Source organism: Pleurodeles waltl, chromosome 6 (genome assembly GCF_031143425.1).
Source record: "Pleurodeles waltl isolate 20211129_DDA chromosome 6, aPleWal1.hap1.20221129, whole genome shotgun sequence".
Classification (NCBI taxonomy): Eukaryota; Metazoa; Chordata; class Amphibia; order Caudata; family Salamandridae; genus Pleurodeles; species Pleurodeles waltl.
The window spans coordinates 1252463434-1252607612 of record NC_090445.1 but is presented as its reverse complement, the minus strand read 5'-3'; the positions used below and the strand labels follow the sequence as shown (position 1 = coordinate 1252607612).

The 144179-nt window shown below is 47.0% G+C and overlaps 1 long non-coding RNA gene across 1 annotated transcript; it reads right to left on the bottom strand.

The window, feature by feature from the left end:
- Positions 1-23803: 23803 nt before the first annotated feature.
- On the bottom strand, positions 23804-123424 carry LOC138300787 (uncharacterized). Its single transcript, XR_011205005.1, has 2 exons — positions 123056-123424; positions 23804-24865 (listed from the first exon to the last, which is right to left on the bottom strand). It is a non-coding gene; the product is annotated as an uncharacterized lncRNA (long non-coding RNA).
- Positions 123425-144179: the final 20755 nt, after the last annotated feature.

The following is a 144179-nucleotide window of genomic DNA, read 5'->3' as shown; positions in this document are numbered from 1 at the left end:
GGAAGCCCCCTCCAGAGCAGTGGGAAAATGCACCCATTCCCCCAATCCTTGGCAGGATGAAGCACTCTGGGCACAAAGCTCCCTCCAGAGCATGTGGGCAAACCACCTACTTGAGAGACTTGAGAGACTGTGGCTTGGCACTCCCCAGGACCAGGCAGTGGGCAAACCACCCACTAGAGAGACTGTGGCCTTGCACTCACCAGGACCAAGCAGTGGCCAAACCACCCACTTGAGAGACTGTGGCTTCGCACTCCCCAGGACCAGGCAGTGGGTAAACCACCCACTTGAGAGACTTGAGAGACTGTGGCTTTGCACTCCCCAGGACCAAGCAGTGAGCAAACCACCCACTTGAGAGATTGTGGCGTTGCACTCCCCAAGACCAGGTGGTGGGCAAACCACCTACTTGAGAGACTTGAGAAACTGTGGCTTTGTACTCCCCAGGACCACGCAGTGGGCAAACCACCCACTGGAGAGACTTGAGAGACTGTGGCTGTGTACTCCCCAGGACCAAGCAGTGGGCAAACCACCCACTGGAGAGACTAGAGAGACTGTGGCTGTGCACTCCCTAGGACCAAGCCGTGGGCAAACCACCCACCCACTTGAGAGACTGTGGCTTTGCACTCCCCAGGACCAAGCAGTGGGCAAACCACCCACTTGAGAGACTTGAGAGACTGTGGCTTTGCACTCCCCAGGACCAAGCAGTAGGCATGGAGCTGCCTCGAGGAGCAGTGGCGTCGTACCATCATCCTGCTGAGGTGCCCCCCGCTCCTGTCCCCCTGAGGTGCCTGTTTTTTTTCCGACCTGATGCCCCTGCAGTGTTCTCTCCGTTTTGAGGCACGTGTCATGTGTGGGCTTCCGCCATTCTTTTTGGGAACACTGGTCCACGGAAATTTACATGGGACAGTGTACGGACTTGTGTACTTGATGTAAATATTTGTGTATACTGAATATTTGCTTTTCTCTTGATCTATCTGATTGTTCCAATATAACACTAGTTAAACTCATTTCGTTTTGTCCTTGCATTCTTCCAGGGTGTGACGGGGTGCTTCTGTGATGTTGTTGGATATGTGTGTGTGTATATGTTGTTGTGGGTGGGGGTGTTGCGTGCCGCATTTGTGTTTCACTCTCCTTTCCCTCTTCCCCTCCCGGTGTGCTTGATGCAGTACTCACTGTTGTCGCCGCCTTCTTTCTACTTTGTGGTGTATTAGTAGATACACCAACATGGGTAGGATCTGCAATTCGGGCTCCATGGCATCCTGGTTCTTCGTGGAGTGTCGAGAGGTGAGTGGTTCCCCTTCGTTGTTCAGTTTCTGCCAAGCTTTTGATGGCATTGGTACCGCCCCGGAAAAGCTGGCAGATTGGTGCCTTGTAATAGTGTGGGTGGTACATTGTCTTCCACCTGTCTGTTGGCGGTGACCGCTGCAGTGTTTGTTGCTACTGCCCTGACGGTCGGAGTGTTAAAGTGGCTGTCTGTGTTGGCAGTTTCCGCCATGGTCGTGATCCAATTTTTTTTTACCGCCGGCCTATTTGCGGTATTACCGCCATTTTAACACCGACCGCCAGGGTTGTAATGAGGGCATAGATTTCTTAAGAAATTATTTTCAGAAACCTTTATGTCTTGGAATTTGGCATAGCCCCAAAGTTCAGCTCCGTAAAGGGCTGAACTTACTGCCTTGGTTTCATATATCCAGATTGAGGGGCGTATTGGCTTAGTATGTGAAAGGTTAAAGTCCTTTATTAAGACCCTTGTTGTTTGCTTTAACTTCAGTGCTTCCTTTGCAATATGTGATTTCCAAGACATTTTTTCAGTTAACATTATGCCCAGGTAACTAAAAGTGGCAACCTTTTCAAGGGGAGTTCCCTCAAGAGTGAGCTTTCCTCTAAATGATCTATGTGGATTAAGTGTCATCAATTTTGTTTTAGAGCCATTGATTTCAAGTCCCCTTGTGGAGCAAACTTCCTCAAAACACACAAGGAGTTTATGTAATCCACTTGGGGTCTTGGATATCAGGAGTGTATCGTCTGCAAAGAGCAGGACCGGAATTTTCTGTGTGCCTAGCGTTGGTGCGTCAGCCTCAGTTCTGAGTAAACAGGGGACAATATAATTTATGTACAGGGAGAACAGAGTATGGACAAGGACACACTTTTGCCGCACACCCCTTGACACCTGAATTCTGTCAGTTAGCTGCCCCCTATCGTCCCACCTGATGGGTGCATAGTTACCCTCATGGAGCCGAGTAAGTAATGCAAGAATGTGCTTGGGGATTCCCATTAGGGAAAGAACTTCCCACAGCTTGTTACGGGGTACTAAATCGAATGCAGATTTCAAGTCCACAAAAGCAACATAAAGGTTCCCTTTACCAACAAAAACTGTTTTCCAGTATAAGAGCACACTCCTAAGGGCTTGCTCAATGGTAGATATTTTTTTGGGGAAAACCTGCCTGGAGGGGACTAAGGATGTTGCGTTCCGTTACTTGAACAGCAACTTGTGACCACCTTTTAATGGGTGGGATATCCAGGGTAGGGATAGACCATACCCGATCCCCCTCGTGGGTGGACCCAAGGTCATCGCAGTTAAGAGGTTCAAAGGTGACATTAAAGTCACCTGCCAAAATAATTTTGTAATGCCATGGACAGTTTTGCAGAATGCCTCCAGAATGCAGAGGGTTTTGGAAACCTGACCCCCACCCCCAACCCCTCTGGTATAGATGTTAAAAATAATCACAACTGCATCAGCCCCAAATGATAGGCGAAGCCCTAGCAGGTCGGGGGAATCAAGGGATAGCTGTGATATACAGCAGTTTAGTAATGTTCTAGTCCAAATGGCTAAACCGCCAGAGGGCCTGCCCCTGGTACTGGGCAGAGCAGGAACATAAAAGTTGGAATAGCCAGTTCGAAAGAGTGGGTCGGTCGACCATGTCTCTTGAAGAAGACATATGTTGTGTTCCCCAATAAAGGAGGTGAAGGACGGGAGGGGGAGGATAGATCTCAGACCTGCCACATTCCATGAGACAAGTCATACCCTGGAGGTTGAATGCACAGCCCTGTCCACTGACATATTTAATAGTTTGGTTACCAGAGGGTGGTTTAACAGGTGAGGTTCCTTGGGAGGAAAGGGGTCGTCATCACTATTGTCCGGTGAATCATGTATCGAGTAATGATAACCATCTGGGGGACCTGACCTGGTCCTAGTTGCTGTATTCTCATGCTTTGCTATCTGTAATAAGTGAGATTCACCGGGGAAAGAATGTAAAATGTTATCACAGCTATGCAATGGATAGCCGGTGATCAGGTGGGATCTGTAAGGAGAAGAAACGTGAATGCTTGCGGAGGCAATATTGTAGGCTAAAGCCAGACCAGAGACAGTTGTTTCATGGAATTCAAGGAGAAGTTCAGCATGTAGTTCAGACAATGCATTGAGTCAATCATTCTCGCTAAGAGCAGATGGATTACCTGTTGGGCAGTGGAAGAGACGAGCCCTACAGTATACAGGTGGACTAGGATATTGGAACTGGATACAGGATTGCCCTGGAGCACTTGTCCTTGCATCTAGGGCCACCAGGTTGTCCACCATGCTCCTATCCCTAAGTGTCAACTGTAGAATGTCAAAGTGTGTGCCTACGTCGGGCCTTCTTACTGCATCAATTATATCCTCACGTACTACAGAGTAACAGCCTCTTACTTGGCGAATCCAATGAATTTCCTTATTTCTAACAGAATCTCCCCCTTCTCTTTGTGCCAGGGGGTGTAGCTTAGGAACATTGACCATTAGAACAGTCCTTGTAGATTGGAGTCGGTCAATGATGGGTTGTGCAGTGTATTTAGGGACAGTATTGCTTGTGGATTTTGTAGTTTGATAGCAGGCATCAAATGCCTTCCCTGCGCCTAAGCTATTGGGCGGGGGGGCTGATCAGATTTCTTGATCTTAGCATCAGCTAGAGATTGGTCAGCACAACTATTTGCTAGCGTTGTGGGCAATTTCGTCATGGTACCTGAGTGGTTTGGCATTGGATTGCGGTAATGATTTATGGAAGTCGTTGTGTCTGGAGAGATTAGCTGCTTGAATATTGCAATTAAGGAGTTAACCATAGACTTAAGTTCTGACACCTCCCTCTTTAAATCTTGTATGCATAACATATGCTGTGCATTTGACTGGGCTGAGTGCTCATTTACATGTATATCTATTGACCCACCCACCCTGATACATGGGTCAGAGTCGTCATGTGAGTCTGAGATATTTATTAAAGGGGTAAAGCGGTTGATACACTGAATAGGGTCACTGGGATCAGTTAGAGGCTTATCCGCTGATAATGGGGGAGCGTGGGTGATGACATCCCTACCCTCCCCCTGCCCTGTGGGGGCTATAGGTTGTTGGCTGCGTTTTACAAATATGTCAGCAATTTTCTTGTGACCAGCACCCTTCCTGACAGGGGAGCACTTCTCTCCCCCAGTTCCGTTGGGGCCATTGTCTGGGGAGAAAGTTAAGATTCCTTCACAATCGTCAAGAAGGTTGTTGATTCTGTCCATAACACAGTTATTGGCCACATGCTTATGTCTCTTCTGCTTAGCTTTTAACACCGCCCCTGCCCCACCTTCTACTGCTTTCCTTTTGCCCATTGAACTATCATTGATGGATAAATGCTCTATAAAAAGTTAGTTCAATGATACACCTACAAGAAGATACAATAGTGGCAACAGTCAACAGTGCTTTCGTAGAGAAAATGTTAGGGGGGTGGCCCAGCCCAGCCTCCTCCAGGCTACTACGGGCATAGACGGGCCTGCCCTTGGCCTGGGCTTTGCCCGGGCACGGCCCGCTCGCGTCCTGTGTTACAAAGTGCCCCCACGAGCTATATAGCGCTCGTTGGTCTGGTCAAGTGGATGCAGGTGCTGGTAAGATGTCCGCCTCCTGGGGCCACAAAGCAAAAGTTCACGGCGCATCTGTAGTAGGTGTAGGGTCCTTAAATTGTTTTAAGAACTTCCTTAGCTTTTGTTGAATCACTCATGGAGGTTTTCTTCCTGCCTTGGGTTCAGAACCACAAGCGCTCTGGTGAGACACCATACCCAGGGCTCGAAAAATCTACTTCGCCATTCGCTAGGGTGAGTCTTTTTTGATCAGATCGAGCTATTTTTAGAACTTACTCACCCCTTCTGGCAAGTTGACAAAAAACAGATTTTCTGTTTAGTTGAAAAGTGGAGGGGCAATGAAAAATGCCTTTAAATCTTGTTTTTATGTCACATTTGCTCTGAATTCACAGAGGTCAAAAGTCAGCTTGTCTTAGAATGATTTTTTCTTCTGACTGCAGAGTTCCAGGACTTTGTAAGGCTAACTGTGTAAACTGTGATCAAGGCTGGAATGGATCAGCCGAAATGCGTCAGGACAGAGATCTTGCTGCCAGTTAGTAATCATGAAAATAAACACTGAATGTATTCTGCAGTTGGGCTCCAGCGTTTTCTTTGTTGAAATTGTTCCTACGGGAAGCTCCGTTCCCACAGCTGAAGCCGCCCTGTAGGGTTGGGGGCCCACCATTGATGGAGATGACGTGCTGGATATATATATATATATATATATTACTGTTAGAAATGGGGTTTTTGGTTGGCAGTGAGGTTACCCTCTGTCCAAGCAAGAACCCTCACTCTAGTCAGGGTAAGTCATACACAATCCAAAATGATCCTGTGCCCATCCTCTGGTAGCTTGGCACGAGCAGTCAGGCTTAACTTAGAAGGCAATGTGTAAAGTATTTGTGCAATAAATCATGCAATAACATCATATAGCAGCACAAAAATACACCACACAGTGGGGGTTATTCTAACTTTGGAGGAGTGTTAATCCGTCCCAAAAGTGACAGTAAAGTGACGGATATACCACCAGCCGTATTACGAGTTCCATAGGATATAATGGACTCGTAATACGGCTGGTGGTAAATCCGTCACTTTTCCGTCACTTTTGGGACGGATTAACACCTCCTCCAAAGTTAGAATAACCCCCAGTGTTTGGAAAAATATATAATATTTATCTGGATAATTATAGGTCAAAACGAATGAAGATGCAATGTGAAATTGTAGAGATATCACTGAAAAGTGATATTAAGTGTCTTAACTCTTTTAAAAGCAAACAAAGTCTCTTTCAAGCGCAAAGTACCTGGTTTACAGTGGAAAATCTCCACAAAGGGCAGCAGAAGAAGAGATACGTGGAAAAATGGTGTGTGCGTCGATTTCTCCCCTGCACACACAGACTTGCGTTGTTTTTTTCACGCGGGGAAGTCGTGCGTCGTTTTCCGACACGTGGACAGTCTCTTTCTGTGGTTCGCGGGATTACCAGATGTCCCGGGGTCTGTGCAGGGATTCTTCGGCTTGTTTTCCGGCTGCGCGTCGTTCTGGGAGGCTGTACGTGGAATTTTCGTTCTCACGGCAGGGGTCGCGTTGACTTCCCCTCTGGAAGTCGGGCGGCGTTGTCCTTGCGAGGCCGTGTGTCGAAGTTCCAGTCACCCCAAAGGCGTTGCATTGATCAGCGTCGGTGTGCGGCGATTTTCTCGCCGCGGAGCAAGCTGTGCGTCGAAATGTTCGGCACATGAAGAGTCCAAATGAAAAAGAGAAGTCTTTTTGGTCCTGAGACTTCAGGAATCGGGAGGCTAGCTCTATCCAAGCCCTTGGAGAGCACTTTTACAGCCAGACAAGAGTTCAGCAAGGCAGCAGGTCAGCAGCAAGGCAGCAGTCCTTTGTAGAAAGCAGACAGGTGAGTCCTTTGAGCAGTCAGGCAGTTCTTCTTGGCAGGATGTAGTTTCTGGTTCAGGTTTCTTCTCCAGCAAGTGTCTGAGGTGGTAGGGCAGAGGCCCTGTTTTACACCCAAATGTGCCTTTGAAGTGGAGGAGACTTCAAAGAGTGGTTTAGAAGTGCACCAGGTCCCCTTTCAGTTACATCCTGTCTGCCAGGGTCCCAGTAGGGCGTGGGCAGTCCTTTGTGTCAAAGCAGGCCCTACACCCTCCCAGCCCAGGAAGACCCATTCTAAATGCAGATGTATGCAAGTGAGGCTGAGTACCCTGTGTTTGGGGTGTGTCTGAGTGAATGCACAAGGAGCTGTCAACTAAACCTAGCCAGACATGGATTGTAAGGCACAGAAAGATTTAAGTGCAAAGAAATGCTCACTTTCTAAAAGTGGCATTTCTAGACTAGTAATATTAAATCCGACTTCACCAGTCAGCTGGATTTTGTATTACCATTCTGGCCATACTAAATATGACCTTCCTGCTCCATTCAGATCAGCAGCTGCCACCTCAACAATGTATGAGGGCAGACCCAATGTTTGCCTATGAAGGGAGCAGGCCTCACAGTAGTGTAAAAACGAATTTAGGAGTTTTACACTACCAGCACATATAAACTACATAGGTACATGTCCTGCCTTTTACCCACACAGCACGCTGCTCTAGGGGTTACCTAGGGCACACATTAGGGGTGACTTATGTGTAGAAAAAGGGGAGTTTTAGGCTTGGCAAGTACTTCTAAATGCCAAGTCGACGTGGCAGTGAAACTGCACACACAGGCCTTGCAATGGCAGGCCTGAGACAAGGGGAAGTGGCTACTTAAGCGGGTGGCACAACCAGTGCTGCAGGCCCACTAGTAGCATTTAATCTACAGGCCCTAGGCACATACAGTGCACATTACTAGGTACTTATAGGTAAATTAAATAGTCCAATTGGGTATGATCCAATGTTACCATGTTTAAAGGGAGAGAGCATATGCACTTTAGCACTGGTTAGCAGTGGTAAAGTGCGCAGAGTCTAGAAACCAGCAAAAATGAGGTCAGAAAAAGAGAAGGAGGAAGGCAAAAAGTCTGGGGATAACCCTGCAGAAGGGCCATTTCCAACAATTACCTTATAAGAAACAAGAAAGAAATGGGGAATGGTAACACACAGGAGACAGCACGAACAAAACGAAGAACGGGCCACACCGGAAATTCACATGGGAGCATACGGGACACGAAGACATGAGAGACCACGATGTGCATTTATGTTGGTGATGAGCCCATCCAAACCAGCTACAAATAAAATCTAAACACTTCTAATAGAAAAAAGAAAATAGAGAAACTCTTTTATGGTCAAAGAACATGCACAGTTAAGTCCATGCCTGCTGAACTACCATCATAGAACGTTTAGATTTAGGCTCATATTTATATGTTTTTGTGCTACATTTGCGTAACTTTTTGATGCAAAAGTGGCACAAATGTACAAGTTTGCACCGCTTTTGTGTAAAAAAATTACGCAAATGTGGCGCAAAAAAGGTATAAATATGGGCCTTCATTTTTTTTTAGATAACTCACTGAATCGTTTTTACGTCTGGCATTATCTGACAACCTTTCATTTTAGTAAAACGTAATTTAAAATAAAGCTACTTAGTTACAGGGGTTTTCAGATAGACCTATTTATCCACTGGCCTGCTATCATTCACATTTTTCTTCCGTCCATTACAGCACACAGCATAGTAGAAAGAAAGTCAGCCCATGGTGGCACCCCCCGAAGCCCCCCCCGATTCCCCTCCTCAGATTTCCGCACAACCACCCGGCAAAAGCGCCCCTCATCTCTCCAAAGTTCTTCTCTCACATACATTTAATTTGTTTTAAAGCTCTGGTAAGAGCTGGCTTTACTAATCCACTCAGCTATCCACATAGACTGAAGGTCTGTTCTTTGCAGCAGGCATATTAACCCTCTTTGCTACTTTATGGCAGTCACAACTTGCAGGGGTTAAAAAGGGCGGGGTGGCACATAGCAGGTTGGGGTAGTAATAATAAAAAATAAAATTGAAAAAAATTACCTGTGTGTCATGCCGCTCTTCTGACTCCTCAGGAGGGAGCACAGGCTCCCAGCCTGCCCTACAGCCACTAGTGACGCTCTCAAAGCAGTGTAAGGTTTGGCCAGAGCGACTTTTAGCCAATTTTTTGTATTGGGGATTGCCTGAAACATCCACCAACAATTACGTGCTATATAAACTGTGCCAGGAATGGATGAAGAACTATTTGTAAAGCATGAACAGCTGTTCCCAAAGAGAACATCCCAACACAAAGTTAACTCAGGTAGCTAATGGTTCAACTGCATTTCTCTAAAGAGTGAGATAATGAATGAAGATATAATAAACAAGCATTGACAAAGCAAATAGGCTGGTAGTGAACCTCAGACATATTGGCTTTGAAAATGCTTGCTTTGTTTTTCGCCTAAAATCCCACCTTCACACTCAGGGCCTGATTTACAAAGGTAAACTTACACTTTTGTGTTAGTTTTCAATTGTTTGCTATTCACAAGAGGAGTTACAAGTAGTATCTTTACGAATGTGGAGTCTCCACACATAAAAAAACAGTCCTATCTTTTTAAGTACAGAGACTTCACACTTTTAAACATATTAATAAGTCCCTTTGTAAATAGCAAGCTTTTATAAACTCACACAGAAGTGCCCATAGTGTCTTTTTTGTTTAAAAACTGGTGTAAAAACTTGTTTTTGGTCTAGCTTGACAGCATAGCATTACCGAAACCCTGTGATCAATAGAAAAGAAGTTTTCAGAAGTACTACCGAGAGAAGCCATTTTGGTTTTTCAAGTCACCGCATTTGATTGGGCAGAGGCTGCTTGTTTTCAATGAAAAATAATGTTTGTATTGCACTTTTTACCTTGGGAATGCTTATGTTCAGTACAGAATGACTAAAGGCCAGATGCATGAACCATTTTTGTGTTTGCAAACTGTGCGACTAGCAAAATTGGGATGTTTGTGAATGCAAAAAAGGCTTCTTTAATGTACAAAAAGTATTCACTTCACAATTTTAGCAAATTAAATATTTACTAAATTAGTAAAATTGAGGCTCCAAATTGAGAATCTCCAATCTCCCTAACAGTGATTTTCTATTTCAATATACAAACAATTTGCAAATTGCAACTAGTCACAGACTGCTCATTTTGCACGTGCAATTTACCAAAAGCTCTAAACAGGTGGTAGCCATGTGCACTCTATATAAAGAGCCCCAAAATTCACCTCAACTTCATGGAGAGGAAAACAAGGATACAGACAGGTTTTCAGAGAAGAAGGAGGATCTTTTTAGAGCTTACATTACTATTTGTGATCTGACAGGAGAGGAAACATTTGAGAAGTATAGATTATGTGGCGGTATTATGTTCACTGCACCTAATAGCATCTCGTAGCTAACAGGACATAATAGCTAGAACAGGTGGGGTTTCGCAAACTGCCGTCTCATGCTGGTTACATTAAATTTCCAAATACAGCACAGGAATTGCAGCTAATCAAGTACCATTTTTTTTCAGATCGCTCAAATCCCTCATGTCATAGGGCGCAATGATGGGACTCGTTCATATATGACCACCAGGTGAGAATGAGTTGATTTTTAGAAATCGTAAAAATACTCATTCATTAAACATTCAAGTGCTTTGCAATGTCTCCAATATAATTACTGATATTGGGGGTTATTCCAACTTTGGAGGAGGTGGTAATCCGTCCCAAATGGGACGGATTTACCACCAGCCGTATTACGAGTTCCAAAGGATATAATGGACTCGTAATACGGCTGGTGGTATATCCGTCACTTTACCGTCACTTTTGGGACGGATTACCACTTCCTCCAAAGTTGGAATAACCCCCAGAGTGCCCAGATCCACAGGAAATACACAATTCCCTCATCTTAAGACATAGTGAAATTTACTGATGCCTCCTTAGAGTAGGCGTTGGTGAAGGATATTTACTTGGTAAGTGTTTATATATTTGCCTAATATATATTGTAGATATCACTACATTCATTTATATTTTGGATTTTACCTCCTTATCTAAACCTCGCTTCAGCAAGTGAACGTCGCTAAAATGCCGCAAGTAAATCGTCTAGAAACATCACAGTTAGGACTTTCAGACTTCTAAAGAGTCACTTTCAATGTCTTTACAAGAGAAGTGGGACACTCAAATACAGACCCGAAGCCAGTTGATGGCAACATTTGCTTTACTGCAAAACATTGCCTCATGAAGAGGTCTACCCGTCATCCTCTCCGATCCAGAATCGGATGATAACGAATTGCCAATACCACCACATCAACCTCCAGATGGATGAAGGGCAGGAGAGGGCAGAGAAGAAGTACTAAGATTAAGATAAATTATTTTTCAAGTAAACAACACATTTAAAGTTAAATACAAATGACAGCCATGTAATTCAACTTTTGTTGAATTACCTTTCCTTCAGGTAATTTTTAAAGTTGTAAATCGCACAACAGTAACTGCACATAGTGGGCAAAAGCAGATATGTCAATTTTGACAATACAAATGTTCAGGGAATGGAAAGAATATAAACATAAATTGAAACTACATTTTTCTAATGCTTCACAGCAGCCACAAGGGGGTGAGTACAGTGTCATACAGCTGACTCTGCGCGGTTTAGGAAGTATCTGGGTGGGGGATGTGGGCTGTGGGTGCCCCTAAGCCAGGGCGAACATGACAGTGTAGGTCACTTGTTGGGCAGGCTCTGAAGCACTCTAACCCCAATAGTGTTAGTGGGCATCTACTACTGGGCAGGGTCCTGTGGGTTTCAGGTGTGCAGCTAATGGCATTAGGCATTGTACCCCATGGGCTGGTGACTTTCCTACTAACTGGTAGTGCATGGCCAAGTGCATAGGCTGCTCCCTGTGTGTTGCGTCCACCAACGGTAGTGGTGTTACTGGCATTGACCATATGTGTTCTCTGTCTTCCCCCCCTTCTTGTTTAGTCACCCTGTCCTTGTGTGCAGAGGCACCGGCGACGGAGGGAGCTGCATCCCACATGGCCCAGGAGTGTGAATCAACGGAGGGTGAAGGCACCAGTGGGACGGAGGGCAAGGGGAGCTCCATGACGGAGACAGGAGGGGATACCAGCGACTCCTGCTCTGATGGAAGCTCCCTGGCGGTGGCGGGCACCTCGGTGCCCACCCCAACAACAGGTACAGCCGCCACCCCCCCTACCAGCACCACCCTCCCAGCAGCCGCTCAACAAGTCTCCCTTGCCCGTTCACCCAGGAGGGTGGGCATCTCCTTCGCACCAAGAACCTCAGGCCCTGCCCCAGTCAGCCCTGCCGCCCTCAGTGAGGAGGCTATTGACCTCCTGAGATCCCTCACAGTTGGGCAATCAACCATTCTGAATGCCATATAGGGTGTCGAGAGGCATTTGCAGCAAACTTATCCCAAGCACACCATCAGACCAGCATGCACGCACATCAACAAACAAAAGTGGCTCTGGAAAACAGAAGCACCACACATCCCACAGGCACTCACAAAAGCACCATACCCATGCACACATACCAACATCCACTTCCTCCACTGAGTTCCCCTCCTCCACGTCCTCCACCTCCCTCCCAGTCTCGTCTCCACTCACACCTGCATGCACTACATCATCAGCCATGCCTCCATCACCAGCCCGCCCATCACAACACACCGCTCATGTGAAATCACCATCCCACTACCATTCACACGTCCTCTGTATCCCCTCCCAGTTTGTCTGTGAGCCCTCCTCCCAAAGTACACAAATGCAGGCACACACCCACTCAACAGCCATCCACCTCACAACAGCCTCCAGCTCATGCACCTTCACCCAAACTCAGCAGACGTACAACTCCTACAACAACTACCTCTTTCTCCACTCCCACACCCCCTCCATCTTCCCATCCCAGTGTGTCTAAAAACTTTTCCTAGCTAACATTAACCTCTTCCCTACACCTCCCCCCGTCCTTCCCCTAGGGCCAGGATGTCTAGATCCCAGCCCAGCACCTCAGCCACCAAATCTGCATCCGCTGTGGTCCCAGCTAGTCTGGTACGATTGAAGGGGGCACCCGTCAGAGCTGCCAGTGTGCCACCGACAGATATGAAGGGCCACCCTATTCTGCCACCTGCAAAGGTCAAAAAGGGGCCAGCTTCCAGCAGGGGAAAGTCACACCACCCACCCAGCAAGGCCACGCCCAAACAGAGAGGACAGTGCCAAGGTCCCTGCTACGACTGCTAAGGTGGGGAAGGGCCACAAGCCAAAAGGCAAGTCACCGCAGGGCACAATATCGCCTGGTGAGGGGCTGGTGACCACCATATCATCATGAATGGCAGTGACCTGTACCACAGTCACCCCCGTGCCTCCGACCGCCACCTGCACCACCACCGGCACCACCACTGCCACAACATCAGGCTGCGGCATCCTCCCCAAGAATCAGCCATCCGAAGCTGCCGGAGACGGTATGGTGTCTCCATGCACCACAGCAGACACTTGCACCACTGCCAGCACTGGCAGCATCTCTGCGGCAGCCACCGCCACCTGCACCACCATCAGTACCGCCACGTGCACAGCAGATAACACTTTGTCGGACGTCAGCACCATCCCCAGTGGGCAGCCGTCTGAGTCTGCAGGTGACATCCTGGACCCTGGACACGCCACTGGAGACACCACCTCCAGCACTGACATGAACCAGCAATTTTCAGCCTACGGCGCCGCAAGATGGAGTGTGGCTCTGCCTCCATGGAGTATCATGCTACCTGTTCCAGGAACATTGCGTAGCTAAGACACCCAGGTGAGAGGATGTGAACTGCCATACCCCAGGTGTCATCACTGCGCACAAGGCCCCCTCCAGAACCAGTGGAGAAATGCATCCACTCCCCCAATCCCTGGCAGGATGGCAGGATGAAGCACACTGGGCACAAAGCCCCCTCCAGAACCAGTGGAGAAACGCATCCACTCCCCCAATCCTTGGCAGGATGAAGCACAATGGGCACAAAGCCCCCTCCAGAACCAGTGGGAAAATGCACCCACTCCCCCAATTCTTGGCTGGATGAAGCACTGGGCACAAAGCCCCCTCCAGAACCAGTGGAAAAACGCATCCACTCCCCAAATCCTTGGCAGGATGAACACACTGGGAACAAAACCCCCTCCAGAACCAGTGGAGAAATGCATCCACTCCCACAATCCTTGGCAGGATGAAACACACTGGGCACAAAGCCCTCTCCAGAACCAGTGGAGAAATGCATCCACTCACCCAATCCTTGGCAGGATGAAACACACTGGGCACAAAGCCCTCTCCAGAACCAGTGGAGAAATGCATCCACTCACCCAATCCTTGGCACAATGAAGCACTCTGGGCACAAAGCCCCCTCCGGAACCAGTGGGAAAATGCACCCACTCCCCCCATCCTTGGCAGGATGAAGCACTCTGGGCACAAAGCTCCCTCCAGAGCATGTGGGCAAACCACCTACTTGAGAGACTTGAGAGACTGTGGCTTGGCACTCCCCAGGACCAAGCAGTGGGCAAACCACCCACTTGAGAGACTGTGGTGTTGCACTCCCCAGGACCAGGTGGTGGGCAAACCACCTACTTGAGAGACTTGAGAAACTGTGGCTTTGCACTCCCCAGGACCAAGCAGTGGGCACACCAACCACTGGAGAGACTTGAGAGACTGTGGCTGTGCACTCCCCAGGACCAAGCAGTGGGCAAACCACCAACTTGAGAGACTGGCTTTGCACTCCCCAGGACCAAGCAGTGGGCAAACCACCCACTTGAGAGACTGTGGCTTTGCACTCCCCAGGACCAAGCAGTAGGCATGGAGCCGCCTCGAGGAGCAGTGGTGTCGTACCATCATCCTGCTGAGCTCCCCCCCCCCCTCCTGTCCCCCTGAGGTGGCTGTTTTTTTTTCGACCTGATGCCCCTGCAATGTTCTCTCCGTTTTGAGGCACGCGTCATGTGTGGGCTTCGCCCATGCTTTTTGGGACCACTGGCCCACGGAAATTTGCATGGGACAGTGTACGGACTTGTGTACTTGATGTAAATATTTGTGTATACTGAATATTTGCTTTTCTCTTGATCTATCTGATTGTTCCAATATAACACAAGTTAAACTCATTTTGTTTTGCCCTTGCATTCTTCCAGGGTGTGACGGGGTGCTTCTGTGATGTTGTTGGATATGTGTGTGTATATGTTGTTGTGGGTGGGGGTGTTGCGTGCCGCATTTGTGTGCCACTCTCCTTTCCCTCCTCTTCTGTGTGCTTGATGCAGTACTCACTGTCGTCACCGGCTTCTTTCTACTTTGTGGTGTATTAGTAGATACACCAACATGGGTAGGATCTGCAACTCGGGCTCCATGGCATCCTGGTTCTTCGTGGAGGGTCGAGAGGTGAGTGGTTCCCCTTCATTGTTCAGTTTCTGCTGAGCTTTTGAAGGCATTGGTCCCGCCCCGTAAAAGCTGGCAGATTGGTGCCTTGTAATAGTGTGGGCGGTACATTGTCTTCCACCTATCTGCTGGTGGTGACCGCCGCAGTGTTTGTTGCTACTGCGCTGGCGGTCGGAGTGTTAAAGTGGCTGTCTGTGTTGGTGGTTTCCGCCATGGTCGTGATCCAATTTTTTTTTACCGCCGGCCTGTTGCCGGTGTTAGCGCCATTTTAACACCGACCGCCAGGTTTGTAATGAGGGCCTAGATTTCTTAAGAAATTATTTTCAGAAACCTTTATTTCTTGGGCTTTGGCATAGCCCCAAAGTTCAGCTCCGTAAAGGGCTGAACTTACTGCCTTGGTTTCATATATCCAGATTGAGGGGCGTATTGGCTTAGTATATGAAAGGTTAAAGTCCTTTATTAAGACCCTCGTTGTTTGTTTTAACTTCAGTGATTGCTTTGCAATATGTGATTTCCAAGACATTTTTTCAGTTAACATTATGCCCAGGTAACTAAAAGTGCCAACCTTTTCAAGTGGAGTTCCCTCAAGAGTGAGCTTTCCTCCAAATGATCTATGTGGATTAAGTGTCATCAATTTTGTTTTAGAGCCATTGATTTCAAGTCCCTGTGTGGAGCAAAATGACTCAAAACACACAAGGAGTTTATATAATCCACTTGGGGTCTTGGATATCAAGAGTGTATCGTCTACAAAGAGCAGGACCAGATTTTTCTGTGTGCCTAGCGTTGGTGCGTCAGCCTCAGGTCTGAGTAAAAAGGGGACAATATAATTTATGTACAGGGAGAACAGAGTGGGGACAAGGAAACACTATTGCCGCACACCCCTTGACACCTGAATTCTGTCAGTTAGCTGCCCTCTATCGTCCCACCTGATGGGTGCATAGTTACCCTCATGGAGCCGAGTTAGTAATACAAGAATGTGGTCGGGGATTACCATTAGGGAAAGAACTTCCCACAGCTTGTTACGGGGTACTAAATCGAATGCAGATTTCAAGTCCACAAAAGCAACATACAGGTTCCCTTTACCAATAAAAACTGTTTTCCAGTATAAGAGCACACTCATAAGGGCTTGCTCAATGGTAGATATTTTTTTGGGGAAAACCTGCCTGGAGGGGACTAAGGATGTTGCGTTCCGTCATCCAGTCTTGAATCTTGCCCAGAAGGCAATGACAGAACACTTTCTGCACACAGTCTAATAAACTAATTGGCCTATAATTACTGGGGAGGCTTCTGTCGCCCTTTTTGAAGATTGGGACAACAATGGCCCCCTTCCAAGACTCAGGGATTGGCACCCCAGATGCTATTGCATTATCTATGATGGTGATATATCTTGACCAGATTGCTATATCGGTTAAAAATAGGTCTACTGGAACACCATCCACACCAGGTGCCCTACCATGCTTTAGAGACCCTAAAGAGTATGCTATGTCCGCTAGGGGAAAATAGTTGCAACACCGGAGGGGTGGGTGTTAGGGTAATATTTGGGCAAGTGTCCTTATGTCGAGAGGTAGAACTATCATGGTTGCAAGAATACAGCCCACTAAAGTGGTCTACCCAGTCCTTTGGGCAATATTAGTTGTAATGTTCAATTCACTGTTTTCAGGGCCGCGTGCTGCCAGGGACCAAAATGTTCTGTAATTCCTCTCTTGAGCAGTGTCACTAAGTGCAGCCCACCACTTGTCATCTTGTTCCCGTTTAGCTTTGTCGATAGCTGATTTGTAAGACTCTCTTGCTGAGCTAATTGCATTTACATCCTTAGATTTGATAGCTTGTATTAAATGCTTGCTTGAGGAACGGCACTCTTTGTTAAACCAGCGATACCTACCCTTGAGCCTCTTACTATCAGAGGCTATGTCAGCCGAGAAGAGGGCCGCAATACCCTTGAAACATGAGATGTGAGTTAAGCTTATTTCCTCATTGGGGATTGTGGAGCCCACCTCTAAACCCGTCAATGTGGTCATCAAGGTGTTGTTAGCAGCGTCAATGAGTGTAGGTCGAGCCAGAAACTGGTTCTACTTTAGGTGGTGTTTGTCATTGACCAGACTGATTCCCTTTGGGGACAGGTGGTTGCTCAAAGCTGACAAGTGGACTGAGAGAGGATTATGGTCACCTTCAGATCTCTCAATAACCATCTTGTCAATGACTAAAGGCCATAATCTTATGTCGACTAGACAATAATCAATTCTACTGGTGTGGTTAACATTGTTATACATGTGACAACCCTTTACGTCTGATTTGGTCCTTCCATTGAGTGCGCTAAGTCCAAATGACATAGTCAATGATTTTACTTGAACAGCAACTTGTGACCACCTTTTAATGGGTGGGATATCCAGGGTAGGGATAGACCATACCCGATTCCTCTAGTGGGTGGACCCAAGGTCATCCCAGTTAAGAGGTTCAAAGGTGACATTAAAGTCAAAATAATTTTGTAATGCCATGGACAGTTTTGCAGAAATGCCTCCAGAATGCAGAGGGTTTTGGAAACCTGACCCCCACCCCCAACCCCTCTGGTATAGATGTTGAAAATAATCACAACTGCATCAGACCCAAATGATAGGCGAAGCCCTAGCAGGTCGGGGGAATCAATGGATAGCTGTAATATACAGCAGTTTAGTGATGTTCTAGTCCAAATGGCTAAACCGCCAGAGGGCCTGCCCCTGGTACTGGGCAGAGCAGGAATATAAAAGTTGGAATAGCCAGTTCGAAAGAGTGGGTCGGTCGACCATGTCTCTTGAAGAAGACATATGTTGTGTTAACCAATAAAGGAGGTGAAGGACGGGAGGGGGAGGATAGATCTCAGACCTGCCACATTCCATGAGAAAAGCGATACCCTGGAGGTTAAATGCACAGCTCTGTCCACTGACATATTTGAGAGTTTGGTTACCAGAGGATGGTTTAACAGGTGAGGTTCCTTGGGAGGAAAGGGGTTGTCATCACTATTGTCCGGTGAATCATGTATCGAGTAATGATAGCCATCTGGGGGACCTGAACTGGTTCTAGTTGCTGTATTCTCATGCTTTGCTATCTGTAATAAGTGAGATTCACTGGGGAAAGAATGTAAAATGTTGTCACAGCTATGCAATGGATCGCCGGTGATCAGGTGGGATCTGTAAGGAGAAGAAACGTGAATGCTTGCAGAGGCAATATTGGAGGCTAAAGCCAGACCAGAGACAGTTGTTTCATGTAAGTCAAGGGGAAGTTCAGCATGTAGTTCAGACAATGCATTGAGTCAATCATTCTCGCTAAGAGCAGATGGATTACCTGTTGGGCACTGGATGAGACGAGCCCTACAGTGTACAGGTGGACTAGGATATTGGAACTGGATACAGGATTGCCCTGGAGCACTTGTCCTTGCATCTAGGGCCACCAGGTTGTCCACCATGCTCCTATCCCTAAGTGTCAACTGTAGAATGTCAAAGTGTGTGCCTACGTCGGGCCTTCTTACTGCATCAATTATATCCTCACGTACTACAGAGTAACAGCCTCCTACTTGGTGAATCCAATGAATTGCCTTATTTCTAATGGAATCTCCCCCTTCTCTTTGTGCCAGGGAGTGTAGCTTAGGAACATTGACCATTAGAACAGTCCTTGTAGATTGGAGTCGGTCAATGATGGGTTGTGCAGTGTATTTAGGGTCAGTATTGCTTGTGGATTTTGTAGTTTGATAGCAGGCATCAAATGCCTTCCCTGCGCCTAAGCTATTGGGAGGGAGGGCTGATCAGATTTCTTGATCTTAGCATCAGCTAGAGATTGGTCAGCACAACTATTTGCTAGCGTTGTGGGCAATTTTGTCATGGTACTGAGTGGTTTGGCATTGGATTGCGGTAATGATTTATGGAAGTCGTTGTGTCTGGAGAAATTAGCTGCTTGACTATTGCAATTAAGGAGTTAACCATAGACTTAAGTTCTGACACCTCCCTCTTAAAATCTTGTATGCATAACATATGCTGTGCATTTGACTGGGCTGAGTGCTCATTTACATGTACATCTACTGACCCACCCACCCTGATGCATGGGTCAGGGTCGTCCTGTGAGTCTGAGATATTTATTAAAGGGGTAAAGCGGTTGAAACACTGAATAGGGTCACTGGGATCAATTGGAGGCTTCTCTGCTGATAATGGGGGAGCGTGGGTGATGATATCCCTACCTTCCCCCTGCCCTGTGTGGGCTATAGGCTGTTGGCTACGTTTTACAAATATGTCAGCAATTTTGTTGTGACCAGCGCCCTTCCTGACAGGGGAGCACTCCTCTCCCACAGTTCCGTTGGGGCCACTGTTTGGGGAGAAAGTTAAGATTCCTTCACAATCGTCAAGAAGGTTGTTGATTCTGTCCATAACACAGTTATTGGCCACATGCTTATGTCTCTTCTGCTTAGCTTTTAACACCACCCCTGCCCCACCCTCTACTGCTTTCCTTTTGCCCATTGAATTATCATTGATGGATAAATGTTCTATAAAAAGTTAGTTCAATGATACACCCACAAGAAGATACAATAGTGGCAAGAGTCAACAGTGCTTGCTTAGAGAAAATGTTAGGGGGGTGGCCCAGCCCAGCCTCCTCCAGGCTACGACGGGTGTGGACGGGCCTGCCCTTGGCCTAAGTTTTGCCCGGGTGCAGCCCGCTCGCGTCCCGTGCTACAAAGTGCCCCCATGAGCTATATAGCGCTCGTTGGTCTGGTCAAGTGGATGCAGGTGCTGGTAAGATGGGCGCCTCCTGGGGCCACAAAGCAAAAGTTCACGGCGCGTCTGTAGTAGGTTTAGGGTCCTTAAAGTGTTTTAAGAACTTCCTTAGCTTTTGTTGGTGCACTCATGGAGGTCTTCTTCCTGCCTCAGGTTCAGAAACCACAAGCGCTCTGGTAAGACACCATACCCAGGGCTCGAAAAATCTACTTCGCCACTCGCAAGGGTGAGTCTTTTTTTTTTTACAGATCGAGCTATTTTTAGAACTTACTCACCCCTTTTGGCGAGTTGACAAAGAACAGATTTTCAGTTTAGTTGAAAAGTGGAGGGGCAATGAAAGATACCTTTAAATCTTGTTTTTATGTCACATTTGCTCTGAATTCACAGACAGAGGTCAAAAGTCAGCTTGTCTTAGAATTATTTTTTCTTCTGACTGCAGAGTTCCAGGACTTTGTAAGGCTAACTGTGTAAACTGTGATCAAGGCTGGAATGGATCAGCCGAAATGCGTCAGGACAGAGATCTTGCTGCCAGTTAGTAATCATGAAAATAAACACTGAGTGTATTCTGCAGTTGGGCTCCAGCGTTTTCTTTGTTGAAATTGTTCCTACGGGAAGCTCAGTTCCCACAGCTGAAGTCGCCCTGTAGGGTTGGGGGCCCGCCATTGATGGAGATGACGTGCTGGATATATATATATATACCGGAAATTCACATGGGAGCATACGGGACACGAAGACATGAGAGCACGATGTACTTTTGAAAACCAATGGGCATCTTGGTTGGCACTGGCCGCTTCCGGGACACTGATGGTAGCAGACAAGCTTGTTGTCTGCATTTATGTTGGTGATGAGCCCATCCAAACCAGCTACAAATAAAATCTAAACACTTCTAATAGAAAAAAGAAAACAGAGAAACTCTTTCATGGTCAAAGAACATGCACAGTTAAGTCAATGCCTGCTGAACTACCATCATAGAACTTTAGATTTAGGATCATATTTATACTTTTTTGTGCCATATGTGCGTAACTTTTTGACGCAAAAGTGGCACAAATGTACAAGTTTACGCCGCTTTTGTGTCAAAAAATTATGCAAATGTGGCGCAAAAAAGGTATAAATATGGGCCATAATTTTTTTTAGCTAACTCACTGAATCGTTTTTACGTCTGGCATTATCTGACAACTTTTCATTTTAGTAAAATGTAATTTAAAATAAAGCTACTTAGTTACAGGGGTTTTCAGATAGACCTCTTTATCCACTGGCCTGCTATCATTCACATTTTTCTTCCGTCCATTACAGCACACAGCATAGTAGAAAGAAAGTCAACCCATGGCGGCACCCTCCCCAAACCCCCCTGATTCCCCTCCTCAGATTTCCTCACTACCATCCTGCAAAAGCGCCCCTCATCTCTCCAAAGACCTTCTCTCACATACATTTAATTTGTTTTAAAGCTCTGGTAAGGGCTGGCTTTACTAATCAACTCAGCTATCCACATAGAATGAAGGTCTGTGCTTTGCAGCAGGCATATTATCCCTCTGTGCTACTTTATGGCAGTCGCAACTTGCAGGGGTTAAAAGGGGCGGGGTGGCACATAGTGGGTGGGGGTAGTAATAATAAAATATAAAATTGAAAAAAATTATCTGTGTGCGTGCCGTTCTTCTGACCCCTCAGCAGGGAGCACAGGCTCCCAGCCTGCCCTGCAGCCACTAGTGACACTGCTCAAAGCAGTGTAAGGTTTGGCCAGAGCGACTTTTAGCCAATTTTTTATATTGGGGATGGCCTGAAACATCCACCAACAATTACGTGCTACATAAACCGTGCCAGGAATGGATGAAGAACTATTTGTAAAGCATGAACAGCTATTCCCAAAGTGAACATCCCAACACAAAGTTAACTCAGGTAGCTAATAGTTCAACTACATGTCTCTAAAGAGTGAGATAATGAATGAAGATATAATAAACAAGCATTGACAAAGAAAATAGGCTGGTAGTGAACCTCAGACCTGTTGGCTTTGACAATGCTTGCTTTGTTTTTTGCCTAAAATCCCACCTTCACACTCAGGGCCTGATTCACAAAGGTAAACCTACACTTTTGTGTTACTTTTCAATTGTTTGCTATTCACAAGAGGATTTACAAGTAGTATCTTTACGAATGTGGAGTCTCCACACATTAAAAAACAGTCCTATCTTTTTATGTGCAGAGACTCCACACTTTAAAACATATTAATAAGTCCCTTTGTGAATAGCAAGCCTTTATAAACTCAAACAGAAGTGCCCGTATGTGATTAATAGAAAGGAAGCTTTCAGAAGTACTACTGAGAGAAGCCATTTTGGTTTCTCCAGTCACAGTGTTTGATTGGGCCGAGGCGGTTTGCTTTCAATGAAAAAGAATGTTTGTATTGTACTTTTTACCTTAGGAATGCTTATGTTCAGTACAGAATGACTAAGGGCCAGATGTAGCAAAGGGTTTTTCCCATTCTGTGTCAATGGGAAAATGTGTTCGTACATATGGCCCTAAAGGCCAGATGCATGAACCATTTTTGCATTTGCAAACTGTGCGAATAGCAAAATTGGGATGTTTGCGAATGCAAAAAAGGCTTCTTTAATGTACAAAAAGAATTCACTTCACAATTTTAGCAAATTAAATATTTACTAATTTAGTAAAATTGAGGCTCCGAATTGGGAATCTCCAATCTCCCTAACAGTGATTTGCTATTTCAATGTACAAATCATTTGCAAATTGCAACTAGTCACAGACTGCTCATTTTGCATGTGCAATTTACCAAAAGCTCTAAACAGGTGGTACCCACGTGCAATCTATATAAAGAGCCCCAAAATTCACCTCAACTTCATGGAGAGGAAAACAAGGATACAGACAGGTTTTCAGAGAAGAAGGAGGAGACAGGAGTATCTTTTTAGTGCTTGCATTACAATTTGTGACCTGACAGGAGAGGAAACATTTGAGAAGTATATATTAGATAATACCTTTATATTAGATTTATTAGCTGAAATTAAACCTCAGCTAGAGCAAAACACTTGTAGGAGTAATCCAATCCTCACCTATGTGGTGGTATTATGTTCACTGCACCTAATAGCATCTCGTAGCTAACAGGACATAATAGATACAACAGGTGGGGTTTCCCAAACTGCAGTCTCATGCTGGTTACATTAAATTTCCAAATACAGCACAGGAATTGCAGCTAATCAAGTACCATTTTTTTTCAGATCGCTCAAATCCCTCATGTCATGGGGTGCAATGATGGGACTCGTTCACATATGACCACCAGGTGAGAATGAATTGATTTTTAGAAATCGTAAAAATACTCATTCATTAAACATTCAAGTGCTTTGCAATTTCTCCAATATAATTACTGATATAGTGCCCAGATCCACAGGAAATACACAATTCCTTCATCTTAAGACATAGTGAAATTTACTGATGCCTTCTTAGAGTAGGCGTTGGCGAAGGATATTTACTTGTTAAGTGTTTATATATTTGCCTAAGATATATTGTAGATATCACTACATTCATTTATATTTTGGATTTTATCTCCTTATCTAAACCTCGCTTCAGCAAGTGAACGTCGCTAAAATGCCGCAAGTAAATCGTCTAGAAACATCACAGTTAGGACTTTTAGACTTCTAAAGAGTCACTTTCAATGTCTTTACAAGAGAAGTGGGACACTCAAATACAGACCCGAAGCCAGTTGCAAAATGATGGCAACATTTGCTTTACTGCACAACATTGCCTCATCAAGAGGTCTACCCGTCATCCTCTCCGATCCAGAATCGGATGATAACGAATTGCCAATACCACCACATCAATCTCCAGATGGATCAAGGGCAGGAGAGGGCAGAGAATTACTAAGATTAAGATAAATTCTTTTTCAAGTAAACAACACATTTAAAGGTAAATAAAAATGACAGCCATGTAATTCAACTTTTGTTTAATTAACTTTCCTTCAGGTAATTTTTAAAGTTGTAAATCACACAACAGTAACTGCACATAATGGGAAAAAGCAGATATGTCAATTTTGACAATACAAATGTTAAAGGAATGCAAAGAATATAAACATAAATTGAAACTACATTTTTCTAATGCTTCTTCTTGCCTCGCACCTCACTTGCCTTTTCTGTGTGCTCATTAATTAGAATTTGTGAAACATCTGTAGCTGCACTTTGCCTGCGAGTGCGGCTCTGGCTCGCTGCTTCTGGGGCTGAAATGCAACTGAGGCCTGGCAACTCCTCACTTTCCTCTCCCTCTGATTCACTAGTTGGTTAGTTGTTTAATGTTTGGATGCTCTCCAATGCACTGGTGATGTGTACTAGCCAACATGCTATGTCACTGTAGTAACCTAGCTCCACCTATATGTCCACTGTGCACCTTGTTAATATTGCTGTGGCATGTGTAAGTTGGCTAACAGACTTAGTGAAACTACCATGTCTGGATAGATGTTGGTCGTGTCTGTGAGTGATGTTATCTTTCTGCATTATGGTGCATAAGTGGGTTATATAATCTGTGAGTTGTCTGAATTTCTCAGAAACATCTTTTTGACGCTCCTCAACATTGTTGTTTACAATTTGACAAATGTTTTTATTCATGGGCACTATCTGTGTATTTATTGGTTTTATGTTTTGACATTGTGGATGCTGCACAGATATTAACATGTCTAAACCACCAAAAAGAGTAGTATTGGCAACGTCATCTGATGCTCCATGAACATCTAAATCTCGCTTTTGGCATTCACTGCCTCTATGTTGAAGAAGAGGCTGATGCCTTGAATGCCTGTGGACTGGAATGACTTGTAGGCCTCGCTGATGTTTGGTTGTTGCTTTCTTCACGAAAATCAGGCAGTGGAGATACAGCTGCTCTGCGTCTGGGTGGCACAGGTGTTTTGGGTGTTGGTGTTGTAGCGCCATCATCCTCCATATGTGATGGAGTGTTTCGAGTTTTCTCATGCTCAGTTTCCTCAACTGTTGCTAATGCTACATCTGTAAAATATATGAGAAGTATTTTAGTTTAATGAATATTTAAGAATTTTTTATTTAGTTACATTTTTAATTGTTACATTAGGCAGTTCTTTTCTCCATGTCTTAGTTAGTACTTTCATTTTTTTCTGTGTAAAATTAATCATACAAAAAAACTCAACATAATTGTGAGAAAGTAGCCTCTTTCTAGCCTTGTTACCCCCACTTTGGGCCTGTTTGTGAGTGTATGTCAGGGTGTTTTCACTGTCTCACTGGTATCCTGCTTGCCAGGTCCCAGTGCTCATAGTGAAAACCCTATGTTTTCAGTATGTTTGTTATGTGTCACTGGGACCCTGCTAGTCGGGACCCCAGTGCTCATAGGTTTGTGGCCTATATGTATGTGTTCCCTGTGTGGTGCCTAACTGTCTCACTGAGGCTCTGCTAACCAGAACCTCAGTGGTTATGCTCTCTCATTTCTTTCCAAATTGTCACCAACAGGCTAGTGACCAATTTTACCAATTTACATTGGCTTACTGGAACACCCTTATAATTCCCTAGTATATGGTACTGAGGTACCCAGGGTATTGGGGTTCCAGGAGATCCCTATCGGCTGCAGCATTTCTTTTGCCACCCATAGGGAGCTCTGACAATTCTTACACAGGCCTGCCACTGCAGCCTGAGTGAAATAACGTCCACGTTATTTCACAGCCATTTTACACTGCACTTAAGTAACTTATAAGTCACCTATATGTCTAACCTTTACCTGGTAAAGGTTAGGTGCAAAGTTACTTAGTGTGAGGGCACCCTGGCACTAGCCAAGGTGCCCCCACATTGTTCAGGGCCAATTCCCCGGACTTTGTGAGTGCGGGGACACCATTACACGCGTGCACTACATATAGGTCACTACCTATATGTAGCTTCACAATGGTAACTCCGAATATGGCCATGTAACATGTCTATGATCATGGAATTGCCCCCTCTATGCCATCCTGGCATAGTTGGCACAATCCCATGATCCCAGTGGTCTGTAGCACAGACCCTGGTACTGCCAAACTGCCCTTCCTGGGGTTTCACTGCAGCTGCTGCTGCTGCCAACCCCTCAGACAGGCATCTGCCCTCCTGGGGTCCAGCCAGGCCTGGCCCAGGATAGCAGAACAAAGAACTTCCTCTGAGAGAGGGTGTTACACCCTCTCCCTTTGGAAAATGGTGTGAAGGCAGGGGAGGAGTAGCCTCCCCCAGCCTCTGGAAATGCTTTCTTGGGCACAGATGTGCCCAATTCTGCATAAGCCAGTCTACACCGGTTCAGGGGACCCCTTAGCCCTGCTCTGGCGCGAAACTGGACAAAGGAAAGGGGAGTGACCACTCCCCTGACCTGCACCTCCCCTGGGAGGTGTCCAGAGCTCCTCCAGTGTGCTCCAGACCTCTGCCATCTTGGAAACAGAGGTGCTGCTGGCACACTGGACTGCTCTGAGTGGCCAGTGCCACCAGGTGACGTCAGAGACTCCTTGTGATAGGCTCCTTCAGGTGTTGCTAGCCTATCCTCTCTCCTAAGTAGCCAAACCCTCTTTTCTGGCTATTTAGGGTCTCTGTCTCTGGGGAAACTTGAGATAACGAATGCAAGAGCTCATCCGAGTTCCTCTGCATCTCTCTCTTCACCTTCTGCCAAGGAATCGACTGCTGACCGCGCTGGAAGCCTGCAAACCTGCAACATAGTAGCAAAGACGACTACTGCAACTCTGTAACGCTGATCCTGCCGCCTTCTCGACTGTTTTCCTGGTGGTGCATGCTGTGGGGGTAGTCTGCCTCCTCTCTGCACTAGAAGCTCCGAAGTAATCTCCCATGGGTCGACGGAATCTTCCCCCTGCAACCGCAGGCACCAAAAAGCTGCATTACCGGTCCCTTGGGTCTCCTCTCAGCACGACGAGCGAGGTCCCTCGAATCCAGCAACTCTGTCCAAGTGGCCCCCACAGTCCAGTGACTCTTCAGTCCAAGTTTGGTGGAGGTAAGTCCTTGTCTCACCTCGCTAAACTGCATTGCTGGGAACCACGACTTTTGCAGCTACTCCGGCCTCCGTGCACTTCCGGCAGAAATCCTTTGTGCACAGTCCAGTCTGGGTCCACGGCACTCTATCCTGCATTGCACGACCTCCTAAGTTGTTCTCCGGCGACGTGGGACTTCTTTGTGCGACTTCGGGTGAGCACCGTTTCACGCATCCTCGTAGTGCCTGTTTCTGGCACTTCTCCGATTGCTACCTGCTGCTAAGAGGGCTCCTTGTCTTGCTCGACGTCCCATCTACCTCCTGGTCCAATTTGCGACCTCCTGGTCCCTCCTGGGCCACAGCAGCGTCCAAAAACGCTAACCGCACGATTTGCAGCTAGCAAGGCTTGTTGGCGTTCTTTCGGCGGGAAAACACTTCTGCACGACTCTACAAGGCGAGAGGGATCCGTCCTCCAAAGGGGAAGTCTCTAGCCCTTTGCGTTCCTGCAGAAACCGCAGCTTCTTCTGTCCAGTAGAAGCTTCTTTGCACCCGCAGCTGGCATTTCCTGGGCATCTGCCCATCTCCGACTTGCTTGTGACTTTTGGACTCGGTCCCCTTGTTCCACAGGTACCCCAGATTGGAAATCCAGCGTTGTTGCATTGTTGGTTTGTGTCTTTCCTGCATTATTCCTCTAACACAACTTCTTTATCCTTAGGGGAACTTTAGTGCACTTTGCACTCACTTTTCAGGGTCTTGGGGAGGGTTATTTTTCTAACTCTCACTATTTTCTAATAGTCCCAGCGACCCTCTACAAGGTCACATAGGTTTGGGGTCCATTCGTGGTTCACATTCCACTTTTGGAGTATATGGTTTGTGTTGCCCCTATCCCTATGTTTCCCCATTGCATCCTATTGTAACTATACATTGTTTGCACTGTTTTCTAAGACTATACTGCATATTTTTGCTATTGTGTATATATATCTTGTGTATATTTCCTATCCTCTCACTGAGGGTACACTCTAAGATACTTTGGCATATTGTCATAAAACTAAAGTACCTTTATTTTTAGTATAACTGTGTATTGTGTTTTCTTATGATATTGTGCAAGTGACACTTGTGGTACTGTAGTAGCTTCACACGTCTCCTAGTTCAGCCTAAGCTGCTCTGCTAAGCTACCATTATCTATCAGCCTAAGCTGCTAGACGCCCTATACACTAATAAGGGATAACTGGGCCTGGTGCAAGGTGCAAGGTGCAAGTACCCCTTGGTACTCACTACAAGCCAGTCCAGCCTCCTACAATAATATTTAGAATAGGACCTACCGCTCCCATGGAAAGAGTTGTTCAAGTGCGGCATTTACTTTAAAAGTGATTCAAAAGGTAAAAGTACATAACTAACACAGAAAAAAGGATTTTATGTGATGACGCAGAAAAAGAAGGGCTAACAAAATATTCATATATCATGTAACCAAAATCGTATAAGGTAGTGTGATTTTAGCAAAGAAAATAATATACGTGGGAAATTGTGCCCACGGAGTAGTTCGCCATTATTATAAATGAGCTTAATTAATCATGAAGAATTGAAAATGTAGTAATCCGTCATAATTGCAAAAGTATTCTTTGATTTTCTTGTTGAAACTGTTTTATGCTTAGCTTAAATTTAGCAGAGGCTTTGGCCTAGTCGCCTGGTCTCAAATTTAACTGCGTGGTTTTCACTTGTATTAACAAAGACATTATTTTACTTTAAGGCTGTATTTTTGCAGTAGAGGTGACTAATACATTAATCTCCAAGGTTTCGTGCTAGGCCGGTTTCATCACTTTGATGCAAGGTCAGCTCCTGCAGGTGCACACAATAAAGGCACTAAGATAAAATTAATTGGCAAACTTTGTTGCAACTTGTGTTCCAAGGCTCCAAGGACAATTTATACATAAATGAGTACTAGGAGAAAGACACTATTCATTGGTCAAATTGAAGCCACCCTATGTACCCTCCAATGGAAGACCCTGAAGGATTTGGAATGTTTCTTACTTAAACCTACTGGACAAAGAGAAGTCAGCCATTTTCCTTGATGCCATTTTGAAGCAAGATTCAAGAAGCCATTTTGGAACAAGCCTTTGACACCTTTCTCTGTCGCAGAGAAAGAGACTTTAAAGAATTCTCACCCTAGAGACTTTAACTTTAATTTGCCCCGTCTTGCCCATGCAGTAACTTTTGCCCCATTCTCCTTGCTGCCGCAAGAAAACTTGCCCTTAACTTTGCCCCTTTGAAATCTGCCCCATGCTGATCGAACCGGTGCCTGAAGGACGAAGACTTTCTTGAATGCTGATTGTATTTGGTAATTATGAAAGGATAATTGTATTATGCATTATGTTTTCCTTCTTAGGTACCAACTGCTATTATGATAGGGCCCAAGCTAGAAGTTTTCTAAATTTGTGTTGACTAAATTCGTTATGCATGAAGCCCCACATGCCAATGCTAATTAGAGGTTAGTTGAGGTATTCACTTGATGCACCATGTTAAATTGAAACCTTGTTATGCTGACCGATGTATGCAAATAGTCAAATTCAGTTACTCATATTAGTGATTTGTATTGCTATAACCGAGTGCATTATAATTCAGATTTTGCGTAGATTGCGTTTCTTCCATTGTTATGGACAGCTATTAATGTTCATATACATATATCATTTGATTTTGAGACTCATATATATTGTGTTAGCTTTGTTAATAGGGAAATAAACTCATTAACTTTTAATAAACTGGTGTGGTTGTTCATGACTGAAAAGTCATGTTGCGTCAAAATACCAACTGTTGTTGATTCCTAATGTGTTATTTTGATCTAGTAATTGAGTATTGGGTATTGACTACAATGGTTATTGATTTGATTGATCCGACTATTCTAGGATGAGGAGAGCCCAACTCGGTTAAAAGGTTCACCGACCTCCAGCGTGTCCAAGTATGAGTAATTTATAAGGACTGGACGCGCTATCAGTAGATGGTAGCAGAGATTGATGGTTTCGCCCTTTGTGACCCCATCCGAACAATAGACGGAGTCAAGTTAGAATTTTCTTTGATAAAACAAGTTGGAGAGATGATGATGCCCTAAATCCCCAATGACTTTCCCGGAATCTCGGAGCTTGCGAATGGAGGAAATGGAGGTGTGAGAATGTTTCCGGCGTTTCTAGTGATGGTATGAGAGAAGTTAGGGTTTTGCGCTTGCACAGCTTATCGCCGCAGATTAATTGAGAAGTTTGTGAGGATTTTAGGGGGTTACGAACTCCAATTAAAAGATTTTAGAGGAGTGTTACTCCAAAGTGTGAGAGTAGGGAAGTCGTCGAACTTCACATGTGTGTAGTGCTTTGTGCAGGAAAAATTGTCCACATGGTTGTTGATGTTGAGATGGGCCCTGCGAGGTCAAGAGACTCCGGAGTATGTTGAAAAGTGTATGAGACACTTGATTGATGTTGTAATCTGTTCGGTTTAATAGGTTGATCGGGCGTGGTCAATGAGTCAGTATGAATATTGAGGAATGAAGGAAAATTTTAGACTTTGAGATTTGACGAATTCTAAGGTGCACCAGAATAGTTCATTGATCAGTTGAGAGTAAGGTTTGCGGGTCAAATTTTGCTTGCGAAAGCGGGAAACCGAGAAAGATGGAATAACTTCTGAGGCTAGTGAAAAATCCCTAAGGTTTCTGAAGCGATTGTATTACCCTTCCTGTAATAAACCGACAGATTTGTTTTCTTCTTTTTGGTTAGTGCTGGCGATATATTGCAGAAATTAGTTTTGAGTGAAGCTGAATGGAGGACAAGCCGCTGTACTTTGTCAGCCGCAGTGTGTGAGTGTGACGTCACTAGGAGCCGCGTTGGGATAGTTTGGTTGGCGAGAAGGGTCGCGCACGGATTGGACGCAATCCGTGAAGTGCAATTGGTGGGGAAAGGCAAGTGAAGAGTATTCCGGGAATTAAAGTCACTTATTGATTACATATATTAGAAAAATAAAAGACGGAAAGATGAAATTTTTCAAAGCATTTAAGAGTGCCTTGAGGGGAGATGTATATATTAAAGCAAATGTAGGAGAAGAAACACCGCCTGAGGGTACACCAGCTTACATCGTGATTGAAGAAAAGGGTGTCGCACCATGTCTATGGCTAAAGCAATGGTGTAAATTAACAGAAAAGCATGGAAGTGCAGCGTTCCCTATCCATAGGTCGTTTAATCTAAGAGTTTTGGAGAATCTAAGATTCGCACTATACGACATGAAAGTACCTCCAAGACCAGCACAATTTGAAGCATTAGCAATTTGGGAGCTAATGGCTATAAAACCAACAACAAAAGAAATTTGAGACAAGAGTGAGAAAAGTAGAAAAGACACTTGCGGATGCTAGATGGGATAGCACACAAAAGGTTTGGAGATCAGACGTATTGCAGGGAATTACATTGTTTCCAGCAATTACTGACGAAGCAGAGACGGAAGGAAGGAAAGCTACCTATAAAACAAACAGGAGTCAGTCCAGAGATAGAGAAAACAACAGAAATTCGAAAAGGTCAGACGAGTCAGACGATGAGGAGTTCATTATGCAATTGCTAAACGATCGCCCGCCACCATATGTGGAAAGCGAAAAAGGCTCAAGCACTAGTACTCCCCCTCCAGAACCAATACAAGGTAATGTGACACCGACTTTGAGAATATCACAGAGGCAGAGCAGTTCCGATATGCCTTTTACACCACAAATACTACAAGTTCAGAGAATATATCCTGACGTGCATAAATTGAAACCTGTCGATAATTATCAGCCGCAGGTTCAAAGGCGCTGCTGTGATGAGCATAATCTGGGAATGACTTCTGATTTAATGGCGCAGGGAGGACAAAATTATCAAAGACCGACATTGATTCAAGCCGAATCAACACAAATTTTGATGCCTCAAAAGCAGGTACAAGAAGTGCTGAGGTACACTCGAGTAACAGAGAGCCAGTTAGGTATGCCAGCAATGATCTCTGTAGGTCCGCCAGTGCCATTGTATATACAGGCAAACCCAAATGTATGCGACCAAGGGGTAATGACACAAAATGAGACAGGGAGAAGATGCATAGGAAATACTCCAGAAACGACTCCGGTAGGAACACTGCCAAATAGATCTGGGTCTTGGTTGGAATTTAGTCCAATTCCAGCTTGTGCTCCGTCAACTGTGGGAAGGTCAAATCCACCACTAATAGTACCGCTAACTTCAAAAACTGAAACGTTACAGCAACCATCAGTAGCAGTTGATGTAAGTGCTACATTGATGGGACTGAACGCGCAACAGTTAACACAGTGGTTGAACAGCCTAAACTCCCCACGGAGTACACCCAGCGGGAAGGGAGAAGAGTATTTGAATAAAATAAGATTGGGCATGGAAGCAGATGAACTAGTAGAAGGAACGAGGGGTCAGAACAGGTTAGAATCATACACAGAAGAAGAGCTGAGATACATGTGCCCTAGGATTACAAGAGAAGTAAGCAGCATACATAAGAAGTTACAAGAAATTGCAGACAGAAACGAGATCGATATAGGTAAGACTAAACACTTGAGCAGAAGTTACAGGCTAGACTTTGAGATAAAAGACTTTGAACACATGAGATCTGCAGGGATGAAAACACACCTTAAGGAGATACTGCAGAGCGCGCAGGTCTGGAGATGTTTAGACAAGTGGGAAAGTAGATGGGTTAAGAAAAAGGACAAAAAGAAAGAAAGTACCCCAGATCGGAATGAAAAAGCACAACAGAATGACGACCTGATAACCATGTTGCCAATGAGAGAAACAGCAGGGGGGAAAACATGTACATGTACCGTGGCACAGGTGCGATATTCAATCCTTTACGGATGATTTCCCTAAATTAAGAGAGAAACCGATCGAGTGGTATCAACAAACAGATAGATTTGTGAAACTCGCAAAATGTCTTTGGGAAGACCTGGACACATTATTCGAAATTGTGGTTCCGCCAGATTTGTGGGAAGATTGTAAAAGGGCTGTAGTTTGACAAACAAGTGAACCAGAAAGAGATAGGGACACTGGTGCACCATCACCTACTGTAATGAGTTTATACCATAAGGTGATTGAGCACTTAAAAACAAAGGTTGCGTCGAAAAATGTGGATTGGCAGAGGATTGACAGAACAGCACAAGAAGTTAAAGAGTCAATACATGCGTACTATGAGAGATTGTTGAAAGCGTTTAAAAATTACAGTGGTACGGAAACGATTGAGGCAAAGGACATGCTCCCTTTTGTGTTCAGATTTGTGGAAGGGTTGAGACCCGAAATTAGCCAGATGATTAAAATGCATTTGATTTGTTGGCAGTCAAAATCGATCGATGAAGTGTTGAACTATGCAAAATACTGCAGTGATGAGACTGAGACGAAACAGAAAAAGTTGAAAGAAAAAGTGATGGTGATGCAGATTAGAGCAGCTCAGACAGGTTTGCAAGGTTTCCAACAACAGTTGCCGCAGCAGCAACAGCGGGGAAATGCTATGTTCCAGCCACAGATGAGAGGCAGAGGCCGAGGAGGTTTTGTGAATAATGGTCCTGATTTAAATACTGTTATGATTCCAAATGGTATACAGGCAATGAAGAAGGTGATGCCATGTCACACGTGCGGGTATCGTCGGGCATTAGAAACGGGAGTGTCAGCAAAACAATGATGTCAATGCATTTCAGAATATGAGAGGACCGAAATTGAGAGGTCCAAATCCAAATTTTAAAAATAATGTAAATCAGATGCAGGGTTTACAACCCGTGCAAATGCCCCGTGCACAAATGGCACAGTTGCAGCCAATGCAACAGCAGTTTCCTATGGTACCTAACCAGCAAATGCAAATACCCTTAGCACCAATGAATCAGCAACAAGTAATGCTTCCTCAACAGGTCACGGGTCAAGGAATGAATCAAAATGACAGTACACAAATTCCCGTTACACAGTGAGAATGGAATAAACGATGTATGGGAGAGTGAAAGTTCAGATGAGGAGGGAAATTGTATGCTTGCAGCATCCTTGGAACTTGATCAAAAGGGTCCGAATGTGGAAGGAAGAGTTATGGGTCACAGTGTTTCGTTCTTGGTTGACACCGGAGCTACACGCTCTACAGTTAGAAGCATCGAAGTACCAAATTTGCCACTTTCAGGGAGGACAGTTCAAGTAGTGGGAGTAGCAAATAGGTACCTGACAAACCCAATCACAGATCCAGTGCAAGTCAGAATTGGTAACTATCAAGGGTCACATAAATTTGTGGTGTGTGACTCAAGCTCGATATCACTATTAGGGAGACATTTATTGTGCAAATTGGGATGCTCGATTATGTGTTCAAATGATGGAATTAAAATTCAGACAAACAGTGATGAGGAAGAAGAGGACAGTTTAGGAGGGGACGAAGTGGAAACTGTCGATGAAGAGTATCCCCTGATTACTCTTTATCCAATGCTCACGGAAGCAGATATTCCTGCTGAGTTACAGGAAACAGTTGAAAAGGAAGTGTGGGATATGACAGGGAAAGAAGTAGGATTGGTCAAAGGAATAGAACCAGTGAAAGTGACCGTAAAACCCAATGTAAATTTTCCCCAGACACCACAATACCACATGTCGCAAGACACCCTCATGAAAGTTGCCCAACTCATTGATGAGTTTGTGAAACAGGGAGTACTGAAAGAAGTGCTAAGCAGTCCATGTAATTCACCAATCATGGGATTAATAAAACCGAGTGGAAAGGTCCGGATTGTTCAGGATTTGAGGAAAATAAATGACATAATAGTCACATGTTGTCCCGTAGTACCAAATCCAGCTGTGATAATGTTTCAAATTCCCTGTGATGCTGATTGGTTCTCAGTCATCGATTTGTCACAAGCATTCTTTTCTGTGCCTCTTCATGAGGACAGCCAATTTCTCTTTTGTTTTAAATTCTTGGACAGAGTCTACAGTTGGTGTCGAATTCCTCAAGGGTTTTTGGAGTCACCATCAATTTTCAATCAGATTCTAAAGAAAGATTTGGAATCATTGAAATTACCATTTGAATCAACAAAGGTACAGTATATTGACGATTTGCTAATCGCATCCAAGACAGAAAATGACTGTATGGTGGACACCATTGCCCTGTTGAACCATTTGGGAAGGAATGGACACAAAGTGTCCCCTTCAAAATTACAGTTCTGGCAGAAGAAAGTGAAATATTTGGGTCACCAAATAGAGAAAGGGTGAAGAAGAATTATGAAAGAGAGAATAACAAGCGTACTTCAAATGAGTCCACCGAAGACCAGAAGAGAGGTGAGAAAGTTTTTGGGAATGGTGAGCTACTGTCACCAATGGATTCCCAATTTCTCAACTCTAGCTAAACCTTTACTGAAACTGACCCAGAAAGATGCGCTGGATGAAATAGTGCTGAAAAGAGATGAAATGGATGCTTTTATTGAATTAAAGGAATTCATGTGCAGAGCTCCAGCTTTAGGTATGCCTGATTACACAAAGCCTTTTACATTGTTTTGTCATGAACGTGATGCATGTTCCTTGTCTGTCTTGACTCAAGCCCATGGTGGCGTAAACAGACCAGTAGCATATTTTTCAGCTATTTTGGATCCGGTCGCAGCAGCCTTACCAGGGTGCTTGCGTGCCATAGCAGCAGTTGGTATCAGCCTAAATCAAAGTGAAGGAATAGTGATGGGACACCCTTTAACAGTCATGGTCCGTCACTCAGTCGAGATACTTTTGACACGTTCCCGAACACAGCACATGACCGGTGCTAGGCTTACAAGTTACGAGACAATAATTCTGGGTTCACCTAATGTGCAGCTGAAAAGGTGCACTACGTTGAATCCAGCAACCTTGTTTCCCAGTGAAAATGTCGAAATTGAGAACGCTGAAGACATCGAGCACGACTGTCTTCAGGTTACTGAATGTTGTACAAAACCAAGACCTGATATCAAAGACACCCGATTGGAAGAAAACGATCAAGTTATTTTTGTTGATGGTTCATGTTTAAGAGATGCACTAGGAATATTGAAAACAGTATATGCTGTATGTACAATAACAGATGTTCTGGAAGCGTCTTGGCTTCAAGGAGCTTACTCTGCACAAGTAGCGGAACTGGTAGCACTTACTAGAGCTTGCCAACTTTCCGCATTAATGAAAGTCACTATTTACACTGACAGTCAGTATGGATTTGGAATAGTGCATGACTTTGGACAGTTGTGGTCACAAAGAGGCTTCATGACCGCTTCACGATCACCAGTGAAAAATGGTGAAAGAATAAGAGAATTCTTACATGCTATCCAGTTGCCAGGAGAAGTGGCAGTGGTAAAATGCAGTGCACACTCAAAATCACAAGACTTAGGGGGTCATTCCGACCCTGGCGGTCCATGGCCGCCATGGCGGAGGGCGGCGGAAGCACCGCCAACAGGCTGGCGGTGCTTCCTGGGCTATTCTGACCGCAGCGGTAAAGCCGCGGTCAGAAAAGGGGAACCAGCGGTTTCCCGCCGGTTTTCCCCTGGCCCAGGGAATCCGCCATGGCGGCGCTGCTTGCAGCACCGCCATGGGGATTCCGACCCCCTTCCCGCCAGCCTGTTTCTGGCGGTGTCCACCGCCAGAACCAGGATGGCGGGAACGGGTGCCGTGGGGCCCCCTAACAGGGCCCCACAAAGATTTTCACTGTCTGCTTTGCAGACAGTGAAAATCGCGACGGGTGCCACTGCACCCGTCGCACCCCTGCAACTCCGCCGGCTCCATTCGGAGTCGGCTTCCTCGTTCCAGGGGCTTTCCCGCTGGGCCGGCGGACGGCCTTTTGGCGGTCACCCGCCGGCCCAGCGGGAAAGTTGGAATGACCGCCGCGGTCTTTTGACCGCGGTGCGGTCATTCGGCGGTAACCGCGTGGCGGGCGGCGACCGCCGCGGTCATAATGACCGCCTTAGTTTCTTTGGGAAATGGGTATGCAGATCAAGTCGCAAGGTTTTGCGCATTGAACTGTATATTGCTCAGAGACGAATGGAACTTGATAAATGAGCCAGAACTTGAACCAAGTGAAGCCTGTGCTCTAAAAGTTGTAGATACAATCAAAAAATTGAAATTCCTACAGAATAATGTCAGTAAAGATGAGAAACTCTCATGGAGCAAATTACAATGCGTAAAGAAACCAGATGATTTGTGGGTTTCAAGTGAAGGGAGATTGGTTCTGCCAGCCAGTCTTTTGACACAGTTAGCCAGATTGTATCATGGACAAGCCCACCTTGGAAGGGATGCCATGATTAGATTATTTAAAATCGATTGGTTTAATCCCAAATTCCGTCAAGTTGCTGAAACAGTTTGCCATCGTTGCGTCATTTGTCAACAAATGAACGCGGGGAAGGGAACAGTAGTAAATTTGAGCCACATTGGAAAAGCAGGTGGTCCATTCAGCAGGATGCAAATGGACTTTATTGAGATGCCTGTGCATGGAGGCTTGAAATATGTGTTGGTGATTGTGTGCATTTTTAGTCACTGGATTGAAGCATACCCCACACTTAGAAATGACAGCCTTACAGTTGCAAAACTACTCTTGAGAGAACTAATACCACGTTTCGGATTCCCAATCTCCTTAGAATCAGATAGGGGAAGTCACTTCAATAACGAAGTAATAAAATTACTGTGTGCAGCGCTGAACATTGAGCAAAAATTGGATTGTAGCTACCGTCCTGAAGTATCAGGACTAGTGGAGCAAATGAATGGCACATTGAAATCGAGGATGGCGAAAATATGTGCATCAACAAACCTGAAATGGCCCGACGCATTGCTCTTGGTGTTAATGTCAATGAGAAACACCCCTGATAGAAAAACTGGACTATCACCACATGAGATCCTCATGGGCAGAGCCATGAGGCTTCCAGCAGTTCCTGCAAATGCTCTTGTAAATATTACCGATGATATGGTACTGGACTACTGCAAAGGTCTGGCTGATGTGGTCTGCTCTTTTTCTCACCAGTTGGAGGCAACCACCTTGCCATCGATCCAAGGTCCAGGACACACCCTGAAATCAGGTGACTGGGTCGTGATAAAGAAGTACGTGAGGAAGTCGTGCCTGGAACCCCGTTGGAAAGGACCTTTCCAAGTGATTCTGACAACTACCACCACTGTGAAGTGTGCGGGAGTTCCCAACTGGATTCACGCCAGTCACACGAAAAGGGTGACGTGCCCCACAGAAGAGGAAGTTGAAGCGCTGAAATCACCAGTGACTGACAAGAGAGTACCAGGCACCGAGGCAGGACAAAGAGAACCTGGAGGCGAACAAGCAGAAATAGAGGAAGGGGAAATATTTTCTGAGGAAGAAACAGCTGATTCATTTGAGGAGGACCAAGGAGAAGCCTCAGGAAGTGAGGAAGATCCCGAAGGTGACAAAGAGCCTGCGACCAGTGAAGTAGCAGGGGAGCCTGATCAGAGGAGGGCTTTCCCAGAAGCAGACGATACAGGAAAAGAAAAGGAAAACCTGATTGATCTCCTAAGGGGAGAAGACAAGACAGGACAGAGTGAAACTGTTCAAACTCTTCCAGAATCGGTTGCAAGTCCACCAGGTGAAAACAGTGTGAAACAGAGACAAAGCATATCGCCAGTGAAATTAAGGACTAGAGAAATATTAAATGAAAGTGAAGGGCCAAAGTTGAAAGAGAAAAGAAGTGTCTGTCGCAATAACAACACCAAGTGAAGAGAAAGACCCAGCCAAGGAACAAGGCACCAGCGAGAGAGAATCAAAAGGAGATGCAAAATTGAAAAGGAAAAGAATACTGAGCAGAAGATATTCTGGTCCGGAGTGGGCATACATAGCCACTAACGATTGGTCAGACGAATTCCTATCTCTCAGTCTTGAGAACGAAGAAGCAGAATGACACTTTGGTACCTGAAAAGTGAAATTCCATGAAACATTACCGAAGACATTGACAACCTAATTGACTTTTGAACCGGATAAGACATTGCTAACTTGATTGACTTTGAAACCGATCTTGAGACAAAGCTGCTAAACCGATAAGAGACTAAGCTGCTAAAGAGAACCGTGTGAACATTGAACTCGTTCAGCTGCGTGTATATATATATATATATATATATATATATATATATATATATATATATATATATATATATCTGGAAATCTGATTTGATAAAGTGTCTTCAACTTTCTGATTCTATATAGATCATGACAGGTTACACTACACAGGGACATAAGATGAAATATTGTAGATATATGTGTATAGGTCTAATAACTGCATGTGTACTAACAGTTATGGCAATAATTCTTGGAATGCATGGAGGGAATGAAAGAGACGCGAATGATGCTTCTACTTCTAAACCTACTACTGAACTAACTCCTTTGAAGAAACTCGAACAAGACGAAAGATATTTGCATGATAAGAAGGAACTTTCGTCCAAAGTTTTCTATCGCTTGTTGAATGAGTATGTTGAGACAATGGATGCGAAAGATTGTTATATGTGCACACAAATACCTACCTCAGTAATGGAAGGAGTGACACATCATAGCATGCCTCTTACGTATGGAATTTCATGTAGTTTATTAATGACCAGATTTTATGGCCAGGAGTATATTCACTACTTTTATTCTAATCATGATGTTATTGTATTTGCATATATTCCCATAATAGACTACCTGAGTAAAATAGCAAGAGATTATTATATAAAGTTAATTAGGGGTTTCTTTGAACCATTGTCACCTTTTCACACAGCTTACGCTCACAGAGAAAACCTTACATGCTTGCTTTCACTGATGGAGAAAAGTTTTTTAGATCACACTGACGATAGGAGGAAAGTGGGGAAGGAGAAATTAGAAAGGGAATTACACAAAAGGACATCTGTAGATAACTATGCTTTTGCCGCGATAAAGACACAAGGGAAACTAGCTTTAGATACAATACACGTAGGGAGGCTTTGTGTACATAGACCAAAATCATATTATGACACAATCTTGGTGGGAACAAGTGAATGTAGACATACGTTTTTGTTTCAAGCTAAGTGGACGTTCATGCTGAATGGACAAGACCCAGTTATTCCAGGGGTAAATTATATTTGTGGACTTAACGCTTATTATCGTCTTTCTAAAGGATGGTATGGGAGATGTTATTTGGGAATAGTATTTCCAAAGATTTATCAATTGGACGACTTAAAGAATTTTCCAAAGCTGTCTGAATCACATCATGTTTAGAAAAGGGAGACAGCTTCTGGTGTGGTAGGAGATATATTTGGAGCAATGATTCCTTCAGTAGGAGTCATATTGAATTCAATTAGAATACGAAAGTTGTCTACTATTGTGGATAACATGTTGACAAAATTCTCAGGAGCTATAATCCTGATGGATGCTGAACTTGCTGCAGAAAGAGCTATGACTCTTCAAAATAGGCTTGCTTTAGACATTCTTTTAGAAAAGGATGGCGGCGTTTGCAAAATGCTTGGTGCATGTCACTGTTGTTCTTATATTCCGGGCAACAGCGGGCAAATTAGAAAAATGCAACTAACGAAAGTACAGATTTGAAAGAATTAAAAGAACCAGGAGCATGGGAGAAGGTTGGAAAAGGATTTTCTTATGTGGGAAATTGGCTCAGCAGCATTTGGAACGGACTGTTACTGAAAATAGTAAAAGGAATATTAATAGAATTAATTTGCTTATTAGGTATTTGGGGAATATGGAAAGCTATTAAAATATTGAAATCAAGAAGCAAAAAGAGAAGAGAAAAGAAAATTGAAAATAAAATAGTAGAGATATACAGAGAAAAATCAAAAGGAACCAAAAGAAAGAGGGAATTGACTGAAGTGCCAAATTACTATAACAGAATTTTAATGGAATCAAATTTGTGGAAAGATTTGATGTGATGACATAATTAGTCATCAGAGGAGGGATTGATGACGCAGAAAAAGAAGGGCTAACAAAATTTTCATATATCATGTAACCAAAATCGTATAAGGTAGTGTGATATTAGCAAAGAAAATAATATACGTGGGAAATTGTGCCCACGGAGTAGTTCGCCATTATTATAAACAAGCTTAATTAATCATGAAGAATAGAAAATGTAGTAATCCGTCATAATTACAAATGTATTCTATGATTTTCTTGTTGAAACTGTTTTATGCTTAGCTTAAATTTAGCAGAGGCTTTGGCCTAGTCGCCTGGTCTCAAATTTAACTGCGTGGTTTTCACTTGTATTAACAAAGACATTATTTTACTTTAAGGCTGTATTTTTCCAGTAGAGATGACTAATACATTTATCTCCAAGGTTTCGTGCTAGGCCGGTTTCATCCTCTTTGATGCAAGGTCAGCTCCTGCAGGTGCAGACAATAAAGGCACTAAGATAAAATTAATTGGCAAACTTTGTTGCAACTTGTGTTCCAAGGCTCCAAGGACAATGTATGCATAAATGAGTACTAGGAGAAAGACACTATTCATTGGTCAAATTGAAGCCACCCTATGAACCCTCCAATGGAAGACCCTGAAGGATTTGGAATGTTTCTTACTTAAACCCACTGGACAAAGAGAAGTCAGCCATTTTCCTTGATGCCATTTTGAAGCAAGATTCAAGAAGCCATTTTGGAACAAGCCTTTGACACCTTTCTCTGTCGCAGAGAAAGAGACTTTAAAGAATTCTCACTCTAGAGACTTTAACTTTAATTTGCCCTGTCTTGCACATGCAGTAACTTTTGCGCCATTCTCCTTGCTGCCGCAAGGAAACTTGCCCTTAACTTTGCCCCTTTGAAATCTGCCCCATGCTGATCGAACCGGTACCTGAAGGACGAAGACTTTCTTGAATGCTGATTGTATTTGGTAATTATGAAAGGATAATTGTATTATGCATTATGTTTTCCTTCTTAGGTACCAACTGCTATTATGATAGGGCCCAAGCTAGAAGTTTTCTAAATTTGTGTTGACTAAATTCATTTTGCATGAAGCCCTACATGGCAATGCTAATTAGAGGTTAGTTGAGGTATTCACTTGATGCACCATGTTAAATTGAAACCTTGTTATGCTGACCGATGTATGCAATTAGTCAAATTCAGTTACTCATATTAGTGATTTGTATTGCTATAACAGAGTGCATTATAATTCAGATTTTGCATAGATTGCGTATCTTCCGTCGTTATGGACAGCTAGTAATGTTCGTATACATAGATCATTTGATTTTGAGACTCATATATATTGTGTTAGCTTTGTTAATATAGGGAAATAAACTCATTAACTTTTAATAAACTGGTGTGGTTATTCATGACTGGAAAGTCATGTTGCGTCAAAATACCAACTGTTATTGATTCCTAATGTGTTATTTTGATCTAGTAATTGAGTATTGGGTATTGACTACAATGGTTATCGATTATTGATTTGATTGATCCGACTATTCTAGGATGAGGAGAGCCCAGCTCGGTTAAAAGGTTCACGTTCAGCGTGTCCAAGTATAAATAATTTATAAGGACTGGACGCGCTATCATATGTTTACTTTACAATTCTTTACCTTTTGATGTACTGCGTGTTTCTGAGGTATGAGTGCGTGACTGCCCAACAGGCTGAAGGATAGTCTCTATCAAGTCCTCTACAGTTGTTGGGGGTGACTAGGTGAAGGGTTCCTGCCTTTTCCCTTGGCCTCTGCAAGTCTGACTGACAGATTTTCTTTGGTACGTGGTAATGAACGTCCTTCCATATTTTGCTTCTCTGACTGTCAGGTACTTGAAAGGAGCTTTTCCCAAACAACTTTCTTATGATGGGAAACACAATCTTCTGTTAGCACCTCAAGCTCCTTTTTTCTGAACTTTAGCGACCTTTTGCACTCTCCTGCATTCTTGTCATTCTCATCTCTGGACATATTGATTAAAAATACAGAAAATGCGTCCAAACAGTGAGAAAGTTTGCCAACTCACTCATCCTGCCTTTCTATGTGAAGCTTCAAACTCAATTGAGCGTGTGTGAACTTACTTCCTCATTGTGAGGTCATCATACTGCTCTCAAAAGAGACTTTTGCTATTTGCAATTACCAAATAGTGATTCTATATTTAGGTAATCGCTATTTTGTAATCGCAAATTAGCAAATGGGAATCCTAACAATTTGCTAATTAAGCCCCGATGACTCTGACACGTTGAGAATTGCGATTTCCTAATAGCGATTCGGATAAAACTGCAATTAAGAAATCACTATTCAGCTTCTTAATAGAAATGGCCCTTAGTTTGTTATGGTGATGAGTCAATGATGGAGACTATAGGTATTGATAAGTGTATCATAAAAAGTTACGATAAAGGCAGTAGCCCTGCAATATGACTTATGAAAAGTATGTTTGCAAGTCAATAGGTATTTAACAGTGCATTGTTATTAGTTTCTATTAACCGACTGCCAGCTACGTGTCTCCCCGCTCTCCTCCCACCTTCTCTAAACCCTTCACAGCCTTTTTCCACAAAAGGCATTCATGACGGGGTGACATCTGGTTTTCCAAAATCCTGGGGGCACGAATGGTACCTAGGGTTTGTAGATTCAGCTGGAGTGGAGGTCTCCAACCAGTCAATTGTGAGCTACCCATAGCTTGCCAACACCCTGTCAGTAACTCGCTACCCTGACATCAACTGTCATTGTTGTTTTGTTGATTTTTTAGGCCTTTTGAGGTCTCTTTTCAGTGCTTGCCCATTGTCACATGAACCAGCTCCTCACATTATCTACTAAGCTCAGCTGGGGAAGTGCAGGGTGGAGCGGTTGACATTGGTGCAGCAGGAGCAGTATTAAACTGCCCACAGGTAAAACAGGGAACCACACACCTGCCTTCTACTGCCCTGCACAACATTGTGTGCGACCTGTGCAGCGGCCGCCGCTGCATAACTCAAGGGGAGAGGTTGGGGGAGCTGGTGAGACTGAGATGAGGTAAAAGTAAAAAAAAATTAAAAAGCACTTGCCTTGCATCCGTCCCTGCTGCTTCCATCCGCCTTGAGCTCTTCTTCTTCTGGTGTCCCAGCATTCACTGCTGGGACACCAGCACAGGCTCCCCAGCAATCCTGATGCCGCTTTCATGCAAAACCTAGCATTAAAGCAGCGCCAGGATTGATCGAAGAGACTTGGACTGCCGCTCAGACACAGCCCTGGGGTCTGTGCAGTTTCTCCAGCCCGGCTGTTAAACGCAGCAGGGCTGGAGACACCTAAGTGCGCATGTATGTTTGGCCAGCCTCAGATGGCTGGCCAAACACACATGCACATGCACACTTATGTGCACTTTCCCCACCTCCCCCCTCCCACTCCTGTGGCCCAGCCCTACCCCTCCCTGCACTGCTGGCTGTGCCAGAAGCAGAAAAACAAAACAATAGTAAACTATCATTTTGTTTTTCTGCTTCTGGCTCAGCTAACGAAGAAGCCTCCCAGGGTCACCTGCTCCACCCTAGCTCAGTTTGAAAGGATGGATGTATCTACTACATGCCACAGCACAGGTGGTGCAGCACTTGGCGCCTTAGGCACAATCAGAACAGCATAAGATTTGTGGCTGAGAACAACTTAAGTTAAAAAAAATTAAAAAGGTGGCTGAGAAATGCTTTATTTGCGGCATCTAAAATGTTAGAGGTACTAACATTTAAGAGTTTGAGTTTCTGAGTTTGTAAAGCGCATAGCTACCCTGGGGCATCCCAGCGCTAAAGTACACAGTGAATCATGGAGGAACCGAAAGGGAGCAGATTAACTGCGGAAGAGGATGGTTTTCAGCTTCTTCCTGAAAAGAAGTTCTGAGGATTCGTGACGAAGTTCAAAGGGCAGAGCATTCCAGAGCCGCGCAGCCCTGATGGACAACGAAATTGCCACCCCATGATCTCTTGACATAAGGGATATAAACCTGTCGAGAAGATTGAGATCTGAGGAGTATAGGGGGAGCATAGAGTGAAATCCGTTTTCTAAGAAAGAGGGGGCCATTATTGTGTATGGCTCTGTGAACAAAACGCATGGATTTAAACTGAATGCGCTGTTTGATCGGGAGCCAGTGAAGAGTTGCAAGCGCTGGTTTAGCAGAAAGGAGCATAGGGGTGTTCATAAGAAGTCTAGCTGCAGCATTCTGCACAACCTGCAGCCTCTTTATTACATACTCTGGGGAACTCAGGTATAGAGAGTTCCCATAATCCAGACGAGAGAGAACTAAGGCCTGTACAAGAATTCTTCTGGCAGTAAACGGCAGAAGATTAAGAATCTTCCTGAGACTTCTAATAAAGCCGAAGCAGACCGAAGAGATTCTTTTAGCCTGCAGCTCCATTGTCAGACGGGGATCAAGCAAGAAACGTAGGCTTCTTACCAGTGTTATTGGAGGGGCCAGACTGTTAAAAGCCTCCGAATGCACTGCCAAAGGGACGGCAGGGGTGCCATTGCCTACAATCAGTACCTCTGATTTTCTGTCATTAAATTTAAGTTTGGATAAGGTCATCCAATCCCCAATAACTTTCATACAGTCGGCCAAGTTGGCAGAGGAAGAGTCCCCACTACTTGAGAGAGATACCACCAATTGCGTGTCATCAGCATAAGTGACCATTGAAAGGTTGTAAGGAGCGTCTACTGTGGCCAAGGATGATAAGTAGATGTTAAACAAAGTAGGGCTCAAAGGCGAGCCCTGCGGGACTCCACAGGTCAGAGGCATGATGTCAGACAGAAAAGAACGATCCAAGACTTGGAAGGATCTTCCCGTAAGGAAAGAGGAAAGCCAAGCCCTGTCTTGGAAAGTCTGTCGTAGAGGAGGGTATAATCAACAGTGTCAAAGGCTGCACTAAGATCAAGAAGGATAATAGCGACATGACCACCTTGATCTAAAAGTTGCCGAGCCGATTCAGTTACAGTAAGGAGTGCTGATTCCGTGCTGTGTTGAGCTCTAAAACCAATTTTGAAAAGGGTGTAGGTGCTCGTGGCTCTCAAGATACCTGGTCAATTGCAGGTTTACATGCTTCTCCAGAATCTTTGCTAAAATGGGAAGGAGGGCAATAGGTCAATAGTTATCCAGAACGGAGGGATCAAGCTTAGGTTTTTTTAAAAGGGGTTTTATAATCGCATGTTTAAGGGAGCTGGGAAAGATACCGGAGGACAAGGAATTATTAAGTATTTCTGTCAAAGGTGCAACAACAATGTCTGCCACCTTCAAGAGAATAGAAGGGGGGGCAGGGTCCAAGGGGGAGCCCGATTTAATATTGGAAAGAAAATCCCAAGTTAGTGTGTCTGTGAGGGGAGAAAAATTAGTTAGCTGGATCATATCGGAAGGAGGATTCGTATCCCGCCCCTCGAGTTTCTTCTGAGAAGGAGATGAGGGAAAACCAGAGTATATCTTGGTGATCTTGTCCTGAAAGTGAGCTGTTAGTACATTACTATGTATAGCGGAAGCTTCGGCACGGGAGGGCGGCATAGGAGTTATAATGAGCTCCTTAAAAATCTGGAAAATTTCTTTCTGAGAAGCAGAAGAGTTCTCTATTCTACTGCTATAATAGAGAGTCTGGGCTGCCTTAATATTATGATAAAATCTAATAGCTAGTCTGTAAGCTTCTTTAGCAGAAGGGCTATAGTCTTTCCTCCACATTCTCTCCAGTTTTTTACAGTTCTTTCTGAGTTCTAATAGAGAGGATGAAAACCAAGGATTAGACTTATGGGCAGGTTTTTTTCCCCTCAGTTTACAGGGTAAAACTGAATTCAAATAGGTAGAGATCCAACTGTCAAACAAGTCCACCGCATTAGGGGAAGCATAGTCATTAGCTATAGGGGAGGCGCGAAGTGCCGTATGCCAGGTACTAGGTACCAACTTCAACTTCGACCAAGTGCGCCCCGTGGTAGACCTGGGTTGAGTCTCTCTGGGAGCATCATAGGGGAAGGTAAATGACAATAAATAATGATTCGTCCAGAGTAAAGGTAGAGAAGATGAGAAGGTAAGATTGGGGATATTACTAAAAATAAGGTCTAAAGTATGACCTTTCAAATGAGTTGGACCAATAGCAAATTGGACCATGTCCATTGAGGTAAAAGAGGCTAACAGTGATTTCGCCGACGGACAGTCTAAATTATCGAAATGGATATTAAAATCCCCAAGGACAGTTACATTAGGAGCCTTACCGATACAACTGGCTACTACATCAGGAATGACTTTCAAAAAGGCTCCACATGAGCCGGGAGGACGATAGACACTGTTTTAATTTCATCATTAAGTTAAAGGAGTATTTCACAGGGATCTTTCATTTTTAAATAAATGAAGTACCGTGCAAAATGTTTCTGGCCACAAACTGGAGCAAGGAAGATCTTTTTACATCTCTTTTCATTCAATTTGAATGACCCAATGGGAGAAATGTAAAATGAAGTTTCTGGCCTGGTTTGTGCCCAGTAAACCACTTGGAAGAGGTACTTAGTTCATTAAAAAAAAAACTATAAAGGGGAAGTGGCCAAGATGGCCGCCGAGTAGGAGTATTGAAGCTGCCCAGGTCCCCTGGATGGCTTGGGGACTGGCAGAGGGCGCCTGAGTCTGGGGGGGCAGCCACGTACGAGCTGCAGCCGGTGCGGCCTGCACTGGACGGCCGCGTGGTGGCAGTGGGCCTAGGACAGGGCGGCGGGAACGGCGCTCCCCATGCGGGGATTCCGCCGCAGTGCTGCTGAGGAGATCGCTGGAGCATACCTGAGGACCCCCCATGCTAGCTGCCACAACAAGGTGAGGAGGGAGGCCAGGCCGACGGTGCTGCAGTGGAGCGCAGGGACCAGACCTGTGTCGGGCTTCCGCGTGCAGAGATGTGGCTGAGGAGACCCGCAGGGGGCATGAAGAGAGGCACTGTCGACACGACCCTGCCGTAGTGGTGAGGCTGCCTGTGGTGCGTGTCGGGCAGAGGTTGGCTCCAACGGGAGTGATGTGCCAGGTGTCTTGGGCCCAGGTAGGAAGCACTGTCCAGCGGTTAGGCGGACAACTGGCACGGGGCCAGCTGGAGGGGTGGACTGGAAGGGAGCAGTGGGAGACCCGCTGAGGTGTTGGGGTGGAGGAGAGCTGTGGGATACCCCCCACCACTGAGAGACGAGGCCCCCCCAGGAGAGAGGGGCCCTATGGAAGGTGAACAGGGGACCTGAAGGTCTGAAACCCGAAGTGCTGAGCCATAAAACAGAGAAAACCAGTGCATAATACTTGTCAGCCCGGCTGAGTGCACCTGCAGTGCGTGCGGTGGTTGGTGGGGGTGGTAACTGCAGGCAGGATGCACCAGGCCATAAACCGGAGAGAAAGCAGTGTATAGTAGTTTGTTGGCCTAGTTGAGTGTGCCTGCCATGGCGGGAGGTGTATTCCCTACTGGCAATCGAGGCGCATAAACATTAGTGTCCCAAAAGCATAGCAGAAAAGAGAGCTCCCTTAAAGACCTCTTTGCTAAAACTCCTGCTAAAAGAACAGCGCAGACAGGACCGCCAGAAGCCGGGTGCGGAGATGCGGCGGAGCCTGGGCTGGCGGAGCATTATGGAGCTCCCTTGACAAGAGCATTCATGCAGCACCTTTTCGAGTCCTTACGTGATGATCTTGCCACACTGAAGCAGGAGATCACAGCCGATATTTAAGACCTGAAAAGGGAGGTGCTTGACCTGGGCCAGCGTGTGGACACAGTAGAACACACCCAGGATGCAGGAGAGGAGGAACTGGACTGTCACAGTCCTCGCCCTCCAAGACAAGAATCAAGAACTGCAATACCAGATAGAGGACCTGGAAAATAGGTCACGCCGCTCCAACATTCGGATCAAGGGGGTTCCGGCACAGGCAATAGTGGGACCAATGGAGCACCTTGTGGTGCGCCTATTTCGTCATGTGGCGCTGGCCCTGAAAGAACAGAATATTGTACTCAACAGGACATATACGGCCTGCAGGCCTGCTCGAGCTCCAGGGCAGGCTCAAGATATACTAACCTGTCTACACTATTATAAGCAGAGAGAGGTCATCATGGCGGTAGTCCGCGATATCACAATCATTGAGTTCGAAGGCCACCGGGTTGGCTTATACCAAGATCTCTCCATGGTGACACTTCAGCGGCGTAGAGTGCTCAAGCTAGTGACGGACCTTCTCAGGGAGGAAGGTATCAAATATCAATGGGGCCATCCCCTTGGGCTGCTTTTCACCTGGCACAATGAACTCTGCAGCATCACACCCTGAAAGAGGCTCAGAGGCTGGAGGGGACATCATGGAGTCTCGAGGAATGGGCCCAGAAGGCAGCCCCACCAGCCTAGCGGCGAGGTTCTGGCAAGAGTCAACTGAAGTCAGCCGGCCGTCGACGCACGGCCTGTAAACTCTCAACGGGCGAAAGTCAAAAGGAGACGGCAGCACTATTAAGAAGTCTCCGCAGTCAGGATGGTGTGTCCGAAATAGACTCGGACCACTGAATGGAATTATGCCCCCTGTGCTGTGCCGTGTGTCTCTCTGAGATTGGGACTTCCGAAAGACCTCAATGAGCGCCTATCTGATGCCGCACCTACTGTTGTGAAAGGACTGAGATACCCGGTTGGCAGAGCTCCACCTCCATGGAGTGACACTTAAACTTTCATTGGATCGATGTGTAGATGCAGACCCCGAACGATGGTGACGACTGTTCCCAGGTGGGGAATGCTGTTGCGAGTTTACCCGAAGTTAAATGTTTGCAATTCCCTATTCCCCCACACTACCCCTGAGGGGCTGTTTGCTTCCAGCCCGACCTTTCCCCTCCCGCCCACGATGCAATTGGGCATAGTGATAGTCATCCCTAAAACCGGGAAAGACGGGTGACACTGCTCTTCGTAGTGCCCCATTACTCTGCTCAATGTAGATGCAAAAATCTTCACTGGTGTCTTGGCCCATCGGTTGAACCCGTACATGCAGCACTTGATAGATCCAGATCAGACTGGCTTTATCCCTGAACGGTCTTGCAGTGACAACACCATAGATTATGTCACCTGCTGGATAAGGTCCATCGAGCTAGAATCCCGCCACTTCTCCTTTCCATTGATGCAGAGAAGGCATTTGATCGTGTACACTGGCAATACCTCCATACGGTCTTAGAGAGGACGGGGCTGGGCCCTAGATTCCGAGGGTGGATTGGGTACAACTATGACAAACCTAATGTGGTGGTTGCGGTGAACAGTGGCCTGTCCCAACAGTTCCCTATCCAGCGGGGCACTCGGCAGGGTTGCCCCCTCTCGCCCCTGTTATTCGCGTTGTACATAGAACCTCTTGCTGAGTGTATACGACAGCGTCCGGACATCTCCGGAGTGCCAATGGGTGGTAGAGAGCATAAAATAGCCCTTTATGCAGACGATATGCTCCTTCACTTGACTCAGCCCAGTGCCTCTCTCTCTGGTGTCATGGCGGAACTGTCTGCCTTCAGCAATGTATCTGGGTTTAAAATCAGTCTCACTAAATCCTCTATATTGAATCTCACCACTCCGGAGAGGGTCACGCTGGAGGCTGCCTTCCCTGTCCCGTGGACTGCACAGGGGATCGCGTATCTGGGCCTGCGGATCCTCCCCACAATAGCAGCTAATATAGACAATAACTATAACCAGATCCTTGACACTGCCTGTGCCGACTTGGCCAAATGGAAGTCATACAGCCTCTCCTGGCTAGGACGGCTTGCAGCTGTAAAAATTGCACTTCTGCCCAAGATACTCTATCTCATGCAAACTCTGCCTCTGCAGCCCCCACCTACTCCCTTCGACAAAATGCAAACACTTATTTAGGATTTCGTATGGGACGGAAGGAGGGCCAGAATGTCAAGGCCTCAGGCATACCTACCACAACCTGAAGGTGGGCTGGGTGTTCCGCATCTACTGAGTTACTACCAGCTGCACAGCTGCGCTACATGATAGAATGGCAGCGGCCCATGACAGAGAAATGCTGGTGCTTTATAGACCAGGCGGTGGGGGGGATCCATATCTGGAAGGTGCCCTGGCTGCCGCGGAAATATAGACCTCCTGAGGTATATGTCTCACCGATTTTGAGGGCTACTTGAAATGCATGGGACAGGGTACAGGTTGCGAATGGGCTTTCTACACGGACGTCCCCGCAAACGCCTTTCCTCCTGCCCTTGATGAACCCACATTCCTGCCCTGGCAGGACTCAAACTGGAAGCGGATCGTCGATCTCGTTAACAAGGATGGAGTATTGGACTTTTCCACCATCCAGGAGGGGTACGGTTTGCCGTCTTCTGCGTATTAGCAATATGTGGCCATCCACCACTGGGTGACCTCGTCCAAGATATGTCCACGTGCCGGTCGACCTCTCACAAGATATGCGCAATGGCTATTGAATAAAGATACAGATAAGTGGCTGCTGTCTGACACCTACTCGTTCCTGATCTCATCGCCCACACTCTCCGAGACGCTAGAAAGGCGTAGATGGGAGAGGGATTGCGAGCGCGGTTTAACAGATCAGGAGTGGCGGGATGTCCTTCACCGTGCACGGGTTACAGCACAGGTCACGAGTACCAAAGAACTGTTCTCGAAAATAGCACACTACATGTACTACACACCTGCACAGGTGGCCCAATGGAAGGCACTCTGTGATGACAAGTGTTGGCACCGGTGCAGACAAAGAGGTACACTCACTCACATATTATGGCGTTGCCCAGGGAAAGCCTCCTTCTCGCAACCCGTCCTTGATGCAATAGATGGAATGCATAACACAGCTATCCAGCGCTTCCCAAGTTACGTTTTGCTGGGCCTTCCCAATCCTCAAACATATCCACTCCACATACCTAAGGGGAGAGCAATTACCCTGTCATTAGGGGCTGCTAAATTGCTTCTGCTCTCCCACTGGGGCACCGCGACCGTTCCCACGCATAACAACTGGCTACACCGGCTATGGGCCATTACGGGCATGGAAAAGCTAACAGCTGCAGTGACCGGCTCACTGCCCCTCTTTGACAAAACCTGGGCATCATGCATTCAGTACCTTTCGGACAAGTTTTGAGAAATAACCTGCCCTTCCTACCTGCGCATTCTACGTCCAACGGACATGGTTCAGGGTGTCTGCAATCGGACTGACTAATGAAATCTAGGCCTGTCCCACACACCCTGCAAGACTGGATTCGGTACATTATATGGGGTCCATTTAGTGATATTGGCTAAGCACCCTTCTTTCTTTCCCTTTCCACCCTCCCATGTTAACTGTTCCCCACCGGCCTGTAGTTGTAGGTGGGTGTCTTGTACTGTTTCTACATTATAAATTCCATAAAAGAGATTTAAACCATAAAAATCCTGGAAAACGCTGCTTTCTTTTAATGAAATAATGGGAGAAAGGTAAAATGAGGTGTTAACTTTAAGGCACGATGAACATGAGGCTTAACACTTCACTTTAAATATATGCCATTTCAATAAAAGTGCCTCACTCCTGCAATTGCCATATTTGTCTGTTGTAAATGCGGCCAATGAATGAAAAGGGACAGCTGAGACATGGGCTTAGGTGTATGACCCCTTCGTTCCATGAGCAAGGAAATAAATAGAATGCAAATAGTGACATAAAAGGCATGCCAAATACGATGAAAAAAATCACACCGTCTATTCCGCAACATGCAGAAGCCATACCTGAACTGAGATGCATTTTTAGAAGTGATAGTTTTTAAACATAAAACAATTATGGACTTCTTCCGAACTAAGAGGCTAGTAATGTGCACCATATATGTTGCATAGGGTGTTATTACTACATGAAGCAACTTTAAAGACTGACAGGTGAGATTTTTGTGCTGTGCTCAAACTGAACCCATGTATTACAACATACAGTCATATGTGATAATGAAGATAAAAGAAGTACATGGAAATAAAACAATTACATTCTATTGCAGCATTTTTATAGCGCTTACTACACCTACATGGGGCACTGAAGCAATGACCAACATTATCATCAATCTACACCATGTAGGGTGTGCAGTTGTAAAGTTTTTGATCTTGTGATCCTCTGTCGGAAGTGTTTCCATGTCGTGCATGATGTCCACCAAGGTGTGGTTACCATGCTATGGGACATAACATATAGCAGTGTGGTGGATGATAAGGTATGAGAGGCAGACTTGGAGTTTATGGGCTTCAGTACGCTGGAAGCTTTGAACCGCTCTGCATGTCCCTATGAATTCTCATGATCTTAGTCAGCTCAGCTGGTTACTGCATAGGTTAGGATCACACAATTTGTTGAAGAGGGAAGCCATGGTTTTCTGGATTCATGATGTGCATTGCAGCCACAAAATGGGCTTCTCTTTATTCCTATAGTCCCTTTAGTCAAAGAAGCTAGGCATGGGGGGACTCTGAGAACAATGCACAGCTTTCTTAGCCCTTAGTAGCTAACAGTGATTTTCACTAATGAGATGTAGCTCTCACTACAGAAAATGTTGGAGGCCTAAGCCCTAGAAAAAAAACAAGAAAAATAGCCAAAAGATAGCTAAATGTTGTTGTTTTGGGAATAATGGGAAAATGGGCAATGTAAGAAAGCACATATGTTTTTTTTTTTTAAATGGCGTCAAGGAAAGGTTTGCTGTGTTAAAATCACAACTTTCCCAGCTTTCAGGAACAATCAGATTGCATCAAAACACAAGTTTTTAAAAAATTTTTGCAAGTGATAGCTCATTTTTCCTATTTTTGTCATTTCAACATAATTCCAGAAACCCATGGGTATGCTCAGAAAACTATACATTTCTGAAAAGTAGACAATTTTTTTATTTCAGCAAGGGGTCATTTGTGTAAATCCGTTAGTGTTTTCTCAAAGAAACTGCTGAAATAAAAAATAATGAACATAAGTTAGAAAATATAGCAATTGATGACAACGTTTTCATCTGCAAGTTTTTTTTGTCAGGATGGGTAATTTACAAAATCAATATACCAATATGTCCAATAGATCCTTACGGTCACAAGCGTTTGAAGGTTCTCCAAAAGCATGTGATACTCAAAGGTAACAACTGAACAGCAGCTTATAAGTATTTTCAATTACGTACTGATCATACAGCAATTTAAATGTTAAAATATAACACACAAAAAATGGGTATAAAGGAAACCTATATATTTCTGAAATGTACAAAAGATAATGAGGTTAGGCAGGTACAGCTCGTCGGTTAGGGCGGAGGAGCATCGCTCCCTGCCAGCAGCGGCAGCTGCAAAACCTTTAAAAGAAAGCGATACTAAACTTTGTTTATTATCATTTTCTTTTAAAGGGGTGGGCCGGGAGGGTGACGAGCAGTGAGGAGGGTGCTGTGCACCCCCCCCTCTCTGTGCATGTATGTTTGGCCGGCCGTCTCGGGCCGGCCAAACACACATGCGCAGTAGGCTGTCCCCTGCCCAGCAGAACAGTTGCCAGGCTGGAGAGAGCCTGCACCGACTCCCAGTCTGCCTGGTTTGAGCAGTGTCAGGATTGACCGCATGGCAGGCTGGGAGCCTGTGCCTGCAGCCAGCAAAGAAGAAGCAGATGGAACGGCGTGGTGATGGAGGTAATGTATTTTTTTTTTATTTACTCAACCCACCAGCGCACCCCCCGCCCCTTCTGCTCCCGCGAGCTGCTCCTGAGTTTAGGAATAGTGCTTATTTGTACACTTCTGTATTTGGAGTTACACATACTATCTTGATTCTGTAGGCATTTTGCTAAATGTCCTCTTTCTTGCACACTGGCTTACATTTGGAAGTATTAAAATCAGAGTAACCCATTGGTAATAGCCAATGTTTCACTATTCCTTGTTGCCACATGTCTCCTGATAAAAATGGCATCCTGCTTTGTTGCTGGGCCTAGCAACTACAATACAATAAACCCCAAAATGTGACCTGTAGACATCATGTCACCCAACAGAATTAACAGTGTGGAGTGCTGCAGAATTTAATAGTAGCTCACCTGCTAAACAGGGAAACCTACTAACCCAAACATTTCTTAAAATTAGACACACTAGGGAGTCCGGGGTGGTGTGACTGGTATGTAGCCCATGATATTGTCTTACCCAAAAGGGCTTGCAAAGCTTAAAGTTTGGCTGAAAACACCAATTTTCCTCACATTTCTATGAGAGAAACTTCAGGAAGCTAAAAGGCTCAACAAACCCACAAAATTTGTACTACCCAGTGTTTCCACACTTTTCCCAATAAAAGCACTACCCCACTTGTGTGGCTGGACCTAGCACCCATGACACAAAACGCTCCAAAACATGATGTGGATACATCAAAAAATCTGACAGAAAACTGACCTGGTTGGGTGATGTGGGTTACTGGGGATTTTGGGCCCTGCCTGGCTTGCCCGCCACCCAGGAAATCCCAACATACATTTCTTAAAACTAGATACCCAGGGTAGTTCATGATTGGGTGCCTTCCATGGATCCCCAATGTTTTGCACACATAAGGCCAGGGGTTCCTCAACATGTGGTTTAAATACACACATTTTGCTCATTCCTGTGAGGGAATACTCCAGAATCTGTTGGAATCCACAACTTTCTGACTACACAGCAATCCCACATTTGTCTCGATAAAAATGGTACCCCACTTGTTTGGGTAGACCTAGTGGGTGCAACAGTAAAGGCCCCAAAATGCAACATGAACAGACCATATTTTCCACTTTTTGCAATGCCATTAGCTGTGGATTTTTGCCCTACGCTCAGTTGCCCCCGAGGGAAGCCTGCTAAACCCATACATGTTTGAAAACTAGACAACCACCCAGGGAGTGCAGGGTGGTGTGACTTTCATGTACCTGAGAAGATTTTGAAACCTGGCTAAAGCTCACACATTTTCTTCTCATTTCTGTGAGAGAAAGTTCCAGAATTGGTGGGGATCAAAACATTTCTTACCAGCTAGTACTCCTACATTCCTCCTCATTAAAACAGAACCCCACTTGGGTGGGTGGGCCTAGCACCTGTGACACAACAGGTCCCAAAATGCAACATAGAGACATCAACTTTCCTGTCAAAAAGTCTCTTATTTGGCGATGGGAGTAGCTGCAGGACTTGAGACCAGGCTCTGCAGCATAGAGAAAAAACAACTATATGCAGACATTTTGAACACTAAACACCCAGGGGTGTCCAGTGTGATGTGCATACCTCAAACGGTGCTTAAAATCACTAATTTCCCTCCCATTTCTCTTAGGACAATTTTCAGAATCTGTGAGGATCCACAATATTCCTACCACCTACAGGTTGACCAGTTAAAACACAACCATGCCTATGTGACTGGACACAGTGGGGGTCATTACAACCCTGGCGGACGGTGTTAAAGCTGCGGTAATACCGCAAACAGGCCGGCAGAAAAAAAATGGAATTAAGACCGTGGCGGAAACCGCCAACATAGACAGCCACTTTAACACTCCGACCACCACGGCGGTACAGACAAGCAGCGCGGCGGTCACCGCCAACAGACAGGAGGAAGACAATGTACCGCCCACAGTATCACAACCCGCCAATTCGCAACCTTTTCTGGGGCGGATTCACCGTGGATAAAAACAAGGCAGAAACAGCTCTTACAATGGGAAAACGCTCACCTCAACACACTCCACGAGGAAGGAGGCCACCATGGAGCCGGAACTACAAATACTATCTGCGCTTGTCTTCCTGCTCCTCTACGAACACCAGCAACGGCGCCGCCGAAGACAACGGTGAGTCCTGCACCTACGACATAGGGGAGGCAAAAGTCAGGGACACACACACGCAACACCCCCACCCCCACCCTCGCACACTACAACACACACACCAATGCATTTCCAAACATCACAGTAACAACCCACAACCCCCCGGAAGAATGCAAAGACAAAAGGGAATCAGTATAACTATTGTAATGAATAAAAATACAGTAAGCTCATATCTACAGAAATATATACACATTCCAAATATATACATCATGATTACTAGTGCAGGTATGCACAATTCAATGTCCGTGGACCACTGGGTCCACAAAGCATGGGCGAGGCCCACACTAGATACCTGTCCACAAACGGAGAGAACACTGCAGGGGCATCAGATAGAAATACAACAGACACCTCAGGGGGAAGGGAAGGGGGGGCACCTCAGCCGGATTACAGCACCACGCCAGATCCACGACGGGGCTCCATGCCCATTGATGTATCCTGGGGAGTGCAAAGCCACAGTCTCTCAAGTCTCTACAGTGGGTTGGGTGCCCACTGTACCATCATGGGGAGTGCAAAGCCACAGTCTCTCAAGTCACTCCAGTGGGTGGTTTGCGCACTGCTTTATCCAGGGAAGTGCAAAGCCACAGTCTCTCAAGTCACTCCAGTGGGTGGTTTGCCCACTGCTTTATCCTGGGGAGTGCAAAGCCACAGTCTCTCAAGTGGATAACAGTCTCCACTGGTTCTGGAGGGGGACTGGTGCCCAGAGTGCTTCATCCTGTGAAGGACAGACGGAGTGGATAGTGTTCTCCACTGGTTCTGGAGGGGGACTGGTGCCCAGAGTGCTTCATCCTGTGAAGGACAGACGGAGTGGATGCTGTTCTCCACTGGTACTGGAGGGGGACTGGTGCCCAGAGTGCATCACGCTCCCCATGACGGTTCCAGTTCCGTCACTGTCCCAGCTGCACATGTGCTAACGATGCTTGAGTTGGCGGTCTTTGCCCTGTTCAGCGGTGCTTTGCCCTCTTCAGCGGTGCTTGACGTTGCTGTCTCTGACCTGTTCAGCGGTGCTTTGCCATGGCGGTCTTTGCCCTGTTCAGCGGTCTTCACCATGGCGGTCTTTGCCCTGTTCAGCGGTGCTTTGCCCTCTTCAGCGGTGCTTGACGTTGCTGTCTCTGACCTGTGCAGCGGTGCTTTGCCATGGCGGTCTTTGCCCTGTTCAGCGGTGCTTTGCCCTGTTCAGCGTTGCTTGACTTTACTATCTCTGACCTGTTCAGCGGTGCTTTGCCATGGCGGTCTTTGCCCTGTTCAGCGGTCTTCACCATGGCGGTCTTTGCCCTGTTCAGCGGTGCTTGACTTTGCTGTCTCTGACCTGTTCAGCGGTGCTTTGCCATGGCGGTCTTTGCCCTGTTCAGCGGTCTTCACCATGGCGGTCTTTGCCCTGTTCAGCGGTGCTTGACTTTGCTGTCTCTGACCTGTGCAGCGGTGTGTGGCATGAAGGCCCCTCAGTGCCCAGCGGGGCTGTGGCTGCCGGGGCCCTCCAGGGCACTGACTCTGGCTGTGGTCTCCGGACCAGTGACGATAGTGGTGCCTTCCAGGGCACTGACTCTGGCGGTGGTCTCCGGACCAGTGACGATAGTGCTGCCCTCCAGGGCACTGACTCTGGCGGTGGTCTCCGGACCAGTGACCATATTGCTGGCGGTGGCGTCCCGGCCGGCGGGGAGGATGGCGGCCTTCTCCGCCGTGCTGCTCTTACCAGACTTTGGAGACTTCTTCTGCCCCTTCACCACCTTAGGAGGAGTCACAGTTCACTTGCCACTCCCCCCGGGACCCTTGTGAGCTGTTTTGCCGGCAGGAGTCTTCACCCTCTCCCGTCGGGCACTGTAGAACTTAAGGTGCTTTACAGGGGGTGGACTGGCAGTGCTTTGGCTCCGTGTCACACTGGCTGCCCTGGTGGCTGGTGCAGTCCACAGACCTCTAACACGCACCACTGGTACCGGACTTTTTTTGGCAGATGTGCTACTACAGGACCTATAAATTGGAGGGGTGGGGGTGGTGGCACAGTGGTCAACGTTGCTCAGGAAACGTTTCTGATGAACACTGGGATGGGTAGCTGGAGGGGGTCTGGGAGTGGAGGATGAGGAGGTGGTTGTAGGAGGTGTAACTTTAGGTGATTTGGGTGCAGGTACTGAAGGCTGTCGTGAGGTGGATGGATGTTGGATGTGTGGGTGCCCGCGTTTGTGTTCTTTGGGAGGGGCCGTCACAGACACACTGGGAGTGGACACAGGGGACATGTAAATGGTAGTGGGGGTGGTGAGTGCAGGTGAGCGGGGTGTGGTGCTGGGTGTTCTGGTGCAAGTCATAGTGCCTGTAGATGTAGTGCATGCAGGTGAGAGTGTAGACGACACTGGGAGGGAAGAGGGAGACGACGAGGAGGGGGATACAGTGGAGGCAGTGGATGTTGCTGTGTCTGTATGTGGGTGATGCTTGTGTGAGTGCCTGTGGGATGTGTGGTGCCTATGTTTGCCTGAGCTACTTTTGTGTGTTGAGGTGTGTGCATGCTTGTCTGATGGTGTGCTTGGGATAGGCTGGGGTACAGGGGATTGGGTCTGGGTGGAGGAAGTTGGAGGGGGGAGGCTAGAGACAGGGACAATGGCTACCATCAGTGCTGAGGTCAGAGATTGCAGGGTTCGATGATGGGCAGCCTGACCAGAATGAATGCCCTCCAGGAATGCATTAGTGTGTTGCTACTCCCTTTCTACACCCTGGATGGCATGCACAATGGCAGACTGCCCAACAGTGAGTGACGTGAGGAGGTCAATGGCCTCCTCACTGAGGGCAGCAGGGGTGACTGGGGCAGGGGCTGAGGTGCCTGGGGCGAAGGTGATGTCCACCCTCCTGGGTGAGCGGGCACAGAGCGAAGGCTGAGGGGCTGCTGGGAGGGCGATGCTGGTATCGGGGGGGGGGCGGCTGTACCTGTAGAAGTGGGGGGCACAGATGGTGCCGCCACCACAAGGGAGCTCCCATCGGAGGACGAGTCCGTGTCGCTGTTTGCTGATCCGGTGACCGACGTGAATCTCCCCTCGCCCTCCGTCCCACTGGTGTATTCAGAGTATGTGGTGTGGCCCTCCATGGCCATGTGGGATGCAGCTCCCTCGTGCTCCGGTGCCACTGTACCTCCGCCTGATGATGCTGATGCACAAAAGAACAGGGAGAGCACTAAAAGGGGGGGGGGGGGGCGACAGAAGAAAGACAGGTTGAGTGCATGGCTTACCGCTACCGTTGGCAGACATTACAGACACAGCAGCCCCCTGCACTATGCAGTGCTCTCGGCCTCTACAGATGCAATTCCTGGGATATGGCCTACATGGCTATGAGTGTCATCTGTCCACATAGATGACACAGGGGCATGTCTACCTGTACTTGGCACTCTACAGAGGTGGGGTGGAGTGGCAAATGGCCTGCATTCTGGAGGGGTCAGCCTACGGAACTCGCCCTGGCCTAGGGAAACCCACAGCCCTCCTCCCCCACCCAGACCCCTCCACTGCGTGCAAAGTCCGCAGAATGAGAGTGTACTCACCCCCTTGTGGCTGCTGTGATGCCCTCAAGCGCCCATCCAACTCCGGGTAGGCCACCGCCAGGATCCGGAACATCAGGGGGGTCATGGTGCGACGGGCACCCCTCCCACATTGGGAGGCCATCCCCAGCTGAGTCTCCGCCGTCTTCTTGCTCCAGCGGCGACTGTCCTCCCATCTTTTACGGCAGTGGGTGCTCCGTCTCTGGTGGACCCCCAGGGTCCGTACTTCCTTGGCGATGGCACGCCAAGTGTCCTTCTTCTGGTGGGCGCTGACCTACATGACATGTACAGGGGAAGAAGAGAAGTCATTAGCAACTGCACCGTCGAAGTGAGTGGCCCCCATCCCTACCCTTGCCATGTGGCACATGCATTCACACTCCTTCATGCTCGCAGAACTCTGCCCCCTTCCTACTGACATCCAGCCCTCTCCACCCAGGCATAGCCCATACAACGTGTTCCCTGTGTACTTACCTGTTGGTCTGGAGGACCATAGAGTAGCGTGTACTGGGGGAGGACCCCATCAACAAGCTTCTCCAACTCCTGAGCAGTGAAGGCAGGGGCCCTTTCCCCAGACGCAGCAGCCATTGTCTCTTCCAGACCGAGGTCACAGCAGCATTTGCAATGTAGGTCCTCTCCTGTCGAAGATCAGGTATCGAGTGATTGAACAGATAGAAAATGGCGGTCACGTCCGCGGCGGTGACGTCCGCACCGCCGGCGCACTTCATCATTGGCTCCTGGGATCCATAGGGTCCAATGTTAACCAATGCAGCATTGCGCCGCGGTCTACGACCGCCTACCGCGACAGTGTACAACGCCAGCGCAGTTACCTCACATCCCATTGTCCCACTTTAGAGGTCAGGCATCCGCCATTTCAGGGGCCCACATGGCTTCATTTACTACTGCGTCACACATACCTAGGCCTACACTCAACACACATACAGGAAGAGTTTTGTATTTGGTGTCGTGTTCTGTGTAGCTGTGGGTACATACCTGAGAATGTGTTGACTCTGTGGTCGCTGTTGTCCTTCTTAGGCACTGTCAGCTGGGACATTTGAGGAGATGGCGGAATCCTCCGGTGTACCGACCGCTGGTGGACCTGTTAACAATGGAGGAGCGACATTTGATCATCACCTACAGGTTTGACCGTGCCACAATCCAGGAACTGTGTACCCAGTTGGAGCCAGACCTGATGTCACCAATCCGCCATCCCACAGGAATACCCCCTGAAGTGCAGGTGCTGTCAGTGCTCCATTTCCTTGCAAGTGGGTCATTTCAAACAACAGTGGCCATGGCATCAGGGATGTCCCAGCCTATGTTTTCCAACGTGTTGTCCAGAGTGTTGTCTGCCCTGCTGAAACACGTGAGGAGCTACATCGTTTTCCCTCAGGTGGAGGATTTGGCTACAGTTAAAGGTGACTTCTATGCCCTGGGACATATCCCCAACATCATAGGTGCTATTGATGGCACCCATGTAGCTCTGGTCCCCCCCCCGCAGGAGTGAACAGGTGTACAGGAACCGGAAGAGTCATCATTCGATGAATGTACAGATGGTATGTTTGGCAGACCAGTACATCTCCTAGGTAAATGCTATGTTCCCTGGCTCAGTGCATGACGCCTACATCCTGTGGAATAGCAGCATCCTGTATGTGATGGGTCAACTCCAGAGGCACAGTGTGTGGCTATTAGGGGACTCTGGTTATCCCAACCTGTCATGGCTACTGACCCCAGTGAGGAATCCCAGGACCAGGGCAGAAGAACGCTACAAAGAGGCCCATGGGTGGACTAGGAGGGTGATCGAACGCACCTTCGGCCTCCTGAAGGCCAGGTTCAGGTGCCTCCATATGACAGGTGGTTCCCTATTCTACTCACCAAGGAAGGTGTGCCAGATCATCATCGCCTGCTGTATGCTTCACAATCTTGCTTTGCGACGCCAGGTGCCTTTTCTGCAGGAGGATGGTCCAGATGACGGTGTTGTGGCAGCTGTGGAGCCTGTGGACAGTGATGAGGAGGTAGCTGAGGAAGAAGACATTGACAACAGGGAGTCAGTCATACAGCAATATTTCCAGTGACACACAGGTGAGAACATTTTTTTTACTATTACATTCACTTTCACACTTCTACCTCTATCCTGTCTGTCAATTTGAAGTAGTATCTGCTAACTGAGTGATACATTTCCATTACGGTTTCACAGGTGTGGTTACCAACGTGTGTCATCTGCTTGCATCCTTCATGGACTTGTGATGTGTGACATAGGTATGTTAACATTAAAATACGAACGGATTTTGTCATTGTCATAGCTAATACACATTTTCAAAATCACAGACTGACTCCAGATTGTTTTGTGGTTCAAGGGTGTTTATTTAGGTGCTCAATATTGGAGGGGGGTTGTAAAATGGCAATGGGTGATGGTGGAGGAATGTCCATGGCAGAGTCCAGTCTATTAGTCTCACACGTGCTTTGCCCATATGGGCATAGGAAGTGGAGCTCGGGCAGTTCCAATCTGGACAGGGTAACAAAGTGGGACAGTGGGATGACAATCAGGGTGGTCTCATTTCCTGGCGGGGGTCTTGCCATCTTGATCTGTCCTATTCCTGGATCTCAGAGACCGCTTGCGGTGTGGTTGTCTGTCTGCAGGGCGTGGGGTGCTGGTGCGGTGGTCCTGTGGCGGGGCGTCCTGTCCAATAACGCCGGCGGAGGTGGTGTGCAGTTCATCATCCAGGCTAGTGTCAGGGGCCCCTTGGAGTGCCACGGTGTCCCTCATGGTCTTTTGTATGTCCTTCAGCACCCCTACGATGGTGCCCAGGGCGGAGCTGATGGTTCTGAGCTCCTCCCTGAAGCCCAAATACTGTTCCTCCTGCAGGCGCTGGGTCTCCTGAAACTTGGCCAGGACCGTAGCCATCGTCTCCTGGGAGTGGTGGTATGCCCCTATGATGGAGGAGAGGGCCTCATGGAGGGTGGGTTCTCTTGGCCTGTCCGCCCCCTGTCGCACAGCAGCCCTCCCAGTTCCCCTGTGTTCCTGGGCCTCCGTCCCCTGGACCATGTGCCCACTACCACTGACCCAAGGTCCCTGTTGTTGTTGGGGTGGTGGGTTATCCTGGGTTCCCTGTAGTGGTGGACACACAGCTGATTGACGTGTCCTGGGTGCGGAGGTATAGGCCCGCTGGGTGGGTGCTGTGCTGGTGTTACCAGAGGGTGGAAGGTCAGTGTTGGGCTGTGCCTGTGCTAGGGGAACCGACTGTCCCGAGGCCCACGATGGTCCGGGCTGTCCATCTAGATCCAGTTGGCCAGAGCTGCTGTCTTCACTGTGGGCCTCTTCTGTGGGTGGAGTGGAGATGTCCGGACCCTCCTGTGTGGTGACGTTACGTAGTGGTCCTGCAGGGGTATAAGAGCATGATTATTGCATGTGTGTGTGTCATGGTGTGCAATGGGTGGGTGAGCGTGTACCCCAGTGGTAGCATTCCTGTGTGGGGGCTTGTGTGATGATGGTTGGGGGGGGGTTTTATGGGTATGTGCAGTGAGTATACTTTAGTGAGGGGTGACCATGCTTAGTTGTGTCATGCAGGGCTTGGTGTTGGGATGGGTGGTTTGTGTTATTAGTATATTAGTGAGGAGTTGGAGTGATAGGGAAGGGGGGGAGGGTGGGGGTGTGTGATAGCATGCAGGTAGGGTGGGGGATATGATAGTTAAGATTTGACTTACCGGTGTCCATTCCTCCACCGACTCCTCCGAGGCCCTCTGGATGCATGATGGTCAAGACCTGCTCCTCCCATGTTGTTAGCTGTGGGGGAGGAGGTAGGGGTCCGCCGCCAGTCCGCTGAACTGCGATGTTGTGCCTGGAGACCGTAGGTCGTTCCACCTCTTCCTGATGTCCTCCCGATTTCTTGGATGCTGTCCCACTGCGTTGACCCTGTCCACGATTCTTCGCCATAGCTCCATCTTCCTGGCTATGGAGGTGTGCTGCACCTGTGATCCAAATAGCTGTGTCTCTACCCATACGATTTCCTCCACCATAACCCTGAGCTCCTCCTCGGAAAACATGTGGTGTCTTTGGCGTGCCATGGGGTGGTGTAGGTGTTGTGTGGGGTGGTGTATGTGTTGATGAGTGTGGTGATGTGTAGTGGTGTGTGGTGTTTTGTGCGTGGATGTTGTATGGGTGATGGTGTTGTGTGCCTCTGTGTGGTGGGATTGTCTATTGCTGTGCTCTCTCTGTTGCCTTCGTCTATAGTTTATGGTCGTAGGGGTTTGTGGGTGTGTGTTTTATATTGTATTGAGTGTGTGGGAGTGGTGTGTGTATGTGTATCAGGTGTGTGTATTTTGAATTGTCCAATGTGGCGGTGTTTTGGAGATGTGTGTGTATTTTGAGCGCAGCGGTGTGTACCGCCAATGGAATACCCCGGTTGAAAGACCGCTGCGTGGATTTGTGGGTCGTGATAGCATGGGCGTGTTTCTGTTGGCGTGATGGTGGAGGATTCGTTTTCGCCAGTTTATCACTGACCTTTGGTGTGGTGGACTTGTGTGGGTGTCTGAATTTCGGCGGATTCCGAGATGTGGGTCATAATAGCTGTGGCGGAATTCCGCGGCGGTGTGTTGGCGGTCTTCTGCACGGCGGTAAGCGGGTTTTACCGCCAATGCTGTAATGACTCCCAGTGTCTGCAACAGGAAATGAACAAACCAAGGGCCATCCAATAGAGGCCTTGCAATGTTCTTGTCATGATCTTTTCCTGTAGTGGACACCGGGCCCATACAGAAATGTGGGGTTCCATTTATATTAGGAGAAGTCTAGAGCACTTATGGAAGGGATTTTGTGGATCCCTGCTGTTTCTGGAACTTTCACTTACAGAAGTGTGAGAAGAATCAGTGTCTTTAGCCAAGTTTTGAGGCTTGCAAGACGTTCTGCATAAGAAAAGTCATGGGTCCTCAGGGTATTTGGTTTTCAGAAATGTCTGCAATTCTTAGGTTTCCCTGCGCCCCCATAGTGCTGCCATTCTGCATGGCAAGTGGGAAAAATCAGGATTTACTCCCTACTCTACTGGCCCATATGCAAGAATTACATCCAAAAAAGTTAAAATTTCCTCTCTTTTGCCATAGAAATGCACATAGTCCCCACGGAAGCAAAATGACTGATAAGGCTTTAAGGGTGGTAATGGGGCCTGATGTCAGAATGGATCAGAGTCTACCTTATTATTGCATTCAAATATATCCAGGAATTCAATTGACTTTCTGCCACTCTCCCCATGGAGCAAATTGGGTTAAACCCACTCTCTGTGTCCCCAGGGACAGAATGACTGGGTTGTCTCTTTGTGGTGGGGGCACACAGTGCGAAAGTGGAATGCTCCTGCACCTTTGATTTGCCCAAATGTAAAGTTCTGGTTTCTAGTGGGCCTTTTCTCCCTCCCCAGGGCATTTTTGGAGCTAAACCCCAATTGGGGCAAACATTCTCTCTGCACCCTAGGGGGACAAAAATACATTATTGCCCATCTTACGGTAGCGGTATGGCCAAACGCCTGGATTGGCTGCCCCTATACTTTCATTTGTTTTGGTACCATTTTGAAATCCCTGGTGTCTTTAGGACTTTCTGCCCAGGGGCAAATTGATAGCAAAACCCCGATCTGACCCTTGGGGAAGTAGAAAGTTTATTGCTCTTTTTGAGGTGGGGACAGGGCCTAGTGCCAAGGCAGGATGTACCTACTCCTTTTCTTTTACCTAATGTAAAATTCCTGGTGTTTGGTGGCCTTACTATCTTCCAGTAGCAGATTAAAGACAAACCCTCCAATGGAGGTAAAACTCTCACCTGCCACCCAGGGGAGCAGAAAGAACTGTGTTACCTGCTTTTGGGATGGCGTTAAGGCCAAGGAGGGCCTCCTATCCTATTTTTATTTCCATTTTTAAATCCCTGTGTCTAGTGTCCTTTCTGTCTCATAGGGGACTACTTCCCCAGGTGGTGATAGATTGGGGGCAAATACCGCAGTCTGCCTCTCATAGGGGCAGAAAGTTTCTGTTACCCCATCAGGGCTCAGGGGTGTGGGCCGCCCCCACATCTTTTTATGGGGTGGTGTAAACTCCCTGGTGTCTAGTGAGCTTTTCTGTGCCTCCTCCACAGAAACAGATTGTGGCATACCTCCCCAGTCTGCCCCCCAGAGGAGTGGAAAGACTGCACTTCCCCTATGGGGTGTGGGCATTTCCATATGCCAGGGTGGGTGAGCCTCCATCTTTTTATTTTTTTAAATGTACATCCCTGTTGTCTAGTGGACCTTAAACTAACGCACCTCCCACCTTGGGGAAGATTTGTGGCAAAACTCCAAATTTACTTCCTGGGAAGCAAAAAGACTATGGGAGTCATTATGACCCCGGCGGTAGGTGATAATATGGCGATAGTACCGCTAACAGGCTGGCGGTACATTCCGCCACATTATGACATTGGCGGGTTGGCTGCAGCCAACCCGCCAATTTACCATACCTACCGCCGTGGCGGTAGCAGGCGCTGGGCCGGAGATAACAATCTCCAGCCTGGCGGCCGCTATTGTACCACCGCCGTCATTTTGAGCCTGCCTACCGCCATGGTTTTCGTGGAGTTCGCAACGCCACGAAAACCATGGCGGTAGGCCCTACCAGTGACAGGGAAGTCCCTCCCTGTCACTGGTAGGAGGCGCAATCCCCCATCACCCCCAGATGCCCCCCCTCCATCCATGCTCCCCCTTCTTCCAATCCCCCACCCCCCTCCGTTCAAGCACACTCGCAGACACTCTCCACGCATACACACACTCACACAGGCATACACACATTCATTCATGTATCCATTCATTCTCGCACACATCCATACACACATTCACACTGACACGCAGACATGCATTCACATTGCCATTCATATATGCATTCTCACAGATGCATACACTCTCACAAACAACACTACACATACAGTTGCATTCACGCACACACACACATTCATGCTCACAACCCCACACACATACAACACCACCCTGCCTGCAGCATCCAGGGGGTTTTCCATCAGGGAACGGGATGGGGCACTGTTACTGCCAGCAGCACACACCAGCAGAACATCACCAGGCTGTATTATTTGTCATAATACGGCTAGCGGCGGTCTATTAGTGTGGCACTGCTGGTGGTATCAGCTCTACCTTAACACCATCTGCCAGGATGGCCACAGCCTGATTTCCGCCCTTGTGTCGGGATTCTGGCTGTGGTCATATTTTGGCAGACAGATGTTAGCTGCGGTGACGGTCCCTCTTTTGGTGTGGGATATGGCTCTATCCCATGATAGGCCATCCCCACCCCTTCTTTCTGATTTCATTAAATTTCCTCTTGGCTAATGGGCTTTCTGCCCCTCAGGGGAGCAACCTGGGGCAAGCCACCCAATCTTCCTCCCGTGGGTCAGAGAAAGACTGCATTGAAAACTTTGAGGTGGAGGTATGAACTTATGCTAGGGTTGGTGGATCTCACCCCTTTCTATTTTTTTAAATAAATCCCTGGTGTCTACTGGGATTTCTACCCCTCTCCTGAGGGGCACATTGGGGAAAACCCCTAATCTGCTTCCCAGGGTGGGGCAGAAAGACAGTTTTTCCCTTTATGCCAGGGTTAGTGGGCATCCCTTATTCCTTTTTTTATTTTAATTTCAGTTCCCTGGTGGATAAAGGGCTTTCTGCCACCTGTGGTTGCAGATTGAAGATAAACATCCCCTTGGTGGGAGCAAGGGCCCATGTCCCAAGAGGGTGGGGCTGCTCCCTTCCAAAAAATAGTACCAGGGCTCTAGTAGAAGCACCACGAGATCACATCCCACTGCAATTGCCTGGTGTTTTGCAAGCCACAAGAGTAATTTCTAGAAAGATGAGTTACTCAGTTTTTTAGCAATAACAATTTGTTGATATACTTCCCTGCAGGCGCAGAGAACAGTGCTGTGTTTAGCTCTCTCTGTGCTTTCAGGGAAAGCAGGAAGCCATTACCTGTGTGCCAGTCCTTCAACTGATGTCATCAAGTCAGGGTTGTGATCCCATCACTTGCAGTGCTATCATATCTTCGGGCCAGAGTGGGAGTCTCTGTTCCAACCCAGGCAGGTGTGACTGGGTTGGGTGTGTGTGTGTGTGGGGGGGGGGTTCAAAGCTGAATGCAATAGGTTCTATACCAGTGCCAGACTCCTTGATGTGATCTCCACGTTATGAGAGCCTAGCCATGTGCTCTCTTGATTGGGTGGTCGCAGTAAAAGCTTCCAAGAGATAAAAGCCTGCAGAGAGGTATTTTTTTGCATGGACTCTCACAAATTACCACTGTTGGCAATGATTTTGGTATTGGTTACCATGTCTGACAAACCATGGGAATAAAACATTTCACCGTGATAATCCTTGCTAGACTCTTTTAGGAGAAATAGTAATTTGCTTTGCCAAACATAATATGTATTTGGAATCTTAGAACTGTATGCCTGATGCTTGCTTGCTTGTGTTCATTACTGTAACCCTGAGTTGGTTATGGTGAAAAGTTAATCTTTACAGCTGTAGGCCTGATTACCATGGTTCTAATCTGTTAATTATGAACAGTTCTGACAAAGGCAGATTTCTGTGAAAAGCATTAGTTGAAGCCCATACTTTATTTACTGTTGACTAACATCACACTGTGTTAAAGGCTGTAGAAAGGAATAAATGCATGAAATCACACAGATTGCAAGATTGCAGTAGTAGGCAAAGTTTGTGTGTTTCTCACCACCTCTAACAAACTCTTGGGCAGACAATTTTCCCTGTTATATTCCTTGTCAGACACTTGGAAAGAAGTTCCATATTGTTTTTCTAACTTTAATTGTATACTTATTTGTAAATTTACTTATTTGTAATTTTATAAGTATGCATGATAGAGGACGGTTTATGGCTGCCTCAATCAACCTGTGTTGGTTATGGTGTCAAGTCAATAGTAAGGGCTATATGTCTTATAGATTCACTGGGGAAGGTTATGACAGGTTCCTTAGGTTTCATCTATTTATTATGAAAAGGTATGACAAAACCAGTAGGACTGACTTTTATTTATACACAAAGCCTATCTGCATTGCCACCTTTTGTTGCAGTGCTCCCCAAATGCTCTTGTTTGTTTAAAAAATAGGTGCCCTAGCACTGCCTAAACAATAGTTATCATACACACTTGCATGTGAATGGTTTTATTTTGTCAAAATCAAAAAAGATTATTCATAGTATTTTATCTCATAGGTCATTTATTGCATTTCCAAAACTTATCAAGCATATAACGTGTTGTGCTTTTAAGAATTTCACGAATTTAAGAGTGCAAGATTTGCAAAAGTGTAAGGAGGAGAAAGATTTGGGCTGGGTCGGATGAACCATCGAAACATAGTTAGAACAAATGACAGAGGAAGAGATGGGGATGAATAAGAAAGACTGAAGGTGATTCTAATAACATTGGGAAGCTGACGGCAAGTGACTGAATGAAGCATGAGCAGGACTTAATTAGCGTTTGCAGATGATGGGCACCAGCAATCATTTTGGGTACAACAACCTATTTTTTATTTACCAGACTGACACAGAGGAAGTGAGAAATGCAGATTGAGGGACAATGAAGGGGGAAGAGAAAGGGAGGAAGAGAAAAATAGGTAAAGAACGACAGAGGTAGAACGCAGAGATGAAAAAAACCTGCACAAGTGGGATGAAGAGATAGGAAGTGTGGAGTGGAGGAGGAAAGAGACACGAAGTAGATCAATAGTAGACAGCTTTCGTAGCACCAAAGCAGGGCTACTTAGAAATATGTTGTACCCTGTTCTTATGGTTCACAATTTAAGCACAGTATCCGCCCTACTTATTATTACAAAGACGCCAAATGTCCCATTTTCTTTGAATGATATTGTATTGGTTTTACAATTCAATTCAAAGTACAATATGCCTCAGCTGGAAAATACCACCCACCAAACTCCCCTTACAGATAAAAGTTAAATGATCAAGAATAATGTTTTGGCGCTGTGGAATCCATTCAACTCACATTTATCTGCATTACATTATATTAACTCTCAAATGTTCAGATAGTACATTATTTTCAAGGAGCTCAGTAATTTTGGGCATCCCAAAATTGTTGCTCGTATTTGTAACTTATGTCATGCAGGTCTCTTACAAGTCTTTCTATGACCAACAAAGACTATGGTTTGCCCATATGTGGATTATTGGAATTGTGATTGATTTCCATTTCTGTGAGATAAGTTATTTGACTGCCAATTTAATGTTGGTTGCTGTCCTCCAGTCCACTTTAGTAAGTAACTTGTAGGTTTTGGGCCATAGGTGTAATAAGACAACAACAAGGTCTGGACATAGCGGATAACCTAAACCTCATTCCAAAACATCTGCAAGTGGGTATAGGACCACCAAACATGCATATCATTGCCCTCCTAGCCACACTCCTTCCAACACAGCCCCGGTGTGGACGGGAACATCCCTTGCAGTCTCTTGGGTGTTCTGTGCCACAGTGTCATATATTTGTAAGGAGATTCTCTGTTTTGAACATATTTACACATGGATGTGTAACTGACCAGAGCTTTTTCCATTGCAACACTGCTGTAGGATAGTCTCCAAGATCTGTTGCAGGATAATTCAAACACTTAGAAAATAAAAAAAAAACAGACTCCTCTTTGGCAATGGAAAGACAGCTCTTTACTATTGTGACAATGAGATCAACACTTGTTACACAGGCAGGTAACCAGTCTCAATGTGCTGTTGCACAGACAGGTTCTTATATAAAAAACCACACAATGCTTTATTGCACAAAAGCAAATAATGAATCACTACATAGTTATGCACTTGTTGTGAAAAACATCATACCACCCATGACCCTATGACCCTAAACTTTAACTTTAATTGCTATACATCCTTTATTGCAGAACAGTAAATAATAATTGACTTGTCAGTTACAGATTAAAATAAGAAAAGCATTAGAACACCTGTGACCCCGTAACCACGATCTCTTACTTATCCCCTACACATTGTTCACTTGTGGCTTTAACGATGCTTGGCAAAGTAACCATTCTTCCTTCTTGAATGCATGCATATTTGCAGTAAATTCAGCTATAATAACAAGGTGCTTTATCATTGTGATCCTAAGACCTCTGTGTAGTCAAACTGATTAGATTTCCTGAACCCATTGTCTAATCAGATTACAATCTATTTGAAAACACAAGGTATGTGCCAGTGAAACTTTATGTTAAGATCATAAATTCCTTCATACTTACAAAGCATAAGTTGGCCTTTAACTGCAACCTTTGTGAATTACTTATTCCATTATTTCCTCAAGTGAACTGTTCACCTTATTCCTGTCAGTATTAGATTTGGGGCTGCAATGCTCTTTTACTACATACAACTGTATATCGCTTTTTGCTGGTGTCTGTTGTTGTGTTATATTTTCACATTCATAGTCCATATTTTCTGCAACAGATCTGACGAATGGCAGTTGATATATTTGGCCATTAGTGTTGCATAGATTTGGGAGATGAATTCCCTAGGTGGTGTGTAGCTAAGGAAAAGCTTTTCAATATATGCAAGAGTTTTAACAACTGCTGCTTTGTTGATTGGGTGGGGTACCCAATGCCACAGCTGCTGGTATCTCATGATGTTGGGTTCCTTCTCCTCAAAGTTTGCCTTGCATTGTTCAAATGTTTTAATGCTTTCATTGTCAAAAACATCCTTCTGCATACTGCACTTATCCTCCATTTAGTTTCCCATGCCCTTTCATGAGTTCCACAGTTTAAAATTCTGGCTTCTCCACAATGGTTTATAACAGAGACAGGAATGAGGTTAAGGTTAGTCACTTTGTGATCATATCCCAGATGTCCTTTGTGGCCCTCAAGAATCTCATACAAGTTGCATACCTGGTGTCTTTTGTATTTTGCCAGCCATAGCATTATCAAGGTTATTATTCCTGTATGTATAGACCCATTTGGATCCCAAACCATTCAAAGACAAACTGGATCTGAGAGAAGTGATAGTATTGATTTATATCTGGGACCTCAGTTCTCCAGAGCATCTATGGGACTGTAGGGCCAATAACGTAATTCAAGCGCTACTCGCCTCACATACTAAGTAGTCTAGATCACTTTGCAGTGTGTATGTCAGTTTCAGGGATTCTCACCAGGAGGACCTGAAAACATTCATTAAAGAGGGTAAAATATTCATCTTGATAGCTGCTACTTGGACCAGCCAGGACATATACAGGTTTCGCCATCTGCAGGGGTCAGTCCTGGATAATTAGCTGTGTGGAGATTCCTCAGTTTAGAAGTGAAATAGATCCCTGGGTACTTGATCTTACCTGTAATCTAATGGAAAGGGGTTTGCTCAGTTATTGTTTCTCTCGCTGCTGTAGGCAGGCTGTGCCCAGAATGTCTGACTTTGCTAAGTTGACATTTAAGGCAGAAAGCTTACCATATTGTTTTTTTCAAATTATTATCACTCACATATCATCTGAAAACTGATAGTGTTTTGTTCTGCCCCCAATGTCATTCACTGGACCTCTGGTGTTCTTCTATATGTGGTCATTTGGAATAAAAAGGTGATCGGGGGTACCCCTGCCTTGTGCCTCTAGGTAGGAACAGTGTTTCAAAGATAGCCCCAACACAATTACAGCACCATGAATGGGGCTGCTTGTCAGTTAGCAACAAAGCCAGACTGGTTGGTTTGTCGATGGTATGGTGTGTGTGACATTAACCAGCTTGTTTGAATTTTTGTGAATATCTTATCCTGAGAATTGAGAAGGGCTGTTGGTTGATATGCTTCACAAGGTCTGGAGGCTTACTTTGTGTATCAATATAATGTGGGCTTCTGTCTTAGTGGGTGTTGCACTGGGTTCTGCCCCTGCTGCATGCTTGAATGTTTTGCTTGTCTGATCATCCATTTGTTAGAATTTTTACAGTGAATAATGCAGCAAGGGTAAGGGATACTAGGATGGTTATACATCAACATATGGGCATGTGGGCCACATGTGCGAGCTGTGTGTGCGAGAGTGCACAGCCCGGTAACAGATCACAAGCAGCTTGCGCAATGAAGAGTGCTATGCAGGATTAAGTATCCACCTGGGATAGGTCTTATGAGGGTAGTGTACACTATATTAAGGAAAACCAGTGTGCTTTACTGTTTTATCCATTGTGGTACCCCATTATACACATAGAGAGGGAACTGCCTTAAAGTGTAGTTTCACTTACCCTTGGCCAACAGAGACCATTGACGTCTTGAAATGGAGTGTGGCCTGTGTGAGAAAACCAAATCTGTAACCTCCAAACTGATAACTGTACATCTTATGGGTCATCCCGAGTTTCCCTATTTCCCTGGCTCAGCTCAAGGTCAGAGCCCAGGCTTGCATCACCCTGCTGTGCCTAGTTGATTACATTTTCTTCAGCAGCAGGATCAAAGAAAGCCCGACACAAAAGGCGCAATTAGCAGTACTTCTTCCTGCTCCTGTATAGCAAAGTGGTTAGGGCGGAATGATCTGTATCAATCACCCAACTGTCACACTGAACAAAGGAGAGTGCTCAGACAACTGGAGCAAACCCAACTTGGGACTGCCTTAGAAATTCTAATGTGCAAGACCCTGGCAGTGTTGTCAGCGGGGTTGCTATGTGACCAGTGGCTCCTGGATGATGCCATTTTGGATTTGTGAGAAAGTAGCCTCTTTCTAGGCTTGTTACCCCCACTTTTGGCCTGTTTGTGAGTATTTGTCAGGGTGTTTTCACTGTCTCACTAGGATCCTGCTAGCCAGGGCCCAGTGCTCATAGTGAAAACCCTATGTTGTCAGTATGTTTGTTATGTGTCACTGGGATCCTGCAGTACTCATAAGTTTGTGGCCTACATGTATGTGTTCCCTGTGTGATGCCTAACTGTCTCACTGAAAGATCTGACAATTCTTACACAGGCCTGTCAGTGCAGCCTGAGTGAAATAACGTCCACGTTATTTCACAGCCACTTACCACTGCACTTAAGTAACTTATAAGTCACCTATATGTCTAACCTTCACCTGGTGAAGGTTGGGTGCAAAGTTACTTAGTGTGTGGGCACCCTGGCACTAGCCAAGGTGCCCCCACATTGTTCAGGGGAAATTCCCCGGACTTTGTGAGTGCGAGGACACCATTTCACACGTGCACTAAAAATAGGTCACTACCTATGTATAGCATCACAATGGTAACTCCGAACATGGCCATGTAACATGTCTAAGATCATGGAATTGTCACCCCAATGCCATTCTGGCATTGGGGAGACAATTCCATGATTCCCCGGGTCTCTAGCACAGAACCCGGGTACTGCCAAACTGCCTTTCCGGGGTCTCCACTGCAGCTGCTGCCAACCCCTCAGGTTTCTGCCCTCCTGGGTCCAGGCAGCCCTGGCCCAGGAGGGCAGAACAAAGGATTTCCTCTGAGAGAGGGTGTAATACCCTCTCCCTTTGGAAATAGGTGTGATGGCTGGGGAGGAGTAGCCTCCCCCAGCCTCTGGAAATGCTTTGATGGGCACAGATGCTGCCCATCTCTGCATAAGCCAGTCTACACCAGTTTAGGGATCCCCCAGCCCTGCTCTGGGGCGAAACTGGACAAAGGAAAGGGGAGTGACCACTCCCCTGACCTGCACCTCCCAGGGAAGGTGCCCAGAGCTCCTCCAGTGTGCCCCAGACCTCTGCCATCTTGGAAACAGAGGTGTTGGTGGCACACTGGACTGCTCTGAGTGGCCAGTGCCAGCAGGTGACGTTAGAGGCTCCTTATGATAGGCTCTTACACCTCTCTTAGTAGCCAATCCTCCTTCCTAGGTAGCCAAACCTCCTTTTCTGGCTATTTAGGGTCTCTGCTTTGGGGAATTCTTCAGATAAAGAATGGAAGAGCTCATCAGAGTTCCTCTGCATCTCCCTCTTCACCTTCTGCCAAAGGATCGACCGCTGACTGCTCAGGACGCCTGCAAAACCGCAACAAAGTAGCAAAGTCGTCTACTAGCAACCTTGTATCGCTCATCCTGCCGGCTTTCTCGACTGTTTCCTGGTGGTGCATGCTCTGGGGGTAGCCTGCCTCCTCTCTGCACCAGGAACTCTGAAGAAATCTCCCGTGGGTCGACGGAATCTTCCCCTGCAACCGCAGGCAACAAACGACTGCATCACCGGTCCTCTTGGTCCCCTCTCAGCACGACAAGCGTGGTCCCTGGAACTCAGCAACTCTGTCCAAGTGACTCCCACAGTCCAGTGACTCTTCAGTCCAAGTTTGGTGGAGGTAAGTCCTTGCCTCCCAACGCTAGACTGCATTGCTGGGTACCGCATGATTTGCAGCTACTCCGGCTCCTGTGCACTCTTCAAGGATTTCCTTCGTGCACAGCCAAGCCTGGGTCCCCGACACTCTAACCTGCAGTGCACAACCTTCAGAGTAGTCCTCCGGCGTCGTGGGACTCCCTTTTGTGACTTTGCATGGACTCCAGTTCACTCTTCTTCCAAGTCCCTGTTCAGGAACTTCTGCGGGTGCTGCCTGCTTCTGTGAGAGCTCCCTGACTTGCTGGCCGCCCCCTCTGTCTCCTCATCCAAGTAGCGACATCCTAGTCCCTCCTGGGCCACAGCAGCATCCAAAAACCCTAACCGCAACCCTTGCAGCTAGCAAGGCTTGTTTGTGGTCTTTCTGCATGGGAACACCGCTGCAAGCTTCTTCACAACGTGGGACATCCATCCTCCAAAGGGGAAGTTCCTAGTCCTCTTCGTTCTTGCAAAACACCAAGCTTCTTCCATCCGGTGGCAGCTTCCTTGCACCCTCAGCTGGCATTTCCTGGGCTCCTGCCCACTCTCGACACTGTCGCGACTCTTGGAACTGGTCCCCTTGTATTACAGGTACTCAGGTCCGGAAATCCACTGTTGTTGCATTGCTGGTATTGGTTTTCCTTGCAGAATCCCCCTATCACGACTTCTGTGCTCTCTGGGGGTTGTAGGTCCACTTTACACCTACCTTACAGGGTCTTGGGGTGGGTTATTTTTCTATCCCTCACTGTTTTCTTACAGTCCCAGCGACCCTCTACAAGCTCACATAGGTTTGGGGTCCATTTGTGGTTCGCATTCCACTTTTGGAGTATATGGTTTGTGTTGCCCCAATACCTATGTGCTCCTATTGCAATCTATTGTAACTTTACACTGCTTGCATTACTTCCTTTTGCTATTACTGCATAATTTTGGTTTGTGTACATATATCTTGTGTATGTATCTTATCCTCATACTGAGGGTACTCACTGAGATACTTTTGGCATATTGTCATAAAAATAAAGTACCTTTATTTTTAGTACTTCTGTGTATTGTGTTTTCTTATGATATTGTGCATATGACACCAGTGGTATAGTAGGAGCTTTACATGTCTCCTAGTTCAGCCTAAGCTGCTTTGCCATAGCTACCTTCTATCAGCCTAAACTGCTAGAAACACCTCTCCTACACTAATAAGGGATAACTGGACCTGGCACAAGGTGTAAGTACCTCTGGTACCCAGTACAAGCCAGGCCAGCCTCCTACAGGATTGTCCCAGCATTCTGTGCAGGAGGGTTGGGACAGGGGTGGAGATGTGATGTGGAACCCAGGATTGGACAGGGGTGCCTGTCTTCTAGAACCTTCCTCTCCATTTTAAAGACTCTTGCACAAGGGAGAGATTCTCTCTTGCCTGTGGACTTCTACACACTGTACTGCTGGATTCTGGGACCGCAATGGAGACCTGGAAGGAGGAACTCTCTACTCCCTCTTAGGACCAAGAACTCTGCCCATATAACCTCAGGACCAGTCGGTCTCACCCAGGGCCAGTGAGGCTGGCCCCATTCCTCTCCCTGAGCACCAATTGGGGAAAGCCTGGACTTTTCTGCACCCAGAAGTAAAGATGGAGGGGAGGAGGGCTGGCATGGGGAACCAGGAGGTCATGCTCTTTGAGGGCTGCACTGATTTACAGGTGAGGAGGGTTTCTGCAACTGCCACTGGTTGATAGAACATGCCACCAGGAGTAAAATGAAATCCAAATCGGGCCAACGGGTCCAGAGTTATGACATTTCAAAGTTTGGCGACCTTTGACCTGATTTTCTGCCTTGGAGCGTGTGGGGTTCTGCTACCAGTTTGATAATCTTCCTCGGGGTGGACCAGGGCCTGGGGAATGGCACAAAGAAGTTGGTAGTTATCTCCTGGGGGAGAGGACATGCATGGGGCCACCTCCCTTCTTCTACCTTGCCAGGGGACACAACCCCCGGGGAAATTTGAATTCCAGGGGCCAGGATCTCATCCCCGGACCCACAAGCACTTGATAATACAGGGAAGCGCCCTCCCACTTCCCTGAAGCTCTGAAGATAGGGAAGTGACATCATGCTTATCCCTCAGGGGCTGGAGGGGCCCAGGACCCTATCCCTACTTACTACTGTACCACCCCCATGTAATCCGCCCTCCCTGCTCCTCATGTCTGGTGGGAGTGGAAGGTGTCCACTCACACTGTACATCTGCCTACAAGAACACACCAATGACCGCTGCTGGCTCCCGCAACAGCACACAGAGCGCTGCCGGTCCAGGGAGCTGGCAAGGGCAGACAGGGGTTGGTGGCCTGAGTTGCCCTCCAATGTACCTGATGACCTGGGGTGCCCAAGTGGGGCCAGGCACCCCACAACAGAAATATGTGGCATGAGGCCTCACAAGAAACAATAAAGCAAACAAAACTGATGCTGCTCACCAGGAAGCAGGAGAGCCACTGGTCCCATATTCAGTGCTTTCAAGGTAATTCACCCCATAATACCTTGCAGAGAATGTCACCTTTAAAAGTTTTTTTGCCCATATCTTTGCCTGTGGTGGTCTCAGGATGGCGAGACTACCACCAAACACCTCAGCACACTGTCACCTTTCTGCTAAATGTACTTTCTAAGTCCTCACCCTAAGTTGGGGGGCTCCAAAATTATCACCTCCCCTGGATTTCTGGTACAGTTTTAAGCATTCCCATGGCTGGTGCTTTTGCTCTGCATCTGGGAGTGTTTTTGTTCTCTAGGGGCCATGTATATGTATGACACCATTACGGAAGGCCTGAAAATACACAAATATAATTTTGTGTTGTTTCACTTAGGGTCTGGTTACAATGCAATGCCTTTTCAATGTGATGCTCTCTTGGGGCTGTCTTTAAAATTACAGTTTGAGGTCAAATACATGAAAGAATACAAAAACACAAGGTTTCTACTTGAAAAATGTTTTACTGGTTTATCATAATGATTGCACATGGTGTATTGGTTCATCATTATCGCAATAATGACAACGGCTTATGCAAAAGTAATGTGTTTATTACAAAATAATTGATTAAACTCACTTGATATGTTTGGGGACTCCTCTGGGGGGTCACCAGTGATTACACAATGTCATCTATGGTATGATTCATCTGCCAATGTATATATTTGTAAATTACTCTGTAGTATTTTGCAGTGTGTGTATTATAAATGTACTTCTCCTTTTGCTAAAGAAAAAGTACTGACTGGACAATCATTTATAGAGTGTTATTATTGTGTGTCAGTGACTGGTGATCACTGGCCCACACCACCTCCACGGAGGAGACCTTGGACTGCTCAGCTTCGAACCCTGTGAGAGTTAAACGCTACAATGGGGTGTTTGGTTACCAGTGAGGACAATTGTGGACCTATTACTTGTGATGGCCACACAACTAATGGCCCAGTTTCTAACAGGTTACAATCATGCCATTGTGCAAATGGAGTTTCATACAGCTACAAGTTGTGCAATATTTTCAGATACAAAATGATTATAAAATGTGCTCATCTATTCATCAGCCCTTGGATTTATTGGGGTATAGATGGTTAATTGTCTTCAAGTCCTCCTCTAGGGTTCTTAATTCTTCTAAGGTCACCCTATTTGTGCTGAATAGTCTGCACATATAAAAGGAACTAATAGAGTCAAGCAAGCCTGGCTGAGGAGGGGTGATACCCAGAAACCCATAATGCTTGTTTCCAGTTCAGGGAAGACCTGGCCTGGCAGGTCGGGTAGGACTGTTCCCATGGGGAACAGAGTCAAGACTGATTTGCATATGGCTGGGTTCAAACTGGGTGGCATGGTGAGCAAAAGAATTTATGTATTAAACCCAGACCTGTAACTGGGGGTGAATGTTTGATTGGTTCCGCATTCCGTCCATCATTTGTGTTTGTTTGCCCAAATACACTGGGGCATATTTAAGAAAGGGGTGCTGCACACAGTGCAATGCCACTTTTCTTTCACCCTTTAGCACCCCCCCAATGCCATCATGTGTGCACTGTATTTAAAATACAGTGCACCATGGCAGTATTTAGGGGACTAGCATCTGAATTTTTGGTGCTAGTCGGGTGCTATGCAGGATTAGCTAAACAAATTCTGACGCTAATCCTGCAAAGCAACCAGAGGCCTAGTGTAAACAATGGAAGCCTCCTTTTAATGCCGGCTCTGAGCAGGCATTAAAAGTGCTGAAAGAAATTGCATAAGGTAATCTCTTCGATTTCCTTGCACCATTTTTTTACCTCCCCCGCCTAACGGGGGAACGCCCTCTTTGCCTACATTATGCCTGGCTCAGGCATAATGTAGAGCAGAGGTACAAAGTGGCACAATGCATGTACTTTCTAAATATGGGACGGTATTTTTGTCCTTCTAACGCCACGTTAGCATAAAAAAAATTACGCTAATGTAGCATTGGAATGGCGCTAGGGGCTCTTAAATATTCCCATTTTTCCTTTTGCAACAGTTCAAAGGGTGTCCCCATAGGTACTCTTTTTTTGGTCTTTGCCTGTATCAATGTCTTAGAAATAGTCTGAAATGGTTTCCTTAAGGGATTGAATGGTCACCCTATATCTAAGAAGAGATTTTGCGAGCCTCCAGGGTCCTCTCACACGTGGGCCGGCAGTTCTAGTTCCTACACAGATTAACAAATCATGATCCGATGTAGCAGTCAAATCATTTGATACACTACTAGTGCTTTTGACCTATTTATATGCCCCTTCTACTAGGTCTACACATGAATGTGATCTATGTACATGAGGGAAGTAAGTGTACTTCTGTGAGGTTCGATTCATATCTTGCCATATGTCTATCAGACTGGCATCTCTGAGTTACCCCAGCAATGAGTGGGGCATGGCACCTTGGTGATAGTGTTGTGTAGCCATTTTAGTTATAGCTCCATACATGTTATTTTAGCAAACTAGGCCTGCCGCTGTGCACTTTAACCTAGATATATTTTATTCAGCCTTGTTTATTATTTTAACAAAAGCCACATTTGCGGTCTTGTTTTATTTCTCTCTATCTAACTGTTCTTTGCCTAGGTCAGCACTACGTTCTTAAGCAAGACATTTCTTTCACTCTGTGCTTTTATCAAGGCTACGGTAAGATAGGTTGCCGGTAAACGTGGTAACGCTTTGTCTGTAGTGTTCATAGAAACATACACAAGTAGGGACCTTTTCTCAGAACATCAGCTGTTTTATTATAAAAACACTTCTCTGTCCTATACACGTTAGAGGGAGATTCCAGCCAGATGACAATGACTGTATGCTGATTGCTGAGCGCTTCGCTACAGCTGATTATATAGACTATGGGCCTCTTGCTCAGGTATGAGGGATGATGTCTTTCCAGGGGAACCTGAAGGGCATAACTAGAGCTTAACATGTTGTGCTCTAACATATTTTTTGCTAAAGTTGCCCTTAGTGGGAAGGGTATGCCCAGACGTGAATCCCTTGCTCACTGTGCCACTGGATTCAAGCTAGCCTGGTTGATGAAGGGTGAAACCCTGAAACCGGTCCCAGGATGCCTGTTTCCGGTCCAGGGAGGACCTGGCTTGGCAGTTCGGGCTGGACTGTTCCCATGAGGAACAGGGTCAAGACTGATTTGCATATGGCTGAGTCCAAACTGGGGTGGCATGGTGAGCAGAAGAACGATGGATTAAACCCAGATCTGTGACTGGGGGTGAGTGTTTGCATTGTTCAGCACTCCGTCCATCATCCTTTTGTTTTGCTAAAGTTGCCCTTAGTGGGAAGGGCATGCCCAGACGTGGGTCCCTTGCTCACTGTGCCACTGGATTCAAGCTAGCCTGGCTGATGATGGGTGAAACCCTGAAACCAGTCCCAGGATGCTTGTTTCTGGTCCAGGGAGGACCTGGCTTGGCAGTTTGTGCTGGACTGTTCCCATGAGGAACAGGGTCAAGACTGATTTGCATATGGCTGGGTCCAAACTGGGGTGGCATGGTGAGCAGAAGAACGATGGATTAACCCCAGATCTGTGACTGGGGGTGTGTTTGCATTGTTCAGCACTCCGTCCATCATCCTTTTGTTGTGCTCTAACATAGCCTAGGTAGGAATTATTTTAATGACTCTAGTGACAACATGGTAGCGTTATTTATATGCTTTACTCTCCTTGTCACAATTTTAATCCTATCATGCTTTACCATCCTGGTTATTGCAGTACATGCTCTATTATCTAGGATGCAGTTGCTTCATTAAAACCTTATTGAAACATATACTGCCTCTGATTGTCCTTGTATATGTGAGACCAATGTAAATGAGAGAAACATGTGATCTGAGTGACCACGATTTCCCTGAGGAACCAATTCTGTCATGTTCTTGGCTGCCCAATCATTCCTGCTCTTGGGTGGAGATGAGGCACTGCTAGTTAGCCGGAGCAAAACCCGGATTAGGCTGACAGGTGTCACCTGTAGTGGGTTAGACTCAGTCCCCCACAGTGCAAGTCCTTCTGCCGCTCAAATCCAGTAGTCTCATTAGAATAATGAGAGCCTACGCGACAGTAGTGATCTTGAGGGTGTCTGTCAAGCTGTGCATCCAGTAGTTAATTCAAGTTTCCTACCCAGGGTAGCTCCCTCGAGTTTCAGTCCTTATGTTTAGCCATCATTTGGGTGAGAAAGATGCCCTATATATATATATTATGAATATCAAATATGAATATTAAATCTGCCTTCTGGTCGTATCCCCTCTAGGTGTGCAAAAAGTGGCCCTCTTTCTTGTCTTTGCTATCTTGATTTAATTTAATAAGAAGCCTTTATGTCACCCCCTCCATTTTTTCTTACTGATGGCAGCAACAAATTGTGTCAGGTACAACTTGTGTCTCATAAGATCAATGTCTGAGGAACATAGGTGCATCTTTTAAACAGGCAACGTTTGGGAGAATTTCCTGTACCTCTCTCCAAATTTTGGGGCATATTTATAGTGCCCTAGCGCCACCTTGTGCCACATCAACGTCATTGTTTTTTACGTTAATGTGGCCCAACAAGGCTGAAATCCCACACCTTATTTAGAGGGTGGTGCAATGGATGCATTGCGACACCCTGTAACCCTTTGCACTACATTATGCCTGCACCAGGCATAATGTACGCAAAGGGGGCGTTCCCCCGTTAGGGGAGCCAGAAAAATGGTTTAAGAAAATCTATGAGATTTCCTTACGCTATTTTTTATGGCACTTTTAACGCCTGCTCAGGAGCAGGCGTTAAAAGGGGCCTTCCATTCTTTGGAATGGGGCCCTATGTACTCTGCAGGAGTAGCACCAATATTTTGGCTCTACTCCTGCAGAGTACATCAATAGCATAATTGATAACGATACTGCTGCCTGCTACCCTGCACCATGGTGCGCCATATAGTTTGAATACGGCACACACATGGTGGCGGTAGGGGGGTGCTAAAGGGCGCAGGGAAATGTCACTGCACTCAGTGCAGCGCCACTTTCCATAAATCTGCCCCTTTGTGTCTTCTGGCTGGGGAGTTTAGCCCCTATATGTTCCATTATATCATTTTCACCATTGCTATACTCAGCAATTAGTCGATTAAGGATGTTGTGTCTATGAAGTTAGAGTGGGTTCCTAGTGTGTGCAACTATGCAAGTCAGTATCGGTCTCTCATGTATATGTCGGCTCACAAGCAAACCCCAACACAAACATTCCCCCCACCCCCATTCTCTGATCAATTCCCCATCTCCTCATTTTACCCTCTGATGAAAAGGGAAATGAAAGTTAATTGGTAGTTTGGTGGAGCACATAGTAAACTAATTTGTACACCCCCACCTGGTTTCCTCTTACTTCATGGCATCTTTCCATGTAGTCGGCTACAAATGCATTCCATTTGCACTATATACAATCTTCTGAGGCAGAGCTGTACATTGATAACAATTCAGTCCCTGTCTGGGCCATCACAGCCATGATGACCACCTTAATGTGCCTCTGAGTTATGACTTACCATTCAGGACTTACCATTTTGTTTGTTAATATGTTACAGCATGAGGCCATCCAAATAAGAGAAATAAAAAAATAGAGCAAAATAAAAGAAAGAAAAGGAAAGAAAAGCTTGATGATATTTTAAATGTATATAAAACAAAAATAAAAAGGGTATAATTTTTTTTTTTTAACTAGTACATAAGTGGGGATCATATAAGTACAGCAGGAAACTGTTAGTGGCCCTAGGTAATAATGATGACTCAATCTAGTCAGCTTCCAAGCAGGGAAGACGGACTGGGCCACTTTGTTATGCACATCTTAGTCAGTCTGGAGGCAGAGTAACAGACCCTTGCTGATCCTTGTATTGTGGGTTAAAAATAATGGCCTAGGAGGCATTGCTTAACCTCGAATTGAGTATGATACCTATTGCAGGCTGTGCAGCCCCATTTATCTTAATATGCGGCATCCACAGCACCGGGAGAGGGGCTGACTCCTGCATCACATACCTGCACACTCGCAGCTGCTGGGGGCTATAATCAACCAGGTCAGGATCTGCTCTCCCTGGCCATCAGGTGACAGCAGGCTGCGATGTCCTAGCAGGAGAAGACCCCCCCGATCTTGAGAGGGCTGTCCCGCCACCTGGTGCCCCCGATCTCCAGGGCTCGGACCTGGCGGCCTTGTGCTTCAGAGGGGTGCCTCCAGTGGAGGGGAATATGGGCAGTCTGCCTCAGTAAACTGAGTCCCGCTCTTCTCCTCTTAATAACCTCGTGCGTTGGGTGCCAGTTGCCTCACGGGAGAGGGCCCACAATCTGGAAGGATCTCCTGTCCTCTCCAACCACCGGGAACTGAACCTAGCAAACATGCACAGTAGAGAGGCATTCTTGTTGCAGGGGAAATCGGGTGACAAGACTGGACATCACGACTGCCTGCACACCTTTCCTGTTACCTAACTAATTCCTGCAAAGCTCTGCGGAGCGGATGGGTGCCTGGGCCCGAACCAACAGACTAGAATACACAGCAACCCGTATGCTGGTAAGGTGAACACCAATGCCCCACGCACTCAGGGGGTGGCTCAAACATAAAAAGCACAATCAGCCCTACTGACCTATGTTAGAGGCAGCAGCCACCCGCACATACCTCTCTGCATGGCCTTGAGGGCTAACAATTGGACTTCTCCAGGCCTGGGCCCGACAATAGGAGCGCTTTCAGTGCACGCTTGAACGCTCAACCTAACAGCCATTGCTGGCGAGGTGAGAAGGAACTGCTTTATGACCAGTTCTCCCCCACACAACTTCCTGCCAGCCTGAAGTCTCTGTGGGGAGCCCGGTCGTTACATGCCTAAATCAAATCAAATCATTAACATTTATAAAGCGCGCTACTCACCCGTGCGGGTCTCAAGGCGCTAGGGGAAAGGGGGGGGGGTTACTGCTGCTCGAAAAGCCAGGTTTTTAGGAGTCTCCGGAATGCGGAGTGGTCCTGAGGCTGGTGGGGATGGAGTTCCAGGTCTTGGCTGCCAGGAAGGAGAAAGACCTCCCACCCGCCGTGGAGCGGCGGATGCGAGGGACGGCAGCGAGCGCGAGGCCAGAGGAACGGAGGAGGCGGGTGGGGACGTAGAAGCTGAGGCGTCGGTTGAGGTATTCCGGTCCCTTGTTGTGGAGGGCTTTGTGTGCGTGGGTGAGAAGTCGAAAGGTGATCCTTTTGCTGACTGGGAGCCAATGCAGGTGTCTCAGGTGTGCGGAGATGTGGCTGTTGCGGGGTACGTCGAGGATGAGGCGGGCCGAGGCGTTTTGAATGCGTTGCAGGCGATTTTGGAGTTTGGCTGTGGTCCCAGCATAGGGGGTGTTGCCGTAGTCCAGGCGGCTCGTGACGAGGGCGTGGGTCACGGTTTTTCTAGTGTCGGCGGGGATCCAGCGGAAGATCTTGTGGAGCATGCGGAGAGGATTAACAAGGGTGACTCCCACAGGGACTTCATAATGACTGAACTTCACAATCATCTCTAACAAAATGTCTTGCAACAAATCTACTAAAGAAGTTCTGATAACCTCCCTCTGGAGTAAACGCACTGTGGTGGACCTGGAGAAATTTGATGTACCCCAGGATAAGCGGGAAGATCCTCCACCCTCGACCCTCGACACCTGTCACACAGCACTTTCTGTCCCACTTTCTCCAACAAATCCGCTCTGAGGTAGACTCACTCAAAACTGATCTCAAATCCTGTATCAAAGACATTCAGAGAGACATGACCAAAATCAGAGAATGTGTGGATGATCTCGAATGCACAGTTGACACTAGATCAGAGGACCAGGAGATGCTATGGCAATGAGTAGCATCCCTGGAGGACTAGTACGTCTATCTGCAATCTAGACAAGAATACTTGGAGCACCTGAGTTGTCGCGACAACATTTGCATCCTGGGGGTCATGTAGGGGCCAGAAGGTGGTGACCTTATGGCATTTACGGCAATACTCCTCCAGTCAATCAGAGGGACCCAGATGCCCCTCCGCCTTCCCTATATTGGGCACACAGGGTGTCCTCTGTACCGGGCAGACCAAATACATCTCCTGACATCCCGACTCCTGTCTACTTTTTCACTGAAGAGGAAGCCATTCTTCAGGCAGCACGTTAAAAAGCAGATCTGGTCTTCAAAGGACATATGCTTCAACTGTACCATGACCTTTCATTCACCACTCTGCACTGCAGACAAGAATTTCAACCCATCACAAACAAACTACAGGACATGGGCATCAAGTATCAATGGGGCACCTATTTGCACTCATCTTCAAGTGGGAAGGGAAGAGACGATCACTGCGCTCCCTCACTGAAAAGAAGAGACTGCTGAAACTTTCACCTGCTGAGGAGGGTGACCCTCCCCCAGTGAGCGGGAACTCCCCAAGGAACAACTTGAAGCCCATCTGGCCCACAGTAAATCCCCGACACCTGCTTGGCTGCGACATTGACACAGGAAGCGAAGCGGGACATCATCCAACATCTCTGCAACATGGACCACCCCACCTCCCTAACACCCTTCCTTTCTGGCTCAGGCTTGCTCTGGTGAACAAGTAACGACTGCACGGCATCGTTCTCTGCTTGGCTGCCATTCCCTCTAGCCATTATCAGCATTCATCAATGACACCAATAGGGGGCCAGAGAGGCCCACCCTGGTGATTCAAGTTGTTGCAGTCCGGTCTTCGCTCCATGGAACAACCTGGCACTCTGACACCCACGAGGTTGACACCTCTGGAGAGATGCATGCACCCTGGCATTTGTCTCCAAGGGTGATGAACACCTGTGTTCGGCCCTGCTGGCCTTTGCTTGTTAATGATGAATTAACATGGACTATAGAGGTCACAGGCAGTATTTTTAGAATGCTTTGTTAAATTGCACTACCAGGGCCGGCTTTAGGGCGGTGCGTGCGGTGCGACTGCACCAGGTGTTGACCTCAGGGGAGCGCTGTCTTTAGCAACAACTTAGAAGCTTGCGATTTAAAAGCACCTCCTGGAAAGCTTCTTGTGCATCCAGCCTTCAGGAAGCTATTAAAATATCAAGACACCTCCTGTGATTAATGTTCCTGCTAGGTGTTGAAACAGGGCGACTCACCTGAAAAGCAGGATGTCTGCAGGGGTGATGGTATGCCCCTGACCTCTTGGAACACCTCTCTGCACTTCCTGGTGGACATAGAAACCCCGGCAGGTGTCCCAAAAAGAAGGGCGGAGTGGAAGAGTAAGAAACAAAACACTGCCATGTCTTGCCGGTCCAGCCAGGCACCCTGTTTCTTCGGGAGGGGCAGGTCGTTGTTGACAGAGTGATAGTAGAGTTAGTGCTCTCTTTCCGATTTGGGCACGGGAGCGGTAGAAGAACCCCGGGATACTCCATCACTTTCTTGGATAATAATAACTGTTGGCATAATTACTAAAACTGTATTACCAAAAACCCAAACTGAATACCATAACAATAAGTACTGCAACACTAGGGATGGCTTCACAGAGAATCACTGTTGCACACTACAATTAGAACTGTAGTTGCGCTTATCATGCACAAGAAAGACAAACAAGGGCATTAATTATATCACATAAACCTTTCCTGCATGCATAGGGTTAAACTAAAAGGAACAAAAACAGTCCAAGAAATACAAATGTTCACTCTGGGTTCAAACAGTTAGGGTGGCACAGTTTGGTTTGGTTTCACTGTGTGTGTGAAAAACCCTTCAAAAAGCAAATTCCTCAAACCTGAAACACAGACATGAATGACACAATTTAAATCCAAGAGTTATGCTATTAGAGAAAGAAAAGTCACGTAAATGCTCTTTTAAAATTGCACTTTTTGTAGTACTTGAGCTCAAGCAGATTTCCTGAAGCACATTTAAGCAAGTAACTACAATAATAATGTAGAATGTTCAGAAATGCATTCGTCTCTTCAAGATAAACACTCTGCCAAAATACGAGGTCTGAAAAACACCAGCTGTTCTAGGAAAGTGTAGCGCTCAAAGAACAAACTCCCTGGAGAATACTAGTCACTTATCCGCAGTCTTTTCCGGTATGCTGGAGGAATGCCTGGTGTCAGCTGGTACAGGAACGAAGAAAAGAATTTCCTCAAAAGTCCTGAATATGAGGATGACAGCAGGGGCTTGAATGCCAAGTCAGATGCTGAGATCAGGAAGCAAAACAAAGCCAAGCAGGGAGGAATGCTTCACTCTGCTGTTTATAGCCAATCAGGAAAGCAGTTGAGATGAGTCAACACACCCAATTAGAAGCACATGTCTACACCTACTGCTCACATTAGCAAACTAGCATTGGTAAAACAAGCATTGATAAAACCAATTGTGTAACACAGCACATTACGTTTACTTAGAAACATGAAGGTTTAACCAAGAACAGAGATATGATTTAACCCTAATTCCTGGGGATGCTGACAGATAACGCAGGAGGCACCTTGGGGATTCCTGACACTAGGGAAAGAGATGGGAGTTTTGTCTAGTGGCAGCTTTGAGTCGCCGTAAAGTAGCGTAGAGGATTGATGTGCAGAGGGTTAATATGCCTGCTGCAAAGAACAGAACAATATTTTATGTGCATAGCTGAGTGGATTAGTAAAACCAGCCTTTACAAGCTCTTTAAAACAAATGAATGTATGTGAAAGGGGGGCTATGGAGACATGAGGGGCACATTTGAGGGTGGTAGGGAGGGAATCCGAGGAGATGGTCATGGTGGGTGGCAAAAAAGACTGTTGCACAGGATGCCACCAGCGCTAAAGCCGGCCCTGTGTACTACACTTTGGGGGATTTACATTTGTGTTGCAAGCTAGCCTTTTGCACATGCCTATGCTTTCCCTTCCTAAGACCTGATGTCTCTAATAAGTGGTGTGTAGCAGGCTGGCCTGGTTTGTAGTGGGTACCTAAGGTACTTATACCTTATACCATATACTGTTAACACTTATTAGTGAAATGCAGGCAGTGTCTAGAAGCCAGGCTGTCTAGAGGTAGCTGTAGGCACTGTAGGCAGAGCAGCCAAGGCTGAACTAGGAGACATTCAAAGCGCTTGCAATACCACTGTAGTCACACAGTACTTAAACACAAGAAATCCAATACTTAGTGGGTCATTTTGACCCCGGCAGTGAAAACCGCCTACCGCCGCAGCGATGGCCGCAAAAAGACCGTCGCCGCGGCTACCAGCCGTCCACCAAAGTATGACCACAGCTGGATTTCTGCCAGAAGGATGGCAGAAATCCAGCTGTGGCCATGCCGGAGGATGGCAGTAAGGTGGCGTTGCTGCCAGCAGCAGCGCCACGCTAGCAGACTGCTGCCAGCCATATTATGAGAATAATACGGCCTGGTGGACTTCTGCTGGTGGACACTGCTGCTGGCAGCAGAACCCAGTCCCCCTGGACACAGGTAAGTGGGTGCTCCGATAGGGGAGGGGGTGGGGGTGTTGTGTGTGTGATTGGGTGTGTAAGTCTGTGCGTGCATGTATGTGGGTTTGTGTTGCGTGTTGTATGTGTGCGCCTAATTGGGGGGTGAGTGCATGTATGTTGAATAGTGTGAATGCGTGTCTGCGTATGTATGTAAGTGTGTATGGATGTGTGTGTGAATGGATACGTGGATGAATGTGGGAATGGGTGTGTGTATGTGTGTGTGCGTGTGTGAAGGGAGGGGCGTGTCTGAAGGGGGTGTCTGGAGAGGTGGGGGAAACCTGTGGTGGGGAGGAGGGTCGGGAAGAGCCCTATCAGTGACAGAGAAGGAATTCCCTGTCACTGATAGTGCCTACTGCCATGGTTTTTGTGATGATAAGGAAGCCACGAAAAACATGGCGGTAGGTGGGGTCATAATCCCGCAGGTGGGCAAGTGGCAGCCCCCGGGCTGGAGATTCTTGTCTCCAGCCTGACAGCTGTTACCGCTGTGGCGGTCAGTGTGGAACAATTACCACCATCCTGTTGGCAGTACTTTCCTCCATATTACCGCCGACCGCTGGGATCATAATGACCCCCTTAGTGTTAACAAAAACAAAGGTACTTTATTTTAGTGACACAGGGCCGAAAATGACTTGGAGGCTATACTCCCTTAGAACGTAAGTATTATACACTTAATATACACTAGTAACCAAAATCAGGTAAGTAAACAGTCATAGAATAGTGCAAATAGTGAAAATCATCATAGGTTACAATGGGCCTAGGGGGAACACACACCATATACTAAAATGGTGAAATGCGAATGTTGGTTTCCCACCTAGGCAAGAGTAGTGTGTAGAGGGGCACTGGGAGTGTAAGAAAACACCAAGGGTAAGTAAAGTACCCCACCCCAGAGCCCAGGAAAGCAGAAGTAAAGTACAGCAAGTTTCCTCAGAACACACTAGAAGTTGTGATAAAGAATTATGCAAAAACCAAGCAAGACTGCAAGACACCAACAATGGATTCCTGGACCTGAAGACCTGTGGAGAGAGGAGACCAAATCCAAGAACAGCTGAAGAGTCCAGGAGTAACAGGAGCCCCTGATAACCCGGATGAAGGTGCAAAAGTGGATTTTCCAGTTAGAAGAAAAAGTCAGAAATGCACCAAAGAAGACAGCTGAGGGTTCCTGCTTGGTGCAAGAGATATCCCATGTCAAATAGAAGAATGCAGGCTGGTTTTCGTTGTTGGATTCCGCCAACAGGACTTGGCTCATGCAAGAGACACGTTTGGTGGAAGAAGGTGCTACCTGGACCCAGGTTGGACCTGAGGGCCCCAACTCGGACTGAGGAGACAAGGGGGCTCTCAGCACTTCAAAGAGCTCTCAGAAGACCAGCAGCACCCACAGGAGTCCCAGGACATGGGAACAAAGGAGTTGCAAATCACGGTAGTCGCAGCACTATAAAAAGGGATCCCACGCCACTGGAGAACAACTCAGGGAGCTTAGCTTCACAGAATAGAGTGCTGGGGACCTTGGCTATGCTGTGTACAAAGGATTCCTTGGAGAAGCATACAGAAGCCCTAGGAGCTGAAAATCATGCAGTGCACAGGAGTACTGTCTGTATCGGGGAGGCAAGCTCTTACCTCCACCAAATCCAGGTAGTTGGACCTTTAGACAGTCTGGGTCACTTCAGTCCACCACCTGTATTCCAGGATCCATGCTCGTCATAAGGAGATGGGGCCCAGAGTACTGGTCGTCGCTGTAGAGAGGTGCCTGCTGAAGCAGGGAAGTGACTCTGTCACTCCACGGGAGAATCCTGTGGTCCTTCTGATGCAGGATGAAGACAGGCAGTCCTCGGAGTGTGCACAACCTGGAAACTGTTGCAGTTGGTGGCAGGAGCTGAATTTGCAGAGTTGCAGTAGCCTTCTTGGATACTTTGTTGCAGTTGTAGAGTTCCTGGAGCAGTTCTGTGGTTGATCCGATGGTAGAAGGTGAGGCAGAGGTTGCAGAGGAGTCCTGCTGGAATCTTGCAAAACCAAAACTGAGGAAACACCCAGAGGAGAGATCCTAAATAGCCATGAGAGAGGGTTTGGTCACCTAACCAGGTAAGCACCTATCAGGAGGGGTCTCTGACATCACCTGCTGGTACTGGCCACTCAGATTCTCCCACAGTTCACTGACCATCCAGAAAACAGGATGGCAGAACCCAGGGACACTCTGGAGGAGCTCTGGGCACCACCCCTGGGGTGGTGAAGGACAGGGGAGTGGTCACTCCCCGTTCCTTTGTCAGTTTCGCGCCAGAGCAGGAACTGGGGGTCACTGAACCGGTGTAGACTGGATTATGCAAGGAGGACACCGTTTGTGCCCTCAAAAACATTTCCAGAGGTTGTGGGAGGAAAACCCTCCCATGCTTAAAACACCCATTTCCAAAGGGAGAGGGTGTAACACCCCTCTCCTAAAGGAAATGCATTGTTCTGCCTTCCTGGGATTGAGCCATTCAAGCCCTTGGAGGGCAGAAGCCGGTCTGTGAGGTAGCAGAAGCAGGGGCTGCAGTGCAAACCTCAGAAGACTGGTGTGGCAGTGCTGGGGGTCCATGTGGAGCCCCCAGAGAGCATGAAATAGGCCCCCCAATACTAGAATCAGATTGGGGGCACAATTTTTTATTCCTAGACAGCTCACATGACCATATTCGGAGTTACCAGTGTGAAGCTACATATATGTGTTGACCTATATGCAGTGCACATTTATAATGGTGTCCCCCTCACTCACGAACTCCGGGAAAATGGGCCTGGACGACGTGGGGGCACCTCGGTTAGTGCAGGGGTGCCCTCACACACAGGTACTATGCACCTAGCCTTCAGGGTCTGAAGGTTAGATATATAGGTGACTTACAAGTGACCTGGTGCATTGAAAATGGCTGTAAAATAGTGCTTACACTATTTCACTCAGGCTGCAATGGCAGTCCTGGAGAAGTGTTTGTTTGAGCTCATTATGGGTGACAAAAGAAATGCTGCATCATATAAGGATCTCCTGGAACCCCAATGCCTGGGTATCTAGGTACCATATACTAGGGGCCTATGAGGTGGGTCCAGTATGCCAATTTGGAGTTGAATACTCGGTTACCAGTATGTAAGTACAAATTTGGAATCAGAGAGAGCATAAGCAGTGGAGGTCTGGTTAGCAGGACTCCAGTGACACGGTCAAGAATACTGACAAAACAGGAAAACATGGTGACATGTAGGCCACAAACTATGAGCACTGTGGTTATAACAGGCAGGATCCCAGTGAGACAGTGTGAGAAAGTAGCCGCTTTCTCTCTTTCTAGCATGGTTACCCCCATTTTTGGCCTGTTTGTGAGTGTGTGTCAGTGTGTTTTTACTGTGTCACTGGGAACCTGCAAGCCAGGACCCCAATGCTCATAGATTAAAAACATATATGTCAGTATGTTTTGCCTGTCTCGCTGGGATCCTGCTAGCCAGGAAACCAGTGCTCATAGTTTGTGGCCTAATGTGTATGCCTGTGTAGTGCCTAACTGTGTCACTGAGACTCTGCTAATCAGAACCTCAGTGCTTATGCTCTCTCTGCTTTTAAATTTGTCACTGTAGGCCAGTGACTTAATTTACCAATTTCAATTGGCACACTGGACCCTTCTTTATAAGTCCCTAGTCTATGGTACCTAGGTACCCAGGACAATGGGGTTCCAGGAGATCCATATGGGCTGCAGCATTTCTTTTGCCACCCATAGGGAGCTCAGACAAAGCCTTACACAGGACTGCCATTGCAACCTGCGTGAAATAGTGCACACACTATTTCACAGCCATGTTCACTGCACTTAAGTAACTTATAAGTCACCTATATGTCTAACGTTCACTTGCTGAAGGTTAGGTGCAAAGTTACTAAGCCTGAGGGCACCCTTGCACTAGCAAAGGTGCCCCGACATAGTTCAGGACCATTTCCCCGGACTTAGTGAGTACGGGGACATCATTACACGAGTGCACTACACCGGTTTAGGGAACCCCCAGTCCCTGCTCTGGCGTGAAACTGGACAAAGGAAAGGGGTGGTGCCCAGAGCTCCTCCAGTGGCTCCCAGACCTCTGCCATCTTGTTTCCAGAGGTGTGAGGGCACTCTGGAGGCCTCTGAGTGGTCAGTGCCCGCAGGTGATGTCAGAGACCCCCCCCTGATAGGTGCATACCTGATTAGGTGGCCAATCCTCCTATGAGGGCTATTTAGGCTCTCTCCAGTGGGCTTTTCCTCAGATTACAACTTGCAAGAATTCATCAGGGTTCCTCTGCACTTCTCGCTTTGACTTCTGTAAAGGATTGACCGCTGACTGCTCCAGGACGCTTGCAAAACTGCAACAAAGTAGCCAGAAGACTACCAGTGACATTGTAGTGCCTAATCCTGCTGGCTTTCTTGACTGTTTTCTGGTGGTGCATTCTCTAGGGGCTGCCTGGCTTCACCCTACACTACAAGCCATGAAGAAATCTCCAGTGGGTCGACGGAATCTTCCCCCTGCTCCCAGCAGACACCAAACTTCAGCTTCACCGGTACTCTGGGACCCCTCTCATCCTGATGAGCATGGCCCCTGGAACACAGGTGGTGGACCCAAGGGACCTAGGGGGTCATTACAACATTGGCGGTAAAAGGCGCTTACCGCCGTGCAGAAGACCGCCAATACACCGCCGCCGCGGCGGAATTCCGCCACAGCTATAATGACACACATCTCGGAAAACGCCGAAATTCAGACACCCACACAAGTCCCCCACACCAAAGGTCAGTGATAAACTGGCAATAACAAAACCTCCACCTCCACGCCAACAGAAACACGCCCATGCTATTACGCCACACGAATCCACACGGCGGTCTTTCAACCGCGGTATTCCATTGGCGGTACACACCGCTGCCCTCAAAATACACACACATCTCCAAAACACCGCCACATTGGACAATTCGAAATACACACACCTGACACACATACAAACAATACTCCCACACACCCAACGCAATATAAAACACACACCCACATCACCCACAAACCCCTACGACCAAAAATTTATCACGAAGGCCAGAGACACAGCACAGATCAGACAATCCCACCACGCAGAGGCACACAACACCAACACAACATCCACGCACAAAACACCACACCACGACACATCACCACACACATCAACACTCACACCGCCCCACACATCACACACACCACCCCATGGCACGCCAAAGACACCCCCGCTTTTCCGAGGAGGAGCTCAGGGTCAAGGTGGAGGAAATTGTCCGGGTAGAGCCACAGCTATTTGGCTCACAGGTGCAGCACAAATCAATAGCCAGGAAGACAGAGCTATGGCGAAGAATAGTGGACAGGGTCAACGCTGTGGGACAGCACCCAAGAAATAGGGAGGACATCAGGAAGAGGTGGAACGACCTACGGGGGAAGGTGCGTTCAACGGTCTCCAGGCACAACATCGCGGTTCAGCGGACTGGCGGCGGACCCCCACCTCCTTCCCCACAACTAACAACATGGGAGGAGCAAGTCTTGACCATCATGCATCCAGAGGGCCTCGGAGGAGTCGGTGGAGGATGGGACACTGGTAAGTCAAATCTTAACTAACATATCCTCCACCCTACCTGCATGCTATCACACACCCCCACCCTCACACCCTCCCCTATCACCCCAAATTCTCACTAAAGTACTAATAACACAAACTTCACATCCCAACACCAAGCCCTGCATGACACAACGAAGCATGGACACCTATCACCTAAGCATGCCCACTGCACATACCCAGAACAACCCCTTCACCATCATCACACAAGCCCCCACACAGGAATGCTAGCACTGGGGTACACGGTCACCCACCCATTGCACACCATGACACACACACATGCAATAATCATGCTCTTATGCCCCTGCAGGAACACGAAGGACCGTCACCACACCAGAGCGTCCAGACAACACCACTCCACCCCCAGAAGAGGCCCACAGTGACGATAGCAGCTCTGCCCTACTGGAGCCTGATGACCAGCCTGGACCATCGTGGGCCTCAGGACAGTCGGTTCCCCTCGCACAGGCACAGCCCAACACTGACCTTCCACCCTCTGGTAACACCAGCACAGCACCCACCCAGCGGGCCCAAACCTCCCCACCCAGGATAGGTCAATCAGCGGTGTGTCCACCACTACAGGGAACCCAGGCTAACCCACCACCCCAACAACAACAGGGACCTGGGGGCAGTGGTAGTGGGCACACGGTCCAGGGGACAGAGGCACAGGAACACAGGGGAACTGGGAGGCCTGCTGTGCGACGGGGGCGGACAGGCCAAGGGAACCCACTCGCCACGAGGCCCTCACCTCCATCATGGAAGCATACCACCACTCCCAGGAGACGATGGCCACGGTCATGGTCAAGTTTCAGGAAACCCAGCGCCTGCAGGAGGACCAGTATTTGGGGTTCAGGGAGGAGCTCAGGACCATCAGCTCCGCCCTGGGCACCATCGTAGGGGGTGCTGAAGGACATACAGCAGACCCTGAGGGACACCGATGAACTGCCCACCACCTCCGCCGGCGCTAGTGGACAGGAAGCCCCGCCACAGGACCACCACACCAGCACCCCACCCCCTGCAGACGGACAACCACCCCGCAAGCGGTCCCTGAGATCCAGGAACAGGACAGAGCAAGATGGCAAGACCCCCGCCAGGAAATGAGACCACCCTGATTGTCCCCCCACTGCCCCACGTTGTTACCCTGTCCATACTTGAACTGCCCCAGCTCCTCTTCCTATGCCCAGATGGGCAATGCACCTGTGAGACTAATAGACTGGACTCTGCCATGGACATTCCTCCGCCATCACCCATCACCATGTAACAACCCCCTCCCAATTCTGAGCACTGCAATAAACACCCTTGAAACACAAAACAATCTGGAGTCAGTCTATGATTTGTTAAATTGTAATATCAATGACAGTGTGAAAATACGTTGTGAGATGTAAAAGCAACATACCAATGTCACACATCAAAAGTCCTTGAAGGATGCAAGTAGATGACACACGTTGGTAACCACACCTGTGAAACCGTAATGGAAAGAAACAACTCAATTACCAAATAATTCCAAGTAATTACACACAGGATAGAGGAAGACGTGTGACAGTGAATGTAATGTAAAATCTGAAAATGTTCTCACCTGTGTGTCACTGGAAATATTGCTGTATGACTGACTCCCTGTTGTCGTCTTCTTCCTCAGCTTCCTCCTCATCACTGTCCCCAGGCTCCACAGCTGCTGCAACACCGTCATCTGGACCATCCTTCTGCAGAAAAGGCACCTAGCGTCGTAAAGCCAAACTATGAAGCATCGAGCAGGCGATGATGATCTGGCACACCTTCTTCGGTGAGTAGAATAGGGAACCACCTGTCATATGGAGGCACCTGAACCTGGCCTTAAGGAGGCCGAAGGTGCGTTCGATCACCCTCGTAGTCCGCCCATGGGCCTCATTGTAGCGTTCCTTTGCCATGGTCCTGGGATTCCTCACTGGGGTCAGTAGCCAGGAAAGGTTGGGGTAACCAGAGTCCCCTAATAGCCATACACGTTGCCTCTGGAGTTGACCCATCATATCAGGGATGCTGCTATTCTGCAGGATGTAGGCGTCATGCACAGTGCCAGGGAACATAGCATTAACCTGGGAGATGTACTGGTCTGCCAAACACACCATGTGCACATTCATAGAATGATAACTCTTCCTGTTTCTGTACACCTGTTCACTCCTGTGGGGTGGGGACCAGAGCTACATGGGTCCCATCAATGGCACCTATTACGTTGGGGATATGTCCAAGGGCATAGAAGTCACCTTTAACTGTAGGCAAATCCTCCACCTCAGGGAAAATTATGTATCTCCATACGTGTTTCAGCAGGGCAGACAACACTCTGGACAAGATGTTGGAAAACATAGGCTGGGACATCCCTGATGCCATGGCCACTGTTGTCTGAAATGACCCACTTGCAAGGAAATGGAGCACTGACAGCACCTGCACGTCAGGGGGAATTCCATTGGGATGGCGGATTGGTGACATCAGATCTGGCTCCAACTGGGTACATAGTTCCTGGATTGTGGCACGGTCAAACCTGTAGGTCACGATGACATGTCGCTCTTCCATTGTCAACAGGTCCACCAGCGGTCGGTACACCGGAGGATTCCGCCATCTTCTCACATGTCCCAGCTGATGGCCCCTACGAAGGACAAGAGCGACGATAAAGTAAATTTTCATCCAGGTATGTACCCACAGTTACACAGAACATGACACCACACACAAAACCCTTCCTGTATGTGTGTTGAGTGTAGGCCTAGCTATGTGTGACGCAGAATCAAATGAAGCCATGTGGGCCCCTGAAATGGCGGCTGTCTGACCTCTACAGTGGGACAATGGGATTGTGGGGTAACTGCGCTGGCGTTGCACACCGTCGCGGTAGGCGGTCGTAGACCGCGGCGCAATGCTGCATTGGTTCACATAGGACCCTATGGGTCCCAGAAGCCAATGAACAGGTGCACCGGCGGTGATGATACGCACCTCCGCGGACGTCACCGCCATTTTCTATCTGTTCATTCACTAGATACCTGACCTTCGACAGGAGAGGACCTACACTGCAAGTGCTGCTGTGACCTCGGTCTGGAAGCGACGATGGCTGCTGCGTCTGGGGAAAGGGGCCCCTGCCTTCACTGCTCAGGAGTTGGAGAAACTGGTAGACGGGGTCCTCCCCCAGTACACGCTACTCTACGGTCCTCCAGACCAACAGGTTAGTACACAGGGAGCACGTTGTATGGGCTAGGCCTGTGTGGAGAGGGCTGGGTGGAAGAGGGAAGGGGGCAGAGTTCAGGGAACATTAATGCATGTCAATGAATGGGCCACATGGCTAGAGTAGGGAGGGGGGCCACTCACATCAACGGTGCAGTTGGTAATGACTTCTCTTCTTCCCTTGTGCATGTCATGTAGGTCAGCGCCCACCAGAAGAGGGACATTTGGCGTGCCATCGCCAAGGACGTCCGGACCCTGGGGGCCCACCAGAGACACCCACTGCCGGAAAAGATGGAGGACATTCGCCGCTGCAGCAAGAAAACGGCGGAGGCTCAGCTGGGGATGGCCTCCCAATGTGGGAGGGGTGCCAGTTGCACTATGACCCCCCTGATGTTCCGGATCCTGGCGGTGGCCTACCCGGAGTTGGATGGGCGCTTGAGGGCATCACAGCAGCCACAAGGGAGTGAGTACACTCTCATTCTGCGGACTTTGCGCGCATTGGAGGGGTCTGGGTGGGGGAGGAGGGCTGTGGGTTTCCCTAGGCCAGGGCGAGTTCAGAATGCAGGCCATTTGCCACTCCACCCCACCTCTGTAGAGTACAGGTAGACATGCCCCTGTGTCATCTATGTGGACAGATGACACTCATAGCCATGTAGGCCATATCCCAGGAACCTCATTCTGCGGACTTTGCGCGCAGTAGAGGGGTCTGGGTGGGGGAGGAGGGCTGTCGGTGTACCTAGGCCAGCCAGAAATGCGTAGACTAGGCCCCTCTGTAATGCAGCCCATGTGGCACTCTACCCCACGGGGTATAGTTGCCCCTGTGGCATCCATGTGTGCAGATGTCCACCATAGCGATGTAGGCCATATCCCAGGAATTGCATATGCAGAGGTCAGGAGCACGGCGTAATGCAGGGGGCTGCTGTGTCTGTCTTGTCCGCCAACGGTATGCCATGCACTCAACCTGTTATTCTTCTGTCTTTCCCCCCCCCCTTTTTGTGCTCTCCCTGTTCTTTTGTGCATCAGCATCATCAGGCGGAGGTACAGTGGCACCGGAGCACGAGAGAGCTGCATCCCACATGGCCATGAAGGGCCACACCACGGACTCAGAATGCACCAGTGGGACGGAGGGCGAGGGGAGCTTCACGTCGGCCACCGGATCAACAAGCAGCGACACAGACTCGTCCGCCGATGGGGGCTCCCTTGTGGTGGCGGCACCATCTGTGCACCTCACTTCTACAGGTACAGCTGCCACCTCCCCTACCAGCACCGCCCTCCCAACAGCCCCTCAGCGTTCGCCCCGTGCCCGCTCACCCAGGAGGGTGGCCATCACCTTCGCCCCTGGCACCTCACGCCCTGCCCTAGTCACCCCTGCTGCCCTCAGTGAGGAGGCCATTGACTTCCTCAGGTCACTCACTGTTGGGCAGTCTACCATTGTGAATGCCATCCAGGGTGTAGAACGAGAGTTGCAACACGGTAATGCATTCCTGGAGGGCATTCATTCTGGTCAGGCTGTCCTTCAGCGAACCCTGCAATCTCTGGCCTCAGCACTGATGGCAGCCATTGTCCATGTGTCTAGCCTCCCCCCTCCAACCTCCTCCACCTAGACCCAATCCCCTGTACCCCAGACCATCCCAAGCACACCAACAGACCAGCATGCACACAAGTCAGCACACACAAGTAGCTCAAGCAAACATAAGCACCACACAACCCACAGGCACTCACGCAAGCCTCACCCACATACAGACACAGCAACATCCACTGCCTCCACTGTGTCCCCCTCCTCCTCTTCTCCCTCCTCCATCCCAGTCTCGTTTACACACACACCTGCATGCACCACATCTACAGGCACCAGGAATCGCACCAGGACACCCAGCACCGCAAGCCACTCACCTGCACTCACCACCTCCACTGCCATTTACACGTCCCCTGTGTCCTCTCCCAGTGTGTCTGTGACGCCTCCTCCCAAAGTAAACAAACGCAGGCACCCACACACCCAACATCCATCCACCTCACAACAGCCTCCAGTACCTGCACCTGCACCCAAAACACCTAAAGTGACACCTCCTACAACCACCTCCTCTTCCTCCACTCCCAGACCCCCTCCAACTACCCATCCCAGTGTTCGTCAGAAACTGTCCCTGTGTAAAGTTGACCTTTTTGCACCCCCCCTCCAATTCATCAGTCCCGTCGTAGCGCCTCAGCCAAAAAGCTTCCAATACCAGTGGTGCCTGTTCAAGGTATGTGGAGTGCACCGGCCACCAGGGCAGGCAGTATGACCCGGAGCCAAGGCACTGGCAGCCCACCCCCAGTAAATGCTCTGAAATTGGAAAGTGGACGACGGGACCGTGTGAAGACTAATGGTGGGAAAACAACTCACAGGGGTCCCAAGGGGATTGGAGAGTCAGCTGTGACTCCACCAAAGGTGGGGAAGGGCCAGAGGAAGTCAGCCCAGCCTGTTGTGAGTCTCACGGCGGAGAAGGGCAGCATCATTCCCGGCGGTCCAGACGCCACCGCCAGCACCGTCGTCATTGGTCAGGAGACCACCGCCAGAGTCAGTGCCCAGGAGGGCCCAAGTATCGTCACTGGTCAGGAGACCACCGCCGGAGTCAGTGCCCAGGAGGGCCCAAGTATCGTCACTGGTCAGGAGACCACCGCCGGAGTCATAGCCCAGGAGGGACCAAGTATCGTCACTGGTCAGGAGACCACCGCCAGAGTCATAGCCCAGGAGTGCCCAAGTATCGTCACTGGTCAGGAGACCACCGCCACTGCCGGAGTCAGTGCCCAGGAGGGCCCAAGTATCGTCACTGGTCAGGAGACCACCGCCGGAGTCAGTGCCCAGGAGGGCCCAAGTATCGTCACTGGTCAGGAGACTACCGCCACCGCCGGAGTCAGTGCCCAGGAGGGCCCAAGAATCGTCACTGGTCAGGAGACCACCGCAGGAGTCAGTGCCCAGGAGGGACCCGGCTGCCACAGCCCCGGTGCGCTATGAGGGAACGTCATGCCACACACCAGTGCCCAGTCTGGGTATCGTCATGCCACACACCAATGCCCAGTCCATGGAACGTCATGCCACACACCAATGCCCAGTTTAGGGATCGTCATGATACACACCAATGCCCGTTCCAGAGACCGCCATGGCAAAGCACCGCTGAACAGTGCAAACACCGCCATGGCACAGCACCGCTGAACAGGGCAAGCACCGCCATGGCAAAGCACCGCTGAACAGGGCATGCACCGGGTAAGAATGTAAAGACCGCCACATCAAGCATCCTTATCCCATGTGCATCTGGGACAGTGACGGGACAGGAACTTTCATGGGGAGACTGATCCAGTCTGGCCACCAGTCCCCCTCCAGAGCCACTGGCGGATGTTATCTACTTGAGAGACTGTGGCTTTGCACTCCCCAGGATGGTACAGTGGGCAACCCACCCACTGTAGAGACTTGATAGACTGTGCCTTTGCACTCCCCAGGATGGTACAGTGGGCAACCCACCCAGTGTAGAGACTTGAGAGACTGTGGCTTTGCACTCCCCAGGATACATCAATGGGCATGGAGCCCCGTCGTGGATCTGGCTTTGCAGTCATCCGGCTGAGGTGCCCCCCCTTCCCTTCCCCCTGAGGTGCCTGTAGTATTTCTATCTGACGCCCCGGCAGTGTTCTCTCCGATTGAGGACAGGTATCTTTTGTGGGCCTCGCCCATGCTTTTTTGGACTAGTGGTGCACGGACATTGCTATGTGCATATCTGCACTACTTCTCGTAATGTAAATATTTCTGGCTGATTTTCTTATATATCTGTATATTTTTGACAGACATGTATATTGATACATTACAATGTTTGAACAGATTTTGCTTTGTCTTTGCATTCTTCCGGTGGGATTGTGGGTTGTTACTGTGATTTTTTTTAGATGCATTGGTGTGTATGTTGTAATATGTGAGGTTGGGGGTGGGAGTGTTTCGAGGGTGTCCCCCTAACTTTTGCCTCCCCCATGTCGTAGGTGCTGTACTCACTGTTGTCTTCGGCCGCGCCGCTGTTGGTCTTGATGATGAGTAGGAATACAAGGGCCGGAAGAATGTGTAATTCGGGCTCCATGGAGTCCTCGTTCCTCGTGGGATGGGTTGAGGTGAGCGTTTTCCCATTGCAGTAACTGTTTCCGCCGTGTTTTTATCCACGGTGAATCCGCCCCGGAAAAGGTGGCGGATTGGCGGGTTGTGATACTATGGGCGGTACATTGTCTTCCGCCTGTCTGTAGGCGGTGACCGCCACGCTGCTTGTCTGTACCGCCGTGGCGGGCGGTGTGTTAAAGTGGCTGTCTTTGTTGGCGGTTTCCGCCAGGGTCATAATTCCCTTTTTTGGTCCACCGGCCTGTTTGCGGTATTGCCGCACCTTTAACACCGTCCGCCAGGGTTGTAATGACCCCCTTAGACTGTCCAGTGCCAGTGGTCCAACTGTCCAAATTTGGAGGAGGTAAGTCCTTGTCTCCCATTTCCAGACAGTAATCCTGTGCACAGCGTGATCTGCAGCTACAAGGGCTTCTGTGCACATTTCCAAGAATTCCTGCATGCACAACCGAGCCTAGGTCCCCCGCACTCTGTCCTGCAATGCTCAGCTCCCTGATTTGATCTCCGGTGTCGTGGGACCTCCTTTTGCAGTGTTGAGATGACCGCCATGTTCAGACATCTTGAACCTGTGTAAAAGGACTTCTGCGGGTGCTTCCTGCCTGTGCATGGGCTCTCTACGTTGCTGAGCACCCCCTCTATCTCCCCTCCCAAGTGATGATATCCTGGTCCTTCCTGGGCCCGGGTAGCACCCTTTTTCTCCAACCATGACTCTTGCAGCTAGCAAGGCTTGTTTGTGGTATTTTGCCAAGGAAAGACTTCTGCGTCCTCCAGCACGCCGTTGGACATCTTCTGCATGAAGAAAAACTTTTTACCTCCTTTTGTTGTTGCAGAATCTTCTTCTTCTTCTATCCAGAGGCAGCCATTTTGCACCTTCATTCGGGGTTTAGTCGGCTCCTGCCCCCCCCTGGACACCTTCGCGACTCTTGGACTTGGTCCCCTTCCTTTGCAAGTCCTCAGGTCCATTGCAAAAATCCTTTATCACAACTTTAGTGTGTTTCTGGGGAAATAGTAGTACTTTACTCCTAATTTCCAGGGTCTTGGGTGGGGTATCATTGACACCCCTAGTATTTTCTTACACTCTCAGTGACCCTCTACACACTACACTAGCCTAGGGGTCCATTCGTGGTTCGCATTCCACTTTCTTAGTATACGGTTTGTGTTGCCCCTAGGCCTATTGCATCCTATTGTATTCTGCAGTGTTTGCACTACTTTCTGACTGTTTTACTTACCTGATTTGGTTAGTTATGTATATTTGGTGTTTGTTACTTACCTCCTAAGGGAGTATATCCTCTGAGATATGTTTGGCACATTGTCACTAAAAGAAAGTACTTTTATTTTTAGTAACACTGAGTATTACCTTTCTTATGACATAGTACCTATATGATTAAAGTGGTATTGCATGAGCTTTGCACGTCTCCTAGTTCAGCCTTGGCTGCTCTGCTATGGCTACCTCTATCAGCCTAAGCTGCTAGAACACTACTACTCTACTAATAAAGGATAACTGGACCTGGCACAAGGTGTAAATACCATTGGTATCCATTACAAGCCAGGCCAGCCTCCAACATTGGTGGCAGCGGTGGGAAAAGTACTTGTAAGTGCTTTACCATTTTCTCATTGGTGCTTTTCATGAGAAAAACATATTCTAATACTTAGAAATATACACAAGTAAACCTAACAGTCTTACTTGCTCTCTAAAAACTTTCTAGAAAGTTTCTAAAAAGTTTGAAAAAGTGTTTTATTTTCTTTAAAATTCTCTCAAATGTTGTCTCTCTCCTCTAAACTCTTTCTTTCCACTATGTCTGTAGTAGAGGCCACTCCCAAAGTTGTGAAGACAACTTATGGGAATCTAAACTTTCAAAGTTTGAGGGGTCTCTGTATATAAAGAAGTTTAGGGATTGGCAAGAGCCCTACCAAAGATCTCCTCCTTAGCCTTCTCATTGAAAGTGACCAGAGTCAGACTGGTCCAACCCAGGATCAGGAGGTTTGAGGAGGGGGGTACCCAGATAGACTCAGGGGAGGGTCCTGAGAACTCTGGGGAGGGCATTTCCAAAGACCTTTCACTTGTCAGGCCAACTAGTGAAGCTGGTAGTGGGAGGGGGTCACACTAGTAGGACACCTTTCTCTCCAAAAGGCCAGGTCACTAGAGTTCAGGTAGTCAGAGAAAGGTCCACTTCTGCCAATTCTCACACCACCTTTGTGTCAGAGAATTCCCAAGCCTCATACCCGGAGGATAAAACCCTAAACAGGGAACTCAGAAAGCTGAGTTTGGAAGAGACCAGACTGAAGCTAAGAAAGCAGCAGTTGGCCTTAGATAGGGAATCTCTAGATGTAGCGAGAGAAAGACAGAAGTTGGGGTTAGTTCCCCATGGTGGCAGCAACAGCAGCAATCTTGATAGTCCTCCTGTTAGAGAAACAGACTCAAGAAACCTGCATAACATTGTCCCCCCCTTACAAGGAGGGGGATGACATAAACAAGTGGTTTTCTGGACTTGAGAGGGCCTGTATGGTACAGTTGGTCCCTAAAAGGCAGTGGGCGGCTATATTGTGGTTATCTTTCACTGGCAAAGGTAGGGACAGACTCCTTACTGTCAGGGAGAGTGATGCCAACAATTACAAAGTTTTGAAAGATGCACTCTTAGATGGATTTGGCTTAACCACTGAACAATACAGGATAAAGTTCAGAGATACAAGAAAAGAGTCCTCTCAAGACTGGACAGACTCGGACGACTGTTCAGTGAAGGCCTTGGAGGAATGGTTACATGGCAGTAAGGTGACTGACTATGAAAGCCTGTATAATCTAATTTTGAGAGAGCATATTTTGAATAATTGTGTGTCTGACTTGTTGCACCAGTACTTGGTAGACTCAGATCTGACATCTTCCCAAGAATTGGGAAAGAAGGCAGACAAATGGGTCAAAACAAGAGTGAGCTGAAAAGCTCATACAGGTGGTTACAAGGATGGCAAAAAGAAGGATGGTAATTCTCATGACAAGGGTGGGGACAAAGATAAAAATAATTCAGAGTCTTCATCAGGCCCACAAAAATCCTCTGGGGGAGATGGGTCCAAATCCTCTTCACACAATCAAAAGAAGCCATGGTGTTATTTATGTAAAAGTAAAGGCCATTGGGCAAGTGATTCCTCTTGTCCAAAGAAATACACCAAGGCTCCCACCACCACAACCCCAACTGCGTCTACTAGTGCCCCAATGTAGGAAAGTACCATCTTGCCTGGCATGTTACCCCCATATTTCACTGTATATATGTTGTTTTAGTGTATGTGTCACTGGGAGCCTGCCAGCCAGGGCCCCTGTGCTCATAAGTGTGCCCTGTATGTGTTCCCTGTGTGATGACTAACTGTCTCACGGAGGCTCTGCTAATCAGAACCTCAGTGGTTATGCTCTCCGTGCTTTCTAAATTGTCACTAACAGGCTAGTGACCAATTTCACCAATTCACATTGGCATACTGGAACACCCTTATAATTCCCTAGTATTTGGTACTGAGGTACCCAGGGCATTGGGGTTCCAGGAGATCCCTATGGGCTGCAGGATTTCTTTTGCCACCCATAGGGAGCTCTGACAATTCTTACACAGGCCTGCTACTGCCGCCTGAGTGAAATAACGTCCACGTTATTTCACAGCCATTTACCACTGCACTTAAGTAACTTATAAGTCACCTATATGTCTAACCTTAACCTGGTGAAGGTTGGGTGCAAAGTTACTTTGTGTGGGGGCACCCTGGCACTAGCCAAGGTGCCCCCACATCGTTCAGGGCAAATTCCCCGGACTTGGTGAGTGCGGGACACCATTTCACGCGTGCACTATACATAGGTCACTACCTATGTATAGCGTCACAATGGTAACTCCGAACATGGCCATGTAACATGTCTAAGATCATGGAATTGTCACCCCAATGCCATTCTGGCATTGGGGAGACAATTCCATGATCCCCCGAGTCTCTAGCACAGACCCGGGTACTGCCAAACTGCCTTTCCCGGGGTTTCACTGCAGCTGCTGCCAACCCCTCAGACAGGTTTCTGCCCTCCTGGCGTCCAGCCAGGCCTGGCCCAGGAAGGCAGAACAAAGGACTTCCTCAGAGAGAGGGTGTTACACCCTCCCCCTTTGAAAAAAGGTGTCAGGGCTGGGGAGGAGTAGCCTCCCCCAGCCTCTGGAAATGCTTTGATGGGCACAGATGGTGCCCATCTCTACATAAGCCAGTCTACACCGGTTCAGGGATCCCCCAGCCCTGCTCTGGCGTGAAACTGGACAAAGGAAAGGGGAGTGACCACTCCCCTGACCTGCACCTCCCAGAGGAGTTGCCCAGAGCACCTCCAGTGTGCTCCAGACCTCTGCCATCTTGGAAACAGAGGTGTTGCTGGCACACTGGACTGCTCTGAGTGACCAGTGCCATCAGGTGACGTCAGAGACTCCTTCTGATAGGCTCTTACCTGTGTTACTAGCCTATCCTCCTTCCTAGGTAGCCAAACCTCCTTTTCTGGCTATTTAGGGTCTCTGCTTTGGGGAATTCTTTAGATAACGAATGCAAGTGCTCATCAGAGTTCCTCTGCATCTCTCGCTTCACCTTCTGCCAAAGGATCGACCGCTGACTGCTCAGGACGCCTGCAAAACCGCAACAAAGTAGCAAAGACGACTACTGCAACCTTGTATCACTGAACCTGCCGCCTTCTCGACTGTTTCCTGGTGGTGCATGCTCTGGGGGTAGCCTGCCTCCGCTCTGCACTAGGAGCTCTGAAGAAATCTCCGCGGGAGGACGGAATCCTCCCCCTGCAACCGCAGGCAACAAAAGACTGCATCACCGGTCCTCTGGGTCCCCTCTCAGCACGACGAGCGTGGTCCCTGGAACTCAGCAACTCTGTCCAAGTGTCTCCCACAGTCCAGTGACTCTTCAGTCCAAGTTTGGTGGAGGTAAGTCCTTACCTCCCCACGCTAGACTGCATTGCTGGGTACAGCGTGATTTGCAGCTGCTCCGGCTCCTGTGCACTCTTCCAGGATTTCCTTTGTGCACAGCCAAGCCTGGGTCCCCGACACTCTAACCTGCAGTGCGCAACCTTCTGAGTTGTCCTCTGGCGTCGTGGGACTCCCTTTTGTGTCTTCGGGTGAGCTCCGGTTAACTCCTCTTCCAAGTGCCTGTTCCGGTACTTCTGTGGGTGCTGCCTGCTTCTGTGAGGGCTCCCTGACTTGCTGGGCGCCCCCTCTGTCTCCTCATCCAAGTGGCGACATCCTGGTTCCTCCTGGGCCACAGCAGCATCCAAAAACCTTAACCGCGAACCTTGCAGCTAGCAAGGCTTGTTTGTGGTCTTTCTGCGTGGGAACACCTCTGCAAGCTTCTTCACGACGTGGGACATCCATCCTCCAAAGGGGAAGTTTCTAGCCCTCTTTGTTCTTGCAGAATCCATAGCTTCTACCATCCGGTGGCAGCTTCTTTGCACCCTCAGCTGGCATTTCCTAGGCATCTGCCCACTCTCGACTTTGTCGCGACTCTTGGACTTGGCCCCCTTGTTCCACAGGTACTCTCGTCTGGAAATCCACTTTGGTTGCTTTGCTGGTGTTGGTCTTCCTTGCAGAATTCCCCTATCACGACTTCTGTGCTCTCTGGGGAATATAAGTGCCCTTTACACCTACTTTTCAGGTTCTTGGGTGGGCTATTTTTCTAACCCTCACTGTTTTCTTACAGTCCCAGCGACCCTCTACAAGCTCACATAGGTTTGGGGTCCATTTGTGGTTTGCATTCCACTTTTGGAGTATATGGTTTGTGTTGCCCCTATACCTATGCGCTCCTATTGCAATCTACTGTAACTTTACATTGCTTGCATTACTTCCTTTTGCTATTACTGCATATTTTTGGTATTGTGTACATATATCTTGTGTATATTTGGCATCCTCATACTGAGGGTACTCACTGAGATACTTTTGGCATATTGTCATAAAAATAAAGTACTTTTATTTTTAGTATATCTGTGTATTGTGTTTTCTTATGATATTGTGCATATGACACCAGTGGTATAGTAGGAGCTTTGCATGTCTCCTAGTTCAGCCTAAGCTGCTCTGCTATAGCTACCTTCTATCAGCCTAAGCTGCTAGAAACAACTCTTCTACACTAATAAGGGATAACTGGACCTGGTACAGAGTGTAAGTACCCCTTGGTACCCACTACAAGCCAGGCCAGCCTCCTACACCCCAGTAATAGCATTGGTGGTGGGAAGAACACTACAAATAGCCAGTCAAAGGGTGTAGCTGGGCTCACCATTGGTAATGTAGTGGGGGTTGGTCTAGTTAGGGAGACCACCGAGGCTGTTTTAGTCTCTGATGGTGGTATTGATTTTGCCACCTTGGTTGCTTGTCCCCTTAATATGGGTAAGTACAAGCAACTACCACTAATAAATGGTGTTGAGGTTGAGGCCTACAGGGACACAGGAGCCAGTGTCACCATGGTGATAGAGAAACTGGTTGCCCCTGAACATCACCTACTTGGTCAGCAGTAGCATGTGACTGATGCTCATAACAACACTCTTAGCAACCCCATGGCTGTTGTAAATCTCAACTGGGGGGGGCACGTTACTGGCCCAAAGAAAGCTGTGGTAGCCACTGATTTACCTGTAGACGGCTTACTAGGAAATGATTTGGAGACATCAGCTTGGGCTGAAGTGGAGTTTGAGGCTCATGGAGCAACGCTGGGCATTCCAGGGCATATATTTGCTCTCACAAGGGCTCAGGACCAGAAGCAAGGAGGACAGGGAAACTTGGATCCTGGAAAAATGGACCAAGTGCTCCCAAAAGCTAGGGGTAGAAAGGGTAAATTCTTGCCCACACTCCCTCCTTCTCCATAAAATTCCCCTTTTGAGGAAGAGGAATCCTCTCTCTGTGCAGAACCTACACCAGATGAGCTGGCAGCAGACACTGCTGAGCTTTTGGGTGCAGGGGGGACTGCTAGGGAAGAGCTCAGTGTGGCACAGCAGAACTGTCCCACACTAGAGGGTTTAAGACAGTGGGACAGCAAGCTGTCAAACAGCAGAATGGGGATGTCACTGATATCCACAAAGTCTATTGCGAAGATAACCTTCTCTATACTGAGTCAAGGGACCCGAAACCTGGAGCTGCCAAGAGACTGGTCAGCCCTTTGCAGTATAGGGAGTTTCTTCTGACTTTGGCTCATGACATTCCTTTTGCTGGGCATTTGGGCCAAAGTAAAACTTGGGACAGTCTTGTTCCATTGCATCAATGGCCTCATATGTCATAGGACACCAAGGAGTTTTGTCACTCCTGTGTGACCTGCCAAGCCAGTGGCAAGACTGGTGGCACACCTAAGGCCCCCTTAATGCCACTTCCATTGGTTGGGGTGCCCTTTGAGAGGGTAGGGGTTGACATTGTTGGCCCCCTTGACCGTCCAACAGCTTCAGGAAATAGGTTCATCCTAGTGGTAGTGGACCATGCCACTAGGTATCCTGAAGCTATACCCTTAAGGACCACTACAGCTCCTGCAGTGGCAAAAACCCTCCTGGGAATCTTTTTCCAGAGTGGGTTTCCCTAAGGAAGTAGTATCAGACAGAGGTAGTAACTTCTTGTCTGCATATCTAAAAGCAATGTTGAAGGAGTGTGGTGTTACCTACAAGTTCACCACCCCTTATCATCCACAAACAAATAGATTGGTTGAGAGGTTTAATGAAACTCTCAAAGGCATGATCATGGGACTCCCTGAAAAACTCAGGAGGAGATGGGATGTCCAGTTGCCATGCCTCCTTTTTGCTTATAGGTAGGCATCCCAAAAAGGAGTGGGCTTCAGCCCCTTTGAAATCCTCTTTGGACACCCTGTAAGAGGTCCCCTTGCTCTTGTGAAGGAGGGTTGGGAACAACCTGTTGCGAGCACACAATTGACACTGGAGACAGTTTACCTGTCAAGAGTGAAATTTACAGACAGCCTGACCATGTCAGAGATTGTATTAAACAAGAGGTACAGAAAATGTTGGATCTTCATTGAACCCTCTGAAAGCCCCTGGGGCAGCCCTGTGGTGCTTGTCCCCAAACCTTATAGTAAAGATGGAAATGTGTGGACTATAGAGGTCTCAATCAAGTAACAAAAACTGATGCTCACCCTGTACCCAGGGCAGATGAGCTGATAGATACACTGGCTTCTGCCAAGTATCTAAGCACTTTTGATTTAACTGCAGGGTATTGGCAGATTACGTTATCAGAAGATGCTAAACCAAAAACAGCATTTTCAACCATTGGAGGGCACTATCTGTTCACTGTTATGCCCTTTGGATTGAAAAATGGACCTGCCACTTTTCAGAGGTTGGCGAATACAGTCCTCCAAGGAATGGAAGCCTTTAATGCTGCATCTCTAGACGATATAGCTGTCTTTAGCTCCACCTAGGATGATCACCTGGTCCACCTGTGGAAAGTTTTGGATGCCCTACAAAAGGCAGGCCTCACTATCAAGGCCTCAAAGTGCTAGATAGGGCAGGGGAAAGTAGTTTATCTAGGCCATCTGGTAGGTGGGGAACAGATTGCACCACTGCAGTGGAAGATCCCAACCATTATGGAATGGGCTCCCCCTACAATTCAAACCCAAGTGAGAGCCTTCCTAGGCCTCACTGGGAACTACAGGAGGTTCATAAAGAATTATGGCACTATAGCTGCCCCTCTTAATGACTTCACATAAAAAAAGATGCCTGAAAAGGTATTATGGACAGCTAGCTGTCAAAAGGCTTTTGATGACCTCAAACAGGCCATGTGCTCTGCACCTGTCCTAAAAAGCCCTTGTTACTCCACAAGATTCATAGTTCAGACTGGTGCTTCTGAATTAGGGATAGGGGCAGTTCTATCACAGCTAAACACTGAGGGCCAGGATCAACCTGGTGTTTTTATCAGCAGGAGCTTGACCCCTAGAGAAAAACGTTGGTCTGCCATAGAGAGGGAGGCCTTTGCTGTGGTCTGGGCCTTGAAAACGTTGAGACCATACCTCTTTGATACTCACTTTATTGTTCAAACAGACCACAAACCTCTATTATGTCTTAAACATATGAAAGGTGAAAACCCTAAATTGTTGAGGTGGTCCATCTCCCTACAGGGAATGGGCTATACAGTGGAACATAGACCTGGGAGTACCCACTCCAATGCAGATGGACTCTCTAGATATTTCCACTTCGACAATGAATACTCACCTGGGCAAGGTTAGCCTTATTGTCCCTCGTTTGGGGGTAGTTGTGTAGGAAAGTACTATCTTGCCTGCCATGTAACCCCCATTTGTACATGTATGTCAGTTTGTTTTTGCTTATCTCACTGGGATCCTGCTAGCCAGGACCCCAGTGCTCATAGTTTGTGGCCTAAATGTGTATACCTGTGTAGTGCCTAAATGTGTCACTAAGGCTCTGCTAATCAGAACCTCAGTGCTCATGCTCTGTCTGCCTTTAAATTTGTCACTATGGGCTAGTGACTACTTTTATCAATTTCAATTGGCATACTGGAACATCCTTATAATTCCCTAGTATATGGTACCTAGGTACCCAGGGTATTGGAGTTCCAGGAGATCCCTATGGACTGCAGCATTTCTTTTGCCACCCATAGGGAGCTCAGCCAAACCCTTACATAGGACTGCCATTGCAGTCTGCGTGAAAGCACACGTTATTTCACAGCCATTTTCACTGCAATTAAGTAACTTATAAGTCACCTATATGTCCAACCTTCACTTGCTGAAGGTTCGGTGCAAAGTTACTAAGTGTGAGGGCACCCTCGCACTAGCAAAGGCACCCCCACATAGTTCAGGGCCATTTCCCCGGACTTTGTGAGTGCGGGGACACCATTACACGTGTGCACTACATATTGGTAACTCCAAATATCGCCATGTAACATGTCTAAGATCATGGAATTGTCCCCCAATTCAAATCTGGTATTGGAGAGCCAATTCCATGCATCCTGGGGCTCCACCATGGACCCCCAGTGCTGCCAAACCAGCTCTCTGGGGTTTTCTCTGCAGCTACAGCTGCTGCCAACCCACAGACAGGGTTCTGCCCTCCTGGCGCCTTGGCAGCCCAGTCCCAGGAAGGCAGAACAAAGCATTTTCTCTGAGAGCAGGGTGTTACACCATCTCACTTTGGAAATAGGTGTTACAGGCTGGGGAGGGGTAGCCTCCCCCAGCCTCTGGAAATTCTTTGAAGGGCACAGATGGTGCCCTCCTTGCATAAACCAGTCTACACCGGTTTAGGGAACCCCCAGTCCCTGCTCTGGCATGGAACTGGACAAAGGAAAGGAGAGTGACCACTCCCCTGTCCATCAGCACCCCAGGGGTGGTGCCCAGAGCTCCTCCAGTGTGTCCCAGACTTCAGCCATCTTGCTTGGTAAGGTGTGGGAGCGCTCTGGAGGGCTCAGAGTAGCCAGTGCCAGCAAGTGACATCAGAGACCCCTCCTGATAGGTCCATACCTGATAAGGTAGCCAATCCCCCTCTCAGGGCTATTTAGGGTCTCTCCTGTGGGTTCTCTTCAGATTCTGCTTGCAAGTTTCCTTCAGGAATCCTCTGCAACAACGTCTGCATCCTCTGACCTCGGATCAACTGCAGCCTGCTCCAAGAAATGCTGTAACTTCAACAAAGTGTCTACAAGAGACACTTTCCTTCAGCAACCTCAGCTCCAAGTCAGCAACTGCAACAGTTTCCATAGTGTGCATGCCCTGGGGACTCCCTGTCTTCATCCTGCACCATAAGGACAGAAGAAATCTCCGGTGGAGTGACGGAGTCACTCCCCTTCTCCAAGGAGGCACCTTCCAAGGTGACAACCGGTACCCTGGGACTCCTCTCACGACGAGCTTGCTCCTAAGGACGCAATTTGAAGGAGGTAAGACCTTGCCTTCCCCAAGAACGATGGCACCCCTCTGTTTTGTGTCTTCTTCACCCTCCGGAGGCCTCTATGCACTCTTTGCAAAATTCCTTCATGCACACCCTGGCACAGATCCCCAGCACTCTACGCTGTGATGCTCAACTCGCTGATGTGTTCTCCAGCGGTGTGGGACCTTCTTTTGTTATGCTGCATCAACTGCGTTTAGCACCTCCTTTTAACCTATATCCTGTGGCTTCTGGGGGTGCTGGCTGGCATCCTGAGGGCTCTCTAAAATGCTGAGAGTCCTCTTTTCCTCGTCACACAGAGTTGAGGCCCCCAGGTCCCTCCTGGGTCCATCCAGGCCATTTAGATGAAAAACGCACTTTTGCCGTAGCCAAGGCTTGTTGGCGCCTTCCAACATGAAATCTCATCTGCAACAATCTTCACGCCGTGGGACATCTTTTGCATCATACAGGAACCTGCTGGCATCTTCCTAGGGTGCATATCTGCAGTCTTCAACTAACCAGGGACTCTTCTTTTGTACCCTCGTCTGGGTTGGCAGGGGCTCCCGTCCTTACTGGAACTTCTTTCGACTTCTGGACTTGGTCCCCTTCCTTTGCAGGTCTTCAGGTCCAGTAATATAGCAGATGTTCTTTGCAGACTTGGTTGGCTGCTGCAAAATCCCAAAAACGACGTGTAGTGTGTCCTTAGGAAACTTGCAGTACTTTACTCCTGCTTTTCTGGGCTCTGGAGTGGGGTAATTTACTTACATTTACTGTATTCTTACTCTCCAAGCGATTCTGCACACACTACACTTGTCTAGGGGTGAATTAGTGATTCACATTTCACTTTTTTATTATATGGTTAGTGTTGTCCCTAGTCCTATTTTCTCCCATTGCATTCTATGGGATTTCCTACTGTTTGCACCGTTGTATGACTATTTACTTGTCTAATTTTGGTGTCTAGTGTATATATTCTGTATAATACTTACCTCCAGAAGGAGTATTGTCTCCAAGATATTTTTGGTACTGTGTCACCCAAATAAATACCTTTATTTTTGGTAACACTGAGTATTGTCTTTACTTGTGTATAAGTACTGTATAACTATAAGTGGTATTGCATGAGATTTGCATGTCTCCTAGTTCAGCCTAAGTTGCTCCGCTATAGCTACCTCTATCAGCCTAAGCTGTTAGAACACTACTACATTCACTAACAAGGGATAACGGGACCTGCTGGAAGGTGTAAGTACCCAGTGTACCCACTACAAACCAGGCCAAGCTCCTGGTTTGTACACACTGACAACAAACACTGACAAACAGGCCAAAAATGGGGGTAACCATGTTAGAAAGAGGCTACCTTCTTACACAGGGCCAAACTACTCTCCCAGAATATATGCAGCCTCAACTCCCCCACCAAATGTAAACATGTATGGGATTACATCCTCCATCATGCTCCTGGTATAGTATTTCTACAGGATACTTATCTCCGGGGCATAGACAGATCTAGAATGGCCCACCCGCACTACCCTATCCACCACTGGGCATACATGGACTACAAAATGGTTGGTGTACGCATTCCCTCTAAATTGACTTTTGGCTCTCACATTTCTAAAGTGGTGTGTGACAGTGATGGCTGCTTCCTCACACTACATTTTTGCCTAAGACAGCATTGTCTTACGCTCCTAAACATTTATGCCCCCAGCACTGCACAAGATGCTTATATTTGCCAAACCCTTAAGGAGCACTTGAAGAGGGTGGAAGGAGATATCATTGTAGGGAGTGACCTTAATTTAGTATGGGACCGAATCCAGGACTATCAGTCCTCCACATACCAAGGCTCAGGTGCCATGTTAGTGCACCGGAAAAGGGGAATTCTTGATTTAGGCCTCATCGATGCTTGGCACCACGAATCAACTGACTTGGGAACCCTCCTCCCACACTGCACTGAGACTTCTTCATGATCCTGTGGCAAGGGCATCACTGATTGTTTCACCCATAACACTGAGCAAGCCGTCCCCCTCCACACCCTGTAAGATAGGTTCAAGGCTACCACTCGGGGGGAGATTATGTTGGTGACCATAGAACAGGGAAGAGAAGCCCAATTGGTAGATTCTTCCACGAAACTCTATACTAAAATCCTGACTGCCAGACTGGATCACTATCTCCCCAGCCCCATGGACCTTGGACAAGTGGGGTTCATCCGCAATAGACAGAGGGCAGACAGTGTATGAAGAGTGGCATAAAAGGCTCACCATCATCAGTTCCCTGCATGCCTCCTCTCCTTGGACATGGGGTAAGCGTTTAACAGGGTAAACTGGGCCTCTCTTCATTCTGCCTTGACTAAGGTTGGGCTCGGCCTGAATATGATCTCCAAGACCATGGCATCCTATCTATCCCCGAGCTGCCACTGTACTGGTCAATGGAGGCTGCACAGACCCTATCTTCATCAGCAGAGGCACCACACAGGGCTGTCCCAACATCTCTCTTATTTGTCCTTGTGGTTGAACCATCGGCCATTAAAATATGCAGCATTAAAGAAATGGTGAACTTCCCCGTCATAAGGCAGGATCACCAAGGTCAACCTATTTACAGACAATCTGCTACTTACTCTAACAAAGCCTGGCACCTATCAATCGGCTGTAGTATTGTGCCTGAATATATTTGCCGCAGTATCTGTCTTCAAAGTGAATATGAGAATGTATGATTTAAACAATCTCACAATCCCAATGCAGGAGGTGCCCCAAATACAGGGGCTGGCACTTTTCCATTGGGCTCTTGACAGGATCCAATACCTCGGCCTCAACCTCACACCCACCCTCACCAAGTGGCCAGCAACTAACTGGCCACCACTCCAGCGGACTATCTTAGAGGGCCTCTGTTGGTAGAAATCTCTCTATATTTCATGGTTGGCCTAGATAAATGTGATTAAGATGAATGTCTTACCACAGGTTCTTTACTTGTTTCAAACTCTACCCACTCCAATCTCACAAGATTAAATTAGCCATCTACAATGCAAACTTCGCGCCTTCATCTGGAATGGGACACAGCCCAGAATTTCTACCACACTACTTATGCAACCCTGCAGTAGGCAGGAACTGGCATGCCCTAATCTCTTGGAGTATTACTGGGTGTCCCATCCATGCTAAAAATCTTCCGGGGTGGCATGCGAAAGTGAAAGCCACTGGTTCCACATGGACCTGGCTGTTGCGTGCAGGCCCCTGTCAGACCTGGCTTGGCTCTCTAAATATGCTCCACCCCGCGTAGCACCTACATCACCACACCGACCAAGACCAAAACAGTCTTGGACATATGGGACAAACTGGCAGTGAAAGGGGGTCTAAGCTACTTCACCTACCCTAACCCCCTGATTGCCTGCAATTCTGGCTTTACACCAGTTATGTCCTCCCACGCCTTCCGTGACTTAATGGACAAAGACGGAAGGACCATACTGCCAACTGAGACACTGGGTGCTGCACCCTTCGTATTACCCTGCGGCCATTCGCCCCTGCTCTCCATTTGAGACGCTGGTTTGCAACTATGACAGCTCAAGAGGGCTCATATCTAGTACCTACCGTACTCTCCAAAACTCAACCCCTTCAATCTCCACCTCTATCAGACGGTGGGGGAGATTGACCACTACTGAAAAGATCACCTCCAAACAATGGGACACACACTGTGATAGCCCCCAAACCTACTAGAGTTTCTCCCTTTGAGAGACAGCCTACAAGCTAATATATATGTGGTATTATATACCCTCCCATCTCGTAACAATTTATCCAGGAGCATCAGCCCTCTGCTGGTGATGCAGGACAGAACTTGGTGACTTTTGCCACATCTGGTGTCCTTGTTCCCTCATTGCGACCTTCTGGAATTAAGTCTTCAGCCATATGAAAGCCGTCACCCCTCACCGCCCGGAACCCCACTGTTGTTCTTGGCCTTCGCCCACCTCTTCTTAAAGCCATGACAAACACTGGATGGACCCTCATTAGTCATATGCTTCAGACAGCCAAGAGTTGATAGCTCTGGCCTCGAAGCAATGACTCTCCCTTCTATACCACAGTGGATTACATGATTATGGCACAGCGCTCCCATAAAATGTACTATACTGATGTGAGAATCTAAGTGATATGGCATCCACTATTACACTACCTGTGGTGCCCAGAATTTACATGTTTCAACCCACTGAAACTAAGGGCCCTTCAGCTATTCTTCTGACACTCCTTAGAATACTCTCTGGCGTCTGCTCAATGTGTCCCCACACGCACCCCTTCCTTGGCCATCTGACAGTGCAGGCCTATTCCCCTTTCCAAGACTGTGCATTCACCCTAGATCTGCGGTACATTTTTTAGTTATAGGTTATTCACTAACCCATCTCGTTTATTCTAATCTCACTATTCCCCCCACCCCGCCATGCCTAATGTATCTTCCGCGATCACAGTACATGCCACAAAGCAGGTGCATAAGTATGCTCTTATTCTTCTTACAATTCTTCTTACAATTGTCCTATACTGGACCATACCTTGCAGACTTGTATGCGCTACTATGATACTGTGTACTGGATGAGAAAACTATTGTTGATGTTTGCTATACAAATCTTAATAAACAGACTTTAAAAGAAAGCATAATGGTTTAAGGATTTCTCTTTGTAGAGTTGCAGTAAATGAGCATAAAAGCAGAAAGTGCAAAACTGTCTTTCAGCCTCCCTGACTACACGCACATTGATAGCTGGTTGTTGGTTCTTCCAACTTTTTTTTGTATAAGACAAGACTGGGAGGGTTCCAAATATAAATCTGAAAAACAGCAACTGTTTTTTCTCTGGTAATAATGAACTTAGGTATGGTTCGAATGTAGAGGGTGCTAGCGCGCCTGGTCCTTAGTAAGTAAACTTACAAGGTGATGCGTACAGTTCGATTAACCTTTTGATTCGCATGGAGTATCCTAGCTAGGCTAATGGTTGTCACACCAATAATTAATACGCAATTCAGTAAACATTAGCTATCAACCGGAATGAATCAGAAACAATAACACCCCATGACCCTCAGGTCATGAATAACCACAACTCACTATACGTTTTAGTAATTTTATTCCCTATTAGTTACAATACTAATTCACAAAAATTAATTAAACTTTATTCACATCAGCAATCCGTATTAATTCATTAGAAGGTGCCAAAAACATAGTCTAATCAAAACTTGCATCAGAAAACATTCTAAAGCAGTAGCATAAGTCAATAATTTAATCAGGAATGAATAAGTCGACATGAATGGCAGAGTTCAGCAAATCAGTTTGTCAATCATTTGTCTCCATATTGTCAATGTCATAAGGTATTAGTCTCACCTAACCCAAATTAGCATCAGCATGTGGGACTTCATGCTAAAACAATTTAGAATATGAATTTGGAAAATATCTAACTATGACAAAAACAGCACAGTTGGCACCTAGAAAGAAAAGGCACAAAAGTTAATTCAGTCACATTGTCATATCTACCTATCCTCGATATGGATCGGCAACAAGTCAGTCTTCGTCTTCAGGTCATCAATCGAGCGGCATTACATCAGGCTCTTAAGAGCTTGAGCCCAATGACAGAATCACAAATCACCTGGGCATCTCTCTGTATCCGTATCATCATCTGTTCTCCTCTCATCTGTTCTAAAGCTTTCCCCCTTTGTCATTATATAAAAGTCACCCAGACTATCCACCAATTCTTAATTCGTCAATTATTCACCAGTTATGACTCTGTCCAATTTCATATTTACTCCAAATCTATCAATTTTAATGTTGTACAGTTCTCAGATTATTGTTTGGTTCACTTTGCAATGTCCTCATCATCTGGCCATAAGGTATCGAGAATGTTGCATCTTCTTCTCCCGTCAGTGTCTCTATTGTTCGAGTCCTGGGAAAGTACGCTCTGACTGCTTTACACAGCAGTTGATACATTCTGGTGTCCATCGTCTCCTGTCTGTCAGTTCATGCAGAGGTTTCAGTTAAACAAATTTTATTAAACAATGAGCAGTTCATGGTTAGTCTGATTTGTCAGCATCTTTCATTTTAACGTTAATATTCAGTTTCTGCACAAGGCCTGGAAAATCTAGGCCACGACTTTGACTAAGTTAAGCTTTACAATATAATGCAAAGCACAAGCTATTTCTTTCAATATGTCATACTACTACGTTATTTCTATACGTTTTCTATATTTCATATGTGCTATTCATTTTATTAGTACATTTGTGAATCTTGGTGATTGCTCTCCGTGGGCACATTTTAAACGTGCACATTATTTTTTCTACGTTAATCTTTTTCTACATTTTTTCATCATTCAAACATTCATGGTCTTGGTGAATAACTTATAGTCCTGATTTAGAAGGCTAATCGGACAATATGATCCCAGATATTCCAGTGGTTTATCCTTTTTAGCAGCTAACCACTACAGCCCTAGAAAATGCTGAAGGGACCTCATCTCCTTCTATTATTTCGTTGAACAGATCTACTAATATTTTGGCAATTTGACCTTCTAATATTTTATAAACCTCCATGGGAAGGCCATCTTCTCCTGGAGCTTTTCCGTTGGGGGCACCCCTTATTGCATCTACTACTTCATTAAGAGTGATAGGGGACGTTAATATATTCTGTGCCCCTGGGTTTAAGCTTGGCAGTATCACTGAATCTAAAGTATTCACTTGCTTCGTCTCGGTATACAGCTTACAATAATGCAAGAGGAATGCTTTTTCTATCTCTCTAGGCTGACTAACCATTATACCCAACTCCTCATCAAAAATAGCTTTTATTAAGTTAGAGTTGGATCTCTTTTTAACTGACCCGGCCAGAAATCTACCTGCATACTCGCTTTTTTCATACTGCCTCTGAAAGCTTGTATGCCTATTGAGTATCTCCTGAGATGGATAGAAATCCCTTAGTTTGGCCTGAGCTCTTTGCAATATTAATCCCGCCTCTGGACTGGGCAGTAGTTGATTTCTGTTTAATGCCTGCTCTAGCTCTCATTGAAGTGAATTACTTTGGTCACAAGCTGTTTTCCCTAGGTAAGCCTTAAGGGAAATTGCCTCCCCTCGTATATAAGCTTTAGTGGCTTCCCAAATGCTAAAAAAAGAGAGGATGAATTCTTATTCACCTCTAGAAATTCCATAACCGATGCTTTAAGTTTTGCTACCCAACCGTCCTCTGCCAAGAGGGATCTATCCAATCGCCATTGCCTACGGCTCTGCTGATTTCCTGTTTCACTAATATTAACCCAGGGAAAGGAATGATCAGAAAAATAATTTGCAAGTATTCCTGACCCCTGCCACTTCAGTGCAAAAAAGATTAGAGTATAGTCAATTGTTGATGCCGTATTATACCTTTTTGATTAGCATGTAAATTCTTTCTCCTAGGGATGGTTAGCCCGCAACACATCTACTAATGCTTGATCCAAGATCAGTTTAAAAAGCATTTGACAGGCTCTTGGTTTATTTCGCACTTTATTCCTACGTGATATGTCCCATTTGATATTGGGTATAATATTGAAATCCCTTCCTATTACAAAATAGCCTGAAAGTGAAGATAAATGTACATATATAGAGCCTGCATTGATGCTACATCATCCTCTATTGAGCTATAAAAGCTTACACTTTTTCTGCCAATATAACAGTAACTACTATCCATCTTGCCTCCGGATCTCTAAAAACTCCCTTTATCCTCCCTGCAAATTTTCTAGAAAAGAAAACTGCCACACCTCGTAGTGCAGCGTCAGCCAACGCAAAGAAGGAGTGGGCAATACACGCAGGAAGTTTATGTAACTTGACATTGGCCTCCAAATGAGTTTACTGCAGAAGGGTGACTTGCACTTGAGATGTTTCAAGCCAGTTAAGAACCGCTTGAAGTTTGACCTTATTATTAGCCCCATTTAATTTGCTTGAAGCTACTCTTAACTTGTACCCAATCATTTCTTCATATTCCACCCCATCATCTCCATGGCCAACTGTATTTCAACTGCATTTTTAAACATGCTTAATTGCACTCCCATCTTGTATCTCATCTTAAAATAAGGGATATAGCTGGCTGACCTACACCTGCATTTTTGCTCTAGCTCCACCTTGTGCCTGTCCCCCTCATCGTCGAGGGCCGCACCTGTCCTGGCCCCTCCCTCCCTTGAACCCCCTGTGCTTCCCCTTTCACCATAGCCTCCCCCCAATACTCAAAAGGAGAGTGCACTGACTTAGCACTCCTAGAGCCTGACCCCAGAAGATCTACAAGACAGATGGGCATAGGAATCCAAAGAAAGAGAAAAGGAAAACACATGACATGACATTAATTCATAAAAACAAAAAAGTTCTCGAAACAACAGTGTTCCTTCCTACTCCTTTTCCCCCCTTCCCCCTTATTTTGCTACTTGTCTTATCACCTCTGTCCCCTTTCAGCCCTTAATTTCATCCTCCCCCTTTCTCCTGCGAGAACCACATCAACATTTCTTTAAGGATGCAAAAAAGTTCTTTGCATCCTGTATGCGCTGGAAAACATGCGCTTGTCTTTTATAAAGCACTTTAAGCTTGGCAAGTTGTACAATACCAGCTGGAGCCCCTAGCCCTTTAAAGTCATCTATCAGTCCAACAAACTCATGTCGCCGGTGGGCCACACTAATAGACATATCAGAAAATACGCGAAAACTGAAGGTGTCCCCAGACTTAAACTTTCTCTTTTTGATTACTTGCGAAAGGATTTGTCCTTTAATCCTATAGTTTCTGAAATTGATTAGTATAGTACGAGGATATTTTGAGTTCGCTGGGCGCGTATATGGTACCCTATGCGTTCTCATTATTGAAAGATCAGCTTCAGCTTTTGCCTTTTGAGGAAGAAAGCAACTGCAGATAAGATCAGAAACTACTTTGGTTACGGATGAAGCTGCCTCCATCTCTTCCGGAACCTCTATGAACCTAAGATTCGAGCACTGAGATCTGTTTTCTATCTAATCGAACTTTAACTGGAGCTCCTCAAGTTCTGATTGGATGCAAGGTATTGCCGACTCTGCTTGATTTCCAGTGTCTTCTAAGTCCAAGACTCTCTGTTCCTCTTGGGTTAGTCTTGTGGAGAGGTGGGTTAGATAGTGTTCAACTGACAGAGCTGATCCTTGGTCTCCTTATGGGCCACCTCCTGAGAAGCCTTTATTGCTCGCAGCTCCTCTAAACTCTGCCCTCTCCATTCTTCCATTGAAAAAGTGCTAGGTATCCTGCGTGTTGGACTATGGTTACTAGGGCTGGGGCTGCGAGGGAGTATACCAGTACAAGCACTAGCACTAACATTCGGTAATACCAGATCGGACATACCCAAAAGGAGCTTTCTAATAATGAATTTGAAGTCATGCTGGGGATTGTACCACCGTCTATAGCCCCTTCTTTGAGTGATGGTATTGCTTCCTCTTGTCCTGCTTCTTTAAAATTCTCCTTTTCCAATGACCTCAGCGCCACCTTGGCATTGTTGATAGTAATTGAGAACAAAGGATAAGTAGTCATCTCTTTATATTGCAAACTTACACTAGATGCTGTAAGGGAGGGGTTGTTAGGAGCGGCGGAGATAGATAATAGACTGTTTTGGGGGGGTAGGTTGACATTCCAGCTAGTTGAATTGGCCGTAGTGCTGATTGCTCATGACCTTCTGCCGAACTGGGAGCCAATGACACAGAAAGAGTTGGCGAGGAAGGTGGTAAATTCTGCAGTGTGTCCTGTGCTCCCGTGGAGTCTCTCAACACCCACCCCTAAAGGCTGTTGTTCAGAGCTATATCTTTGTCTATCTGAGGTGGGAGTCAAAGTCTTTGGTTTAGGGCCCTTAACGTTTTTGCCCATAATCTGTGCCCTACAGCTTGTGTCCCATGTCATTCATTTCATTATGAATGAAGTTTGTAATGCATTGCAATAAAAGGGGACGAAGTGCACAAACCTAGCTAAACCTCCATCAGACTGGAGGCCAGAACCCTTAATGAGAAGACCAGGGAGGTGTCGAGCCACATTCACATCTAAGTCTGTTTCGCTGTCGTATCCTTGTCTGTACAGGTATGCCAATTAACAACGTATAATACCTGATACTGGCGTGGCAGGGTGTTCCGCCCCCCTTGATCCCGAAGTCACCCAAATGCTAAAGGTTTTTTTTAGACTCTGTAAATCTCCCCGTAGTTTTGCAGATAAAATTGAATTTTTTTCAAATAACAATCTCCCCACCTATTGCTAACTCCAGCCCTACGGCAGCTGCCATATATCCTTCTGACTCTATTTTGTCATTCTTTAAAATGCCAGTTCTGGGCTAATCGCAAATGCCTTCCAGAAATAGATCAGTCTTTGTATTAAACCTGTAACGCCCCACCCCCTCGGCCACACTGTCTTTATAACTGTCTTTATTACTTATCTCTTGTTCTTCGACCGTCTCTGCGTGTAGTTTTAGTGCCTCAGGGGGGAGTGCCTCAGTCCTCCGATTGATGAAAAGTAAGCCCCATCCAAGTGCTGTAAAACAGGAGCTGCCATGCCTCTCATACTAAAATGATGTATCAGCTGCTCCAGACGGGAATCATGCAGCACTGTTCCAACTGCACTCTGCTGTGGTTGGGGTCTGCGTGACCGGGTCCGGGTTGTCCTGCTTGCTGGGCTCACTGGCAGCCATGCAATTCACTACGAAGGGGGAAAACTAAGGCTGTTCATTTTTGAAAGGCGGAAAGCGGCACCGCGATCGTCAATGCGCTCTGCTCTGCCCGCCATCTTGCTTCTCCATCAGGCTCTCAGTTACAGAGCATGACGGGAGCTCCACGTGACCGCCGATCGCATTTCAATGAATACATATTGAGTGAAACTATATCTATGTAAATGTGGCACATTAAAAAACCATGACATTTAAGTGCCATTATGAGTAAAAATTACAAGTGTTACACATAATCTGCTTTTATGCAATGTTAACCAAATGCATTTATATGGTAGCATCCTAACAATTGTTTTATTTTATAATCACTCTACATTTATTGTGTTTAAGAAAAACGGAGGTGTAAGAGTATAATTCGAATGTGTGTTTCCTTTCTGTTGTTTAGACTGGCGTTAAGGCCTACACGATTCCTGTGTTTAATTTCAACATGAAGTTTGCTTTCTTTGTGCATTGCTGGTGATAGATAAGGAAGTGTGAGTTGGGTTGCCAAGGCTGAGAATCGGTATGAAGGAGCATGAATGTAATCCAAGGCCGAGAAGATGTGTTCAGAAGAGGATACAAGTTAATTGGATATAATGCACAATGGTGTCTTGTCAGTGGAAATTCTCCTTTCCTTTGTCAGACTAAGTGGCTGTAGGCTACTCACATCTTTCAACAGAGCTTTTACCAAAGTTTTCTGTGATGCTGAAGCTTTCCCCTTAATTCATTTTAGTTTATTAGAATAGTTAGGAGCATTAGGCAGGAGAAACTGAATCTATATTTGAAGCACCATTTGCTTTTACTTATTTTCGGTGAATTGTCCGTTGATGATTATATATATATATATATATATATATAGCAAAAACAACAAGTGATGGACGGAATGCTGAACATTGTCAAACATTCACCCCCAGTACGGTGATCTGGGCCTAAATCCATCGTTTTTTTGCTGCCCATGCCATTCCAGTTTGGACCCAGCCATATGCAAATCAGTCTTGACCCTGTTCCCCATGGGAACAGTCCAGCCCGAACTGCTAGGCCAGGTCTTCCCTGGACTGGAAACAAGCATCCTGGGACCGGTTTCGGGGTTTCACCCCTCATCAGCCAGGCTAGCTTGAATCCAGTGGCATGGGAAGCACGGGACCTACGTCTGGGCATACCCTTCCCACTTAGGCGGAATGCTGAACATTGTCAAACATTCACCCCAGTACAGTGATCTGGGCCTAAATCCATCATTTTTTTGTTGCCCATGCCATTCCACTTTGGACCCAGCCATATGCAAATCAGTCTTGACCCTGTTCCCCATGGGAACAGTCCAGCCCGAACTGCTAGGCCAGGTCTTCCCTGGACTGGAAACAAGCATCCTGGGACCGGTTTCAAGGTTTCACCCCTCATCAGCCAGGCTAGCTTGAATCCAGTGGCATGGGAAGCACGGGACCCACGTCTGGGCATACCCTTCCCACTTAGGGCGACAAAGCAAAAACAACAAGTGATGGACGGAATGCTGAACATTGTCAAACATTCACCCCCAGTACAGTGATCTGGGCCTAAATCCATCGTTTTTTTGCTGCCCATGCCGTTCCAGTTTGGACCCAGCGATATGCAAATCAGTCTTGACCCTGTTCCCCATGGGAACAGTCCAGCCTGAACTGCTAGGCCAGGTCTTCCCTGGACTGGAAACAAGCATCCTGGGACCGGTTTCGGGGTTTCACCCCTCATCAGCCAGGCTAGCTTGAATCCAGTGGCATGGGAAGCACGAGACCCACGTCTGGGCATACCCTTCCCACTTAGGGCGACAAAGCAAAAACAACAAGTGATGGACGGAATGCTGAACATTGTCAAACATTCACCCCCAGTACAGTGATCTGGGCCTATATATTATCCTGTGTCTGAGACTCATTTATGTATGTTTGACTTTGAGTCTGTAATAAATCCCTTTCTAAACTTCTAGTTTATGTCTGAGAATTAATGTGTAACAAAATGGGTTACACTGTCAGTAAATGGGGTGAGTTAATGTGTTATTCCTTACCTCTCAAGACTCAAAAACAAATTTGGTGGATGTCGAAAGGGAAAGAAAGGGACAGCGCCGCGTCATTTTGATATTGTGTAAATCATCCAAGGCCTTACAATTCAGAGTAGGTCCTTAGACGGATTGATATGCAATTTGGTGATTGGAGTGTGCCATATTGGGTCTAGCTGATTAGGCCATGCCAGCGGTTATCAATATGCACCTTACTGACCTGTGAGTTAGTAATATGACCCTATTCTTGGATGTATCCAAATGTTGTATTAGAAGGGTGGTTATTCCTCATTTATCCAGCATGTTTCTTTGACTTCATGTGCCCCATATGAGGCTGAACTGTTAACTAATTTCAATCATAGTAAATCTTTAGTTGTTATATGTTGTATATATTGGAATAAAGAGATCAGTTAAAGGATGTTGTTCCAGTTTCCTATGTCACAGGGTCCCCTTGAGCGATATTCCATACTGATTTTCGGGGTCAAGTATACATTGTCGCAAAGAGTGACTTTTCTTTCTGATCGGCTGGATGGAAAGAGTTTTTTCTACCACACAAAACCATTTAAATCAACTGTGTAAGTATTTCAAAATATATCAGAATTATGAACACAGAAAGCAAAGTACATGATTTGTTATTTCTGAAGTGTGTTGGAAACAAATACTTCAATATGATCACAATGAATCATTAAACTAGGTGATGCAATTTCCACACATTTTCGACAGTTCACTGTACAGTAAAGTTGTATGTCTGTGCAAATGTAACGATCATTTCAATTGTTGTCTGTCATGACAGTGTGCTACTACACCTTGAATACTCCACTCTATGCCACTCCACTCCACTCTGCACCACCCCACACCACTGCACACTACTGTGCACCACTCCACTTTGCATCACTCCTTGCCACTGCACTCGGCACCACTACACTCTACAACACTGTACTCTACATTGCTTGGAGCCATGCTTCTCTACTCTACCCTGTGCCATACTACTCTATGCCAATCCACTCTTTGCCCCTCTACTCTACATCACTGCACTCTTCACCACTACACTCTACACCACTCCAGTCTAGGCCTCACCAATCTACTCTACACAGCTTCACTCTAAGATATTGTACTCTACTCCACTCTGCAACACTGAACTCTATGCTACTGCACTCTATGCCAATACTCTATATAGCAATGCACTTTATCCTGTAACACCCAACTCTATTCCCCTGCACTCTACACCAATCCACTGTAAGCCGCTCTAATCTAATCTGCATCACTGCACTATACACCACTTTACTCTGTCATTACACTCTATGTTACCCTATGCAACTGCACTTGACCCTACACCACTTCACTCTATGCCACTTCACTCTACTCTGAAACAATCCACTCAATGCCACTGCACTCTACACCACTCTACTCCACTCTGAGCAACTCCACTCTACGTCACTGCACTCTATGACACTCTACTCTTAACCACTGCACTCCACACCAATCTACTCTACACAACTGCACTGTCACTGCAATCCACACCACTGCACAGAACTTTGCATCACTGTAATTCATGCCAATGCTCTCTATACCACTCTACTCCACTATACACCACTGGACTCTGACACTCTACTATGCAACACTGCACTCTTTGCCACTGAACTCTCTGCCACTCTACTCTGCACTACCCCACTGCACTCACGCCACTGAATCTATGATGCTGCATTGTACGCCGCTGAATCCAATGCCACTACATTCAATACCACTTCACTCAAAGCAAAAATCTATACCAATGCACTCTACACAAGTCTACTCTACTCTATGCCACTCCACTGTATGTGACTCTATGCGACTCCACACTATGCCACACCAATCGACTGCACTTTCTGCAACTCCACTCAACAACACTCTACTCTACTCTTCGCCATTCCACTCTACAACACTCCACACCACTCTGCTTCATGCCACTAACTTTTAGCCATGCTCAAAAGCATCCACGCTGGTGAAAACATGGCTAAAACACATTAGCAAAGCCAAAATCTCTTGCATAGGCGGATCTACTCACTTTGCCAAAGCTTTTTCCTATAAGCAGTCTTTGCGTATGTGTAGTGTACAGCTGTTATCAAGGAGCAATGGACCTAGATCGAGTCCTGGTACAGGAAGCAAGGACTTAATGCTGCAGGTCTTCAATAATTTTTTTCCAGTGGCTTGTCCAGGATCTCCTGTTTGCTAAACATTGTAGTTAAATCTTGAATCATAAACATTTACATAGACTTCTGAGTGGGGGGCAGAGATGAGCTCCCTGGAAACTGCTCAGCACATTGGCTTTATATATCGATTGTAAAGTCTGAGTTGATTTGTTTTTGGCCTCATATGTGCAGCTCTTGGAGAGTTTTAGTGCTTGGCACTGTGGTTGTTATTGTAGCACTATTGTTTTAGGACTCAACCGGTTTAATCAAGTTGTGGCAAATTGCATTCATTATTTTGGTTATCCATGCTCTGGTTTTGTTTAAGGCCATCAATGAGCTCTGAAGTTTCAGTGGTTTGCTCTAGTTGATCAATAACTGTTTAACTTGGTTGCTGCAAGGACTTTTTAAACTCTTATTTTGGACTGTAAATCAGCTGGAATCTCTCCCAATTTCTTACTTTTCGCAGAGCAGTTACAGCGATCAGATACCAATGATTCCTTGTGAGGTGGGGTGAAGCCCTGTGATGCACAGTCCTCTGTCTAACTTGCAATTGCGACCATTGTACTGGTTATTTGCTCTACCATACCTGTTGGTATGTCCAGTTTGGAAGCTTGGTGAGGTAATGCTCCAGCAAAGATAGCCAGAGCTCTACACCCTGATCACATGATTGCTAGGATGGGCTGGTGGTGGGGGGTATCTGGAGTTTCTTGATGCACTGATTTGTTATTCACAGGGCATCCCATGATCCTTTTTTTGTGGAGTTGTGCTATTTAACAACCTTAAATTGATTGCTTCTCTGCTACTTGGCGAATAATTTGTTTCAATTAGGGCTGTGTCTATTTCCACAAAATTGAAGTAGGAGTCCTCTGCAATCAAAGATCCTGATGGCTGAAGGATTGGGTGCCTCCCACTCTTTGTTTGGTGTACTCCTCATTTGTGTCTAGTAGAGAAAAAGACCCCAAAAACAAGACTGGTAACAAGTCACCTTCAGCCAATGTTGCAGGGACTGGATTACTTGGGCTCTTGCAAGATTTGCACTCTTGGGTTAAGGGTAAGGCTATATTCATGGAGTCCTTAGTCAGACGAGTCTGTAAATTGATGGCCTGTAAGTCCTTTGTCATTGCTGCGCTCTCTGTGGGATATTTGTCAGTGTGATAAAATGGAGAATCAAAGAAAGATAGAACTCAATTTCACAGGACGTTCTGCCTAACTCCAGTGATGGTGTATTCTGGTTCTGTGTGCCTATGATGAAAAAATCCAACATTTTATTTGACCAGTGAATTAGTTGATTTATTTGTTTCAAACGTTTTGTTAGGTTTGGCGTTTTTTTCCCCTGTCCAGATTTTGGATGGCAACGTTACTCGTAATGACAAGGATGATGGTTGTAAGGGCATGTAATCCGGAAGTACATCAGGGGAGTTTCCTGTGCCGGATGAATCGCCTTTGGGATTGTCATGACCCGTGTGTAATGGGAGAGTCTTTTGCGGCAAGCTATAAATCGACGGGTGACAAAGAATACTTCCTATATGAGATCTCACCCAAAATTGCCTTCTCACTGTAGTCTGCTCCACCTTGAAGCATGTCTTGTTTCGGTTTGGTCATGTGCGTGACATCAGTAGTGCAATTTCTGGTCCTTGATCTTGTAGAAGACATATTCCTTGATCTTGAGGGGAAACTGGGTTGTGTCAGAGCCTGTGGCTGGAACCTCTGGCTGCATTTTAGATCTGATTTTTTGAGAACTAGGAAGTCGCAACGGCCAAAGCTCAAAAGACATACAATTGGGGGCTAAGGGTGATGGTCTTATGTGCTAGCTGAAAAGAGTGGGTAATACTCAACAGCGAGGAAAGGTCACCCTGAAGATGGAGAGGAGCCTTGTCTTTTTTCTATCTTTATCCAGAGGCAACCCTGCAATAGGTGGACCTTAGTGTCTGTGGGCCTGTCGACTTTTCTGGTCCAAATGATCAAAGGGGAGTTGAGCTTCTGGAATGACAAAAGTAGTGAGGTGATGTACAATGGGCTGATAATCCAGCAGCTCCTTTAGCGTGGAATGCAATATTGGGAGCCCACACTCTGACTCATTTCTGTTGTGTCTTCTGGAAAATATTTCTGGATCCTATTATTGTTATGTCACAAGTGGTATTTGATGTCTATAAACTTATTCCACAGCACCTAGATAGCTTTGCTGTGTAGGATCTCATTATTCTAATGAGACTACTGACTTTGAAGTGCAGAATCGTCTACGGTGTGGGGGGACTGAGTCTAACCCACTACAGTAGACACCTGTTGGCCTAATACGGGGTTTGCTCTGGCTAATAGCAGTGCCTCATCTCTACCCAAGAGCAGGAATGATTGGTCAGCCGAGCGCATGACACAATTGACTCCTCAGGGAAATCGTGGTCACTCAGATCACCTGTTTCTCTCAGTTTTATTAGTCTCACACATGCAAGGACAGTCAAAAGCAGTATATGCTCAATGAGATTTTAATGAAGCAACTGCATCTTAGATAATCCAGCATGTACTGCAATAACCAGGACGTGTAGGAGGCTGGCCTGGTTTGTAGTGGGTACCTAAGGTACTTACACCTTATACCAAGTCCAGTTATCCCTGATTAGTGAAATGTAGGCAGTGTTCTATCAGCTTAGGCTGGCTACAGGTAGCTGTAGCAGAGCATCTTAGGCTGAACTAGGAGACATGCAAAGCTCCTGCAGTACCACTATAGTTACACAGTACTTATACACAATAAAAGACAATACTCAGTGTTACCAAAAATAAAAGTAATTTATTTTAGTGACACAAGGACAAAAATATCCTAGAGGCAATACTCCTTCTGGAGGTAAGTATTATACACATTATATACACTAGTAACCAAAATCAGGTAAGTAAATAGTCATAGAAAAGTGCAAACAGTAGAAAATACAATAGATTACAATGGTCATAGGGGCAACACAAACCATATACTAAAATAGTGGAATGCAAATAACAAATTCCCCCCAGGCAGGTGTAGTGTGTAGAGGGGCACTGGGAGTGTAGGAAAACATCAAAGGTAAGTAAAGTACCCCATCCCAAAGCCCAGGAAAGCAGGAGTAAAGTACAGCAAGTTTCCTCAGGACACACTACAAGTCGTGATAAGAGATTTTGCAAGAACCAAGCAAGACGGCTAGCAACAAATTATGGATTCCTGGACCAGAAGACCTGTGGCGAGAGGAGACCAAGTCCAGAAGTCAAAGAGGAGTCCAGGAAGGACAGGAGCCCCTGCCAACCTAGAAGATGATGCAAAATTGGATTCTCTGGTAAGAAGAAAAGTACAGAAGAGCACCAAATAAGATGGCTGCGGGTTCCTGCTTGGTGCAGTTGATGTCCCATGTTGAGTTGTTGGATGCAGGCTGTTTGTGTCACTGGATTTCGCCAACAGGCCTTGGTTCAAGCAAGTATGTGGTTTGTGTAAAAAAGGAGCTACCTGGACACAGGAGGGACCTGGGGGTCTCAACTTGGACTGAGGAGACAGAGGGGGCTCTCAGCACTTCAGAGAGCCCTCAGAAGACCAGGCAGTGCCCACGGGAGTCCCAGAATACAGGGACAAAGGTGATGCATAGTGCTCTCATCGGAGCACTCTACTGGAAGGGCCCACGCCGCTGTAGAACAACTCAGGAAGCTGTGCATCACAGGATGGAGTGCTGGAGACCTAGGCTACGCTGTGCATGAAGGATTCTTGGAAGAAGTCCACTGAAGCCCAAAGAGCTGCAGAAAACATGGTGGCATACTGTTGCAGCACGGGAAGGCAAGGTCTTACCTCCACCAAATTTGGACAGCTGGATCTTTGGACAGTCTGGGTCACTGTGGTCAACCACCTGTGCTCCAGGGAGCATGCTCGTTTTCAGGAGAGGAGTCCCAGAGTACTGGTCGTCATCGCTGACGGGTGTCTGCAGAAGCAGGGAAGTGACTCCGTCACTGCACAGGAGATTCCTTCAGTTCTTCTGGTGCAGGGTGAAGACAGGCAGTCCTCATAGCGTGCACACCTTGGAAACTGTTGCAAAAGCTGGCTGGAGCTGAAGTTGCAGGTCACAGGAGTAGTCCTGGATACTTTGTTGCAGTTACAGCAATTCCTGGAGCAGTCTGCGGTTGTTCTGACGGTCAGAAGCAGAGGAGGTAGAGAAGTCCTGGAGGAATCTTGCAAACCGAATCTGATGAAACACCCAGATGCAGACCCTAAATAGCCCTGAGAGGGGGATTGGCTACCTACCCAGGTATGCACCTGTCAGGAGGGGTCTCTGAGGTCACCTGCTGGTACTGGCCACTCAGAGGTCCCTAGAGGGTCCCCGCACCTTGAAATCCAAGATGGCTAACGCCAGGGACACTCTGGATGAGCTCTAGCCACAACCCCTGGGGTTTTGATGGACAGGGGAGTGGTCACTCCCTTTTCCTTTTTCCAGTTTCACTCCAGAGTGGGGACTGGGGGGTACCTGAACCAGTGTAGACTGACTTATGCAAGAAGGGCATCATATGTGCCCTTCAGAGCATTTCCAGAGGCTCTCGGAGGCCACCCCTCCCAAGCTGTAATACCTATTTCCAAATGGAGAGTGTGTAATGGCCTCCTCCGAAAGGAAATGTATTGTTCTGCTTTCCTGGGGTTGAGCTGCTCAGTGCCCAGGAGGGCAGAAACATGTCTGTGAGTTAGCAGCAGCTGGGGCTGTAGTGGAATTCAAAGAGAGCTGGTTTGGCAGCACTGGTGGTTGATGGTAGAGCCCCCCCAGGGTGCATGAGATAGCCCCCCAATACCAAATTTGGAATAGGGGGACTATTCCATGATCTTAGACACCTCACATGGCCATATTCGGAGTTACCACTATGAAGCTACATATATGTATTTACATATATGTAGTGCACGTGTATAATGGTATTCCCACACTCACTAAGTCCGAGGAATTGACCCTGGACAACGTGGGAGCACCTTTGCTAGTGCAAGGGTGCCATCACACACAGTAACGTTGCACCTAACCTTCAGTAAATTAAGATTAGACATATAGATGGCTTATAAATTACCTTAGTGCAGTGAAAATGGCTGTGAAATAGTGTGTGCACTATTTCACTCAGGCTGTAGTGGCAGTCCTGATGAAAGGTTTGTATCAGCTCCTTATGGGTGGCAAAAGGAGTGCTGCAGCCAATAGGATCTCCTGGAACCCCATGCCCTGGGTACCAAAGTACCATATACTAGGGACTTATGAGGGGGTCCAGTTTGTCAATCAGAATTGGAACATGGAGTCACTAAACTATAGTGATTAATTTGGTAAGTAGAGAGAGCATAAGCACTGAAGTTCTGGTTTGTAGAACTTCAGTGACACAGTCAAGCATACTGACAACACACATCGGCCACAAATTATGAGCACTGGGGTCTTGGCTAGCAGGATCCCAGTGAGACAGCAAAACACACTGACAAATAGGGTTTAAAACTATGAGCACTGGGGTCCTAGCTAGCAAGATCACAGTGAAATAGTAAAAACACACTGACAAACACTCACAAGCAGGCCAAAAATGGGGGTAACCAAGCTAGAAAGAGGCTACTTTCTCACAGGACAGTAAAGCATGACAGGATTAGAAATGTGACAAGGAGAGTGAAGCATAAAAATAACGCTACCATATTGTCACTAAAGTCAGTAATATAATTCCTACCTAGGCTATATTGGAGCACAGCATGTTAAGCTCTAGTTCTGGCCTTCAGGTTCCCCTGGGAAGACATCATCCCTCATTCCTGAGCAAGAGGCCTGAAGTCTGTATAAGTAGCTGTAGCCAAGCGTTCAGCAATCGGCATACAGTCATAGTCATCTGGCTGGAATCTCATTTTAACGCGTATAGGACAGAGAAGTGTTTTTATAATAAAACAGCTGGTGTTCTGAGAAAATGTCTCTACGCAAGGATGTGCATGTTTCTATGAATAACAGAGACAAAGCATTACCATGTTTACCGGCAACCTATCTTACTGCAGCCATGAGAAAGCACAGAGTGAAAGAAACGTCTTCTTTAAGAATGCAGTGCTAGCCTAGGCAAAGAACAGCTAGATAGGGAGAAATAAAACAAGACCGCAAATGTGGCTATTATTAAAATAATAAACAAAGCTGAATAAAATATATCTAGGTTAAAGTGCACAGCTACAGGCCTGGTTTTGCTAAAATAATGTGTATGGAGCTATAACTAAAATCGCTACACAACACTTTCCTCTGTCTTTGTCTGCCAGCCTTACGTCTTTTATAGTTATTGGCTTATTGCCACAAAGTCATCCTTGTCGGTTGGCACTTGGTCCCCTAGTGCTTGCAAGTCCTTCATATCAGAGAAAGACGCCGCTATGTCCAATTTCAGGATTTGCATTTGGCTGCTAACCATATTTGAAATCTTGTTGTGTAGGTTGCTAAGGCAAGCTCTCCAGATCCTCTTTGGTCAATGGTAAAGGGGATTACTCCTTCTTCGATATAATTTTTTCTCTATTCATTTGTCCAGCTCCACCTCACTTGGTGTGGATTCCTTTAGCACTTTGGTGGGTCACCATTAATTCACAATGCCTATTTATGGCCCAGGTTTCTTTGGAAGCATTAGTGTTAGAGGGGCCCCAGGTACTGTGGAAAAAACTTCAAAATGTAGCTGCTCAACAAGGCTTCTAGGTGCTGTACAATATACTATTTACAGGTTTATTTCTATGGCACCTTATCAATATGAGGCTGAATTTGAAACCTCACAGCCATTTAGAATAGTAGCTGGTGGGTATACTGTGTGGGGGCTACTATTGTCTGCCACATTTCTCAAAGCCTCATATACCCACCACTACCCTCAATGTGTAGGTGACACTTTATACAGGTTGCCTTACCAGGAGTGATATTGAGTGCCCCTACTTTGCATTGTATGCCATATGTCAGTCTAGATATGTGGTCCGGTGTCAAAGATAGTGACCCTTTGCGCAGTCACTATTGGAAAAAAATGGCACACTTTCAGCTGTACTATCAGTAAGGGCCCAATAAAGTTGTTCAAGTTTGCACCGAGCGCAGTTCCCAGGCATTTTACTGGCTAATCATCAGTGTGTGACCCTGGGGGTGTATCTAGTTGCCCAGGGGAGAGTATTGACCTAACACTGAATCCTGGGCTGATCACCATGTATATTTGTTAGGTTTACCCCGGGCTGCTATTAAAATTGAGGTTGACCCCATTTTCGGATCCAGTAGGTCTCAAGATGATTGCCATCACTGATCAGGCCACTCCGGTTTTCAGCAGCTCGTACCTTGCTAGATAGGGCTTCTCCTTCCTGGCTTCCAGGTCAATTGGCACCCCGCTCCTCTATGACACTTTCCCGTGTGTGACATGCAGCTAGATACTTGACTGACAGGCCCCGGGCAGGGAATTAGGCTGAGGAATTCACCATTAAGACACCATACACGTACATTTACAAGCCAGGCCCACCCACTGCCCCCCTTTCCCTCTACCCCGTGGAGGGTACATTTTGACACCAAATCTTTTGTAGCTTGGTAGACATCGTAATTAAGAAAAATGTATTCAATTTGTAATTTTTGGAATACATCTTTTCTGCTCTCCATAAAATTAGTTTTTCATAGCCACAGCCAGTATTCTGTTGTTCACTGTTCACTATGCTCCTTTTACAGGTACGCCTGCCTAACCCTCTGATAATCACCCTCATTAATCACCCCCTGTCTTATTTAATGCTCAGTCGGATGGGACGGCCATCCAAGATCACATGGGAAAACAACATAGTGTGAAAAAGCCCACCTTAATGAGCCAGGAGCACAACTCTCAATCCAACAATCCTTGGCACTAACACATACATACTAAAATTAAACCTGGTCTCACTATACATAATCATAACTATCCATCTTACTTTCCCCTCCCCTAAGTTACCCAGTCATATAATCCCAACTTTCTTCACTCAAACTTCACACATCCAGCCATCGTGCATGCACCGTTGTTGCCTTTTTGTTGAAGTCAAACTCCCCTCCCTATGTATCCACACCTGGGTCTCAATATGGTCAACTTTTCTTGCAATAAATTAAAAGCATTTTAAGCAACCACACCAAGAAAAAATGCACAGCAATTTTCTGACCCCCTTTTTTCTTACTCTCAGTGCACCCAAGGTAGGCTGCAAGTGCATCAGTTCTGCCCAAAAATCTCTCAACTCCATGTGAAAAAGCCATCATCGTCCCCAAAAATTCCACACTTTCACATCGTATATTTCCATGTTCCAGAAAAACAAATCCTTCTGCCATAAAAAATATCCTTATTTCTCTGTTCCATTTCCTTCTTGCCCATTCTGTAGTCCTGGGCTTCACTGCTCCGTGCCAGGTTCAGTGCAGTAAAAACTCAGCCATCACAATGGTCATATCAGACCACAAAAGTTTTATTTTCCTTAAGTCCTCTTTCGTGCTCTTTAGGAGTGTGAGCCCTTTCATTCTCTCCCAAATGGATCACAAGTACATCTGGAAAGGGGCCCTCCCTTTTCCAAATAATTAAGCTTGGCAGGCAAGTCATACCTCCTAATTCTTCCTTTTCCAAACCATTTCAGCTGAGCCTCCATGTTGTGAAACCCCCAACTGCTTTCCACCTCTCCTTGTTTTGCATTTGTGCTGTCCATTTGATGAAAGAATGTCCACATACCACACCTCTACGTGTTCTCTAGTTGGGCCCACAGCACAGGGTAAAATAAAAACAACTAAATTAAAGGAGCTCCCCTTATGTCCACCCCAGTCTCAAATATTTCTGATAGCAGCCCCATCTGAAACTTCCCATAATCTTAATCTCTTCTTCTGAACACTCTCTCCACTCTGCCTCCATGGCACCCAAATACGAAAAGAATGAATTCCATAATCCCAACTACCTGACAGTCCTCTTTAGTGCCTCCAGAAATCGCAAAGCTGAAATTCAAGTGCCATCTTGATTCCTAAAAATCTCACAAAGGCCTGATCCCTGTCGCACCAACTTCACCCACCATGTCCATCCATCTTTGGCCTAGGCAACCAAACCTGGACTGACTTGTCACATACCTGAACGTCAACTCATCAAATGCCTTCTTTCGCTTTTGTTCCTACCACCTCTGTCATCCTGAAAGCTCTTAAGAACAGCCTTACCAGTATCACTCTTATAACCGTCCCTGCAAACCATGGAAGCACTGACATCACCCCATTCAAAATGTGAAGTGTCACTTAACACTACTCCCATTTCACTGCTCCTTTGGACAGCCCTCAAGCCAACTTCCCCACTATGGTAATGCTGGCAAACCTTTGTCAATCAGGAGCACAATGTATTTTACCACCTCATTCTGTCTGGCTGCTACACCCATGGAGCAGCTCCTTCTAACCACCCCTGTCTGCAAAAACCCCTCCCAGACAAACCAGTACACCCACTGTGTGAGTCTGAAAGCGAACTGAGGATAAGATGAATCACATGCTCTCACCCACCGACCACAAGAGACACAGCATCTCAGTCTCCCTCTCGTCTGCCTGTGGTGCAAGCACACAGAACCTCCACATCTGAGAACTAGAAAGAACATCTGAAATTTAATTGTAAACTCCTGCAATGTGCCACTCTTGATAAGTCACATTTGAGCTCAGACGTTCCAAAACAAACAACCTCAGCAACTGACAAACTTTGGGGTCTCTTGCAGATTGCATGTTGACAATATTGACCACAGCCAAATTGTCAACCTTAAACATGACAGACGTGTTTGTAAAAAAGTGCCCCCACAACTAGTGACCATCTAAAGAAAGTGTTCCAGAAAGGCTATACTTCGATCCCCTTTTCCAACCCTTTGGCCACTCCTCTGCTCACCATCTCCCATGTGAAAATTTATGAAAACTGTGCTCCACATCTGATCAGAAAAAAGCTCCAGAGACCACTACACCGGCTCCTCCAAACCAGCCATGGGAATGTCATTGAAATCAAACTGACATGTTATCCTCAGCCTCAGATCCTCCTTCACCAACGCTTTCAAGTACACTCTGTGATGTGGCAAGGTTGCTCCTGATAAGTCCAAACTTGATCACCTACAAAATGTCCTACCTGCCTGTACGGGCTTGGAAGCAAAATTAAGGTGCCTCAGCACCACCTGAATGCCTCTCACCTGCACCTTAGACTTCAATAACATCCTATCCAACAATTCCAGCAACTTCTGCTTTTCATCCTCTGGAAGCCTCACCCCTGCGCCTGGAGTCCAAATCAATATCCAAAAAAAGAATCACTTCAACTGGACCAACTGTCTTTTCCAGAGCCAACAGAACCCCCTATGTCACTCATCAGTTCCTGAAACTTCTGCAAAGCATCTGCACATACCTGTGACTCAGGTGCACCCACCACAAAGACATCATCCAAGTAGTGAATCATGCTCTCCTTCCCAACAGAACAACTAAACAAAGTCTGTAGAAAGGAACTGAAAACTTCTAACAATGAACAAGAAAAAGAACAACTGTTTAACAATGCAATGTCCACAAAGAAAAAACCTCCAAACTTCACACCCATGAACTCAAAATCAGAAAGGTGACGGGAAGGAGGTGAAAGACTGATTTAACATCACACTTTACCATCAATGACCTTGTCCTGATTTATTCACCAGCTTTATCACCTTATCCACTGAGGCATAATTAATTTTCCTGTAAGCCTCTGGTATGAAATCATTGGCTGACCTGCCCTCTGGCCATTAAAAATGTTGAATGTGACAGGTTCCTTCTTAGGGACAATACCAATTCGAGGACACCTACAAATTTGGTAGACGCCAATCCTCAAGCAGTTCTTCTAATGTGCCCTTCACCCACTTTCTTCAGATGCTTCCTCAAAACAAAAGCCTTATGACCCTTGACCGATTAAAGCTTTCCACGCATCTCCTTTCTCGTGAAAACTCTGTAGGAGGCTGGCCTGGTTTGCAGTGGGTACCTAAGGTACTTACACCTTATACCAGGTCCAGTTCTCCCTTATTAGTGAAATGTAGTCAGTGTCTAGAATCCAGGCTCTCTAGGGGTAGTGTGGATGAGCAGCCAAGGCCTAACTAGAAGACATTCAAAGTTCATGCGATACCACTGTAGTCACACAGTACTCAGACACTTGAAAGAAAATACTCAGTGTTACAAAAATAAAGGTACTTTATTTTGGTGACACAAATGCCAAAAATACCTTAGAGACTATACTCCCTAGGCGGTAAGAAATATACAAAGTATATACATTAGAATGTAGAAAGAGCTGTAAAAACAGCCTGCGTGGAAAACCTCAGAAGGCTGTAATAGCAGTACTGGGGGTCCTCTAAGGAGCCCCCACAATGCATGGAATCATACAACCAATGCTTGCAAAACCCTTAGGGAATGATTCCAACATGTTTGATATGAAACATGGCCATCTTCAGAGTTACCATTGTGAAGCTGTAGATGGGTAGTGACCTATGTATGCAGCATGCATAAAATAGCGTCCCTGCACCATATTCCCCTGCCCTAACTAGCACTTTGAAGCCTTGATAGTGAGGCCTGCCTTTTGCAGGCCCCCAAAAAATTTCCAGAGGTGGACCTGGTGGTCATCACAGGTGGAGCTGTAGACAGCAATATCCTCAAGATATGCTGTACTAAAAGCTTCCAGACCTTGGAGGACTGTGTTCACCAGCCTCTGAAAAGTAGCAGGAACATTCTTCAAACCAAAGGGCATAACAGTAAACTGATAATGCCCTCCAACAGCAAAGAAAGCAGTTTTAGTTTTAGCCTCTTCTGATAGATTGATCTGCCAATACCCTGCAGTCAAGTCAAATGTCCTGGGATACTTGGCAGATGCCCGTGTATCTATAAGCTCATGTGCCCTGGGTATAGGGTGATCATCAGTCTTTGTGACTTTATTGACCCCTTTATAATCTACACAAGACCTCGTCTCCTTTTTACCATTTTGAGAATGAGGCTTGGGTACTAGCACCCTGGGGCTGGCCCAGGGGCTATCTGAGTGCTCAATCACTCCTAAGTCCAACATCTTCTGAACCTCAGACTTAATTGAGTTCCTGACATGATCAGGCTGTCTATAAATCTTACTTTTGACAGGTAAACTGTCTCCAGTATCTATTGTGTGCTCACACCAAGTGGTCTGACCAGGTGTCAGGGAGAAAAGTTCAGAAAATTGTCCTGGGAGGTTCCTGCAATCCTTATTCTGCTCTTTAGAAAGACAATCTGCAAGAACAACTCCTTCCACTGAGCCATCAGCTGCAGTGTTGTAGAAGAGATGAGGGAGAAGGTCACTCTCATCTTCCTGTCCCTCATCAGTGGCCATGAGTAGGGTTACGTCAGCCCCATATTAGTAGGGTTTCAGGCGGTTCACATGAAGTACTCTAAGAGGACTTCAGGGCGTGCCTAAGTCCAATAAATAAGTTACCTCACCCTTCTTTTTTACTATCAGGTGCGGACCACTCCATTTGTCCTTGAATGCCCTGTGTGACACAGGCTCCAGTACCCACATCTTCTGTCCTGCTTGGTACACTGTCAGGACACCCTTCTGGTCATGCCATTGTTTTTGCAACTCTTGGCTGGCCTGAAGGTTTTTAGTGGCCTTTTTTATGTACTCAGCCATTCTAGATCTTAGGCCAAGTACATAATCCACTATATCTTGTTTAGGGGGCTTCAAGGATTGCAGCCACCCCTCTTTAACAAGAGCTAATGGAACCCTAACAGGGTGACCAAAAAGCCCACCCCCTTCTGGAGGATCTCCCTGTAGGCAAACAGGAGGTATGGTAACAGGACATACCATCTCCTTCTGAGCTTTTCAGATAGTCCCATAATCATACCTTTGAGAGTTTTATTAAATCTCTCAACCAACCCATTTATCTGGGGATGGTAATGTGTGGTAAACTTGTAGGTTACCCCACACTCTTTGCACATTGCTTTCAGGTATGCAGACAATAAGTTGCTACCTCTGTCTAACACCACCTCTTTTGGAAAGCCCACCCTGGAAAATATCACCAGGAAGGCCTTTGCCACTGCAGGAGCTGTAGTGGTCCTCAGAGGAATTGCATCTGGATATCTAGTAGCATGGTCCACTTCCACCAAGATAAACGTTTTGCCAGAAGCAGGCGGAGGGTCAAGGGGGCCATCTATGTCATCCCCTACCCTTTCAAAGGGCACCCCACCACTGGCAGTGGGATCAAGGACGCCTTTGGGGTGCCACCAGTTTTGCCACTGGCTTGGCAAGTGACACAAGAATGACTAAACTCTTTTGTGTCTTCCGACATGTGAGGCCAGTGAAAGTGAGGGACCAGTCTGTCCCAGGTCTTGCTCTGCCCCCAAATGTCCAGCAAGGGGAATGTCATGTTCTAGTGTCAGATGAAACTCCCTATACTGCAAGGTAATGACGAGTCTCCTGGTAGGACCAGGTTTTGGATCCGTTGCTTCTGTATAAAGGAGATTATTTTCCCAGTACACTTTGTAAGAGTCACTGACATCCCCTGCTTCCTGTTTGACAGCTTGCTGTCTCAAACCCTCAATTGTGGGACAGGTTTGCTGAGCCTCACTCAACTCCTCCCTGGCAGGCCCCCCTGCACCCAAAAGCTCAGCTGTGTCAGCCTGAAGCTTCTCTGGAGTAAGTTCTGCACAGGAAGTAGACTTCTCCTAAAAAGCGGAATTTTCAGTGCAGGGAGGGATAGTGGATAACCTTTTACCCTTTCTATCCCTGCTTTTGGGAAGCTCTTGATACATTGTTCCAGGATCCAAGTTTCCCTGTCCTGTTTGCTCCTTGGCCTGAGCCCTTGTCAAAGAAAAGATATGCCCAGGAATGCCCAGCATTGCGGAATGGGCCTCCAACTCCACCTCAGCTCAAGCTGAAGCCTTCAAGTTATTTTGTAGTAGACATTCTACAAGTAGGTCTATGGATAACACAACTTTCTTTGGGCCAGTAAACCTCCCCCCCAGTTGAGATCAACAACAGCCATGGAGTGGCTATCAGTGTTGTTATGGGTGCCTGTCAATTGGTACTGATGACCAAATAGGTGTTGCTCAGGAACCAGCAGCTTTTCAGTCACCATTCTGACACTGGCACCTGTGTCGCTGTAGGCCTCAACCTGAACACCATTTATTAGGGGTTGTTGCTTGTACTTATCCATATTAAGGGGACAAGCAACAAGGGAGGCAAGGTCAATGCCACCATCAGAGACTAAAACAGCTTTACTGGTTTCCCTAACTAAACCAACCCCCACTACATTACCGGAGTGAGCCCTGCTACACCCCTGCACTGATTATTGGTAGTGTTTTTGTTACCACCACTGCTATTACTAGGGGCACTAGTAGAAGCAGTTGGGGTTGTGATGGTGGGAGCTTTGGTGTTTTTCTTGGGACAAGTGCTCTTCTGTGTTCTTCTGTTCTTCCCTTCTGTTCTTCTGTTCTTCCCTTCTGTTCTTCTGTGTTTTTCCGGTCTTCTGTGTTCTTCTTCTCTGTTCTTCTCTGTGCTTCTGTGTTCTTCTTCTCGGTTCTTCTGTGTTCTTCTGTGTTCTTCTCTGTTCTTCTCTGTTCTTCTCTGTTCTTCCGATCTTCTGTGCTTCTGTCTTCTGTTCTTCTGTTCTTCTGTCTTCTGCTCTTCCGGTCTTCTGTTCTTCTGTCTTCTGTTCTTCTGTCTTCTGTTCTTCTGTCTTCTGTTCTCCTGTCTTCGGCTCTTCTACCTCCTCCGTCTTCTTCCCCCGAGCCTGCCCTCCTGCTCCTTCCTCATCCCCCTCCCTCACTCGCCTCCCCCTCTCTCACCCCTAGCTAACCCGTTCGCTATCTACCTCCCTCACTCCTCCTATCTTCCTATCTCTCTAGCTCCCTATCTCACTATCTAACTCCCCCACTCTCCACCTCCTCCTACCTACCTATCTGTCTATCTATCTATTTCCCTATCTATCGACTTCTCTATCTATTTTCTCTATCTATTTCTCTATCTCTCCCCCCCTCCCGCCACCCCCTCTACTACCTATCTCCCTATCCTCTCACTCTACCTCTCTCCCTCACCCACCTCTACAACCCCCCCTCCCCTATCTTCACAACCCTACTCCTATCTCTCTCCCTAATCTCCAAACCTCCTAACACTCACCCTCCTCCACCCTAAACCCCCTCCCCCAGCTCCTCTCACTCTACGTGTCCCCCCCCTCCCTCGCGCTTTCCCGCCGCGACCTCCTGCACGCCCCCGCCCCCCAGCTCCCATTCGCCCCCAGCTGACCCCTCCCCCCCCCTCCTACCTCTTATGGCGGCCGCTGCGCGACTGCGCAGCGGGCACGCCGCTGGCGCGCCGGAGGCGCGCCAGAGGCAAGCCCGTCTGCGCCCGTCCGCGCCTGGCCCGCGCCCAGCGCCACGACCCCTGGTCCCCAGCTCCCCCAAGCCCCGCTGATCCGCTACGACCCCACCACCCTCCACGCCCTCAACCCAGGGCGCTCCAAAACCTGCTTCCTAGCTCACCCCAAACGCACCCTTGGACCCTTCGCCTGCAACTCCTGCAAACGCATCTTCCACCACGCAACTACCACGACCACAAGCCCACGCGCCATCAACCACCTCAAGTGCATCCTGGTCAACGCTCGTTCCGTCCACAAGCACGCCGTTGAACTTTGGGACCTCCTGGACTCCACAGCCCCGGACGTCGCCTTCATCACGGAGACATGGATGAACGCCTCCTCTGCTCCAGACATCGCTACCGCCATCCCCGAAGGCTACAAGATCTCCAGAAAAGACCGCACCAACCAAGTAGGAGGAGGTGTCGCCATCATCTTCAAAGACTCCATCAGCGTCACCACCTCCACCGAAGACCCCCCCCTCGCCGCTGAACACCTGCATTTTCAGATTTGCACCGACCCAAGGACCACCCTCAGAGGATCCCTCGTCTACCGTCCTCCCGGACCTCGCGCCTCTTTCAGCGACGCCATCGCCGACTTCATCTCCCCGCACGCCCTCGCCTCACCGGACTACATCCTCCTAGGCGACCTCAACTTCCATCTGGAACAAAACAACGACCCCAACACCACCACCCTGCTCGACAACCTCGCCAACCTCGGCCTCAAACAACTGGTGAACACCGCCACCCACATCGCCGGACACACGCTCGACCCTATCTTCTCCGCCAGCAAACACGTCTTCTTCAGCCACACCTCTGCCCTACACTGGACCGACCACAGCTGCGTCCACTTCACATTCCGACGCGAGACCTCCCACCTCCGCACTCAACCCATCCCTCGTCGACAGTGGAACAAGATCCCTGAAGAGCAACTCTTCTCCGCTCTCGCCGCCAACCAACCCACCCTCACCACCGACCCCAACGACGCAGCTCTCAACCTCACAAACTGGATCTCCAACTGCGCTGACAACCTTGCTCCCCTCAAACGCACGCATCGACAGACCAACACCAAAAAACCTCTCTGGTTCTCTGACACCCTCAAAGAATCAAAGAAAACTTGTCGTGCCCTTGAGAAGGCCTGGCGCAAGGACCACACCGCTGACAACATGACCGCCCTCAAGAACGCTACACGCGAACACCACCACCTGATCCGCACTGCCAAAAGGAACTTTTTCACCGACAGACTAGACAAAAACAGCCACAACAGCAGAGAACTCTTCAGCATCGTCAAAGAGTTCTCCAACCCCAGCGCCAGCGCCAACGCCGTCACGCCCTCACAGGATTTGTGCGAATCCCTCGCCACTTTCTTCCATC